The sequence below is a fragment of the Ictidomys tridecemlineatus genome, chromosome 3, assembly GCF_052094955.1.
Source record: "Ictidomys tridecemlineatus isolate mIctTri1 chromosome 3, mIctTri1.hap1, whole genome shotgun sequence".
NCBI classification, from domain to species: domain Eukaryota; kingdom Metazoa; phylum Chordata; class Mammalia; order Rodentia; family Sciuridae; genus Ictidomys; species Ictidomys tridecemlineatus.
Genome location: NC_135479.1, coordinates 23425668 through 23546836, shown reverse-complemented (window position 1 = coordinate 23546836; position 121169 = coordinate 23425668). Strand labels below are relative to the sequence as shown.

General features: G+C 37.0%; 1 protein-coding gene across 1 annotated transcript; it reads right to left on the bottom strand.

Moving 5' to 3' along the window:
• Positions 1 to 22474: 22474 nt before the first annotated feature.
• Positions 22475 to 115139, bottom strand: Npepps (aminopeptidase puromycin sensitive). Its single transcript, XM_078042139.1, has 23 exons — positions 114719 to 115139; positions 100021 to 100105; positions 74496 to 74573; positions 63256 to 63377; positions 58483 to 58590; positions 57091 to 57291; positions 56438 to 56534; positions 56291 to 56324; positions 55397 to 55511; positions 52915 to 53079; positions 51911 to 52015; positions 51454 to 51514; positions 48939 to 49048; positions 44730 to 44793; positions 42034 to 42173; positions 40060 to 40194; positions 38348 to 38567; positions 31884 to 32026; positions 31424 to 31480; positions 27899 to 28006; positions 27379 to 27534; positions 27061 to 27108; positions 22475 to 24021 (listed from the first exon to the last, which is right to left on the bottom strand). Exons 1-23 carry the CDS (start codon positions 114971 to 114973, stop codon positions 23869 to 23871), a joined length of 2760 nt encoding a protein of 919 aa, XP_077898265.1. The 5' UTR covers positions 114974 to 115139; the 3' UTR covers positions 22475 to 23868.
• Between the last annotated feature and the right edge of the window lie 6030 nt (positions 115140 to 121169).

The window sequence follows — 121169 nt, the reverse complement described above, 5'->3', positions numbered from 1 at the left end:
TCTCTGCTAGCAATTTCTTTGCAGTTCTGAGGTTAGAAGCATAGAGAGGTCATTCCTCACACCATATTGTGACTAGTTATTTCCTGTGGCTTCACCGTTCCCTCACCCGTTCCCTCACCCCAGCCTTGAACACTGTCTACAAATGGTGGGAGAAGCCCTGTGTGTGTAACTTTGCAAGAAATTGATGAAGATTTGGGTGTCATCCATGAAAATTTTGAATTGTCCTTCCATGGATTACCCACACTACAGATGATCTACATACACCTTTGCTTCTTAGTCAAGTTTTTCCTGCCCTTCAGCAGTTTGCCAGACCACTTACTCTACCTCAAAACCAGTCATGACACTGGTAGGTGAGGGCAAATTCATTCATTTGCTAGTTTATTCATTAATTTTAGCAGTGCTGCAGATTGAACCCAGACCTTGTGCATGCTAGGCAAGTGCTACATCCCCGGCCTCAAAATGGATTATTTATTTATTGGGGTATCAAGATTGAACTCAGGGCACTCACCCATTAAGCCACATCACCAGCCCTATTTTGTATTATTTGGAGACAGGGTTTCACTGAGTTGCTTAATGCCTCGCTTTCTTGAAGCTGGCTTTGAACTCACAGTCCTCCTGCCTCAGGCTCTCGAGTCACTGGGATTGTGGGTGTGCACCACCATGCCCCACTCAAATGGATTTTTAAAGTAACTGAAATAAAATCCTGGGAAAATAAAAGTTTAGCAGTAAAGTTCTGGTCAACCATTAGACCCTGGGCTTGGGGTTGTAGCTCTGTGGTAGAGCATTTGCCTAGCATGCCCCTGGATTCCATCCCCAGCACTAAAACAAAATGTTTTAGTCTAAGGTTGCTAATGGTGCTGTTAGTCAAAAGTACTCCCATGCTACTGCATTCAGCAGGTGTTGCTGAGGCACCCATAGCATGAGTGTTGTGCTCAGACTCCAGAAACTGGCTTCCTGTGTTCATTTCCTAGCTTTACAGACTCTTAGCTTTTAATGTAAAATGAGGGTAATAATTGTACTTTCCTCATAAAGCTTTTGGGAGATCCTAAGTGAGTTAGTACATGTTGTATAGGAACAGTGCCCTAAAAATATTATATATGCATTGGCTATTATCTGTTTAGCAAATTTAATGCTAAGTTAGTACTTTTGGGTCTTTATCCTGTTAGGGAAGATAGATTTTAATCATTTAACCTCTCAAATGTGAAGTGAAAATGACACGGCCAAGGAATAACTAGTTGGGACTCAAGGCAAGCATACCCAAAGAAGGGAAGAATTGGGCTAGGGTTGTGGCTCAGTGGTGGAGCACTTGCCTAGCATGTGTGAGGCACTGCGTTCAATTCTCAGCACCACATATAAATAAATAAATGAAATAAAGGTCCATCAGCAACTAAAAAAAATGTACAGAGGCTCTGTGGTGGGAAGGAATTGGGGTTACAAGGAACAGCAATACCAATATCCTCAAAACACAAGATAACAAAGGACTGAGGGAACTAGAATATTGAGTAGAGAAACCTTGCATACCATGCAAGCAGTTTTTTCTGTATCCTAAGAGCAAAGAGGAGCTATTGAAGTGTTTTAAGAAGGATAGTGGTTGCAGTGTGGGATTAGATGGAATGAGATAAGCAGATGCAGGGAACCAGGTTAGGAGGTCATCAATATAATCCAGATAAGAGTTGGTACTTCTGAAAAGGAAAACTGTAGCAGGAATGATGGAAACAAAGGAGTACCAAAAGTAATTAACTTGATGATTGAAAGAAAGAGTTGTCACTATATCTATAGATTTCTGGCTTGCACTGTGGAAGGGATACTGATGCCTCTTTGCAGTGTATCCCAAGTGGGAGGAATTGGACCTTCCTCCATGATTAATAGGACAGGGTAGGGTACATGGGGCTTCGTGTTGCATTTCTTGGACTATGTATGGATTGCAAAATGCATTTCATTTTGACAGGTTTTTCTCTGTAACTTTTTGTATGTCAGAAGTATTCATGACCAATGCTAGGGCTGAAGTTCAGAAAGTATTGTGTTCATCCACAAATAAAAAAATATTTCAAAAAATTCATGACCAAAACTTTTTTTGTTTCGTTTTTTATTTTTTTATTTGTTCTTTTTAGATACACATGACAATATAGTGTATTTTGACATATTATATATACAGGAAGTATATCTTCCCATTCTTGTGGTTATACATGATGTGAAGTTACACTGGTCCTGTATTCATATAAGAACATAGGAAAGTTATAACCAATTCATTCTACTGTCTTTCCTGTTCCCATCCCCCCTCCCTTCTCTTCATTCCCCCTTATCCACAGAACTGTTATTCTTCCCTCCCTCATCCCTTATTGTGTGTTAGCATCCGCATATCAGTACATTTGGCCTTTGGTTTTTTTGGAGTTGGGATCAAAACATGTTTAATTTAAAAAATGAATGAATTCTGACATCAAGAGAGAAGATTGGGTTTCAGTCTTAGATACTTCTGTTTGATCCTAAACAAAATACCTAACCTTTCAGATCTGTAAAATGGGAGAGCCAGGTGTGGTGGCACACACTTTTAATCCCAGTGGCTACAGAAGCCAAGACAGGAAGATTGCAAGTTCAAGGTCAGCCTCAGCAATTTAGCAAGGCGCAAAGCAACCTAGGGAGACCCTGTCTCAAAATAAAATACAAAAAGGGCTGAGGATGTAGCACAGTGATAAAGCACCTTTGGGTTAAATCTTCAGTACCTAAAAAAGTTAAACAGAATGGGAGAATCTGCCTGCGTTGGAAAGCTTGCATCCAAACAAAAGCTTCCCAGTGTACATGTGTGGCTAAGCAGTGGATGAGATTGCTACAGCTTTCCCTCCCAGTTACCCTGATGATACACAGCAAAGCCAGCTGACAGGGAGTTGTTCAATCTTGGCCTCACTGGCCTTGAGGGAGAATGAAGCTGAATGTGACATCCTAAAGACTGAGTGCCCACCAGCTTAGTATGGGGCAAACTCAGTTGCTGTTTCCACTTGACAATTCTTCCAAGAAATTTAGCAAAGCAAGAGCATTCACTGAAAAGCAGCAAGACTTAACTACTTCGTCTTCATTCCCAGGAGCAGAGAGACTTGTTATCTTAAAACTCTTCTCTAGGGCTGGGGTTGTAGTTAAGTAGTAGCACGTGTGAGGCCATGAGTTCCATCCTCAGCACCACATATATTTTTTCCAAACATTAATTTGGGAGCAGTGGTAGTGCCTATAATCCCAGCTACTGAAGAGGCTGAGGCAGGGGCAGGAGGATCACAAGTTCCAGGCCATCCTGGGCAACTTAGCAAGACCCTAGCTTTAAAAAGGCCCTGTGGATGAGTTGAGTGTAATAGTGCACACCTATAATCCTAGCAACTCAGGAGGCTGAGGCAGGAGGATTGCTGGCTCAAAGATAGCCTCGGCAACTTGTTGAGACTGTCTCAAAATAAGCAAAATAAAAAGGGTAGGTGATTTAGCTCAGGGTGAAGTGCTCCTGGGTTCAATCTCCAATGCCAAAAATATTTCTTTGAAAAAGGATGTAGCTTAGTGGTAAAGCTCTTGTCTAGCATGCATAAGGCCTGAGTTCAATCTCCAGCACCAACAAACAAAACCCTCCAAATATAATGGGAAAAAAATCAACCTTATATGCTCTTGAATATCATCTAATCATATAATAATGTTCACAATAAATGGCTATGTATAAAAAGGCAAATTATAATATTGTGGGTATATGTATGAAAAATCCATCATCTGTATATTTAAGATGAGTGCTTGGGGGCTAGGGATATAGCTTAGTTGGCAGAGTGTTTGCCTTGCATGCACAAGGCCCTTGGTTCAATCCCCAGCACACACAAAAACTTTAAAATACACTTGACTGGTAGATCCAATATAGCTCAGTTAAAAAAAAAAAAAAAAACTTAAGGAAAAAAAAAAAATGGTGGGCACGGTGGCCCATGCCTGTGATCCTAGACAGGAGGATCACAAGTTCAAAGCCAGTCTCAGCAACTTAGTGAGGCCCTAAGCAACTTAATGGGACCCTGTCTTAAAATAAAAATGGGGGGGCTGGAGTTGTAGCTCAATGGTAGAGCGCTTACCTTGTATGTGTGAGGGATTGGGTTTGATCCTCAGTACCAGATAAAAATAAGTAGGGCTGGGGTTGTAGCTCGGTGGTAGAGCACTTGTCCAGCTTGTTCGAGGCACTGGGTTCGAATATCAACACCACATATAGATAAGTAAATGAAATAAATGTCCATGGACAACTAATAAAAATATTTTTTTAAAAAATAAGTAAGTAAATAAAATATAGGTATTTTGTCCATCTGAAACTAAAAAATATTTAAAAATAAAAGGACTGGGGATGTGGTGCTGTGGTTAAGCACTTGTGGGTTTAATCCCCAGTAAACCCTCCTCCCCCCTGCAAAAAAAGCTTGCCTGGCAGGTGGGTGTGGATCAGTGGTAATGTGCTTGCCTAGCATGCACCACACCCTGGGCTTTTATCTCTGGCTCTGGAGAGGGAAAAACAAACAAACTTGCAGATTGCAGTGATTTTACTATCAAAGAAGCATGTGTGTGTATCTATGAACAGGAAAAAGACTAGGAATATCTAAATCAAATGTAATAATGGTTTTCTCTGGATGGTAGGATTATAGGGTTTTTTTAAAAATATATTTTTAGTTATAGATGGACCCAGTACCTTTATTTTGTTTATTTAGTTTTTTTTGTTGTTGTTGTTGTTGTGGTCCTGGGGATTGAACCCAGTGCTTCATGCATTCTAGGCAAGTACTTAACCACTAAGCCACAACCCCAGCCCTAAGAATTGTAGGTATTTTTAAAAATTCCCTGTATTGTTGAGAGCCACAGCGGAGTCCGAATGGCCCCTGGCATTTTGCCAGAAGGAATGGTTGAGAGGTGACCCAGCAGCCATTAAGACGATGATAATTAAGTTGAGCTGTGTATAATTGCTGTGACTGAATGATCTTGGATTGAAACAGGCTGTGTATTCAGTTGTATATGGACTCCTGCTGTCCAGCAATAAGGCGGCTCCTGCTTCCTGGGTCGCTGGCCTGCTACTTTTGAGTTCTCCCGGAGTTCCTGTTGAACTGTTCCTGTTCCGGTTGAGCTCTCGTGGGGATTCCTGGAGAGTTTGCGTTGGTTGGTGAAGTCAGGGAGAGAGTTCTGGTTGTTGTGTGGTGTTCCTGGAAGGGCCACGTGGGTGGCGTTCGCGGGAGTTCGGGCAATAAAGGAGTTCCTGTTTGAACCTACAAGTTCCTCCTGGCGGCTCGGTTATTTTGTGCCCAGCCAGACTGTGGCACTGTATATTACATTTTTTCTGCACCCAGGTATTTAAAAATTTTTTTGGTGCTAGGGATTGGACTCAGGACCTCATGCATGCAAGGAAAGTGCTGTGTCATCAAACTATGTCACCAGACCTCATAATGCAATGTTTAAATGGTACCAAAAAGACTGAGAATGAAAGATACAAATGTTTATTCAGTGAAAAATAAGAGTGGGACAGACATGGTAGGCACAAGATACAACCTTTGTTCTTTTTTTTTTTAATATTTATTTTTTATTTCTCGGCGGACACAACATCTTTGTATGAACATCTTTGTTTGCACAACCTTTGTTCTTTTTTAAGCCTCTGAGATGCCAAGTTGTTTATTGCTATAAAATACTCTGGGGGCTGAGGTTGTAGTTTAGCAGTACATTGGGTGCCTATCATGTGAAGTGCCTTGGTTTCTATTGCCAGCACAAAAAAAAAAAAAAAGAAAGAAAAAGACTAAATACCAAAAGACAAGATGGAGATGGCAAGATCTCCTTGTCCCACTGGTCATACTTGTCCCTTAGATTCTCTCAGTCTGGTTGTAAGGGTAAAATTTCTAAGCTGATTCTAAACTGCAAAGCCTGAGTTAAAGTGTAAAAGACCAGGCATCGTAAAGTTTCCAAGCTGCAGGGCTTGGGTTAAAAAGTGAAAGACTAGGTATTGTTAAATTCCTCTGCTACCCCCAGAACCTGTAATCCCTGTAGCTGTTAGGACAATACCCGAACTGCCCAGTAAATATTTCCACTGATTCCCTGGTTGTTTAATAGCTAAGGGCTCTGAGTAGTTCGGCTTGTAGGCATCCAGGTCCCAAAACCAATCAATTTGAATGTGTACCCCACTTAGGAGTGACCAATCACCCCTGCCCAGACTGTTCCCACCAATGAATTGAATGTACTAATCATGTCTCAGAGTTGTTGTTCAATTTTCCCAAGCCTCATGATGATTTGTTCTGATGTATACAAAGCCCTCCGGGGGGGCCCCCCCCCCCGCCCTCTCCAAAAAGTGTACTTAAGCTCTGCTTGACCTCTGCTCTGGGCTCTGGGCTGCTCTGTCTTCCTGAGTGAGCCTGGAACCTCAGCATGCTGAATTAATAAATCCCCTTTGCCAATTGCATGAAGCCAGTCTCTTGTGTGGTCTCTTCCTCTGACGTTTCGCCAGACCCTTACATTAAACACCCTTAAATTCTGTAGACTAGAGGACCCCTCTGGAAACACTGACCAGCCCAAGAGGAAGTACCTATGGATACTGTTTTAGTTTTCTAGAGCTGTTAACAATCTCCCAAAAATGTGTGGCTTAAAATAATAGAATTCTCTCACAATTCTGAGGAAAGAAGTCTGAAATAAAGGTGTCAACAGGTCTATCATCTCTCTAGAGGAGGTGAAGGCATTCTTTGCCTTGCCTGTTCCAGATTTTGGTGGCTGCAGGTATGCTTTGTCTTCTGATTGCATTATCCATCTGCCTTCCAGTTCACAATTTTCTCCTCTCTTTACCTTCTATAAGGACAGTGTTAGGTCCAGGTGTGGTGGCGCACACCTGTAATCCCAGTAGCTTGGGAGGCTGAGGCAGGAGGATTGTAAGTTCAAAGCCAGCCTCAGCAACAGCAAGGTGCTAAGCAACTCTGAGACCCTGTTTCTAAATAAAATACAAAATAGGGCTGGGGATGTGGCTCAGTGGTTGAGTGCCCCTGAGTTCAATCCCCAGTACTTGGGGGGAGAAAAAGAAAAAGACACTGTTGGACTGGGGATATAGCTTAATGATAGAGCACTTTCCTAATATGCACAAATCCCTGGTTGCTGGGTCAATTGCCAGGAATGCACAGATACATGGAAGATACTTTGTTATCAAATTTAGGGCCCATTCAGAGGCTCATCTAGAAGGGCCTCATCTAAAGATCCTTAATTAGGTATGCAAAGAATCTTTGTCCAAATAAGATCACATGCACAGGTAATGGGGTTTAGGATGGATATGTTTGAGAGGTTACCATTCAACCTACTTCAGATACAAAAAGCTGAGAATTCCAAATAAAAGCTCACTATACAAATGCTCACTCACTGAAAAGCTTAGCTTTACACAGAACTTCGAGTCAATTTTAGTGCTTACTACTTACTATGTACATTCAAAGACTAGTGCTAGGTGGTTAAGAAAATCTGTAACATGAAGAACAAAGTCCATATAAATAAGAAAGAAGGAAATGGGAGAAAATAGAAGCAGTTCAGAGGACAGAACAAAACAAAAAATAATTTTATTTTTTGAAATACGTTTTAGTTGGACCCAATACCTTTATTTTATATATTTATTTTTATGTGGTGCTGAAGATCAAACCCAGTACCTCACTTGTGTTAGACAAGCACTTTACCACTAATCTCCAACTCCAGTCCCAAAATCGAATCTTTAAAACAATGATGTATATTCTCAGAAAGATCTGGAAATATTATATACATGAAACAAGAACAAGAGGTTATAATAGGATGTTAGCAAATAAAATTGTTCTTTTTTTTTTTTTTTTTTTTCTGGTGCTAGGGATTGAACCCAGGGCCTTATGCATGCAAGGCAAGCACTCTACCAACTGAGCAACTGAGCTATGTCTCAGCCCACAAATAAAAGAATCAGGGCTGGGACAGTTGGTAGAGTGTTAGCCTTGCATGCACAAGGCCCTGGGCTCTAATCTCGAGCACCACCAAAAAAAACCAACCTCCCCCCCAAAAAAATAACAATTAACTTCAATTAAAGCATTGAAAAACAAAATTAAAATATCCTTTAAAAACTCCAAAGCTGGAAAATAAGAGTGAAAAAAATCTTTAAAGTAGATGTAGCTCAGTTAGACTAATTCCATATGAAGAGATATGGAAGATAGAGAAAAATAGAGGGAAAGCAGTCATTGAAGGAATTATTCAAGAAATCATCTCAGCATCAAATGGCCTGTTTCCAGAATGCTGAAAACAACTTGGTGGATGAAAGTGATCCATAGAAAGATACATCACCATTAGGAATGGTGACACACAGCTACTCAAGAGGTTGAGACAGAAGGATTGCAGGTTTAAGGAAGGGTAGCCTGGGCAAATTATCAAGACCTGTCTCAGAAATTTTTTTTCATTAAACATTTACTTATTTTTAATTAGTTCTTGGCGGACACAACATCTTCGTTTGTATGTGGTGTGTTGAGGATCGAACCTGGGCCGCATGCATGCTAGGCGAGCGCGCTACCGCTTGAGCCACATCCCCAGCCCTTCATTTTCTTAAATTAAGAAATCTTCATGGGCTGGGGATGTGGCTCAAGCGGTAGCATGCTCGCCTGGCCTGCGTGTGGCCCGGGTTCGATCCTCAGCACCACATACCAACAAAGATGTTCTGTCCGCAGAAAACTAAAATATAAATAAATTTTTTTAAAAAAAGAAATTTTCAGAATTTTTATTTTTGTTTTTCAGTTGTAGTTGGACATAATACCTTTTATTTTATTTGTTTATTTTTGTGTGGTGCTGAGGATCCAACCCAGGGCCTTGCACATGCTAGGCGAGTGCTCTACAACTGAGCCACACCCCAGCCCCCCTCATTTTTTTTTTTTAAGTGCTGGAGATGTGGCTCTGTGGTAGAGTGCCCCTGAGTTCAATCCCCAGTACTGAGGGAAAAACAAAAGCCAAGCATGGTGCATGTTGGGAGTGATGGATGACACCTATAGTCCTAGCTACTCTGGAGGTTGAGGCAGGAGGATTACTTGAGCCCATGAGTATGAGACCAGGCTGGACAACATACCAAGATTTACCAAAAAAGAAAGAAAAAGATCAGTCAGAAAATTGGTCTAATCAGTTGTGGAGAAAAGCCCCTTCCTGACACATGCTTTTTTTTTTTTTTTTTTTTTAAATAAGTACGTGGGAAAGATGAACTGAAACTTAAAACTTGTGTTCCAATTACTTGGGAGCTTTAGATTTACCTGAACAACATATAGTTTATACTCAGCTTTTGTCCCGTTATGAGGAATTTTGTGCATATTTGAATCTAGTTTATGTTAGGGTAATTTTTTTTTTTTTTTTTTTTTTTTTGTATTGGGGATTGAACTCAGGGGCATTTGACCACTGAGCTACATCCCCAGCCCTATTTGTATTTTATTTAGAAACAGGGTCTCAGAGTTGCTTAGCACCTTACTTTTGCTGAGGCTGGCTTTGAACTCATGATCCTTCTGCCTCTGCCACCTGAGCTGATGGGAGTACAGGCGTGCACCACCACACCCAGCCTGTTAGGGTAACTCTTTAACACATTATACTGTACAATTTTTTCTAGTTCTGTGTTTTATTTTTCCTACAGGACCATGAGCAACTTGAGGGCAGCTTCTTGTTCTTTTGTCTGCAAGGTTTGGGCTTGGATTTTTTTTTAATTTAAGATTATCAAATTGGTATAGAAACCACAATTTAAGAGAATAACCACACCCTAATATTTGCAGAGCATTCAGTTGTTTACACAGATCTATCTCAGTTGCCTGCGGGGTGCACTGAGATGGATGTGGTTTCTTTTTTCTTTTTTTTTTTTTTAAGAATTTAAGCTTTATTATTTATTTATTTATTTTTATGTGGTGCTGAGGATTGAACCCAGGGCCTCACCCAGGCTAGATAAGCACTCTACCACTGAGCTACAACCCTATCCCGAAATTGATGTTTTTATTACCATCACTTCTACCCTGCCATTTTTCAGAAAAAGATCTAAATTCTAGAGAGTGCAATACCTTGCCCCAAGGTAAATCAGCACTGGAGCCTCTCTATCAGAATTTAGATCTCACGCCAAGCATGGTGATGGAGGTTCTGGAGGTGGAGGCTGAGGCAGGAGGGTCAGAAGTTCAAAACCAGTCTCAGCAACTAAGCAAGGCCCCGAGCAACTTAGAGAGGCCTGATCTCTAAATGGCCTCCACAACAACGTCCCCCCCAAGTACTGGGGCTCCAATCTGGGGCCTTGTGTTGCTCTACCACTGGGCTACAATTCTCTAGTCCCAGTGACATGTTTTTTTATTTTTATTTTTAATTATGTTTAATAAAATAAAATTTACCATCTTATCTTCACTTTTTAAAAAAATTTTATTTTTTTTAGGTTAGTTGGATACAATGCCTTTATTTTATTTATTTATTTATTTATTTATTTTTATGTGGTGCTGAGGGCCTCGCACATGCTAGGTGAGCGCTCTACCGCTGAGCTACAACCCCAGCCCCTATCATCTTTTCTTCTTTCTCCTTTTTAATATTATTATTTTGGGGGGGACAGGGTCTTGCTGTGTTGCCCAGACTGGTCTTAAGCTCTGGAACTCAAGTGGCCCTCCCTGCCTCAGCCTCCCAAGTGCACTACTGTGCCCAGCTGTCATCTCAGCCATTTTTTTTTTTTTAGGGGGTGGGAGGGACCAGGGATTGAACCCAGAAGCACTTAACCACTGAGTTACATCCCAGCTATTTTTTATTTATTTATTATTTATTTATTTTGAGGTAGTCTTACTAAATTGCTTAGGGCCTTGCTAAATTGCCAAGGCTGGCTTTTTTTTTTTAATGTTTATTTTTTATTTATTTTTTTTTTTAGGTGGACACAATATCTCTATTTTATTTTTATGTGGTGCTGAGGATTGAACCCCGTGCCTCACGCATGCCGGGTGAGCGTGCTAACACTTGAGCCACATCTCGAGCCCCATCAAGGCTGGCTTTGAACTTGCTATCCTCCTGCCTTAGACTCCTGAGTTGTTGAGATTGCAGACATGCACCACCATGCCCGCCTTATCTTAGCCATTCTTAAGTGTACAGTCCAGTATTGCTAAGTACATTCACATTGCTGTGCAGAATATCTCCAGAACTTCTATATCTTGCAAAACTGAAACACTGTACACATTGAACAACTACCCCTTTCTCCTTCCCCCAACCCAATCCATTTTTTTGTTTTTATGAGTTTGACTATTTTATTTATTCATTTATTTATTTAGGTACCAGGGATTGAACTCAGGGGCATGCAACCACTGAGCCACATCCCCAGGCCTATTTTGTATTTTATTTAGAGAAAAGGTCTCACTGAGCAGCTTAGCACCTTGTTGTTGCTGAGGCTGGCTTTGAATTTGTGATCCTCCTGTCTCAGCCTCCCAAGTCTCTGGGATTACAGGCATGCGCCACCACACTTTGCGAGTTTGACTATTTTAAATGTCTTATAAGTGGAATCATGTAATGTTTATGGTTTTGTGACTGGCTTATTTCACTTAGCATAGTGTCCTCAAGATGGATGGTCCATGTTATATCATGTGACAAGATACTCTTCTTTTTTCTTAAGGCTGAATAATCAGGTAGACACCACATTTTGTTTATGTTGCCATCCATTGGTGACATTTGGGTTGCTTCCATCTTTGGGTTATTATGAATAGCAATGAATATGGGTGTGCAAATATCTCTTCAAAATTCTGCTTTCCATTCTTTTAGATATAAACCCAGAAGTGGTATCCCAGTGAGTTTTTGTTTTTCTCTTGTTTTGTTTTTGAGATGGGGTCTCTGTGTTGCCAGGTTGGCCCTGAACTCCTGGTTTGAGTGATCTTCCTGCCTCAGCCTCCCAAATTGCTGGGACTACAGGTGCACACTATCATGCTTAGGGTTTTGTTTGGGTTTGGTTTTGTTTTTTGGTATTGCAGATTGAACCCAATACCAAGCTACATCCCCATTCCATTTTTTATTTTGATACAGGGTCTCACTAAGTTGCTAGTGAAGATCTCACTAAATTATGGACTCCTGTCTCAGCCTCCCCAGCTGCTAGGGTTACAGGTGTGTGCCACCCCACCTGGCTAAGGATGTATTCTAAAATTCCACATCTTACCCTCAAATGATTTGAGGACATGGTTCCAGCCTCTTCATTAGCATCTTTTAAAAAAAAATTTTTTTTGAACCACTGAAAACCACTGAAGGTAATAGAGGATTGTGACCAACAAATCTTTGATGGAAGCCAGGTGTGGTAGTGCATTCTTGTAATCCCAGTGACTCAGGAGGTTGAGATAGGAGGATCATAAATTGCAGGTCAACCTGGGCAATTTAGTGAGAACATGTCTCAAAATAAAAAAGGTTGGGTTGGGGGCTGGGAGTGTGGCTGAGCAGCACTTGCTTAGCATGCACAAAGTCCTAGGTTCAATCCTCAGCACCACATAAAAATAAATAAATAAAATAAATGTATCAAAAAAACAAAAAAAAAAAGGGGGGGGCTGGGGATGTGGCTCAAGCGGTAGTGCACTGGCCTGGCATGCGTGCGGCCCAGGTTCGATCCTCAGCACCACATACCAACATAGATGTTGTGTCAGCTGAAAACTAAAAATAAATATTAAAAAAAAAATTCTCTCTCTCTCTCCCTCCTCTCTCACTCTCTCTTTAAAAAAATAAAAAAGTATGCCCAGCCATACCAAGCTATAAATATATCCTCTTTAAAAAAAAAAAAAAAAAAAAAAAAAAAGGTCAGTGTTGGGATGTAGCTCAGTGGCAGAGCACCCCTATGATCAATCCCCTGCACCACACACACACAAAAAGCCTTTGAGGAATAAAACTCTTCACCTTTACCTTTGGGAAGTAGCTGCAGATAATTAAGACCATAAGAAATGGACTGAGTGGGCAAAGGCAAAGCTTTTTTCCTCTTTTACAGTCTTCCAAAACATTCACAAAGTTGCATTCAAACATTTAAGTCCTACAGATGTTCAGGGGTCACAAAGGACCGATATCCTGTGTATGATACTTGGTCTGTGTTGGGGTTAATAGCATAGATGCAAATGAAGATGTCCTGGGCCTGTTACAGAACCTCACTGAAGTCTCTGAGTAGCTTATCTTAAACTAGCACTCAGCTCTGGACATTTATACCATTTATACCAGATATTTTGATTTTTTAAGAAAAGCTAAAACTCTGTTTTGTTTTTTTTTGTTGTTGTTGTTGTTATTATGGTACTTGGGGATGGAACCCAAGGGTATTCTACCTATGACCTACATCCCCAATTTTTTGTTTTTGTTTAAGATAGTGTTTCACTAACTTGTTGAACCTTGAACTTGTGATCCTCCTGCTTCAGCCTTCCAAGTTGCTGGGATTATAGGCATGTGCCACCACGCTCAACTGAATCCCAGTGGTAGTGGTGGGTGTTTACGTGGAATATCCTGACTTCTTTCTTTCCTTCTATTTTACCCCTTATACCTTTCCTAAAATTTGTGTTTGAAATATCTTGATTTTTTAAAAATTGGCAATTAAATTTTCAAAATATCTTAAGAAGCATTGAGTAAGGGCTGGGGGCGGGTAGCTCAATGACAGAGAGCTTACCTAACATGTGCCAGGTCCTGGATTGAAGCCCCAGCACTGCAAAAAAAAAAAAAAAAGCATCATGTAAGTCAAAGGAAAAACTGAGAGTTTGCAATCTCTGGTGTGCTTGTACTATGGAGCATTTATGGTAGTCGGTGGCCTCTGGAGAAGAAATGTGTCTGTTCTCTCCTAGAACAGAAAGAGGGTGTGCTAATGGGACATCTGTCAAATACCTACAACTATACTTGGGAATTGTTGAATATTTTGTAGGCTGAGAGGAAACAACCTAAATTGAACAAATAAGTTCTCCATGGTAGCATGTCAGTGCCAGTCCCATAGGAGAGGCAAGCCCCAGGTCTCTCATCCATTCTGTTTGTGTTTACTTCTTGGAGCCATTATAAGTATTGACTTGCAAAACATTGACTTTTTCCTAAAATGTTATGCAAGTGCTAATTGGAGTGATTATTTTGCTACAACAAAATAATAACAGCTCAGAGGAGTGTAACATTTGTGGAATGATGTTAGCTTTTGTAGAAGCTGAGCCAGGAGATGTTAGAACCAGCCTCTAGCTGGAAGAAACCAAGAGGAAAGAATGCCCCAGTGGTTCTTCCCTAGTGGATTTGAGACAGAGACAGAATGCTGATCTTTTCTGGAAGTGATGTTGAGGAATCTGTGGATTTTAGAAATACATGTGGCCATAAATGGTCTGATCTGCTCTGAACAACTGAGCTCACCCCCAGACCTCAGGAATCTCACACTGAAAGTTCAGCTGAAAGAAATTTCTGACCTTTCCACCAGTTCTCTGGAGTAGGTCAGGGTTTTATAGTGTATTTCATATTCCCATCAGGAAAATACTAACTAAACTCTATTACTCATAGTCTGGGTATGGTGGCGCACACCTGTAATCCCAGCAACTCAGGAGGCTAAGGCAGGAGGATCACAAGTTCAAAGCCACCTTAGGCAACTTAAACATTGACTTCAAATATAAATAATAAAATGGGCTAGAGGGGCTGTGGCTGTGGCTCAGTGGTAGTGCACTTGCCTGGCATGTGTGAGGCACTGGGTACAGTTCTCAGCACCACATATAAGTAAATAAAATAAAGGTATATATATATATACACACACACACACATATATATATATACATATATATAAATAATTTTAAAAGTGGGCTGGGGATATAGCTCAGTGGTAGAGCACTTCTGGGTTCAATCGCCAATACCATACATATGCACACAAAGGCAGCATAGTTAATCATCAGTACTGAGAATATTATAATTCCATTATTGCTATAATGCTTTACAATTTACACTTGTATCTTCTCATGTTGCTCCCTGATAACTCCTTAGCTGTTGTCATTCCTACTTTCAGATGAGGAATCTGGTATTTTCCCAGATATATTCCCTATTTCCATTATAAGAATTTCCATTGACATTTAGTTAGAGCTCAAGATTTTTTTGTTTGTTTGTATCGGGAATTGAACCCAAGGTTGCTTAACCACTGAGCCACATTCCCAGCCCTTTTTGAGACAGGGTCTTATTAAATTGCTGAGACTGGCATTGAATGTACAATCCTCCTGCCTCAGCCTCCAGAGTCATTGGGATTACAGGCATGTGCCACTACACCTGGCTGAGTTCAAGATCTTTCTTTTTTTTTTTTTTTTAAGCAGCAAAGAGGTGTTTATTGTGAGCTAGCTCGGTCCTCCATGCACACAACAACTGATGACGCTGAGAGGCCCCAAGCCCAGGGTTTTCAGCAGTTTTATACATTCTTTGGAGAAGGCAGGGACCCCCACATACATCATAGCATCTCTTAGCAAATCATCACACACCGTGGGGAAATCAAACAACAACTCTAAAAAATGATTAGCACATTCACTGGTGGGAACAAGTTGGGTAGGGATGATTGGTTACTACAAAAGGGGTATTCCTTTGAACTGATTGGTTTAAGCCAAGAGGGGTGTTCATGCTGAACTACATGGTTTCCCAACACGTTATCAACCACCATAAACTACTGGGAGGGTCATCTGGCATCCCAGGTATTTCCCTGTCTCATGCTGATTGGTGGCTGCTAGGGGGTTGCTATGGGTCCCCACGTAGCCTGACTGAGTCAGGGACACGTGGCTCAGCAGATCTCTCCTGTTATTTGTAGATAAACAACTTAGCAGGGTGGGAATGTGCCTAGGAGTGCTCTGTGGGGCTTTCCAAGGACAAAGGTGATGTCCCTTCCTTGGACAGGCTTTGCTCTGAGGTAGAGGCTGGTTTTTCATTCCCCCCCTTTGTCTGGAAACTTGGGAACCAATCATGGTTCCCTCAGTTGGGGGCCTATTTGGGCAGGCTCTACATCTTGGTAAACAGTAATCCTCTGGGGACAGTCTTCAACTTCCCAGACTCACTCAAAATTGGCTTCCTAGATCCAACCTGTCTCGATTTACCTATCTACACTATCTATTTTTGGCTTCATTCCCCCCTAATTTTAGGAACTCTTTATTGCTGTAAGGAGAAAGGGCAATGGCTCCTTCTGGCTTCTTCAGAGCTGAAAAGGGGTGTCGAACATGAGGGGGCTCGACGACATGGGGGATGACATGGGGGACGTGAGTTCCCTTTTAGAAGTCAGTTCTATTTGAAGTCTGGTTGGGGAAAAACAGGTTGTCATCTGGGGATGGGTGCTTCTATGAGAGAAACAAAAACCATGAGTACTGAATGAATGTTGCAGCAGCTGGAATATGTCACTGTACAGAAGTTCCCTCACCAGGCTTTAACATCCCCAGTTATCAGGACTGTAAGCATAACATTTAACTTTTAGGGTTACAGATGTCCTCCGCCTTAAGATACAGTTTAATAATTTAATGTCATCTGATCTAGTTCAAGATCTTTCACATGGCCTAAGTCCTTGTTCTGGTCCTTGCCCACTTCTCCAGACCCCTCTTGCACCACTTTTTCCAAAACTTTCCATTTTAGCCATCTTAGATTTCTTTTACTTTTTTTTTTTTTAAGAGACAGAAGAGAGAGAAAATTTTTTAATATTTATTTTTCAGTTTTTCGATGGACACAACATCTTTTATTTTTATGTGGTGCTGAGGATCGAACCCAGCGCTCCGCGCATGCCAGGCGAGCGCGCTACCCCTTGAGCCACATCCCCAGCCCAACTTTCTTAAGTAGGTCTTCTTTCTAGCTAAAGATCCATTGTATATGGTATTTCTTCTTCTGGGACACTTTTTCTCTCCTCTTTGCTGGTCTCAATTTAACATCATTTCTTCAAGGGAGCTTTCATGAACATTCAGGCTACTTTGGACTCCTTGGTAATGCTCTGTGTAGTGCCCCACACTTTCTACTATGAAGACTCATCATACTTAGGATTATTCATTCAAGGGCTGGGAGTGAAGCAAAGTGGTAGAGCTCTCGTGTAGCATGTGCAAGGCCCTGGGGTCCATCCCCAGCATCATAAAAAAAAAAAAAGAAAAAAAATTTACTCATTAGACTTTTCTCTACTCACTAGATCCTAAGTTTCACACAGGCATAGTGCAAGTCCATCTTGTTTGATATTGTAGCCTTTCTTTTGTAACCACTGTCTTTCTGCATGGCTTATGGCCATGGAATGAATGCATCCAAACTTTACCTTGAATCCCACCCTCAGGTTCAATGCTGTAGGGCTTTTTTGACAAGGCTCCTTCTGCTATTTCAATAACCAAAGTCCTTTGATCAGTGACAAAAATGTGAACTTACCACCCCACACCAAATGAGGTTGGAGCACAGTGCCTCCCTCTGATAACAATCAGAAAAGGTCAGTGCTAGTCTCAGTATCTTCCAGTTTCTGTGATGTTCACAAGCCATGGACAGTACCCTATTGGGCAGGGTCACAGATGGTAGGGAAATTTAAAGCTGCCCAAACTATTCCTATCTCAGCTGCTTCCTGGGTGTAGTGCACATTAGGGTCATTTGTAGATGGATCACAATTTTTTCCCCTCCTTTGTTCATTTTTCATGGTATTAGGGATGGAACCTAGGCCCTCATGCTTGCTTGGTAAGTGCTCTACCACCGAGCTATATTCCCAGCCAAATTTTTTTTCCCCCTGTGGTGCTGGGGATTGAACTCAGCTTGAACTTGTGCATCAAGGCAAGCACTCTAACAACTGAGCTATATCCCTAGCCCCATGCCCCATTTGTTGGAAGGAGTAAGGTATAGACACCAAATTAATAAGGCAGTCAGAGGAAGTAACAGTCATTCGTGGTGTGGCAGGCATTTGGCTGGTAAGCAAGCCCTAGTGGGAGGAACTCATGGCCTTGTTTCAACTTTAGCCAGCTGAAGTCCTTGCAAGTTGGGTATGCATGAACACCTCCCCGCCCTGCTTTTTTTTTTTTTTTTTTTTTTTTGGTACTGGGGATTTAACCCAGAGCATTGGGCTTGCAAGACAAGCACTCTACCAACTGAGCTATATCCCCAGCCCCTAGCCCTTTATTCTTTATTTTTATTTTGAGACAAGGTCTAAGTTGTTTAGACCTTTGCTAAGTTGCTAAGACTGACCTAGAACTTGCAATCCTCCTGCCAGGGCCTCCCAAGATGCTGTGATTACAGGAGTACAACACTGAGCCCAGTATCCCTTGCTCCTTTTGAAAACCAGTTACGTCTCTCCTTACCTGTCTTTGTGAAATTCATCACCATATTCTTTCCAACATCTAACTAATGGTGATATTAGCCAAAATTTGAAGTTGAACATTCAGGCAACAATGTATAGAATTGCAAGGCTTGGTTACAAATATGTGCAGTTCACATTGCCAGTGAGGAAAAGAAGATTGAGTATTGAATTCATAACATGAACCATTTTAAAGTAAGCAACAAGGAGCCTAAAGCTACATTCCTCAAATGTGTGCACTCTACAAAATTGGTGTGTAACATCAGGAAGTCAGACGGGAAAATATCATGAACCAATGAATCTAAACAAGAAAGACACATTTCCCCAATTATGAATTTGCCAACCATGACTTTTTTTTCCCGCAAGTAGTCTTTGATGAGCATGACATCAACTCTGGCACACTGAGCTTCAAAAAGTTAAGACTGGAAATAAGTAGCACTGGTTACATTGGATACCTGCAAAGGGGGCATAGCCTATCTATCTCTGTTACCAAAAATACTCAAAATACACAAACTGGTGTATAAAAACAGAGCTGGAGCTGGGCACGGCGGCACATGCCTGTAATCCCAGCAGCTCAGGAGGCTGAGGCAGGAGGATCGCAAGTTCAAAGCCAGCCTCAGAAAAAAAAAAAGTGAGGCACTAAACAACTCAGTGAGACCCTGTCTCTTAAATAAAATACAAAACAGGTCTGGGGATGTAGCTCAGTGGTTAAGTGCCCTTGAGTTCCATCCCTGGTAAGAAGACATAGTCACCTTTTTTTTTTTTGAGATGGTAGTCTAACTACTTTGCCTAAGCTGATCTTTTCTGACTTCTGAGTAGCTACAGGTGTGTATATGACCATGTCCAGCTTTCATTTTTTTTTTTTGCCCTTGTTATTTTATCATTATCATTGTGGTGGTAGTATTGGGGATGAACCATGGCCTTAGGTATGCTAGATACCACTGAGCTATATCTCCTATCTTTTTTTTTCCTTTTAAGTTTGGAAAATGAATATGTATTGCCTTTTTTGTTTGTTTTTGGTCCTGGGGATTGAGCCTAGAGCCTTGTTCATTCGAAGTAAGTAGCTCTGACTACTGCTTATCAACCAAAAGTAATGTAAAACTGTCTACAGGAAGTATCTACACACTCATAATTCTTCCTAACTCCTCTGATTTCCACTAAAATATTTAACCAGAAAGTATTAGGAAGCTGGACCCGGTGGCACACACATGTAATCTCAACGGCTCAGGTGGCAGAGGCAGGAGGAGTTCAAAGCTAAACTCAACAATTTAGCAAGGTCCTAAGCAACTCAGTGAGACCCCTCTCTAAATAAAACAAACAAACAAAAAAAGGGCTGGGGGTGTGGCTCAGTGGTCCAGTGCTCCTGAGTTCAATCCCCAGTACCAAAAAAAAAAAAAAAGTATTAGGAAAAAGGAAAAGTTATGAAATACTTCTAAAGCTCTTGCCAGACTCAGCCATTTTTTTTTTTTTGGTGCACGTGTGTGTGGTGCTGGGGATTGAACCCAGGGCCTATGTGCAGGCACTCTACCAACTGGGCTATAGCCCCAGCCCCCAGCCCCAGTCTTAACTGGGTAACTTTTTAGCTGTGGAGACATAACAGATACCTGGAAGAATACAGGTTTTGGAAACTGGCAAGCCTGGGCTGACCACCAGGTCTGATAATTATTTGCTGTATAAAAAATTTATCTAATTTTTCTGAGCCTGCTTTCTCATCTATGAAATGTGAACATGGTATTTATGATAGTGAGCTACTTGGAAAATAACAAAATATCCAACATAAAAAAGGCTGGATTAAGGGCTGGGGCTGTGGATCAGCGTTAGCACACTTGCCTGGCAATATGTGAGGCACTACATATAAATAAATAAATAAATGTCTATCAACAACCAGAAAAAAATATTTTCTTAAAAAAAAGGATGGATTGGGGCTGGGGATGTGGCTCAAGCGGGTAGCACGCTCGCCTGGCATGTGTGCGGCCCGGGTTCGATCCTCAGCACCACATGCTAACAAAGATATTGTGTCCGCTGATAACTAAAAAAGTAATTTTAAAAAATATATTTGTTTTAATTGTAGATGGACACAATAGCTTTATTTTATTTATTTTTATGCAGTGCTGAAGATCAAACCCAGTGCCTCGCACGTGCTAGGAGAGAGCTCTACTGCTGAGCCACAATCCCAGCCCCTGGATTATGATCTTTAGAGACTCAAAGCATCAGGACTTTGGTGCCCAAATCGGTTGTTAGTAGAAAACAGAGAACACACTCAAGCTGAGGTAGGCCTAACTATTAACAAAGACATGGGAATAGAGTCCACAGAAACCATCAAGAAATAATGGGAGTTCCGGAAGCGGTGAGGCACGCCTGTAATACCAGCTGCTGAGGTTGAGATAGGAGGATCATGAGTTCAAAGCCAGCTTCAATAATAGCAAGGTGCTTAGCAAATCAGTGAGACCCTGTCTCCAAATAAAATACAAAATAGGGCTGGGGATGTGGCTCATCCCATGGGTGGGGTCCTCCTGAGTTCAATCCCTAGTACGGGGAAAAAAAAAAAAATGGAGTAATACAGAAATCCAGAGCTAGGGCTGGGGCTGGGGCTGGGGCTGAGTGGTAGAATGCCTGCCTCGCACATGAAGCACTGGGTTCAATCTTCAGTACCACATAAAAACAGATAAATAGGGATATTGTGTCCATCTACAACTAAATCCAGAGCTAATAAAAGAATAGTCCTCTACCCTGCCAACTTTAGTATAGCAAGCTCTCTAACACTAAGCTACATTCCCAATCCTTTTTATAAATTTTAAAATAGGATCTCCCTAAATTGCTCAGTCTGGCCTTGAACTTGCAATCCTTCTGCCTCAGTTTCCCAAGCAGTTGGGATTGTAAGCTTGCATCATCGCACCTAGCTAGTTCTATCTTTAGATCTGGAGAGGAAAGAGGTAGAAGCTAAAGAGGGCCGCTTGATAGGAACTCTGGTCTTTGGGGGACAATCCATGTGACCTTGCCAGTAAGAAAGCCAAAGGAATATATTTTTACCATCCTTTCCTGATGTCTTTTTTTTTTTTTAATATTTCATTTTTTTTAGCTTTCAGCGGACACAACATCTTTGTTTGTATGTGGTGGTGAGGATCGAACCCTGGCCACAGGCATGCCAGGCGAGCGCGCTACCTCTTGAGCCACATCCCCAGCCCTCCTGATGTCTTTTGATCTTTGGGTTTACTAGTTGGTTACATATAACCTGAAGTCAGAAGGCAAGGGGTCCTGTTGATATAGTCCATGAAAATTTATGCCTCCTAGGGCCCAGGCAGCATGAAAAGTGGTTTTGCTTTGGGGATTGAAAATACTCAGCACCAACTCTTCCCCAACATTACTCATATTGTTATACACAAATTTGCATGTATGCTGCAACTAAAAGAACTTTTCAGAATTTCTGATTTCAAAATTCTATAAATTCTTCAATTAAAGCTGCATTCCCCCCCCCCACATTACCTTTTTGTTTTTAGATATAGTGACAGTAGAGTGTATTTTAGAGTACAACCCATTCCAATTAGGATCCCATTCTTGCAGTTGTATAATGTGGAGTCAGACTGGTCATGTATTCACATATGAACAAAGGAAAGTTATGTCCAATTCATTGTACTGTCTTGAAGCTGCATTTTTCTCAGTATTTTTGTACCTTAAGCACATGCATAGACACAGGCAGCCCTGGGCCTGGTGCCAGAGAAGATGAGTTAAGTCTCAGGTTAACTCCTGAATACTGACTGTAAGGATCTCTGAAAGATTTTTTGAGAATCTAGAACTAATTTAGAATCAATATTAGGATTTTTCTGTTTAGGTTCTATTCATTAGGAATTAAGGAACTAGATGTTTTTTTTTTTTTTTTGGCAGTACTGAAGACTGAACCCAGGAGTGGGGTGCTCTACCACTAAGCTACATACCCAACCTTTTTTTATTTTGAGACAGCCCCGGAACTAGATTTTCTTAAACTCAAAAAATCCTATGAGGGCTGGGGATGTGGCTCAAGCGGTAGCGCGCTCGCCTAGCATGCGTGCGGCCAGGATTCGAGCCTCAGCACCACATACAAACAAAGATGTTGTGTCTGCCGAAAAACTAAAAAATAAATATTAAAATTCTCTCTCTTTAAAAAAAAAATTAAAACTTTCAATGCATATTTTTAAAAAATCCTATGATACTAAAACTTCCTACAATCCTACTGAAACAGTAAAATTTTAACTTTCTAATCAAAAAGAATAAAAGAAACCAGGACATCAATTTCACATTGACATTTTTATTAACGCCAACCGTTTTTTAATTATTATTTTTTTAAAACAATAGCACAAAAATGTTTCAAGGAAGCAGTCTCACAATCTGATGACCTTCTGAAATACAGTTAAGCCACACCAAATATGAATTTCTGTTAACACAAAAAAAATTAAAAAAAAAAAAAGAAAAAGAAAAGGAAAAAAGAAAAAAGTAGGTAAAGAGGAAGGGAAGGGAATGAAATTTAGAGTTAAAACTTATTGGATTAGGTAGGTGAGGCTTGTTAGTAGGATATACTGTTGAAGCAGAGTGGCACACATAGGCTTATAGTCATTGTTTTTGAAACCAGTTACCACTATTATATAGGCCCCGTAGCAGTTACCACTGGCTTTTTGCACGCAAAAAAAATGAACCAGGAGAAGCCAGAGTTGACTTGATACTGTTATGAAGAGGTTCAATAGTTGGCGTGTTAGACAACTAAGACCATTTTTAGCAGAATAACTCCTTCAGGAAGGACTGGCTAAAAATCATTTTATTACTATTGTCTCACCTATATGCATTTTGGGGTTCTTAAAAGTCATCTTAAAAAAGGAAGAAAAATAATGTATATCAGTTTCTCTTATTTAATGTGGCTATGAAAGATGTTTTCTTAATATTTCTTTCTCTCTAAGAAGGACATCGGGGTCAGGTTGGGGGCTGGAGTAGAACTACAGGAGGAAAAACCCAGAGAAGGTAGAGGATTTTTTGTTTTTACCTTTTTTTTTTCTTTCTCATTTTTTGGCCAAGGGGTCACACAGAAGGGAGGCAAGGAGGAAAACTACAATCCTTGGTTCAGATTGAGTTATGCAGGAAAAGTTATCTTCCTGGTCAGTCCCCATGACAAAGAAAAAAAAATTTTTTTTTTTTTTTTAAATATGCACAGACTTGGACTATGTTATACCAACCATTAGCCTTTCATATTTAGCCATTCCCAGCAATGCACAACACTATCCTGGGCTTGTAGGCTGCTTGCAGAACCCACTGCACAAAAATTCTCTTCCCTAGAAGCCTCTAGTTTGTTTTGGTAGGTTATAAAAACAGAACATCTGTCATTAACAAGAGTGTTAAATACTTTTAACCACTGACAAGGCTTCAGGAAGTTTCACAGTTTCATTATGCTCTACTTTATTACTATCATATTTACATTTTTATTTTTATTTTATTTTTTGCTGAATTGCTGATTTTCCTTTTTCAATAGAATTTAATTCTGGAGTGTGAGCAGGAACCAGTTAACTACATTCATTGTCCAACCCCCACTGGTTTGAAAGAAGACTCCGAATTCTTGGCATATGAATCAGCTGTTCGGTAGCTCCACCTTATCCTGGCAGCGAAGCAGCAGAAGAGCCGCAGCAGTGGCTGCTCAGGGTTCACACTGCAGGTGGGGAGGCTTTTCTCTGAAGGAGGTACTGGTGGATGCTCTCAGCATCTCGCTTTAGCCAAGCAGCATTCAGCAGGATATTTTCACAACACTGCTGGATGGTACGCTCAGCTGAAGGAGCTGGGTGACTCTCGAAGAAAGCCTGGTGTAAGAAAATCCATAGTGTAGAATCATTGCTAGCAAAAGCAAGTTAATATCAAAGCTATGAAAAAGTACCCACTGGCCTACATATAGGATTCATTAGCCACAGTCATTAGAATTAACTGCTGCTACCCTCAGGCTAAAACAAACAAATACTTGGGTCTGCATATAAGAATTCTCCCCCAAATATCAAAAGTACAAAATCTAATCAAGAGAGACAGAACCTACTGCCTTTCTCTTAGGGTAATTGCTTAGTGGTTAATCTAGGCTTTGGATTTAGATGTAGCACTCAAATCTAGGCTTGGTCAAAATACCAGCCTGTCACTTTAAGTAAATTAACTACTCTAAGTCTCACTTTTCTCATCTGTGAAAAAATATGCACACCAAAACTTGAGACAACTGAAACATTTGGCAAAATACCTGGCACACAGGACTCGTGAACTCAACACGTTCTGACACATTCTGACTGTCGCAAATAAAGATCAATTTATAAGGAATGATAAAACTAAAGAATTTTAAATTGCTGTTTTATACTATAATACTTCAGAGTCTCATATTTTTCATAGAATAAACAATTTTTTCTGCTGGTACTGGGGACTAATCATGGGGTGGTCTACTATTGAGCTACATCCCCAGCCCTTTTTATTTCAAGACAGAGTTTTGCTAAATTGCCAAGGCTGGCTTTGAATTTGCAATCCTATTGCCTCAGTCTCTTGAGTAGTAGAGATTCCAGGTGTGTGCCATCATACCCAGCTAAATAAAACTATTTCTGTTTATTGTAATTTATCAAAATGCTTAAATAGGTTGGCACTTGCCTGTAATCCCAGCAGTGAGAGGCTGAGCCAGGAGGATCGTGACAAAGCCAGCCTCAGCTAAAGCAAGGTGCAACTAGTGAGACCCTGTTTCTAAATAAAATATCAAATAGAGCTGGGGATGTGGCTCAGTGGTCGAGTGCCCCTGAGTTCAATCCCAGGTAACCCCTCCTCCCCCCAAAAATCTTAAAAGTCAAACCATTTTTTAATGAAGTACACTTAATTTTAATGAAAATAAAGCAGCTCTTAAATACCAACCTGCAAAATGATAGGGGTCTTTCCTTTAAGCTAGTCATCATAGGTGTAGAAGAGAAAAATGACTATTTCATAAGATTAACTCTAATCTTTTAGAAATCAATTTACAAGGATGACAATGGCTCTTGCTTCAAGGCTTCTAATTATGGCTGGTTTCTTAGTGACTAAGTTAAAGTTGGATACAAGTCTTCCAGTTCCATCTCCAACAAATAGTACCAACATTTATATACCAGAAACCTGGGAATTATCTTTGACTTTCCTCCCAGACATGTTCACAATACAGAGAAACCACTTGGTAAATATTGTTAAAACTAAAGATTAACAAAATCAACCCCTGAATCTCTTTTCAATTCCTCCATTCTTACTGCTGTGCCATTCTTATTTTTTTAATTTTATCTTTTAGTTGTAGATGGACACAATGCCTTTGTTTTACTTATTTTTATTTTTATATGGTGCTGAGGATCAAACCCAGTGTCTCATAAGTGCTAGGCAAGCGCTCTACCACTGAGCTACAACCTCAGACCATGCTGTGCCACTCTTGCTTGGAGAATTAGCACCCCGATTTCCTCTTCATTCTAAATCATTTTCCACACTACACAGACTGAAATTTTTACAACACAAATCAGATCATGTTTATAAACCATTTGAGGGTTTTCCAGTCTAGAAAATTCTTAATATGATCCACAAGGCCACATGTATGAGCTAGCTCCTACCTACCTTATCAGCCTCCCACTACTCTGCCACAAAACCCATTACTTAATTCTCCTGCACAGAACCTATTGACATTACAATAATTGTTAATATAATACAATATATAATGTACACTAGATGACAGTAGAAGCCAAATCTTTCACTATTTTCTCAAGATTTAAATTCTTTTTTTTTTAAAAATATTTATTTATTTATTTATTTTAGTTTTCGGCGGACACAACATCTTTGTATGTGGTGCTGAGGATCGAACCCAGGCCGCACGCATGCCAGGCGAGCGCGCTACCGCTTGAGCCACATCCCCAGCCCCAAGATTTAAATTCTTAAAACCTGTTCCTAACAATGGTTCACACACACTCAGGGACTGGGGCTGTGGCTCAGCAGTAGAGTGCTTGCTTGGCACGCGTGAGGCACTAGGTTTGATCCACAGCACCACATAAAAATAAACAAATAAAACAAAGGTATATGTCCATCTACAACTTAGATTTTTAAAAAATTAAAAAAAACTATTATAACTCAGAATTTCCAAATTCACACCTGACAATCACTATACTTATTTATAAAAATATTTAGCAGTTAAATGCAATGGGAAGCTTAAAGTTAAGATTCTTCTAATCAAAGTAAATTTGTCTCCCAAATGCTGAATTTTATCAGGTCCAAGGTCCATACTAAGCTGATTATCAATCTTTATTAAGGGCTAAAAGGAGAGACCACACATAACCATCTAGTCTCACTATGCACACAATAGACCTATAGAAGTCATGTTACCTAATCTAACAATCTCATTATCACCTTATTTTATAGATGAAGATACAGGCTCACAGGGGTTAAAAAACATCCTCAAAGACAAAGCTAAGAGGCTGGGATTATGGCTCAGTGGTAGAGCGCTCGCCTAGCATGGGTGGGACCTGGGTTTGATCCTCAGTACCACATAAAAATAAAGACATTGTATTGTGTCCATCTACACCTAAAAAATAAATATTTAAAAAAAGAAAAAGCTAATATGGGACAGAGAACAAATTGACACAGGTCAAGTGACTTGATTTCATACTCTTTCAACCACAATTCAACATCTTCAAAGATTATCCCAACTATAAATTTTTTAGACATTAGAAGATACAATCTAACCAGTCTTTCTCTAAGAAAAAAAAAAAAAAAGCGGGGGGGGGGATACTTTATCCCAATACCTCTACAATTAAAACAAAGTTTAGTGTTTTTATGTTTTAGATTGAAAGATAAAAAAATAAACAGTACTTTCTCCTTACCTTAACCTCTCCAGCCATTTTATCAATTGCAAATCCCTCTACTGAGAGCTGAAAAACAAGGTTTTTAAATAGTAAGTGAAATCAAAAAAGGCTAGGAACAAACTTTCATTTACCCTAAAAAAATGAATTATTTTGTTATCTTCAATACTTTAGTTTGTTATAGAAGGTAAAGGAGAGGGATGCAGAAGCCCTTAAACAAATCCAATAATTATTTGGGGAATCTCTTAAAAAGAAAGAACCTTTGGGTCTATTGAATCATGGATATTGCTCAATAACATCCATGATTATCAACCTACTCAAATAAAAAAATTCACACACCTTTATTAGTCTGGATATTAAGAACCCTCCCTGGTATCGATTATAAAGTTCTTCCCAGTTGTCCTTTATGAATTTCCATGCAGCTTTCCTCCCATGCTTGCTGCCTCCAGCTACTCCACCAATTACTGATACAGTATCCTGTGGACGTACCTCTTCCTAAGAAGAGAAAGAGATTAAAAAGTCTAGCATTTCCACAACATCTTCTGGTTCCAGAAAGTGCAACATACTGTTGAAATACCTAAGTGACCACATCAAAGACATGCATTCTTTGTTTTTAGGAATAAATGGCACCAGAAGCTTGTAGATAAAGCATTTGTTTTCTCTCCCAAATACTCTGATTTTGAGTCTCATTATTAGTGGGAGATAAGAGAAGTCAGTTAAAAAAGTTTATACCAGTTTTCCAAGAAGAAGACGCCTTAATCTAAGTTAAGGGCAGATCAAGAGGATACTGAATCAAAGACACTTGCCACAGATGAGTGAGTAACAACTCCCTCTGAAAGCAGTTTTCCTTGTAACTTACTGAAAGTGCAAATGTAAGGACTTTTTGAATCAGTTCAGGCAAAAGAGTAGCCCCAAGAACCCTTTCAATTCGGTTTTTCTCTTCTTGCATATCTGCTTGTTTGTGAAGCTATAGGGAAAAAATAAAAACAGAGACAGTTAGCTATTCCCAGGAAATTCTCCATATGCTTATATAAGCTTCCCCTTCAATAAGGTAAAACACTGGGTAGGACTGTCAAGGTATAACATTAAAAAGAATACTTGTCGTGTGCTGGGCTTGTGGCTCAGTGGTTAAGCGCTTGCCTTGCATGTGTGAGGCACTGGGTTCAATCCTCAGCAATGAATAAATAGGTTAATAAAAGATGTCCATCTACAACTAAAAAAAATATTAAGAAAAAAAATACTTGTCAAGATGGTTGGGCACTAAATTTGTCCCTTGCCATTACAGTCAGTCAGTCATGAAATGTAAGTGCTCAGTAGATAAATAATAGTAGCCTGTCATCAGTTCTAAGCAGTTTAACATCAACATATAAAGAGTACATCTGTCCTGGCCAAATACTTTCTAGCACTGATATCTGGTCTATGTTTTATGAACAAAACTAATCATTGGTAATCTTATACCATTCAAGATCATCAATTTAATTTATAATAGTGAAAATGAAAATAATCTAAATACCCAACAGCTTTCCTAATTACTTATTCATTTTTAAAAAGATGCTTTTCTAACGGGGGGGGGGTATACTGGGAACTGAACACTGGGGGTACTTTATCACTGAACTACATCCCCAGTCCTTTTTTGGGGGGTACCAGGGATTAAACTCAGGGGCACTCAACCACTGAGCCACATCCCCAGCCCAATTTCTGTATTAGAGACAGAGTCTCACTGGGTTGCTTAGCACCTCACTAAATTGCTGAGGCTGGCTTTGAACTTGCGATCCTCCTGCCTCTACCTCCTGAGCGGCTGGGATTACAGGCATGCGCCACCATGCCCAGCAGATCCTTTAAAAAAATTCTTTACATTTTGAGATGGGGTCTAGCTAAGTTGCCCTGGCTGGCCTCGAACTTGTAGTCCACCTGCTTCAGACTCCTGAGTTACTAGAACTACAGGCATATGCCACTATGCCTGGCTCAAAAGATGCACTATAGAAGGTTACATTTTAGGAATATTTCATGACATAAGCATGTTCTTTTCTTTTTTTAGTTGTAGATGGACATGATACCTTTATTATCTTTATCTTTATGCGGTGCTGAGACTCAAACCTAGGGTCTCACACATGCAAGACGAGCGCTCTACTATTAAGCCCCAGCCCCAGCCCCCATAAGCATGTTCTTGATATTGAAATGAAAAAAAAAGAGAGACAAAGCAAATAATCCTATATATATAAAAAAAATGTAATGTGAAGGGTAAAAACTTGAAAACACACCAAAATGCTAATACTAATTAATGATGGTCTCTGATCAATGGCATCATGTACCTTCACATTTCTTTCTTTTCTGGAGTGCTGGGGATTAAACTCAAGGCCTTGCACATACCAGGCAAGCACTCTACTACTGAGCTATACCACTAGCCCTCTTCACGTTTCTTTTTTTTTTTTTTTTTTGGTACCTGGGATTGAACCCAGGGATATTTAACCACTGAGTCACATCCCCAGTCCTTTGTTTGTATTTTATTTTGAGACAGGGTCTCACCAAGTTGCTTAGAGCCTCGCTAAATTGCTGGAGCTGGCTTTGAACTCTAATTCTTCTACCTAGCCTCCCAAGCCACTAGGATTATAAGTTGCCACTATGCCTGGCCCTCTTCACATTTCTTAACTGTAAAAGCAGCATATACTGAATGTGGAATATTAATAAGACAGAGATGCATAAAGAAAAAGTAAAATTACTACTATATGCACACTGCCAAACCTGGAATGAGATTATATTATACATGCTATTTTGTGATCCACTTTTAAAAAATAATTACAGGTAAGTTTTATTTTCTTCTTTATTCTTTCCTAGTCTCTAAATCTTCTGTAGTGAATACAGAAAATCTTTTTTTCATAGTTAGAAACAAAACATCATATTTTTAAAAATTAGAACTGCAGAGGCTGGGGATGTAGCTCAGGGCAGAGCATTTGCCTAGGTTAAAGTAAGTCCTAAGCCTCTCTGGGTTTCAGTTCACTCACCAGTAAAGTGAGGGGGACAAACTGATGATTTGTAAGGTCCTTTCAGCTGCAATATTCAAGGACAGAACTCAAGTTTTCAGGAAGCATCTCTTCCCGGAAGATAACCCTGATATATATTAATCCACCAGGTGGCACTCTAGTACCACATTTAAAATATACTATTAAGAGACATTCAAGCATTTGTTTTAATGCTATTCCTAAATTACCAACAGAAAATAATCACTTGTCATCAAACTGTTTGCTTGTCTGTTTGTTTTTGCAGTGTTGGGGGTTGATCTACAGGTGTCACACTTGCTAGGCAATACTCTACCAATGAGTTATATCTCCAGCCCCACTAAATGGTTTCTTCAAGAATTCTGATTTGAGGCTGGGGTTGTGGCTCAGAGGTAGATCTTTTGCCTAGCATGTATGAAGCACCGGGTTCAATCCTCAGCACCACATTAATAAAATGAAATAAAGGTATTGTGTCAACCTACAACTAAAAAATAAATGTTTTTTAAAAAATTCTGATTCTGCCTTCATTAGAGCTCTTCCTGTATTGATACTGTACACTCCCTTATGCTAATAAATGCAACTTCTCGTAAATACATATACTTGTATAAATACTTAAAAATATACCATAATATGAAGATGGTAATTTATGGCTTCTGCCATAAAACTTTCAGAACTGCTGTTTTTTTTTTTCCATACACTTATGGAATAGACTTAAAAACCCCACAAAATATCCCATTTCATATGTATTTCATTCACATGATTTATAATCCACAGGTTCATAGAATTTTCAGACTGAGGAGGGACCTTGATGTCTAATTGAAAAGTAAATCCAAAATATAACTTTTATATTATTAAAAAGAAAACCCATGGATAAACAACATGGGTAAAGTGGTAATTTTTTTAAAAATAAGTATCTTTTTAATTGTGGATGAACCTTTCAGTGCCTCACATATGCCAGGCTGAAAGCACTCTACCACTGAGCAACAACCCCATTTTTTTGAGCCAGGGCCTTGCATTTAAAGTTCCCCAGGATGGCCATGAACCTTCAATCTTCCTACCTTCGTCTTCCAAGTAGCTGGGACTACAGCCCTGCAATACCACATCTAGTTCCCATAGCTTCTTCTTCTTTTTTTTTTTTTTTTAGTTGTCGATGGGGCCTTTATTTATTTATTCATATGCAATGCTGAGAATTGAACCCAGTGCCTCACACATGTTAGGCAAGTGCTTTACCACTGAGCCACAATCCCAGCCCCCCCCCCCGCCCAGTTTCTTAATATTTGCATGTCTGCAATAAACATATATTTTTGCCAGGACATTTTGTTCTTTTAACCATTTAAAGCTGTTCTCTGTGTCCATCCAAGTTCAGGAGCCTTTTCCAAATCACCCACCTTTAGCATAATGTCTAAGGTAGTACCATCACCATGCTTCAAAACGGTCAGATAGACCTACAAGACAACAAAGGAAGTTATCTGAGTACATCTACCTGTTTCAAGGTATTTTAACATTACAAAAATACAGAAAGCAAGTAAAAACGTTGCAAGAAGTGTGGAGGTACATACAAATCAGGGTAAGGATATAAAAACCCCATGAACAACCACAGAGACAAATGGCATGTCGTGATAGCATAGCACACCAACTCTCTCTGGGGAATGTGCACAGGGGAATCACCTTTCAGAAGCACCATGTGGCAGAGAAACTTAAATGGCTACAAACCACCCAAATGGGATATGTTAGACATGGCTTGTGGGTCAGTCCTTAGGTCAGTTTTGGTTAGTATTAAAGAAGTTTCATGTTTCATAGAGTAATATAGGTAACTAGAAATCAAAGAAATTTATTGTGGAAACTTACAGGACTCCTCAGGTCAGCAGAGAGAATCTGTTTTCCTTCCACATGATCCTTAAACCGGCGACGGGCTTCATCTAACGTTGCCTTGTGTCCTGCTTTTCCTAGTTTGCCCAGAACCAAGCCCCTCAGGAGTGCATCTAGATGACCTGATTGAAAAGTAAAAAAGACATAGGACTATTTAAAAGGACTGTTTTTATTAATTTAGCACCTGAATACTTTATAATTATATTACTCTAAGTCTGTGGTCTTAAATAAACACAATTCCCCTAATACAAGAGACAACACTTGATTTAAATTTAATAAATCGTAAGAGGGAAAATGCTAAACAGACTAGACAAGCAAACTTGCTGACCATCTCTATTCACAAATGCCAATTATCTGGATTTACTAAATGTTACTCAGTCTAGTTAATTATACTGCTAAGGACTGTGTGTGGAAAGAATAGGCTTATTACATCACAAAGCTCTGACACAAGATTCAGAAAAAGATAGTATGTGGAACTAGTATACCCTGTGTATGACAAACTGAAATCATATTTAAAAAATATTTTTGTTATTGATGGACCTTTATTCATTTATTTATTTTTATGTGGTCCTGAGAATCGAACCCAGTGCGTCACACATGCTAGGCAAGTGCTCTACCACTGAGCCACAAACCCAGCCCTAAAATTATATTTTTAAATGAAGGCTAGTTGATGAATTCTTCCAAAGATACATAAACAGTCATTAAGGACATAAAAAGAGTATTACCATTATCATTAGGGAAATGCAAATACAAACCACAATGAGATACTACTTCACACTATGATGGCTACAATCGAAAAGACAGAATATAAACAAAAGTGTTGACAAGGATGTGGAAAAATTAGAGCCCTAAAACACTGCTGGTGGAAATGTACAATGGTGTGGCCATTTAGAAAGACAGTTTGGCAGTTCCTCTGTAGGTTCAACATAGAGTTATCATGTGACCTTGCAATTCTACTCTTAGGTATTTACCCAAGAGAAATGAAAGTTTATGTCTATATAAAAACATATACATAAATATTCACAGAATTCATAATAGCCAAAAAGTGAAACCAATCCAAATGTTTACCAACTGATAAAATGTGCTACATCCCCACAATGAGATATTATTCTACCATAAAAAGGAATAAAGGGGGCTGGGGATGTGGCTCAAGCGGTAGCGCGCTCGCCTAGCATGCATGCGGCCAGGGTTCGATCCTCAGCACCACATACAAACTAAGATGTTGTGTGCGCCAAATACTAAAAAATAAATATTAAAATTCTCTCTTTCTCTCCCACTCTCTCCCTCTAAAAAAAAAAAAAAGAATAAAGGGCTGGGGATATAGCTTAGTTAGTAGAGTAATTGCTGGGGTTCAATCCCCAGCACCACCAAAAAAAAAAAAAAAAAAAAAATTAGGGCTGGGTATGTGGCTTAGAGGTCAGGTGCCCCTGAGTTCAATTCCCAGTAAACACCCCACCCCATTGCCAAAAAAAAAGGAATGAGATACTGACATTAAGCTACCACCTGGGCAAATGCTAAATGAAAGAAGCCAGGTACACAAGGCCATATACTATATGATTCTACTTATATGAAATGTCAAAAATAGGCAACTTTATGAGAGAGAAGGATTAGTGGCTCTCAGGGAATAGGGATTAACTGCCACTGGGCATGGGGCTTCATTTGGGGTGAAGAAATTGTTCTGAAATTAGAAATGGTGATGATTGTATAAGCTTATTATGAGCATACTAAAAAGCACTGAACTATTTTTTTTTCTTTTGAGATACTGAGGATTAAACCTAAGGCTCTGCACTTACTAGGAAAATACTCTACAACTGAGCTACATCCCTAGTCCTTTTTATTTTGAGGTAGGGTGTCGCTAAGTGGTCTGGAAACATGTATATGTCACCATGACCAACAAAAAAGTCAAAATTAGCACACAAATCTGATAGATGTACAATGGAAAATGCAGTATATTCTTACTACCCAGCAGTAAAAGGAATGAACAACCTGTATGTGTCTCAAAAACATGCCGAATAAGAAAAGCAAAATATAACACAATTTCACACAGGATATATTGGTATACTTCTGTAATCTCAGCCATTTAGGAGGCTGAGGAAGGAAGATGGAAAGCTCCAGGCCAATTCTGACAATTTGGCAAGACCCTATCTATAAATAAATAAATAGGCTGGGGATGTAGCTCAGTGGTAGAGCACTATTGGGTTCCATCCCCCGTACTTGGAGGGGGGGGAGAAATATGTATATGTGTATGAGATTCTACTTGTATGATAGACAACATTAATCTACGGTGAAAGTAATTAAAATAGTGTTTGTCTGGATAGGGTGATCAAGTAGCAGGGACTGGTTTAGAAGGGGCCTGAGGCTACTTTTAAAGAATAGAAATGTATGCATTTGTCAAAAGTCATCAAACTGGGGGACTAGGGATATAGCTCAGTGGTAGAACACTTGCCTAGCATATGCTGAAGCCCTATACTGACAAAGAAATGGGGGCAGAAGGTATCATCGAGCTAGACAGAACACTGACGTTACACATTTTTGCTATATTTAAATCATAATTCAATAAAAAGTAAGTTTAAGAAAACTTACCAAGAGATCCAAAACAAAACAAAAAACAATTTATAACTCTGGCTCTGGTACTGACTTGCTATGTGGTGGAAGATGATGTTTTATTATTTTGCTTTTTGATTCTTTCATCTGATAGAAAACTATATCATTTTAAAAATTTTTTGGTTTTAGTTATATATGGCAGTAGAATTAATTTTGACAAATTTTTTTAAAGAGAGAGAGAGAATTTTTTAATATTTATTTTTTAGTTTTCGGTGGACACCTTTATTTTTTATTTTTATGTGGTGCTGAGGATAGAACTCAGTGCCCCGTGCATGCCAGGAGAGCGTGCTACTGCTTGAGCCACATCCCTAACCCAATTTTGACATATTTATACATGACATATACCTTATTCTAATCAGGATCCCAGTCTGGTGGAGTATGTACAATGTTGAGATTCACTGTGGTGTATTCATGTGTACACATAGGAAAGTTATATCAGATTCATTCTATTGCATTTCCTATTCCTATCTCCCCTCCCTTCCCTTCTTTCCCCTTTGTATAATCCATTGAACTTCTATTCTTCCCCTTACCAATAGCATCCATAACACTTATCCTTTAATCTTCTGGGATTGGATTATTTCACTTAGCATATAGTCTCCAGATCCATCATACTGATGAATGTCATAAAAATATTCTTCTTTATGGCTGAGTAATATTCCATTGTATATATAAACCACATTATCTTTATCCATTCATCTGTTGATGGGCATCTACATTGGTTCCATAGCTTAGCTATTTATGAAGTGTGCTGCTAGAAACATTGATGTGGCTTCCCTGTATCTATCATTCATTCATTCATTAATTTATATATATATATAAAATTTAGTTGTAGTTGGACACAATAACTCTATTTTGCTTATTTATTTTTAAGTGGTACTGAGGATTGAACCCAGGCCCCACACATGTGAGGCAGGCACTCTACCACTGAGCCACAAACCCAGCCCCTCCTATATCATTTTTACATATTTTTTCATTGTAGATGGTCACAATACCTTTATTTATTTATTTATTTATTTATTTATTTTTATGCAGTGCTAAGGATCACACTCAGTGACTCACACATGCTAGGCAAATGCTTTACCACAGAGCCACAATTCCAGCCCCTCTGTATTATTTTTTTTTAATATTTATTTTTTAGTTGTAGTTGGACACAATACCTTTATTTATTTTTACATTGTGCTGAGGATGGAACTCAGGGCCAATGGAACTCAGGGACTCACACATGCTAGGCAAGTGCTCTACCACTGAGCCATAACCCTAGCCCTGCCTTCTGTATAATTTTTAAGCTCAAAAGGTTTCACACATTATCATGATAAAAGGAAAGTACAATGCCTATTAATTTACTTACATCTTGTTATTATTAATCTGTGCTCCTGTCTAAAGCCAACTTCTCTACTGTGCACTGGGATCCAATTCCTCTCCATTATTCAGCTGCCACTCTCTTCCAACGTGAATTTTCAATACTACACATTACTTTCATTGGTAAAAAGACATGAAATATCCCAACTTTAAAAAAAGAGAAGTCCGGGGCTAGGGTTGTGGCTCAGTAGTAGAGCGCGCACCTAGCACGTGCAAGGCCCTAGGTTTGATCCTCAGCACCACATAATAAAGCTATTGTGTCTAACTACAACTAAAAAAAGTCCTTCCCGGAGCCCACATTTCTCAAGACTACACTCTTTTCTCTGATTCTCTTTTTAGCAAAATTCTTTTAAAAAGTTTTCTAGATGTGTGGCTCCATTTCATCTCCTCCCATTGCAGAGAAAGCACTATTGTTTCCTATCATCTCATAAAGTCTGTTAAATGCAATCACTAATTCTGCATCCTTTTCTTGACTTAGAGAGCTTTTATACAGCTGATTACTTTCCTTCTGTTTTAATATGCTGTTTATTTCTTGGGATACTCCTTTCCCTCCTGGCTCTCCTCCTGCCTCATTGGCCAGTCTCCTTTATAGATTCTTCCTTTTCTACCTAATCTCTCAATCTGGACTTCCTTAGGATCCAGTCCTCAGTTCTCTTTTTTCCATCTAAACTCATAGTTTCATAGCTGCAAATATTATCTACTTGCTAATGACTCCCAAATGTATTTATCCAACCTGGATTTTGAGGAATTCTATGTTCAGATGTCTAACATGACCTCAAATTTAATATGCCTCAAACCAAACTCCTGATTGATTCCTTTTTGTACCCAAAGGTGCTTCTATGGCAGTTTTAATTTGATGACTCCTCTCTCAACCACACATTCTTTTTAGCAAAATTCTTTTAAAAAGTTGTTTAAAATAAAATAGTTTGTTCTACCTTCAAACTTCACACAGAACTTACTAACTACTTATAAGTTGTAGCCAGCACCTCAAATGGATTCATCAGATAGCCTATTTTTCTTTTTTTTGTTTTGTTTTTTCCTGCAGTGCTGGAAATTGAGTTCAGAGCATGCTAGGCGAGTGTTCCACCACCAAGCTATATCTGCCTTCAGCCTGTTCTTCGCATACCCAAGTACATCAAATCATGTTCCTCTACCCAAAACTCTAAATTATCACCTCAAGTCACAAAATATGAAAGTCAAAAACTTCTTACCATGGGTCTACAAGTCCTGTAAGATCTAGTACACTTCCCATGTTCCTCCCTCTCTCATTTACTCTGTTCTGACCTTACTAGCCTTCTTTTTTTTTTAAAAAAAGAGAGTGAGAGAGGAGAGAGAGAGAGAGAAAGAGAGAGAATTTTTAATATTTATTTTTTAGTTCTCGGCGGACACAACATCTTTGTTTGTATGTGGTGCTGAGGATCGAACCCTGGCCGCACGCATGCCAGGTGAGCGCGCTACCGCTTGAGCCACATTCCCAGCCCCTTACTAGCCTTCTTGTTATTCCATGTTCCCACCTTAGGCATTTGTCAGTCCCTCTGTCTGGACCATTTCCCCCCTAGATATCTTTATACTTCTCTCTTTGGTATCTCTACTTAGATTTAAAGATTACCTTATTAGTGATTTCCCCAACTGCTCTCTATAAAATAGTGGTCTAGTACTCCTTATTTGCCTTACCTGGCTTTGTTTTTCTTCATGATACTTGCTATCAACCCAGAACAGTATATATTTAATTGTTTGCTGTGTCTCCCACTAGAATATAAACCATACAGGGCAATGTTTTGCTTTCTGCTGTATCAGCAGCTTCTAGAATAATACTTGGCATATAAGTTGCATAAATATTTGTTGAACCAATGAAAGACAAAGAGTGCTTAAGTACTGTTACTACTGTCCTTATTTCAAAAGACTCTCAAATTAAAATTAGGAGAAAGTACCACCTTTAACTATTAGAAGATGGTAAAAAATAATTGTATTTGGAGTCTTCAAATCACCATTCTTAACATTTAAATGATAGCAAAAAGAGTAAATATGTGATTACAGAAATAATGATGGAGGAGAACATGTGTAAAAAAGCAATTAACTTCCTTAATTAAGAAAGCTGGCCCCTGTGTCTCTTAGCTGTAATCTTGAGTTACAAGTTGTATATAAGGTGCCTAGTAGTATGGTAATATAAATAAGAAAAATAACTCAAAATTCCCATTAACTTTTCTTGACTATAAATGTGCGTTTGGAACACTTTATTTTCAATACTGTATAAATTACATGTAGCAATAAATATATATGTAAGTACTACTGCACCGATGGTGATGACACGTTAACTTCACCAGCAGACTTGGATGACTTGAGTTTTAATTTCTGGCAGTTGAATATATAGTAACATCTTACAAATATAAAGATAATTTTAATTAAGTTGTTAACTACAGGTGAATAAAAAAGTACCAGTTTCTGACTGATTTTTTTTCCCCATTAAGTACATCCATTACCTTCTCCAGGTTTGGGGTCCCAGCCCAGTCTCTCCCCTATAGGTGAAAAGACATCTTTCACAAACTCCTGGATTTCCTCATAGAAGTCTGTGTGGGACAAGAGAGTTGAGAGAATCCCCAGGTTACAGCTCAGGTCGCTCCATACAGTATAATTGGGCTCATTCACAAAAGCCTCCATGACTTTTAGAACCTCTACAGTGCTAATGATTCCAGCTCGAGCCTGGGATAGGAAAAAACATAAATTAACCTAGTCTTCAAAAAGCAAAACAAAAAATAAGCATGTATTTTCAGCATAATCTACTGCTTATACTTTTTTTGGTTTGAGGAAATGAGACTAAATAAGTTCAGAAGAACACCATTGAAATAAAATTCCTGTTATGAAAATATCCCTTACTTCTTCACTATTTATAAAAGAACTACTTTAAAAATTATACTAAACTCCCCTACTTGAGGAACAACAACAATAAACCAGTTAACTTCATATTTCTACTTGGTTTCTGGGCCCCTGATTTTGTTTTGAAATTTTTCATATCTTCAAAAAAACTACAAAAATAGTTGGGGCTTTAATTCTTGACAGAGGCTCTTTCAAAGCTGGACCTTAAAAACTGTGTCAACTTAAGCCTCTCCTTTACTCGTTTCCAAAAGAGCACAAACTGGAAGGCACTACAAATTGAGAGTTCTTTCAGCACTAACTAATGGAGTTGGGAAAAAGAACTTCTGTTACAGCAGCCAACTGCACAAATGACCCACTCTCCTGGGACAGGTCTCTCTTGGCAAAGAGATCAGAAGATGTAAAGTTTTCAGCATCAATGCTAATCTATGTTTATACAAAGGAGGAATCTAAAACCAGTGATTGCAGAGGGCAGGGAAAATTTCAAGTTCAATTGAAAGGAACACTAGGAGGAACGTAACAATTTTATCATAGTCAAAGACATCCAGAAATTATAAAACCTATGTTGGAGTCACAAAAATAATACTACTAGCTACTGCTTTAAGTCCTTTCTGGAATAAAACCAAATATAAATATATTTCTAAGTTAATACACACTATAATTTGAATAATAACAAAACTACAAAAGTTCTAGCTTTTCCTGCAAACTACTTTAGAAAAAACATAAAATCATCCTAAATTACTGCCAGATGTAGTGGTGCGTGAATGCAGGCACGCACGCCTGTAATCCCAGTGACTGGGAAGGCTGAGGCAGGAAGATCATAAATTCAAAACTAGCCTTATAGCAGTTCAGTGAGACCCTAAGCAACTTAGCAAGACTTCAGTCTCAAAATAAAAAAATAAATAAAAGGACTGGAGATGTGGATCAATGGTTAAGTGCCCCTGATTTTAATTCACAGTACCTCTGCCCTCCACCCAAATCATTGAAATATTAAAAAAAAAAAAAAAAAAAGTAGGGAAATTTCTTAAAGGCTTATATCTATTTCTATTTAAAAGAAAGAACTTTTTGTCTTATAAAGAATGGTTTGACTAAAGATAATTAAAAAAAAAACTGGCTTAGGAGTAGTGAAATGGTATTTGCTTCTGGTAAATTTTATAGATCCAATCTTGTCATTTAATTACTAACAGTCATTTGCTCCTTTCCCAAAGGTGTTCACATTCAGAAGAACCATATTCTTCTAATTATGCTTTAGACACTCCAGGAAAAACAAGATCCTTTAATCAACAAAATCTATCATATTACTTAAATGAGAGACACTTACCAAGGAGAAGAGGTCATTCTGTAATCCAAGTCGATCCACAGGAGGCAGAGAAAGGTCCCGAATGCCTGGTAATAAACTTTCCAGCATGGCAGAGCTATATTGGGTTCGATAAAATCCAACAGTTCCCAGATTTAACTGAAAAGATATCCAATAGGCACTATTAAATGCTTCTATTTATTTTATTTTATGTCTTTTTTGAACTTCCATTTATTTAACAAATCAACCTTTTGTATGTGTAAAATGAATTATGCTTTTAGATATATTTGTGTTAAAAATAACAAAGATCACACATGCTAACGAGTAGGGATTAAAACACAGAGCCCACAAAGTTAGCAATCAGTTGTCCAAAATAAATGCAAAGGCAAAAAAAACCAGAAACTTGTAACAATAGGGGCCAAAGTGAGGGATAGTAGGAAGAACATGGGAGAAAGAGAGAGAATAATGTTGGCTAAATTTCTATTTCTAATCTCAATGGATCGTTATAGATTTATAGAAAATATTTACTATATATAAAAGCACTTGATAGAAGACTCTCTGAGAAAGATTAAGCTTTTACAAACATTGAGTAAAAAGCCTCAACAATTTCATATTTTAAATTTTAACCTCCAGGAAGAACCATATTTTTCTAATTATGTCTCAGACACTCCAGGTGGAATAAGAACCTTTAATCAAAAAAATCTATCATATTATTTAGGTGAGAGATGCAATAAAGGTAATTTCATATTATTTTTGGAGTAAGGTAACCACTGATTTCTCTATAGGCTATTTACAAACAACTTAAACCATTTTTCTTTCCTTTTTTTTTTTTTTGTGACTGGGATTGATTGCATTTGTTAGGCAAGTACCCTACTACTGAGCTACAACCAAAAATATTTTTGAAAATACTTATATACAGTATAGTATAATGGTAAAATAAGAAGACATAAGTATTTTACTTCTTTTAATATTTATATTTTAGTTTTAGGCAGACACAATATCTTTATTTTTATGTGGTGCTGAGGATCGAACCCAGACCTCACATGTGCTAGGTGAGCACTCTACCACTTGAGCCACAACCCCAGCCCTAAATATTTTATTTCTTATAAATATTTTAAAAAATCATCCTATAATTCTAATGTAACTTTTATTTTATTGATTTCCCCCCCCTTTTTTCCTCTCCCTCTTTCATTTTGTAATGCTGGGGATTGAACCCAGGACCTTGCGTATACCAGATAAGTGCTCTACCACTGAGGTATGCCCCTCAGCCTCTATTTTATTGATTTCCTTTATCTTCTTTTTTTTTTTTTCCTGTGTGGTGGTACTGGGAATTAAACCCAGAGATGCTCTATCACCAAACTACATTCCCATCCCCTGCCCTTTTTTAATACCTTTATCCCTGCCACTGAGCCATAATCCCAGCCCTTTTTTATTTCTTAATTTTTTGGTACCAGGGGATTGAACTCAGGGACACTTGACCACTGAGCCACATCCTCAGCCCTATTGTGAGACATGGTTTAAGTTGCCCAGGTTAGCCTTGAACGTGGAATCGTCCTGTCTCAGTTCACTGAGTGGATGAGATTATAGGTGTTTAAAGTTGTAAGTCCACAAATGTTTTGGCTAACATGACTTTATACAGAGTCTATTATTTTTCTTTTCCACTTCAGTCTTATTCTGTTTTATTTGCTTATCTACCACACCCTTATCTAATTAAGAGCACATATCTGGATTATACTATTTGAAAAACAGCCCTAAATTTCACAAAGTTTTAGAATTGAAAGTCCTAGTCTATGGGGCTGAAATGTAGCTCAGTGGTAGAGCACTTGCCTAGTATGCATTAGTATACATGAAACCTGAGTTCAATCCCTGCACTACGCCTTCCTCCCCCAAAAAAGTCTCAGTCTAAACTGGAGCAGTAAAATTTAGAGAGAGTTATAAAATGCATTAAAGAAATCAGTTCAGATAAGGTAAAAATGGCTCTGCCATTTCTGGACTCACCTTAACCCACTGGTCTGATTTGACATTTTTCAAAACCACATTCATCTCTGGCTTATCCATTAGAATTTTAAGTTTGGCCTGATTGGGATCTTCACTAGTAGAGATTGTGATAGGAACCATCCACTGGGGACAGTCTTCTCCTAATCAAGAGAAGAACAAACAGAAAACCTGAAAATTAACTTTATCCTGGAAGAAATAGATGGTAAAATGTAGAGAGGACTGGTGTTGTTCTAGCCAGGGGCCCAAATTTAGGTGGTAAGCCAATAGCTCATTCTTAGTGCTACAGAAACTCTCCCAGCTAACCCAAATATTAGTGGAAAGGAAGATATAACTAGTGAAATAATAACAGCCTAAAAAAAAAAAAAAGGAGAGCAGTTAACTCATAGAATCACAAATACAACGATTTAACCTTAATCATTGTTTTCCCTTCACAAAGCAATAGACATAGCAATGATTTTACTGTGAAAATAAATTTTGAGTAGGTGAAAGTGTTCCCATTGCATTGCATTTAAAAAACAATTTTAAGGTGCAGTCTTTAATGGGTATACACACTGATGAAACACTGATATTTATTGCTATGATACAACACATCCTGGGAGCTGTTGCATTCTATTAATGAGGAGTCATATCTAAAAGTCAAAGCATTTGTAAGGCAGAAATACTATTTTAGATATCAGGCAGCAAAACAGACTTGCATTAAGATGCCAAACAAGAGTCCTTACCAAGTACATTAACAGTTATTTAAATAGTTGCATACTTAACATATGTAAGTTATATAGCCTAATTATCAGGCTAAACAACAAATTAAATCCCTCCCCTTCACACACTATTCAGGTTTTAATGTTGTTTATATTTGTCACTGAACATTATAAAAGCCTGTAAAACCTATCAGTATTTCAAAGCAGATTATAGGTATGAGGTAGAAAACAGCAACTATGACCCTTAAGGATTTATTTGGATATATTGTTTGACTTGTAAGGCATTTATTTCATTAAAAAAAATCTTTTATAATACTGTGAATTTAACCTAGGAGCACTTTACCACTCAGCTATATCCCCATCCTTTTTTAAAAAATTTTACAATTTTGAGACTGGGTCTCACTAAGTTGCTTAGATCAATGCTAAGTTGTTGAGGCTGGCCTCAAACTTGCGATCCTTGTATTTCTGCCTCCTGAATTGCTGGGATTACAGGTATGCACCATCACTCCCGACTTGTCAGACCTATTTATTATAAGAGTAATTCTAACGTTTTAAGAAGAGTTAAGGGCAGAGGCCATACTTCTTAATCCTAGGAGGATGCATCAGATCTTGAGGGTAGAACATGACAAGGCATTGGTGATGATAACATATACTTCTCTCTGTTGAGAACTACCATTCAGAGAAACACTTTACTTTTGGTTTTTTTTCAATCAAACTTTAATTTCCTGGATAAAATTTTATAGGTAGGGAGTCTAATGTGTTTGAAAAAGTGTGAGTTAAAAACATGAATTCATGGGCTGGGGCTGTAGATCAGTGGTAGAGCGCTTCCAGCCTCAGAACCACATAAAAAAATAAATAAATAGACAGATAAATAAATAAAGATATTGTGTCCATTCCTGTGACAAAATAAAAAAATATTTAAAAAATAAAAACATAAACTCAGGGTTGGGGAGGTAGTTAATTGGTAGAGTGTTTGCCTAAATGGCAAAGCCCTGGGTTCAATCCACATGTGGAGGGAAAAAAAGCAGAACTCATGGGGTTCAATTATTTTGTTTCAATTTCCTCCCTTGCCCTTTTATGTGTGTATGGGAGGGGCATTTGCAGTCTTCCTGCTTCAGCCTCCCAAATTGCTGGGATTACAGGCACATGCCATTGTGCCCAGCTAATCTCCACTTGTACCTTATTCGATAAGTGACCTCAACCAATTTAACCTAGTTGTACCTCAGCTCTCTCATGTGCAAAATGAAAATAATACCACCTATATATTTTTTTTTAAGAGAGTGAGAGAGAGAGAGAGAGAGAGAATTTTTAATATTTATTTATTTTTTAGTTCTCGGCAGACACAACATCTTTGTTGGTATGTGGTGCTGAGGATCGAACCCGGGCCGCACGAATGCCAGGCGAGCGCGCTACCGCTTGAGCCACATCCCCAGCCCAATACCACCTATATTTAAGCCATCCACTTAAGTACATCAGAAATCCTCTTTTATGGATTAAGACTAGATATCACTTCTTAGATGTTCTAATTCTTCATTATAGACTCCAATAATACATGGACACATGAGATTTTTTTAAGAAAGTAATTAAATACTACAAATAGCGTGTTGAATCTTATATTTTGATTTCTTAAGTCTCACTTTTATCCTTTTACCATCTCCTTGTTTTTATTAGTTCCATTATAACTATAAATAATGGATAATAATGCCAGGTGTGATGGCACATGCTTATAATCCCAGTGGCTCAGGAGGCTGAGGCAGGAGGATTTTGAGTTCAAAGCTAGCTGTTAGCAACTTAAGCAACTTAGCAAGACCCTGTCTATAAATAAAAAATAAAAAGGGCCGGAGATGTTGTTCAGTGGTTAAGCACCCTTGAATTCAATCTGTGGTCTGGGGGGTAAAAAAAAAAAAAAAAAAAAAAGGATAATATTTCCTATTAGTTGGAACCCACAACTGATACCCCAAATCATCAATTACCTCCCATTTATAGCCATTTGCTTACCAACATAAGGTCCACTGGCACAGAACTTCTTTTGGGACAACTTCAGTAATCTGTCATCTTCTACCTAAAGAAACAAAGTAAAGACTATAATAGCATCAACACTTTTGGAGCAGTGGGAGGAATATTCCTGTGATAAAGTAGATGACGGAACCAACAGAACCAAATGACTGATAAATACACAAAATGCAGCGATGATGAAGATGATGTACTATAGAATCTGTATTCTAAAAAAAGGCTGGGGCAGGATGTAGCTCAGTGGTAGAGTGCTTGCCCAGTATACATGGGCCCTGAGTTCCATCCCCAGCACTTCGAAAAAAATACATAAATAAATAGCTAGTTGTGGTGGTGCATGCTTCGAATCACATCAATTCAAGAGGCCGAGGCAGGAAGACTGCAAATTTGAGGTCTCTCTTGGAAACTTAGTAAAACACTGTTTTAAAATAAAAATTAAAAAAAAAAAAAAAAAAAGGATGAGGGATGTGGCTCAGTGGTTAAGTGCCCCTGGGTTCAATTCCTGGCACCATAAATCAATCAATCAATCAATTAATAATGGGTTTGTGGGGGCACTCAGTGGTAGAATGCCCCTGGATTCAATCTTTAGTACTGCAAAAAAATAAATATTAGGGGGCTAAATTGTGGCTCAGTAGTAGAGCACTTGCCTAGCATGGGTGGGACCTGGGTTTGATCCTTGGTACCACATAAAAATAAAGGCATTGTGTTGTGTCCATCTACACCTAAAAAAAAAAAAACATTAAAAAAAATACATATTTAAATAAATAAACAAATAGATAAATAGATATTAAGGCTGAAGCTATGGCTCAGCGGTAGCGCACTTGCCTGGAATGTGTGAGGCACTGGGTTCGATCCTCAGCACCGCATAAATAAATAAATAAATAAATAAATAAATAAATGTCCATTGATAGCTATTTTTTTTAAAAAATTAACAAAATAAATAAATAAATGGCAAATGTCCATGTAATATGACCCCTCAAAAGGGATGTATACCCAGTTGAGATGTTCCTAAAAGCAATGTATTAGTTTTCAAGGTATACAACACAATAAACAAGTTATATTAATCTTTATAAAGAAAGTCTTAAACTTTAGTCTTAAACTTCTAAGAAGCAGCAACATTACATTGGCATGTGGACTCACTATTCAAAATTTAAAATGCTTGTTAAACATGAAATAGGCATACATGTTGTTTCAAAGGATGAATTCTGCAATAAAACAAAAAGTGTGTGTGTGTAGATTGGGGGGCAGGCACTGAAAATAACTAAAAAGCCAGAACCAACAATAGCAAGTTCATCTGTTTAAAAAAATACTTCAACAGCTGGCCTTTAATCCCAGCAATTCTAGAGATAGAGGCAGAGGGATCACAAATTCACAAATTCAAGGCCGGCCTGGGCAACTTAGTGAGACTCTGTCTCAAAATAAAAAATAAAAAGGGATGAGGATGTAGCTCACTGGTTGAGTGCCCCTGGGTTCAATTCCTAGTACTGCATTTAAAAGAAGAAAAGAGGGCTGGGGCTGTGGCTCAGTGGTATCGCATTTGCCTGGTATCTGTGAGGCACTGAGTTTGATTCTCAGCACCACGTATATTAAATAAAAAAATAAAGATCTATCAACAACTAAACAAAAATATTTAAAAAAAGAAAAAAAACTATATGTTAGAGAGTTCTTCTACTTTCAAAAGAATTAAGTCACAGATAGCCTTTTATTTATTTATTTATATGTGGTGCTGAGGATCAAACTCAGTTTGTCTCTAAGTAAAAAAATTTAAAAATAAAATGGCTTAGGGATGTGGCTCAGTGGTTCAGTGCCTAACACATGCTAGGCTAGCACTCCACTGCTGAGCTACAACCCCAACCCCACAGAGAGCCTTTTTATTATAATATAAAATGGGTGAGTTTAGCTCTGTACATAGACAAAAAAACAACAAAAGAAATAGAGCAACACCTTTAAGTAACTAGATGGGGAAAGTAAGCTCAGTTTCAGTAACACTAAGAAGCAGTGGTATTCCTGTTTTCTATTTGATAACAACTATGCTCTTAAAAGTGTGCACTGGAGGCAGGCATGGTGACTCATGCTTATAGTCCCAGATACTGAGATGAGACAAGATCACAAATTTAAGGCCAATCTAGACAACTTGGTGAGACTCTGCATCAAAATTAAAATTACAAGGGGGCTCAGGGAAGTAGCTCAGTGGTAGAACACCTATCTAGCATATATAAGGCTTTGGGTTCACCCCACAGTCCCCCCTCGAAAAAAAATTTTTTAAAATATATTTTTAGATTTTGATGAACATGCTAGGCAAGTGCTCTACCACTGAGCCACAACCCCAGATTCCCCGCTTTGAAGAAAAAAATTAAAACTAAGAGTTCACACTATATGTTATCATTAAACAGTTTAATAGTTTTGAGGAATGAAATATTTAGAGATGAAAAGAACAATCATCTTTGTATGCTAATATCTTTCTTCTTTTTTGAGTCATTGGGATTACAGGTATGTCTTATTTTGAGACAGAGTCTTGATAAACTGATGAGAGCCTTGCTAAATTAAGGAGGCTAACCTCGAACTTGCAAACCTCCTGCCTCAGACTCCAGAGCCCCTGGAGTTACAGGTATATACCACCATGGCTGGCTTGCTAATATTAAACAAGTCAGGTAGAGAGATAACTACTTGTCAAATCTATATGGAATGTCGAGTATAATCATATATCATGAGTCATCTCATAATAGACTTTTCTCCTAAGTAGACAAAAGAAGATTAAAAGAAACACAATATAGGTCACTAAACTTAGAGGTAATCTAGTCCACCAAATATATAAATTACATTCCCTAAGTTGACATTTCAAATCCTTGCAATCATTTAACTGAGAGGTCTTCCAGTATGTCTACTTTATTATAAATCCACTCATATTTTAAGTTAAGATATGGCTCTAGAAGGTTAACTTGCAAGCATCCACATTAAAATGTTCTTTGTAAATGTGGCTGCATTTTGAGAGTGTAAGGGCTGGTTTAAATGTCATGTAGAATACTTGTAAAATTATAAATTTAAAAATTATAAAATTGTAAATACTTTGTAAAATTATACTTGACTTTATGAACAGTTCAAGACAAGAAAAAAAGTTATAAACTCGGCATAGTGGTGCCCACCTGTAATCTCGGCAACTCAGGAGGCTGAGGCAGGACTGCAACTTTTGAAGCTAGCCTCAGCAACTTAGTGAGGTCCTAAGCAAATTAGCAAGACCCTATTTCAAAATAAAAAAACAAATAGGGCTGGGGATGTGGCTCAGTGGTTAAGTACCCTTGAGTTCATTCCTCTGTACCAAAAAATAAAGAGAAGAAAGTGCTATCAATCTTTTTCCTTAAAAATGGATAGCAACTAATTCCCAACACAGCTCACAAAACCTTGACAAACACATTTAAGAGAATAATTTCATAAGTAAAACTGAATTAAGACAAACTTTCTGGTAGGCATTAAGGGTTCATGTGTAATTTTCAGTCCTGCTGGAGAATAACTCATTCTGAAGTACTCCTCTTTAATTCAGGTTCAATCAATCAACATTAAAAACAATATTATAAAAGGAAATTATAAAGGCATATTGAATTTTACCAATTTTTTTTTCTACATTTAATCAAGTGATTACATGGTTCTTCTATTTGGTTCTAGTAATATAGTGAGATTTTCTTTTTTTAAGGTGGGGGTCTCAATGAATTGCCCAGATTGCCCTGAATCTTTTGATTCTTCTGCCTCAGCCTCCCACGTAACTGCAATTATAGGTCAGTGCCACTATGCCCAGCTCTTGTAGTAAGACTTTTTAAATATTAAATCAACCTTGTATTTCTAGAATGAAACTCATGTGGGGATTGGGGTTTATTTAGCCCAGTGGTAGAGCACTTGCCTTGCATGCCTAAAACCCTGGATTCAATCTCCAGCACCAAAACAAGAATAAACATCAAGTAGTGTTTTTAGAAGTAAACCAACAAATTTTCACAGTCTTCCTGAGGATAGTACAAGTAGACAATTTTGTTCCCTAACTATGTATAATTTAATGATGTTGGGCAGGGGCAAAGTCACTGAGAAAAGAGTACAAGGTTGGTATAAATTTCACTACAATTTAAAAAGTTCAGAAAAGCAAATTTGGTAACACTAAACTGAATTTCATGCAGTGTAATATCAGACAAATAGGACTTTTTATAAGTTTACCTGTTCTGCTTCCACATAAATGAGAGGGAATCCCATTTGTTTGGTCCAGGTATTCATCACAGCTGCTATGGGTTTGCCACTAGCATTTTCTAAACTTTCCCAAAGATCCTCTGGAAGGCAAATCACAAACAATGATAATCTAAAATGTTTATGTGTTTATTTTCTTAAAGCAAATTAGAAATATTATTTAACTCTTAACACTACAATGCTGACCAATTCTTTGTTTCTTTCAGGTTCAGGAAACAGTAGGCCAAATTAACATCTCCTTATAAAAACTTGGCTTTCAGTCTTTTTAACAAATGGTGCTGGGAAAACTTGTTATCCATATGTAGAAGAATGAAACTAGACCCTTCTCTCTCACCCTGCATAAAAATCAACTCAAAACAGATCAAAGACCTAGGAATTAGAACAGAAACTATTTAACTCCTAGAAGAAAATATAGCATCAAGACTCCAGCATGCAGGCACAGGCAACAATTTTCTTAATAGAAGATCCCTAAAGCTCAGGAAATAATGCCAAGAGTTAATAAATAGGATGGCAGCAAATTAAAAAACTTCTGCACAGCAAAGGAATAATTAGGAATGTAAAGAAGAGGACCTACAAAATGGGAGAAAAATCTTTACTACTCTTCTGACATAAGATTAATATCTAGAATATACAAAAAACTCAAAAAATTTTCACACACACACACACAATAATAATAATAATCCAGTTCCCCAATACCAATAAAATAAAATAAAAATAAATGGGCAAATGAATTAAACAGACACACTTCAAAGAAACGGAAATGACCAGTCAGAATGGTAGTCATCAAGAATACAAATAACAGTAAATGCTGGAGAGGATATAGAGAAAAGAGGAACATTTTTTGGATTGTAAATTAGTACAACCATTACATAAATCAGTATGGAGGTACCTCAACAGATTTAAGCATGGAACCACCATATGACCCAGCTATACCACTTCTCATTATTTATCCTAAAGAATTAGTCATCATACTATAGTGATATATGTATACCCACATTTATAGCAGCACAATTCACAGCAGCCCAGCTATGGAACCAGCTTAGGTGTCCATCAACAGATGAATGAATAAAGAAAATGTCATACACACACACACACACACACACACACACACACACACGGGAGTTTTATTCAGCCATAAAGAAAAATGAAATTATGTCATTTGAAGGAAAATGGATAAAACTAGAAACCATTATGTTAATAAGTCAAACTCAGATGTCAAGGGTTGTATGTTTTTTTCTCATATACGGAACTAGAGAGGAAAAGGTAAAGAAAGGTAGGTGTGGTTAGATATCACAAAAATCAAAGGGAGATCAGTTAAGAAAAGGGACTAAGAGATAGAGGCGGGGTGGAAGGGAGGAAGCACTGGGAAGTGATACTGGCCAAATTATATTGTTATACTGTGTACCTATACAAATATGTGATAATAAATTCCATATTATGTACAACTATAATGCACCAATAAAATAAATAAAAAACTGGTCTTTTATTTTAAGATGTTCTTAATCATTCTAGCATATAAGAAAAATTATAAACTATAACAAAAGACAAATGAGTTCAAACAAGAAATAAGAACAAAAATATAGAAACTTTTAAAACTCACTGTGTAAATAAGCATTGTATCCATTCAATTAACCAGTTTTAAAATATTCATTGCTTATCAAACTGAAGTAAAACTCAGGGTTAAATTCATATGGTGGAAGATAAAGCAAAATACCAATAAGGGGTACATACTATGATGGTAGCATGCACAGAGGAAGGAAAAGCACATAAAGAAAAATCCAAAGAAAATAAAGGGTTCACAAGTATGATTTTTAGCCTTCAACTTGGAGTTGTTCATCACACACACAAGGGAATAAAGGTACACAGAATAAATGGTCTAATGTACAAACAGGAAAAGTAGAAACAATAGCAATATGTTCAATAAGCTCCAAGAAAGTAGGGTATGAGAGTGGGAATAACAGGAGATGAGGCTAAAACATTAGGTAGGGGCTAACCTATTGATCACTGGCATACAAAAAGGCATAGACTTCAGTGACAATAAATAGGAGGATATGATCTGATATTCCCTCTAGCAAGATAACTCTAGCCTCAGTATAAGAGATGAACTTGAGCTGGAGTTGTGGCTCAGTGGTACAGCATTTGCCTAGTATGTGTGAGGCACTGGGTTTGATCTTCAGCACTACATAAACTAAACAAATAAAAGTATTGTGACAATCTATAGCTAAAAAATAATACATATATATTAAAAAAAGGAAGAGGTGCACTTGAATAGAATGCAGCAGGGCAAGAAGTAGTGGATAAGTAGGCATTGAACTGCCAACTGACTTTCATAAATAACAAGGAAAAAAAATGTTAAATGGTAGGCTTTGCTTTTCAAAAGTGTGACCCATGACTTAGTAGCACTAGGTTACCCAGAAGTTTGTTAGAAATTTCCCACCCTGGATAAAGTGACAATGCTTTCAATACTAACTCAAGCTATTAAGATTACCTGTAGCAGCATTCTTTTGTTGGAACTTGGTTAAATACATATTCATTCCTTTCTTAAAGTCCTGAGAAAACACAATTTTTAAATCCAGAAGAGTCAGATTTTGGAATTTACAGTATATATGCATATTAGTAGTCAAAAGCAAAATTTACTCAATTACTAAAGTATCAGATATACTGAAAAACATCTATCCCTCTAACATTTACTACCTTTTAAGAATGTATACACTTAGTCTTCTAATTAAAGTTTTAAATCAGCCTCCCATTACCATCCCAAAACATACTTGGCACATTTTTCTTCTAAGAGACCACAACAGCAAATAAAATAAAAAAAGAAATGAAGATAAGCCAAAAATTACCTAGGAACTTAATTTTTTAAAAAGCCAGACATTTTATCCATGCAAAATTTAGGATTTCACCACAAAAGAATGGAAGATTTTTTAAAAAAATTGCTCTTTTACCTTATCCCCAATGTAGTCATGTAGCATTCGGATGACAGATGCACCTTTGCTATATGATATAGCATCAAATATCTCATCAACCTCAGATGGATGGCCCACACTGACCTGGCAGACAGTGTGATTCAGGGTTATGACAGGAAGCAGACAGCCTGTAATACTGAATTACATAAAGAGCTTTCTAGGAAAACCCTTCTAACTTATAGTTTTCTGCCTTTAGATCACTCACAATGTGTATCTTAACCCTCAAAAGGGCATAGTAACTAGTATTAATGAAGTAGAATATATAACACAATCCCCGTTATCTTTCAGAGCCTAGGTTCTAGTCCTGACTCTGCTCTTCTGGCAGGTAAATTGTTACAGCTCTGTTTATTCTTGGTGGGGAGTGGGAGGGAAAGGAATATAGAGATGTAAAACATTTGATTTCTTATGTTAATTTTAACTATTCATAAATATATCAATCTTAGCTAAGTATGTCAAAGTAGGATTATAACTCTAGTTCTCTGAATGTAAAATATATATGTATATACTAACTGAAGTAAGGATAGGCTAACTCAAGAGAATTAAAATATGCACAAAAACATAATGACAATAATGAAATAATCTGTCCAGCATTTTCCTTCAGAGAAACAATGGAATCATAGTGTTATTTAAGACATATGGTTCCTACAGTATCATTCTACAAAAATGTACATAGCACCGTCCAAAATTTTTATATGAGCTACCTTAAAATGAAATATTAATTAGAACTTATTCTTTTTAGATCTTCAAGACTGGAAATATGAACTATAAAAACAAGTGAAGGATAGGGATATAGCTCAGTGGCAGAGCACTTGCTTAGAATGTACAAGTTCCTAAGTTCAATTCCCAGTATTGCAATTTTAAAAAAAGTGGAACCATTCGTGCAATTTTTCTGGCTTTCAGAATCCTAAACTTCTCCATAATTAATTATTCATTTCACTGAAAGGAAAGCAGTCATAAGCCAATGGTTGGAAAGTATAGCTCACTTCAATAGGATGGCTGTTATCTAAGGCATCAAGCTCCTGGGCTCGGGTGTAATCAGCAGAAACAAACTGAGTCCAGATATCATACTCTGGAAAGCAGTGGTCTACACATAGATACTCAATCCAGGATGCGAAGCCTTCATTCAACCAAAGATGAGTCCACCATTCCTAAAAACAAAAGGTTGAAATATTTGAAAAAAACAAAATGACTGCAATTCCACTAATTTGAAAAGCATGTCCCTTCTACTATCCTCCAAAACTTACGATTTAATCAACTAAAATTAAATTGAAAACATTTGTGAAAAAAAGAGAAGCATCAGATGTCAACAAAGACCAACTAGATATCAGAGTCATGACTGAGAGACATTTTCAAAACATTGCTTAAATAACTTCTTACTACCAAAGGACAAAAGAAGGAAAGTGGGAGGGAAGGAACCTACAAATGGATAGGAAAAGAGAAAAGATAAATACAGGTAAGAACAGAGGTATCATTACATAAAATGTAGTTACAAATTTTTCTTAAACAAACAACAAGAAACCCAGAAAGCTATCAGAACAAAACAGGAAAACTGGAAATTATTTCTATAATGACTAGGAAAAAAAATGAGAAGCTGATTTGAACTTTCTAGATAAATAGAAAAACAATACTACTTCAATAAGATTTATGTGAAATTAACAGAAATGTCATAGCAGGAAGTAGTTCTGTAATGAATGTATTTAAGCATTTATGGAATTCAAAATTCTCACTATTTTAAGAATATATAGCAAGGGGCTGGGGTTATAGCTCAGTCGCAGAGCACTTGCCTAGCATGTGTGAGGCACTGGGTTTGATCCTCGACACCAAGTAAAATAAAGGTATTTTGTGTGTGTGTGTGTATATACATATATATGTATGTATGTATGGAGAGAGAAAGAAAGGGGAGAGGAAGAAGGAGAAATTAACAAAGAACAAATGGGTGACATAAAAATAAAAAATTACATTTTTTAAAAGTCAACTTTTTAGACAGTTATCTTAATCTAATTTTTATTAAAGTTGATTATAGGGGCTGGGGTTGTAGCTCGGTGGTAGAGCACTTGCCTAGCATATGTGATCCTCAGCATCACATTAAAAAAATAAATTAATTAAATAAAGGTATGGTGTCCATCTATTAAAAAAATAAAAAAGTTGATTAAATTTCTTAGCAAAGGAAGGACATATATTAATCTAAGGCAGAGACCAAAATCCTAGTGTAAAACAAAAGTATTTAGAAATACTGAAAAGATCAAATACTTTTAACATTATAAGATAGGTGGCTAGTTATCTCAGTGCTACTTAACTAGTAGACTCTATTAAAATAAACTGTTGTTTCAGTTTATCAAACAACTCACATCTATAATAATTAGAACGGTTATATAAATCCAGTAAAAAGTTGCTGGTAAACAATATGCACACATTTCCTTTACTAAAATTTATGGTAGTTTCAAAATAAAATCATAAGTTTTCTAAAAGCTAAGGAAAAAATTTTGATAGAAAGTAGCAAACTGCTTCATTAAAAGATAATTTTTTGCATGTATTTGAATGCAAGCACTAACACACATAATTCCACATGAAATTTTATTTCAAAAAATTTTTTTTCATTTGTAAGTAAAATTTTAAATATTCAAAGGTAAAGGAAAGAGTTTATTTTCAAGGACTGAATCAGGCATGTCATACTTGAAAATGCCATACTTTGTTCCTTGTTTCTAAAACATACATATGAATTTAAACAACATTCAAGCCAGGATCAACACTTTAGCAGCCTAAAATGCTATCAAGGAATCTGGCTGGCTCTACAATCTCCAGTTCTTTCACTGCAGAGGTACTTTTAGTTCACTTAATATCCTGTGCTCCTAAGGGCTTCCATAGACAGGATTTATTTGAGTAAGAGTGAAAGGTCAGGACTAATGTACAGATTATTCACTGCAAACACTCTGATAAATGAGGATTTCAACAGCACTGTTGAAATTTTAATATACCTTTATTCTGTAGTCATTCTGTAGTTTTAGCATTTTTTTTTAGCTTTCATTTCATCATATTTCAACTTAATATTTTAGGAAACAACAAAATGGCCCCCGAAAACATTTCAATCTAATCAAAGATCAGTTTGTTATTTATCTGGTTACATTTCAGCTAGTGAACCACAAAGATGACTCAAGAAACTACAGTTAGCCTGGAATCTCACTGCATGTTACATTCATCTTTACCAAAGAGGAATGTTTCTCACCCAATTTAGTATCTTGAAATTCCCCATTTGCAGACAAATTATAGAACAAGTTAAATTGTCCATATGTTCTCAATCAACAGAGAGATTATGAATGCTTTTCAAAGTAGATCTTTTAAAATAAAATTTTTGAATCAATTATTTCTTGGCACAATGTTACAGCCAATCCTGAAACATAATGTGGCCAAAATAATACACAGCAAGATGAAAATAAATATATTTGAGCACTTAAAAATATTAAATACCATAGTAACAAGATTTCCAAACCATTGATGGGCGAGTTCATGTCCCACAACCAGAGCAACCCACTGGCGTGATGAAGAACAGGAGTTTTTTGGATCAATAAGCAATGCAGTCTCCCTGTGTTAAAGGGGGAAAAAATTGAAACAATTAAAATATTGTAATAAAAGCAGACTTGCACAAGTGGGGAACATTCAGATCAATTAGATACCAAGAAAACATTTTTTAGCATACACAGGATAGAAAAAAATTCTAGGAATATTCAAGACTACCCCAAATAGATGTGAAACAGTTTAATTATCTATTTGTTTTCTGAAATTTTAGAAACACTTTGTCTAAGGGATTAGGGATAATTGTGGTAGAGAAGAAGTCCTTCCATTAACTGAGGGAAGTGGTGGGGAAAGATGCATTCCAATGTCCTGAAAAGAACACTGAGCAGGATGTCCAAAACTTAGTGCATCTAAAAAGGCGATTGAAAGTAGAAGGCAAAAAAAATGTTTACAGACTTTGTTTTAAAATTTACATAACCACATGGTTGTGTTGTGGTGACAGAAATGTAAAAACTTGGCTAGAAGATATGAAATCAGAGGTTCTTCAAACTGGATAAATAACTATCAAACTACTGGAGGAAGAAAAGGCACTGAAATGAAAGACTCAGCCAAGAATATATCCAAAAATGCTACTAATGCCAGATGCTCACTTTTAAAATTTTACATGCAAAGATAGTAGCACCAGAGGGGGATGTCCATCTGCGTTTTTGAAATGTGCATGGAACTGGAGGGAGCCAGAAAAATTTATACCAGATCATAAAGCAGAAGCTGCTCAACAGTGATTAGGAGGAAGCCCTTATGAAGACAATGATGAGAAAGATAGGGCAGAGTAATGCATCATTAACATACCTATAAGTAACAAGGCCCCAGTTCTCCATGGCACCTTCATAAAATAAATATAAACATTTATTGATACATATGAATGTTTCTTCCTCAAAAATCTCAAAATTCAAATAAATTTATTACAATTCAGCAATAAAATGAAATTTACTTTACCAGCTGCAAAGTCTGCAATAGCAATGAGATCAATTTTAGGTAGAGGATAAGGAACATTGAAGTAGTCTTTATAAAAAGGCAAGGTTTTAGCAGCAACCTATAAAAGTATAAACAAAAGAACCACCTGATAAGTATTTTATTATAATTCATATAGAAATCCACAAAGGAAACCTGTTGCAAGCCAAAGTATCTCAAGTTACTAGAAATCAATCCCAGGGAGCCCTACTTCCAAAGACTGCCTTAGCCCCAAGCTTTGTATACATTGGCCAAACCCTAATCCATTTGTAATTTGGTATGAAAAAAATATAACTACATATTTTCTTGCCCTTTTCCTAAATAAATAAATTTTACTTTTATATATAATCGTTTTTTTTTTTCAGAGCTAGAGTTTAAATCCACCGCTTTGTGCATGCTAAGCAAGTGCTCTCTTACTGAGCTACATCCCAAGTCTGACTTATATTCTCTGAATCATTTTGTAAAATGTTAATACAACAAAGTTGGTATTTCCAAAGTTCTATTAAAAATAAAACCAAAGTAATACAACAACTTTCAGATTAAATTATAAATAATGGTACTAAGTAATTGATCAGAAATGTAAATTCCCCAACCTGGAGTTATGGACTGTTGGAACAATCCTCTTCAAGTACATTTACCTCTAACGCAAATTTTCCTTGCTCTGCTTTGCCAACAGGGGTGTAAACACGAACACACACACCATCTTTTGACCTTGTTTCTACAAAGTCATATTCACCCACAACAAATGCAACCAGATATGTAGACATAACAGGTGTTCGAGCAAACTTCACTTCCACTAAATTTTCATCATCAGGGTATGGTTTCCGGTCAATTACATTCTTTAAAAAAAAGACAGGGAGAATAAAGAAAATTTAAACAGATTTACACTAATACCTAAGAGTAAACACAGCCAAAGGCTGCAGATTTCAATGTTTTTCTTTTCTACTTTTCAAAATGGCTTGCTTTTCCATCCCAATTCATCCAGTGCTACCAAGATCTTTCCTCTCAAGAAGGAGAGTGATTTGATAAAGCACTCATAAAAACAGCTGGGGGCTAAAATATTCAAATTACGAAGACTTGTGAGAGGAAAAAAAGAAATAAACTTTTTAAAAAATTCTTATTATATACCAGACACTGGGATGTTTTAAGTAAGGTTTCAAAAACTTTTCAAATGAAATAAGGATAGGAGAAAATTTATCAATAAAAATAAATATAACAGTGGATTATATTTTAAAGGTACAGATTTCTAGATCTCAAGCAGTCTCTACAATAAGACTGGATCTGAGCAAATTTATAAGAAATGTTCACTTTACCCTCAGAAATTAATTTTTCTCTGGTGTTCTCCTTTTTGTCCTATTCAAACTCTTTCTAATTTCCAAGGAAAATTTATTCAAGAATAGAACCTAATAAATTCATTTACACTAAAATATAAATTAATATTTCAGTTTAATATGTTAGCTTCCTCTCTAGGAATATTTAAGAAGAGAATGACATTCTATCTATGGAATTCTCTCCACTAATAAATAGACAAAAACTACTTATTTTCAGGTACAGTAGGTTTTTCCTAGTGCCTCAGAGTCACACTATAAACTGCCGGCTACTACATGTCTTAAACAAGGCAATTCTAGACAATACACTTCAAGTGATGAATGCTTACTTTATTTATGAATGAGATCAATGACAGTAGTGAAGAGAAAATACACTTTATAGCTATAACTTCTGGTATTTAATAAGAAAATTAAGACCTTTTTCATTTGGGTAATATCTTTTAAATTTCTTTTTATATCTTTAATAAAGAAGTAGATAATGTTATTCATGTATTTAACAAGAAATTTCTTCCATGAGGAGGAAAACTGTCCAAAAAATAAGGCAACTATGAAAAAGAGGGCTTACCTGAAAATAAAGAAAACTAATACTGGTGTTTCTGTTATACACTGTACTAGTGGTTTCATGTTATCCAACCTAATCAGCAAACTAAATATACCTAAGCCTATTAAATATTTAAATGGACTTATAAAACACAAACATACCATATTTGATAAAGCTACTCTGTCTTTAGGAACAACCAGTGAGATATCAAAAGTTGCTTTGATTGCAGGTTCATCCCAGCAAGGAAAAGCCCTCCGGGCATCAGTAGCCTTAAGAAAAAAATATGAAAATACCACGAAATTAAATACCACAAAAATTAAATATCAAAGTACCACAACATTAACCTAAAAGGTAATTTCAAGACATAATCACCATTTCTCCATCATTCATTCCTTCATTTGATCAATGCCAGGCAACAAGCTACAATACTAATTACTAAGAAAATAAAATGCTTGCTCCCTTTGTCATACCAGCAATTATCTAGGAACTAGGTCTACTATAGATCTTAACAAGATATGGGAATCATTTATAATTATATATTTGCTTTTAATAAAACATTTCAAATTTAATGTAATTGACTTCACCAGTAATGCTAACATAACACAAAGCACAGAACACTCAACAGTATGCTGTAAGGATTCAGAGCTGGGAAAACATGAAAGGCTGCCTCTCTCGCTTTTATTTTAAAATTAAAGTATTCTCCATCTGGTGTGTTTGTGTGTTTTGTTGTTTGTTTGTTTGTTATCTGGAATGGCAGCAACGGGAATAAAGATAAATGCTCTGTCAATTCAAAACAGGTCATTAGTTTAATAGCATTTCCATACACTACAAGTAAAACTATTACCACCTCACCTACTTAAAAAGACCTCAATCTTTCTTTAAAAATTAAAAAAAAGAATCAGCTACCTGGGAAGTTGTGGTAGGAGAATTGTAAGTTCGAGGCCAGCCTGGGCAATTTAGCAAGACCCTGTCTTGAAATAAATAAAAAGGGCTAGGGATGTAGCTTGGTGTTAGAGTGCTTGCCTAGAATACTCGGGGTCCTGGGTTCAATCCCAGTTCCATTTATTAAAAAAAAAAAAAAATTAACCAATCAAAATCAAAAAGAATGCATTTAAAGCAAGATAAAATCTAATGTCTCTGAAGGATATCAGTAATAATAAAAGGAACTTTAGAATCAGAACAAAATTATAAAATGGAATGAATGATAAGAACATGAAAAGACATAAAATATGCAGAAGTAGTATATTATTTCTGAAAAAGGATTTCTTTTCCAATGTTAGATGGCTAGCTAACAGCGCACTCAAATTTAAGTAAATCATATGATTCTATCAATGAATACACAAGATAGTAGAAAACATGATATAATGAAAGAAATTACAGCACAGAAAATTTTAAATTAGAAGCAGCAGCTGTAGAGAAATGAATTCATACTTGAGAATATTAAATAAGTGACACAGATAACAAGATTTAAGTTTTAAAATGTCCAAAGGATATAGTGATAAAAGCAATGAAAGGTTCACTTGAGAGACACAGGAGCTAAATTTATTACTAACTGGTGTTCCTGAAGAAGAGATCACAACAGATACTACAAAGAAAATGTAATGGGAAAATTATGCTACATTGAAGGAAGATCTGAATCTGAAAAACCAACAGGGTTCACCAAGTAATATGCAAAACTAATGAAAAGTTAGCTCCTGGTAATTTTTTTTTTAATTTTCAGGATCAAGAAATAATTTGATACTGGGCACACTGGCCCACACCTGTAACCTCAGTGGCTCCAGAGGCTGAGGCAGGAGGATCTCAAGTTCAAAGCCAGCCTCAGCAATTTAATGAGGCCCTGAGCAACTCAGTGAGACCCTGTCTCTAAATAAAATTTAAAAAGGACTGGGGATTTGGCTCAGTGGTTAAGCACTCTTGAGTTCAATCCCTGGTACCTGCCCCAGCCCCACCCAAAAAAGAAATAATTTGAGAAGGAAGAAAACAAAGCAAAACAAAATAATGTGTTACCTACAAAGGAGAAGAAACACTCTAGTCTGTGATTCCTCTTGATAAAATGATTTGTGAATGACTTTGGAAAAATATTTATAGACTTTTGAAAGGAAAAGTTTTTAAGCTAATTGTATTATTCTTATAGTTGAACAATCTGGGCTTACTACTCACTGCTGTAAGAATTCATACCAGAGGGAACTACAGGATGTTTCACCACCCTATTATATGATTTGGCTGGGTAAGCTGGGACTAGGAAGAAGAGATTCACTCCAGGTAGAGTGCTGTCAGAAAGTAGGGGCAGGAGCTAGGCACAGGGACATGTGCCTATAATCTCAGCAGTTTGGGAAGCTGAGGCAGGAGGATCACAAGTCTGAGGCCAGCCTAGGCAACTTAAAAAGACCAAAATAAAAAATAAAAGCTTGGAGATGTAGCTCAGTGGTAGAATGCTACTGTGCTACATCCTCAGTGCCAAAAGAGAGAAAGAGCACATGAGCAAGTAAGGGCAATTCTAAGAGTGGGTATTTAAAAAAACCCGTAGGGAGGGCAGCCTAGAGCAAGCATAAAACTATAATGGGTAAAAATGCAGTAGTCACTCATTTTAACAGACAAATGGAGATATTTGGTATTTTGTGAGCCAAAATGACCTTGTTTTTGTCTATGCCTAGATGAAATTATGAAGTATTCTTGTTTTGTCTCACTTTATCATGGTCTCAGATTTCCCTTATCTGAGGTTGGTATTTTGTGATATTGTTTATGACCAACAGGAGAAAAACACAGACCAGAGCAGCTTCCAGATAGCTCTTTTGTTTTTCATCAACAAATCTATATACCCAGTAAAACTGATCAAGTATAAAGGCAAATAAAAGGTTTTCAAATATGTAAACGCTCAGAAATTATACCACACATACATCCTCTCTTAAAAAAAAAAAAAATTTGGAGGCCAGGCAAGGTGGCACACGCCTGTAATCCCAGCAGCTCAGAAGGCCGAGGAAGGAGAATTCCAAGCTCAAAGCCAGCTTTAGAAATTTAGCAAGCCCTAAGGAACTAAGTGAGACCTGTCTCAAAAAATAAAAAAGGGCTAGAGAAGTGGCTCTGTGATTAAGTGACCCTGGGTTCAATCCCTGATGGATGGATGAATGGATGGAAGGAAGGAAGGAAGGAAGGATGGATAAACAAAGAAGTTGGAAAATGAACATCATCAATTCTATCATTAATTCATATTGAAATTTACAGAAATAAAATTAATTAGATTTAATACACGGAAGGAAGGAAGGAAGGAAGGAAGGAAGGAAGGAAGGAAGGAAGGAAGGAAGGAAGGAAGGAAGGAAGGAAGGAAGGAAGGAAATTGTTTTGGATACATACTCCCGTCAACATTCCAGGATGAAGTGTTCAAAGGATTACAAAAAGGCTTTAGAATCATTCAGACAGAATTAAGCCTAAACAGTAGTGGCAAATGTTATATTAAAATAACAGAAGGAGGGCTGGGGGTGTGGCTCGGTGGTAGAGCACTTGCCTAGCATGCATGAGGCACTGGGTTCGATCCTCAGCACCACATAAAAATAAATAAGTAAAATAAAGGTATTATGTCCACCTACAACTAAAAATTAAACAAACAAACAACAACAACAAAAAAAAAAACAGAAGGAACCAGGCGCACTGGAGCACGCCTGTAATCCCAGTGGCTCCTGAGGCTAAGACATGAGGATTGCAAGTTCAAAGCCAGCCTTAGCAACCCAGCAAGGCCCCAAGCAATTCAATAAGATCCTGTCTCTGAATAAAATACACAAAAGGGCTGGGGATGTGGCTCAGTGGTTAAGTGCCTCTGGGTTCCATCCCCAGTACCAAAAACAAACAAACAAAAAAACCCAGAAGGTTTAAAATTCTTGAAAGAGAATATATACCAGGTAAAATAAGTTGCACTAAACTGCACCTAAAATTTCAGATTACACAAAACAAATAGTCCAAGGATAAACAAAGAAGTTGGAAAATGGACATCATCAATTCTATCATTAATTCATATTGAAATTTACAGAAATATATTTAATTAGATTTAACACATAAAAATACCATTAGCAGATTTGAAACAATTTATATAACTTACACTTGAAAGACAGCACAAATACCGTAAGTAAGATAAACAAAGGAAATGTCAAAGGAGCAAAATAGCCAGGTATGGTGACATACACCTACCCAGGCGGCTGAGACAGGACTATCAAGTTTGAGACCAGCCTGGGCAATGTAATGAGACCCCATCTCAAATTGAAAAAAAGGGTTAGGCTGTAGCTTAGTAGTAGAATACTTGCCAAGCATGTGCAAGGCCCTCAGTTCATTCCCCAGCAACACACACACACACACACACACACACACACACACACACACACACACATAAAGGAAGCAGTGGTAGCAGCAAAGGAATGTCACAAAATAGCTAATAATGTAGTAGGAAAACCCATAGTTATCAAATATTAAATTGAGAAAGGTAATTAAGAAAGGCACATAGTATAAAAGCAATTCAACGAGGCATGGTAGCACATGACTGTGATCCTAGAGATTCATAAGGCTGATGGGCAGAAAGATCACAATTTTGAGACGAGTCTTATGCAATTTAGTGAGATCTTGTCTCAGGGGGAAAATAAATTGGGATACAGGAGGGATGAAGCTCAGTGGTAGAGGACCCCTGGCTTTTATCCCCAATAAGGGGTGGGGAGGACACAACAGTTCTGGCAGGTATTGAAACTTCTTTCCCTGTATGTGTATATACCTATATATAATCATTCCCAACACACACACTTAATTCTCTCCATTTTGAAGATAGAAACAATGGCTGAATTTAAAATATTCTATAATTATGTTCAAAGGCATGTAGTCTCAAATAATTATCCCAAATAGAATAAAGTTTTGTAACATGGTTAAAAATCATAATGTTAGAGAAGAATAACACATACCTCAAACTGTGTTACAGCAGCATAGCGCACCTCTCCAGAAGGGGTAGTATATTTACTTCTATAGAAACCTTTCATTTTGTCATTCAGCTCTCCAACAAAATCTATCTTTAAGGTTCCTGTACCTGTGATTAAAGATAAATAAAAAACACTTTTATGGATATGTTAAGTACAATTATCAAAAATATGTGCTCAAGATACTACAGTCCGTTAGCTATTTACAATGTTCAAATCATTCTTTCCTTTCTCAAACACTCCTGCACTGGAGAGAACAGTCTGAAGTAAATGGCAAACTAATCCTAAAATAACTTTTCAAATCTAGTTTAGGTAAATGCTCAGAAAGTTCTTTATTTTTTTTTTCTTCTGGTACTGGAGATTGAACCCAGGGTCCTTTACCACTACACTACACTCCCTTTCCCCATTCCCTTTTATTTTTGATTGAGAGACAGGTCTTGCTAAATTGTCAGGCTGATTTGGAGCTTGTGATCCTCCTGCCTTAGCTTCCTGAATTACTAGGATTACAGGCGTGAGCCACCTTGCCTGGCTCAAAGTTCTTTAACTTTTTTAACCTAAGTCTCAAATTATGAGTACATGAAGATGGGAACAGGAAAGGAAACATTTATTATTAAATGCCTGACATACAATACTATTCATAGAGTTTTTCAAATATTTATAATTATAAATTTGGAAATAGGTACTATCCTCATTTTTTCAGATGAGGAAACTGAGACTGAAAAGTTATATAGCTTGCTGAAGGTCATAATAATTAGTAAGCAGCAAGAGTGAGATAAAATGTTTTAACCTAAAATTCATGCTCTCTGTCAATTATTCTGTATGGATTGCTCTTTTAAGAAAACTTCATGCACAAGAAGAAAAATGTAGCCAATTACTCCTTCATTAAAGACTGTGCTATCTGTTCAATCCAAATGGAATACTGATTGCATACTATTGTACACAGGGAACACCAATGACTTAATCAGCAAAAAAGGAACAAAACAAACTCAGTTACCTCAGTCAGTTGAACAATGATATTAAAAAAAATCAAATTGTGTGAAATATGATATGTCAAGAACTATGTAATGTTTTGAACAACCAACAATAAAAAAATTAAATTAACAAATTATTAAAATGAACAAATACAAAATACTAAATATGAATTCTATTGTTGTATAGAGCAAAACCAACTTCAGTGTATGACTTGCTTTAAAACAACAACAAAAAATATTATCTAGTGGTCATCTGCCAAATGTACATTCATGGCAAAACAATAATCTCATTTATAAATCAAGCTACCAAAAAACCCTCAAAAATGTTGAATTTGTAATTGATCTTTTTAAAGCCTATTTTTAACAAGGTCCAGAGCATGACAGTCTAACAAATCAAAGATATGGTATAACTACAAAGAAATTAGCCAATCATAAAAAACTTGTTATATTCTAGTGTTTCAAACTGTTATTTTTAGAATGTTGTAGAACAATGTTGATATTGGTCAAAATGTTTTTGACCTTCTTTCTCTTGACATATTATTTTGGATGATATTAAAGTCAAATCTTCATCTTCTAAAACTGAATCTGCTTTTTTGCAAAAATCCAAAATCATGAGAATTGCAAGTTTACAAAATAAGCGAATGACAAATTACAAACTGTTTCTACACAAAAACAAAGCTTTCTTATGTGCCTCAAACTAGTTTGAAAGTAACTTAAATGAAAATTTCAGACCTCTGTAGCAAACCATCACCAAAGACAAGTGCCACATCTTAAAGTAATCATGTTGGAAAATCATAACTCCTCAACTGAAGTTTAATTGAACAGACCATCTGTGATGGTTATTTTTTTTTTTAATCAGACATCTTCGAACATCTGAGGGGACAATGAATACTTTTGTTGTTGTTTTGTTATTGTTGACGAACCCAAGGCTTAAGGCATGACAAGCAGGCAATCCCATACTAACCTATACTCCCTGAATGAATGCTTTTTCTTCAGAATTACAGATTACTGGGTCAATAAATATGAACAGAGAATCTATAAGAATTTTAGTGATTAATACTAAAGAATTAATAAATAATATGGAATTTTTGAGGGGGAAAATTATTATATTCTATTTTCTTTAGGAATTCACTGAAGTTTTTATTTTTAAAAAAGTTTTTATTTTTAAAAGGTATGTTTGGCTGGGGCTGTGGCTCAGGGGGTAGAGCGCTTGCCTAGCATGTTCGATTCTTAGCATTTAAATAAATAAATAAAGGTCCATCGACATCTTAAAAAAAATGATAGGTATATTCACATTAATAAACTTATGCAAGGAAGATCTAATGGACTAGTAAAACCCACTACTTTAAATGGGACTTGTTTCAGGAATTTTATGTTATAATTCCATTAGTGGAACTGACCAGTCTGTTCTTGCTAAGTCAGCTGTTTTTAATGTAACTCATAATTCATGGTAAATCTACTTTAAACTTTTCCTACTTGGAACAAAAGTGGATTTAAAACTCATAACTAAATAAGAAAGGCTGCTTACACTTTTACTCGGTATTAAATCTCCAAGGCCATCAAACCATAACAAGATATTGACAGTGGCCACTTCCAAAAAGTGGCATACTAAACAAAATACAAAGTATTGGAAAGTTATTACCTGAAATTCAAACAAAACACAAGTTAAAGTTTTTTAAAATCATTAATAAATGTAATTAGTGTCACATTATAAATACTAATTACAAAATACATACTATTAATAAAGTAGAAACTTCTTGACAAATTTCACTTATCAAATTTACACCATATTTATACCATAAAGTAACTGCCAGTTACTCTAATTTATACCTATTCACAGACATAATTTACACTGCTTTTCAAATTAGAGATCTTATTTCAATACCCAGTGTATCCATTTGTGTAGTAAACCTTTTAAAACATAATAGGCTTACTTATAAATTAAACAACTAAAAAAACAGAAACATCCACCAAATGTTAAATGCTAAGACCTACACTCTTTTTTTTTTCAATTTTTTTTTTTTGTCAATAGACTTTATTTATTTATATGCGGTGCTGAGAATTGAACCCAGTGTCTCACACATGCTAGGCAAGTGCTCTACCCCTGAGCCACAACCTCAGCCCAAGATCTACTCTCTTTAAAATGACAAGACTTAATAGTGCTTCTCCACATAACTACCACTCTACAGGACCCTTAACCACCGCTTCTGTGGTTGTGAGACCTTACAATGGTTAAGGTAGCTTAACCACCATTCCAGAATAGTGCCAATATCAAAGTTAAATTTGATGATGTTAAGCACAAGTTACTAATATCATATATTCACTGTTTACTCCATTATCAGATAGACCACTTCTGCAATGTGTTAAAATCTGAAAAAACAAGAACTTTAGTTTTCTTTCTTTTTTTTTTTTTTTTAGAGAGAGTGAGGGGGGGGGAGAGTGAGAGAGAGAGAGAGTGAGGGAGAGAGAGAGAGAATTTTTTAATATTTATTTCTTAGTTCTCGGCGGACACAACATTTTTGTTGGTATGTGGTGCTGAGGATCGAACCCGGGGCCACACACATGCCAGATGAGCGCGCTACCGCCTGAGCCACACTCCCAGCCCAAGAACTTTAGTTTTCTCTATTTAATTGACACATAATAATTGTAAATACTTATAGAGTCAGAATTTCATTTTTAAGTAAACAGTGACTGGGTGCAGAGGCACATACCTATGATCCCAGTGACTTGGGAGCCTGAGACAGGAGTTCACAAGTTCAAGGCCAGCAAGACCTTGTCTCAAAATAAAAAAACAAAAAGGACTGGGGAAGTTGCTTAGTGGAGTACCCCAGGGTGCAATCCCCAGTACCACAATAAAGAGAGAAAAAGAGAGAGAATTACAGCAAACAACAACTGGATAACTTTGACCCAAATAATTTTGTAAAATGTAAAAGTCAACGATTTTCTAGTAGATATTGATATAGATATTCGATAATTAAATATAGTCATACCTGCAGAGTTTCCTATTCTAACATTTGTACTGGTTATTTATTTCTTTATTATATTAACTAAAAATTGTTACATTACTAAAAATCTCAAGAACTATGTTGTCAGGAATAGTAACACATGCCTGTAATCTTGTAAAAGGATCAATCACAAGTTCAAGGCCAGGGTAAGCAATTTAGCAATACCTTGTGTCAAAATAAAAAAATAAATAAAATGGTTAAGGTAGCTTAACCACCATTCTAGAACAGTGCCAATATCAGAGTTAAATTTGATTATGTCAAGCACAAAAGTTACTAACATCATATATTTAATGTTTACTCTTTGGTAAAGCAAAAGGGATGTAGCTCGTTGGTAAAGCACCCTGGATTCACTCTCCAGAATAAAAAAATAAATAAAAGCTAAATTATAAAATATTTATGGTCATAACCTTCCTCGACTTTTTTCTATTACTTGAAATGGCTTTACCATGTAGCATGTTAGCTGTGTCCTTATCAAGAAAGATGCAGGTCTTACTAATGCTGATTTTAAAAAATGACCTCAGATATATATATGACCTCATATTTAAAGGGAAACAGGGAAACACACACACATAAAGGGGAAAGAAAGGTACAGACTATTACCTATGATAGTAGTTTGTAATTCTGTGTTCTTAAACATACAACATTCTATGTTCTTAAAAATTATGTACATAATTGTCACAGAAACATGGTATAGTCTTATAAGAACACAGAAGAAACTGATTGTTTTTGAGTTGAGCTAAGACGACTAGATAGAATGGCAAACAAAATTTCACTATACAGCATTTGAATTTCAAATATGTACATGTATAATGTTTTAAAAATATTTAATTAAAAAATAAAAAACAAGCTGGGCACATATACATCTATAATCCCAGCAACTGGAGGCAGAGGCAGAAAGATTCCAAGTTCAAAGCCAGCCTCAGCAACTTAGTGAGGCCATGGGCAACTTAGTGAGGCCTTGTCCCAAAATAAAAGGCTAGGGATATGGCTCAGTGGTTAAGTATCCTTGGATTCAATCCCTCATACCAAAACTATAAAAAAGTAGATAGATAGATAGATAGATAGATAGATAGATAGATAGATAGATACATAGATACATAGATAGATACATAGATAGATAAATAAATAAGCAAGCAAGCATAATGTTGTGATTAGAAGTACAGTCTTCTGATTTAAACTGCTCGGGTTTAAATCTCACCTCCACTCACCAGTTGTGTGACCTTAGACAAGTTATTTAAGTTAATTAAACATTTTTGTATCTTAGTTTTCTTTATCAATGGAGATAATAAGACACTCTCTCAAAAGGGTTTTACTATGTTGTTCAGACTGGCCTCATATTTCTGAGCTCAAGAGATCCTGGGATTAAAAGCATGTACACTAGGTTGCCTAGCTAATTTTTCATTCCTTTGTTTCTTTATGTTGGCAGTGCAGGGGATTGAACTCAAGAGCCTCAAACATGTTAGGTAAGCATACTACCACTGAGCAACATCCTCAGTCCCAAGTTAATATTTCTGATGCACTTACAATATTATCTGGAATAGATTAAACACTCAATATATATCTGCGTGTATAATACAAATCTATCATGTTAAGAGTTCTTACTTTTGTCCCATGAATTCAGCCAATATATTCTGATTTCTTTTGGTAAGTATGGTTGGTCTGCCTATCCATTCATCCATCCATCCATCCATCCATCCATCCATCCATCCATCCATCCATCCATCCATCCCAGGGGCACTCTACCACTGTGCTATATCCCCTGTCTTTTTTATTTCTTGCTTCAAGATATGATTTCACCAGATGGCTGAGAACTTGGATCATCCTGTCTCAGCCTCCTGAATAAGTGAGATTATAGGCTGTGCCACTACACCAGGCCCATGTGACACTTTTTGTTTCCTATGCTTGCTAGATTTATATATTTTCTCAAACTTTTTTGGCACTAAGGCTCTTTAGCACTGAGATACATCCCTAAGCCTTCTTATTATTTATTTATTTATTTATTTTGGGACAGGGTCTTACTAAATTGCTGAGGCTGGCCTTGAACTTGCAATACTCCTACCACAGTCTCCCAGGTCACTGGGATTACAGGTGAGCACTACTGCACTTGGCTCAGACTTTTTTTTTGGGGGGGAGGTGTATTCTGGGGATTGAGTCCAAGGGCACTTAACTACTGAGCCAAAAGAGCTTTTTGTTTTTTACTTTGAAACAGGGTATTGCTTAGGCCTCACTAAATTGCTGAGTCTGGCTTTAAACTTTCAATCCTCCTGCCTCAGCCTCGAGTTGCTGGAATTACAGGAGAGTGCCACCAGAGCAGCTCAGACTATTTTTAAAATCAGTGTTTCAAAATATTTTCTCCTGCCTTCTTCTTTTTACTTCATTAATTTCTGCTCTTTAATCTTTATTTTTATCTTCTACTTGCTTGAAATTATGTGCTCTTTTTTGTCTAGCTTTGGGATTTATTGATTTAAATTTTTTTTTGTATTGTAGATGGAGAGAATGCCTTTATTTGTTTATTTTTAATGTGGTGCTAAGGCTTGAACCTAGTGCCTAATAAATGGTATACAACTGCTCTGGCATCACACTACGGCCCCAGCCCAAGCTTTGGTATTTAGCTAATTAATTTTCAGTCTTGCTCCTTAACTAAATATTGTTTTATGTGTAATGTCTTACCTACATCCCTCATGTTTTACTTATTTTTTTTAAGAGAGAGAGAGAGAATTTTTTAATATTTATTTTTCAGTTTTCGATAGACACATCATCTTCATTATGTGCTTCATTATGTAGTGCTCAGGATCCAAATCAGTGCCCTGCGCATGCCAGGCAAGTGCATTACTGCTTGAGACACATCCCCAGCCCCCTCATGTTTTAATATGTGGCAATTTCTTTATTCAGTTCTAAATATTTTCTGATTTTCTTTCTTTTCTTTTTTGGAAACAGGGTCAAGTTTGTCTTGAACTCCTGGGCTCAAATGATCCTTCCACCCCCAGAATCCTGAATAGCTAGATCTACAGGTATATACACGCTACCAAAGCCCAGCTTTTCCTAATTATCATAACAAGTCATTAATTATTCAGAAAATTTTCCAATTATAGAAAAGGATTGTTTTGTTTCACTTTTGCTACTGATTTCTTTTCACAGAAAAGAAATAAAGATTTAAACTTAATTTTTTAAATTTTTATCAAAGTAATCATTCATAGTTTAAAACTCATATAATACTGAGTCTTATAAGTTGCAGGCCCCACCCAATACTCCCCATATCCTGCCCCCAGAAGTGAACAATTTCAACTCCTGTGATTTCTAAATACTTGTTTAGAAGATATAACTGTTTCTTCAGTTTTTTCAATATTAAACATTATTTTCTCCTTAACGTAGAAAGTGAAGTCTTAGCTAAACCGTCTCCATCACATCTCTTACAAAGAATGAAATTTTCTATCAGTTTGCAATTCTGAAAAAAAAAATTTTTTTTACTCTCACACAAATTCATAATTTGACTAAGCACAGACCTCTAAGTTGAAATTCAGATTCATTTAGTATTCTGAAGCAATGGCTTCACTAGAGTCTACATTCCTGATGAAAGCCTAGTGCTATTCTGATTTCTGAAATTTTTTCCCTTTTCTTTCTTTTTTCTTTGAAGTATTAAGTGTTGAACATGTTAGAGAAGCACCCTACCATTGAGTTACATCCCTTTTTAAAAATTTTCAGACAGGGTCTCACTGAGTTGTTTTGGCTGACTGAATTTGGAATTCTCCTGCCTCAGCCTCCAGAGTAGCTGAGATTGCAGACATGCACCACTGCTCTGATTCCTGAAATTTGAAAATAATATAACAGCCTTTCTTTCTTCTGTCCCATCCCAAATACAAAAATCTATGAGAGCATCACTTTATTGTAATAGTTCTAAAATCTGCTTTGGTCTGAACTTTTTACACTTCATGAGTTAATCTCTCCCAATGGTATACCTCTGCAAACTGAAGGCTCCTGCCTCATCAATTCAAATAAAATGTTTAAAATTTTATGTCTTTAATAAATTCTTCCCATTTTCTCTGTTCTCTCTCTCTCTCTCTTTTTTTTTTTTTCTCTTTTTTTTTTAAGGTGGATGTTGATCCTGTTGTATTGGTTCTCAAACCTTCAACTTCTCTGTTTTCTATTTCTTTGGCTTTCCTCCTGTTTGGAAGATTCCTTAATTTTATTTTCCAAAATTTCTACCTGTTTTGTTTTGTTTTAATCATATTATATTTTCCAAAAGTTTCTTACTCTAATTCTTCCTATTGGATGGCCTTTTGTCATCCTTATTTGATGAATGTATTGTCTTCCTCTTAATTCTCTTAAGGATATTAATTAGTTTGAGGTTCTTTTTTCTCCTTATAATTTGTCTTTGTTTCTTCTAATTTCTTATGTTACTATAATATTTCTTTGCTTTTGTTTCTAATTTCTTTTTTTTTGTAATTTTTTAGTTGTTGATAGACCTTTATTTTATTTATTTATATGTGGTACTGAGATTTGAACCCAGTGCCTCACACATGCTAAGCAAGTGCGCAACCTCTGAGCCACAGCCCCAGTCCCTCTTTCTAATTTCTTATGTTATTATTGTTTTGCTTTGTGCTCTTTCATTTATTTCATGTTAGAAGCTTTCCCCACATGTTCAGTAATTATTGCCCCAGAGACTGGGTTTGGTCATGCTACTTGCTTTGGCCAACAAAATGTAAGTGAACATCAAACATATAATACCCATGAAAAAAACTAACTTTTTGTGGTTCACCTATTTGCCCTCTGCCATGTGTAAAAAATAGTATGCTGCAGATAGTGGTTAGTCACTAAAGATCCTAAGTGACTACTTGTAAAAGAGAAAACTTGTAAGCCAAATGGAGCCCTGTAAAGTTGGTAATAAGGCTACAGATCATCAGCAGTCCTCATAAGTCATGTGTAAGCAAGAAATATTAACAAGACAAGCCACTGAGATGTATGATCTTATTTGTGGGTTCAAATGTATACATACATGTTTATATACACATAATATATTTCTGGAAGGATTCACCAAAAACAATGGAAGTGAAAGGGGTGAAAGACAGGGAATCTCAATTTTCATATTACTGTATATTTTCAAATATCTCTTAATATATTTCATGGCAAAACATTTATTTTGTTAATAATCATAAACAACAAGGCCTCCAAAAGTACTAAAACAAAAGAAAAGTACTCCAATTTAAAATTTTTCCAAAAAGTATTCATATTACAGCAATAGATTTTCAATATAAAATTTTTAAAAACCTGGGCTGGAGATGCAGCTCAGTGGTAGAGCACAAGCCCAGCATGTGTCCCAGGTTCAATCCCCAGTAGTATACACACACACACACACACACACACACACACACACACACACACGAAAAAAAAGAAAAAAAGAAAGAAAGAAAATTTTGGGAACCAGAAAACAGGTATAAATAAAAGTAAAAATCATTTATGCCAACACCCAGAGATAAACAAGACAGCATTTTATTCGTACTATTTTAGACAGATTATTCATCAATCTGAATATGTAATTTTATATTCTGCTTTTCAATTTTGCCTTACAATAAGCACTTTACAAGTGTTATTAAAAATTCATAATCTGGGTGTTGTAGTACCTGCCTGTAAGCTATTTACTCAGGAGGCTGAGGCAGGAAGATTAAAAATTTGAGGCCAGCCTAGGCATCTTATTGAGACTTTGTCTCAAAAAAAATAAAAAAGGATGGAGATGTAGTTCAGTGGTAAAATGCCACTGAGTTCTATCAGTAATGCAAAAATAAACAAATAAATAAATTTGCAGATCTTCACTATTAAATATAGTTTACTATATTGATGTCATGATTAATCATTTCTTTAGTTGTAGACAAATACATTAATTCAATATTTTTAATTTTTTAAATATTTTAGTTGTCGATGGACCTTTTATTTATTTTATTTTTTAAAAATGGTTTAGTTGTTAATAAACCTTTCTTTCTTTCTTTATTTGTTTGTGGTGCTGAGAATCAAACTCTGTCTCACACATGCTAGGCAAGTGCTCTATCACTGAACTACAACCCAGCCCTATTAATTCTATTTTTTTTTACCACCACATACAATAAGATACTTCTAAGCATAAAGTATTTTATTATAATAATTTTTTTCCTAAGAATACATTTGGGGGAGGGGGGTATGTGCAGATTAAACCCAGAGCCTTCTGCATGCTAAGCAAGTGTTTAACCACTGAGCAACATCCCAGGCCTTTTTAAATTTGTAGACAGGGTCTCACAAAGTTGCCCCAATAGAGCTTAAACTTGCCATTCTCCTGCCTCAGCCTTCTGTAATCCCTCAGCTGGGATTTCAGGTGTGAACCACTGTGCCTGACTAAGAATACAGATTTATTAGCAGAATTGCTAGGTTCCTGATATACAATGACAATTTATTTTTCAAAACAATTATACAAATTTATACTCCTACCAGTAATATCAAAGCAACTATATCATCGGGAATATTTTTCTTCAGTTCATATAACAGGCAAAAACTAATTTGGAAACAACACTGTTTTGATATTTCTCATTAATAAGAAACTAAATATTTTTTTAATTGTTTAATAGTCATTTTCATTTTCTTCTCTATGAATTATCTGTTCTTTTTCATTTGTTCATTTATTGAATTCTTAGTGCTTTGTCAATTGATTTGTACATAATTTCTTCCACTATATTAGGTTCAGAAAGTCCTTCATTTTCTTTGGTTTTTAATAATAACATTTTAACAAATCTTTCCTTGCACGCCCAACACAATTTGCTGGTTGTACATCTGAATTACATGTGGAGTATAAAACTAGAGGTTTGAATCAATTAGTATAAGATGGGTCTAGGTAAGTGTATTTTTAAAAAGCTGAAGCTAAAAAACAATGCATTCTAGGGCTGGGATTGTGGCTCAGAGGTAGACTGCTTGCCCAGCATGTGTAAGGCACTAGGTTCGATCTTCAGCACCACATAAAGTAAAGACACTGTGTCCACCTATAACTAAAAAATAAATATTTTTAAAAAATGCATTCTAGAGTAGAAAGAGCCTTAGTCTTGTTTCTTGAGAGAGAAAAAAACTTTGGTGTCCCCTGAATTACAATGAACCTTTTTTATTTAAAAAAAAAAATCATTCTTAAAACTTAATCTGCTAACAACAATAAAAGATAAAACAGTACACAATAAATTTCTTTGGAATAACTAAAATGCCACCATTTATCATAGGACTTTACAAAAGTCATGTCTCTTACCTGTTTGGAGAGTACTAGGAAAAGACAAGGTAACTTTTTCATCTTCATTCTGATAGTTAAATCCTGTAGCATGTATTTCTGGAAAGGAAAAAAAAAATTACTTTACAAACCTGGATGAACAAGACCAAATCTAGACTGCAGCAATAACATTTTTGAGAACAAAATCTCTACTAAAGCAATTTTTTTTGGATGGGGGAACAGTACTAGAAATTGAACCTGAGGCACTGTACCACTGAGCTACATCCCCATCCCTTTTCATTTTTTATTTTAGACAGGGTCTTGCTAAATTGCCCAGGCTAGCCTTGAATTTGCAATCTTCCTGCCTCAGCCTTTCAAGTGGCCAGGATTACAAGTGTGTGTGACCACATTGGGCTTTAAAATGAGATATTTTTAATTTAGTAAAACAAGAATGTCATTTCAAATTAACACATTTTAGATTATATGACCAAAGTTAAATATGTTCCTAAAAAAAATTATACATTTTTCATAATTCGCAAAACTTTGGTGATATTAAGAGAAACTGCCATTATAAATGTGATAGCTTTCTACAAAATTACAAGAAATGTTTCATTTCTAATCCTTTGTGACTGATGTTGTAGTCTTACTGATGAGCATTTGAAGGATTTACTAAATCGCCAAAATTTTGGCCTTAAAGATATATCAGTGAAGCCAGGTATGGTGGCACATACCTGTAATCCCAGCAATTTGGGAGGTTGAGGAAGGAGGACTGCAAGTTTGAGACCAGCCTCAGAAATTCAGCAAAGCCCTAAGCAACTTAACAAGACCCTATCTCAAAAATAAAAATAAAAAGGGCTGGGGATGTAGCTCAGTGATAAAGCACCCCTGGGTTCAATCTTCAATACAAAAAAAAAAAAAAAAAAGCTAATATCAATGAAAGTCCCCCCCCTAACCTCTGGCCAATTGATAACAATTCAAACTACAATATAAATCATATCCACATGTAAATAAATAAATAAATCATATCCACATGTAAAAAAATCTTTATTGTTACATTTTACAGAAATAAAAAGATAAAAACACACATGTAGATTAAATCAAGTCTTTAATTTACCTTCTACCAAGAGTGAGAAGAGACTACTTATTTGGCTGCTACTTTAAGATGCTTAGTTGACTCATTTAAAAAACAAAACAAAAACAAGTAGGCCAAGTTCCAACCACAGACATCCATCCCCATTCCAAAAGAAAAGTCACTCAAAGAGGTGGCCTTAATAAGCATGTGAAAAGATCCTTAGAATCATTAACCACCGGGCAAATGCAAGTAAAAACCACAATGAGACACCACTTCACACCCACTAAAAAAACTATAATCAAAACGATAGATAATAATAAGTGTTAGGGGGAGGTAGAGAAATTAGAGCCCTCATACATTGCTGGTAGAAATGTAAAATGGTGTAGTCACTTTGGTAAACAGCCTAGAGTTTCTCAAAAGTTAAATATAGAGTTAACATTTGATTCAGCAGTCCCACTCCTGCATATACCCCAGAAAAATGAAAAGATGTCCACACAAAAATGTGTACACAAATGTCATAGTAGTATTACTTATTTTTTTTTTTAAAGAGAGAGAGAGAGAGAGAGAATTTTTAATATTTTTTATTTTTTAGTTCTCGGCTGACACAACATCTTTGTTGGTATGTGGTGCTGAGGATCAAACCCGGGCCGCACGCATGCCAGGCGAGCGCGCTACTGCTTGAGCCACATCCCCAGCCCCGTAGTATTACTTATGATAGTTCCAAAGTGGGCTTTTGTTATCCAAATATCTGGCAATTGATGAATAAAATGTGCTATATCCATGCAATCTATTGTCTCAACTACTCGGCTTGCACAGTTCTTTTTCCAGCTATCTAAACCTTTTAGGTCTCTGCTCAATTCACTTCTTGAGCTATCTATTCATTCCAGAACCATAAGTACCCTTACTCTGGAAGGACATGGTGACACATATCTATTATCCCAGTAAGGCTATAGGATCCCAAGTTCAAGGCCAGCCTCAGGAACTTAGCAAGACTGCCTCAAAATAAAAAAAAAAAAAAATTAAAAATTTAAAAAATTCAAAAGGGCAGAAGATGTGGCTCAGTGGTTAAGCATGCCTGGGTTTAATCCCCAGTACCCCCCCATCCCCCCCCCAAAAAAAAATCCTTACTCTGTATCCTCTGGTGAACTATTTTTAGCATTCACCACTATTTTACATTATATATCTGCTGTTGCCTATTGTAATATTATATCTACTTGGCGGGTTTTGTTTGTGATTCCTACCTCATAACCCCCTCATGACTGTTAAATCTTCTCTACCTCTCTCTGACTTATCTTAGTTGATAGAGGATAAGACCCCCATTTCAGAAGGGGTTCTGAAGAATCTGAAGAGATAGGCCATGCTGAATTTCCCCACCTAGTCTATTAGATGTGTAATGAAGGCTCCATAAAAACTCAAAAGGAGGTCAGGCACTGTGGGACAGGCCTATAATATTAGCAACTAGGGGGAGGGCACTGAGGCAAGAGGATTCCAGGTTCAAGGCCATCCTGGGGAACAGCCAAGAACCTGTCTCAAAATAAAAAATAAAAAGAGCTGGGGATGGGGCTCAAGCAGTAGTGTGCTCGCCTGGCATGCGTGCGGCCTGGGTTTCGATCCTCAGCACCACATACAAACAAAGATGTTGTGTTCGCCAAAAAACTAAAAAACAAATATTAAAAATTCTCTCTCTTAAAAAAAAAAAAAAAAGAGCTGGGGATCTAGCTGTAGCATCCCTGTGTTCAATTGCCAGTAACAACAACAACAACAAAAAACTCCTTTTTAAGAAGATCATAATATTCCTGACAATTCATTATTAGTTTAATTACAACTAATTGGTTATATATGTATAAATAAAGGTTCTTTTTAAGAAAAATCCATTTATTTCTTAGTTGTAGTAAAGGACACAATACCTTTATTTTATTTATTTTATATGTGGTGCTGAAGATTGAACCATGCTAGATGAGCACTTTACCACTGAGCCACAACCCCAGTGCCTAAATAAAGGCTCTTATTGAAATAATTTATTATGTAAGTGTTGCTACACTTCAGAAAAAAAGTATTTTAAATACAATTGGCATTTTAAAATCTATGCACAGGGCTGGGGTTGTAGCTCAGTGGTAGTACACTTGCCCAGCACGTATGAGCCACTGGGTACAATCCTCAGCACCACATAAAAATAAATAAATAAAGGTATTATGTCCATCTACAACTAAAAAAAAAAAATTATTTTAAAACATCTATGCACATATAAAATATTTGGATACAGAATGCATGAGTGTCTATGTTAGTAGTCTATTAATTAGAAGTATAGTAGTATATTGATTATTAATAAGAAGTAAAAAAACATTTTTTTGAAGGGGGTAGTGCTGGGGATTAACCCAGGACCTCACATACACTAAGAAGGCACTCTACCATTGAGCTATAATCTCAGCCCCAGAAATAGAATTTAAATATAACCCTAACTTACATAAAACTATGACAAGAAAGAGCTTACACTCAAAAACCAATTACAATACACTCACTTGACTAAAATTTACTTACAACAATATAGACCTAGAGTTTTCATTTAATAAGATGGGCTCATAAACTGGATTTTTAATGTCTTATTTTAAGAATTAAGATAATTACTTAACGATAATTACTTAAAATTAAGATACAATTTTAACTATAAGTAAAAAAAATTCAAAACTATGTATACGATATGCTATCATTTGTGAGCACAAACTTTCTCATACATGACATCTATAAAGGCACAGAAACTCTGAGGAAGGATATGTGATGAAAGATAATTATCACCATGAAGGGGGTTGGGAAGGTTGTAATCTATGCTGTTTTCACATTCTGAATTTGGCATCATGTGGCATATATTAACTAAGAAAGTTTTCAAATGTTTAAAATTACTTTTTAAAGATATTCATTTTGAGATCCTAATCAAATTTTTATAGCCAGTCTGCTAATGAATATGTGATCCTATTCTGGGTCTTCCAAGAATGGTTTAATAATAAGAAGATGCTCTTGCCTAGGTCTTTAGGTTTTGGGCCACCCATAGTTTAAAAATTATGAATGTTCTTACAGAACAAAGAGGGTACAGTGACTCACCTCATTTGTATAATCAGTCAGTCTTGAAGGGTAACAGTCCTCAAGGAGCAACAATACTTTATAACTAAAAGAAGGCAAACACTTGTATAGTATTACTTTAGTTTGTGCCAAAATTTCAGAGCCTCCCTCATGTGAATTTTTCCAAAATACAAAGTTAATTTTCTGCTCAACATTTGTGTAGATATGCTAATATTTAGTCCAGTGTGTTTCCTTTAAATATCCCTGCTCAGGGCAGGGATATAGCTTAATGACAGAACACTTGCCTCTTCTGTGGCAAAATGTCCTTGGTTGGAGTCTCAGCACTGCAAAGGGAAAAAAGGTCCTTAAGAAACAAACTTCATCTTCCGTGGCCTTCTCTATGAGCCCATCTATTTAACTCCTAATTATCACCCTCTCTGCTGACTTTTCCTACTTTTCACTTAGTATAGTAATTTTGGTTCTCCCCTTTTGACACAATAGGACTTTTCTTTGGCAAACACACAGCACTATGAGGAACCCTACTGTTATTGTTAGAATCAATGCGTATTATCGATAAATAATACAATCAGTAATTTTAAGGTAACTCCTGCTTTCCTTATTAAATAGTATTTAGATAGCAAAATTTTCTTTAGAAAAACTACTTAAGTATGTCCATGTGCCCTTATGAACTTGTAATATCTTTATTTAATCATTTATTCAATCAGTACTATAAGGAATAAAAAATGAGGAGTTTCCTTCCTATAAGTCTCACTGATTCTCTGGTCTCTTTCATTAACAGAATTAGCACAGAATATTTCTAGACACTTTAGTGCCATCTCAAATTTATTTATTTATTTAGGGTACTGGGGATTTGACCCAGGGGCAATTTACCACTGAGCTACATCCCCAATCCTTTTTATTTTTTATTTTAAGACAGAATCTCACTAAGTTGCTTAAGGCCTCACTAAACTACAGAGGCTGGCCTTGAATTTGTGATCTTCCTGTCTTAGCCTCCTGAGCCTCTGGGATTACAGATATGGGCTATCACGATCAACTCAAATTTAAACACTATTGGTAAATACTATTGGTATTCATAAAAATGAAAAATGCTGGGTGCAGTAGTACATACCTATCAAAATGGTTTGCTACTCTCTTGACCCAGAAACCTCCACAAAATCATGCAAATCAATAAGTTCAGGTGGCTAGGGGTATAGCTCAATGTACAGTGCTTACCCTAGAATACACAGGCCTTGGGTTCAATCACTGGAACCACAAAAAATAAAACTCAGTGAAAGAGGTTCAAATCTTTGTGTTCACACTAAGATCATCCATGAAACTGCCATCAAGGGTATGCATACCCAAAAAAACACAGAGTGTCTGAAGGATGTCACCTTAAAAAGTAATGTTTGGGGGCTGGGGTTGTGGCTCGGTGGTAGAACACTTACCTAGCATGTGTGAGGCACTGGGTTTGACTTTCAGTACCACAGACAAATAAATAAAAATAAAGATTAACAACAAAAACAACAAATTAAAAAAAAAAAAAAAGAAAAGCAATATGTGAGTGCTGGGTGCAGTGGCACATACATTTAATCCTAGCAGCGCAGGAGCCTGAGGCAGGAGGATTGTCAGGTCAAAACTAGCTTCAGCAACTTAATGAGGCCCTAACCCTAACCCTGTCTCTAAATAAAATACAAAATAGGACTGGGGATGTGGCTGAATAGTTGAATGTCCCTGAGTTCAATCTTCAGTAGCCCCCAGGAAAAAAAAAAAAAAAAGCAATATGTGCTATTCGAGTGTTACAATGGAGGAGTTGGAAAGTGTGCCCGGGCCAAACAGTGGGGCTGGACACAGGATTGGTGGCTTAAAAGGAGTGATGAATTTCTGTTGCACAAGCTTAAAAATGCAGAGAATAATAACTCAGAATTTAAGAGTTTAGATTATAGATTATGTGGTCACTGAATATATGTAGGTGAACAAAGCACCCAGGATGCATGGCTGTACTTATAGAGCTCATGGTTGGATTAACCAATACATGAGTTCCCCTTGCCATACTGAAATGATCCTCAGTGAAAAGGAAAAAGGCCAAGCATGGTGCCACATGCCTGTTACTCGCAGTGATACAGAAGGCTGAGACAGGATGATCCAAATTCAAGGCCAGCCTCAACTGAGCTCTGTTGGATATGGCTCAGTAGTTAAGTGCCCCTGGGTTCAATCTCCAGTACTGCACACCCCCAAAAAGAAAGGAAGGAAGGAAGGATCAATTATTCCTAAACCAGAAAATAATTTGCATGAAATATATCCCTGAAGAAACAAAACCTTATGGCACAAGAATTGATTATGGTTTTATGAATAAAATAAATGCAAATAAAAGTTTTATTTAAAAAAGGGAAATATAGGGCTGGGGCTGGGGCTCAGTGGTAGAGCACTTGCCTAGCATATGTGAGGCACTGGGTTCAATATTCAGCACCACATAAAAACAAACAAATAAAATAAAGGCATTCTGTCCATCTACAACTACAAAAAAAATTAAAAAGGGAAATATAAACTGTATTTAAAATATATGAAAAGGGGGTTGGAGGTGTAGCTTGGTGGGAGATCCCCTAGCTAGCATGCTCAAGGCCTTGCGTTTAATCCCCAGCAATGAAAAAATTCCAATATATATGAATTCACAAACACATACAAATGAATATTTTCATTGCACGTGTTCATGTGTATGTATATGTTTGTGTATATATACATACAAACATGAAAATATGAAAAATTCATAATACTAATAAAGAAATTCAAAATAAAGACACTGCAAGATAACCAATTTTTAACCTACCAGATTAAAAAAAGGATCAAAAAAAATCTCAGATATACTGCTGATGAGGATGTTTCCTTAACAAACTGGTGAATATTAGTCGAATCTCTCTGAAGTGCAATTTGAATATCAATCAGAATTACAAAATACAAGCCAGGTCTAGTGGCACAGACCTGTAATCCCAGTAACTGGGGAGGCTAAGGTAAAAGGATCACAGGCTTAAGGCCAGCCTTAGCAACTTAGAGAGGACCCACCCCTCCATCTTAAAATAAATAAAAAGGACTGGGGATAGAACTCTGTGGTAAAGTAACCTAGGTTCCCCTGTACTTTAAAAAAAAATCATAATTATAAAATACATATTTTCATAAATATTTTTTGAAACAGAAAAAAAGTCAATCAAAATTGTTACTGTTTATGCCAGCCTTATATATACAGATATATGCACACACATATATTTGAAAAATTCTTAATACAAAATAAAGATATGTGTGTATGTACGTGTGTGTATGTGTGAGCGTGTATGAGTGTATGTATATACACATAGTCTCTGACTCAGCATTTGTTCTCCCAGGAATTTATCCTACATATACCTTCCTGCATGATGTGAGATATAAACAAGGTTGTTCATTGTAATATGGAATTCCATTTAAATGATCATCAATAGAGGACTAGCTTGATGAATTATGATAAATTTATTCCGCCAAATACTATTTAACCATAAAAAAATAAGAAAGCCTTTTATGTACTGATTTATAACAACTTCCAAGATATGCAGAGCACAGAACAGTTTCTCCTAAGATGCTACATGTACATTAAAAAGGAAGTTTGTAATTCACTAAAATAGCTGCTTTCTCAGTAAAATTTAACAGACAAAATAGATTTTAAATTTAGGACACTGTCTCTGGTTCCTCACCCCATTTAACTTTTCAGTGTTAGCCTTCTACAAACATATACACATACTGCATCAAAAAAGTCTTCCTGTATTAAATTTTTTTTTTTAAACCAGCAATTGAACCTAGAAACGCTTAACCACTGAGCCACATCCCCAACCCTCTTTATTTTGTTTTTTTCAGGCAGTATCTTGCTAAATTGCTTAGGGTCTTGCTAAACTGCTGAGGTTGGCTTTGAATTTGTGATCCTCCTGCCTCAGCCTTCTGAGCTGCTAGGATTATAGTGTGCACCACTGTGGCTGGCTTTATGATGAAACTGCATCATGGGAAAGGATAATTGAGATGAGATGGTATATTCAGGAGGCTACCTTTTTTTTTTTTTTTTTTTGATACTGGGCATTGAACTCAGGGGCACTTGACCACTGAGCCACATCCCCAGCCCTATTTTGTATTTTATTTAGAGACACTCACTGAGTTGCTTAGCGCCTCACTTTTGCTGAGATTGGCTTTGAATTCATGATCCTCCTCGCACAGCCTCCCAAAGCCAATGGAATAAAAGGTGTGCACCACCACACCTGGCTAGGAAGCTATCTTTTAAAAAAGAATAAAAAGAACCAGGCACATGCCTGTAATCCCAACTACTCAGAAGATTGAGACAGGAAAATAACAAATTCAAGGACAGATTCAGTAAAAAGAAAAAAATAAAGCAAAAATAGAGCTGGGGATATAGCTCAGGGGTAGAGTGCCTTTGGTTTCAATCACCAGTACTGAAAAAGAAAAAAAAAAAGAAAATGAAAAAGAAAATCACTGAAATAGAAAAAAAAAAAAAAAAAAGCCAGTCAAAATTGTTACTGCTTATGCTAGCCTTGTGCAGACAAATCTCTAGTAGATTTTTCCCTGCCATTATAACAAGACAATAAATATATAACCCAAAAATTCTAATACCAGAAATGCCAATTCAACTGTACTTCAAAATTTCCTTTCTAGCTGGGTGTGATGGTGTGCTCCCATAATTCCAGCTACTATGGACGCTAAGGCAAGAGGACACCAAATTCAAGGCCAGCCTGGTCAACTTAGAAACTGCCTCAAAAAAAAAAAATTTTTTTAAAGAGAGCTGTGGATATAGCACAGTATAAACTGCTTGCCAAGCATGCATAAGGTGCTGGGTTCAATTCCCAATATCACACACACACACACACACACACACACACACACACACATCCAAAAACAAATTACAAATTTAAATGTCTTCTTTTAGAATAAATTTAAGAGCTCTTTTGTACAGTATGATGACTATAATTAATGACAATATATTATATTCTTGAAAAATACAAAGATACTATATATATCATCTCATTACAAAAATAATAACTATGTGAGCTAATTAATATATTTGTTAAATCAGTAGATTTACCTCTCTCCACATATATACAAATATATTTAGAAACACAATGTTGTACATAATAGATTGGTTATTGGTTAACTTAAAAATAAATACAATTTTTAGGGCTGGTGATGTGGCTCAAGCGGTAGCACGCTCGGCTGGCATGCGTGTGGCCCGGGTTCCATCCTCAGTACCACATACAAACAAAGATGTTGTGTCCACCGAAAACTAAAAAATAAATATTAAAAAATTCTCTCTCTCTCTCTCTCTCTCTCTCTCTCTTAAAAATAAATAAATACAATTTTTAAAAGTAAATTTAAAAAGATTGTCTTCTTCTAAGCCACTTCAGTAAATAAATAACATAATAAAGGTAACATATTCTACAAATTTCTATATATCCCACATGTGCCTATATATTTCAGTACTGAATCAAACATAATTTTTTTTATTTTTAATCCAGATGACAATCTACCTATCATATTATTAATTTTAAAAAGCAATTCATGATTCAATGAAAAAGAAAGTGCATGGTCAACAAAGGATTACAATAGCCACTGCTACTAGGAACATAATACTTCTTCATAAACCCTCATATGTGTTGCATTGGGGAGAAAAAAAAAAAACACATCATTCTGGAGAAATTCCAAAGGAGACTAAAGAGAAAATAAAATCAAGAGCTCAAAGATACACCTTACTTTGCAAGGATGCAAAAGGACTTCTTTCTCATCCTCAGGCATAAGAACCATTCAGACATATGCATAATTAAAGTTCAAGCCAAACCTATCTGACAATTCTCTATTTCTAAATTGACCCATTATTTATGTAACATAGGATGATACCATCCCATTGAGCTATCTAAAAAGTATAAAAAGAATGTAAATATGGCAAATGTAAATCTCGTCCAACAAAGAAATTCCTTCCAGGGTATACCTATTCTTAATAAATGATTACTGAGTATTTAGTTATAAACACTCATCAGCAGTACAAACACTAAAGTAATGCAAATATCTGGAGTCTAGACCTGATTTTGCCATTGATTAAATCGTATGACATTACTACTCAATTCTAGATTTTCATCTGTAAAATGATTATTAACTTTATTTAAAGTAAGAATGGAGCATAATTTAAACAAATTCTCATTCTCCTTTACCTGACTCCCCTGCAGAAATAAAAATGTTCCATGGAGGAGGGATTTTTTCTTAAAAGTAGTAAAGGACTACAAGGCTAGGAAGTCAAGATGAAGAAGAGTATGGGTTTCCAGAACGGAAGCTTTGCACTCTAGGTCACTTCTGCTCTGGAGTCATTTGCTGAGTCTGCTAGGCCTCACAGCCAAAAGTCAGAATACAGGACCAATTAAGAATGGGAGCTTTAGGCTAGGGTTACAACTCAGTGGTGGAGTGCTTGCTTAGCATGTGTGAGGCATTGAATTTGATTCTCAGTACTGCATACAAATAAATATTAAAAACGAAAAGAATGGGAGCTTTGATAAACCACGCTTCTGCTTTGGAATTAAAATCTGAAAAATAATATTCTCATAATAAGAATGAACAAGAAGAGAGATAATCCACTCATGGAATGAGATTAAACTTCAAAAACACCCTTGCAAGTCCTGATAGTAAAAAAAGATGACCCCTGAGTAGTATTAACCTTAAGATGAACAAAGATGAAACAAACAAAAAATCTTCTCCAGAAGATACCACCATTGTATTTTGAGCACCTATTTTTCCTAATTCAGTATCTGGTATTCAATCAAATAAACCTTGGCACATCAGCAGAAAAAGACAAGTTGAATCAAAACAGCTAAATCAATGGGCAACAAAATAAAATAGGATCCTCTAGATAAATCCCAATATAAATGTGGCAGGAAATGATGCTGGGAAAACTGGATATCTATACAAAGAATGAAGTTTGGATCATTACTTTATACCATTAACTCAAAATGAATCAAAGATCTAAATGTAAGATCTAAAATTATAATGTGAGAAGAGAAGGGCCCAATGCTCTCCAAGAGTTACTTTTTGTTCTTCTCTCTTTGACAACCATGGTTGCCCCAAAATATTTCGTGGTCAGCCAAGACTACATCAGACACCCCTTAGTCATGGCCACTGGAAGACATTTTGCTTTGGCTGTCACAAGTTTCAGTGGCATGTCGATCCCAGATAACTCTGTCCCACAGCTTCTCTAAATAACTCAAGCCCTCTGCAGCCACTTCAGTTGCCCCATCTGTGAGAAGCCCCTTCTTACCCATGACCAGGTAGAAAATCTGTGGTTAGCTGGCAAGACACTGCTTATGCAAGAGCCCAGGCCGCCTTTTGATCTATATAAGCAGGCTTCCACATTTGCTTATTGGAACAGTCTGGGTACTGCTTCCCCTAATGCTGTAACATAAATCCAAATAACGCCTCTTTTGGATGGTTAAATTTTGCCTATTCATGATTTCTATCTCAAGTAGAGCAGGTTCAGCTGATAACCCTGAGGCTGTTGGCACTGAAAGAGGCCAGCAGCAAGGGATGGTCACACTGAGGGTAGCTAGCAGCAGAATAACTGTCGGGAGCAGCAAATAAATCATTACTTTTCTAACTCGATAGCCTTGAACAGCAGACTGCTGCTTCTGGGAATCTTTCCCTGTAATGGTGCTGAAAGACACACCAATTTGCAGGTGGCCACTGTTAATGGGGCAGATTCCATGCCTGGCATGGAATTTATGAGTTCTACAGCTTTGAATTCTGATGCCTGCTGCCCTGGGGTCAAAGAAATATGGGCATCCTCAATAGCCTTGAGGCACCAGCTGTCTAGAGGAAGAGAAGATACTGTGCAAGTGATAAGACTCTGATCAATCCATTTTCCCCACAGCTTCTCAGTTCTTGTTTATCTTAAAAAAACTTTTCTCAATAAATCCCTTTGATGTGCTTCCTTATAAATAAAGGTTGGTGGGCTTTTTCTCTTTGTTAGGGATTACGTCTAACCACCCCCCGTCCCGCTGTAAACTATTTTTCGTGTCTTTTATTTCTCATTATTACTTCAGACATTTATTTTCTCAGCTTGCTCCAAACCTCCATCTGGTTAACTGTTCCCTCACTGTGCGGGACACAACAAGAGAAGAACAGTAGGTAGCCATGGATAGCTACCAGAAACGGCTAGCTGCAGCTGCTGGAAGAGTTCCAGCAAGTTCTGGTTGTCAGGAGAATGCTGATGAGGACTGCTAGGAGCCGAAAGTCACTGGTATTCAAAGCTCAGAGCTGCTAACAGTAAGGGAGCTGCACTTTAGCTATTTGTGATTTCTATAATTTATAAGTTCTTAAACTGAGCAAAAGAACCTTCAGCAGATTAATGACAACAATACTTAGAAGAAATGTAAGAGAAAAGTTTTAGAACATCAGAGTTGGTATTTCTTAACTATGACACCAAAAGCACACACAACAAAAGAAAAAAAGACAAATTAGACTTAATCAATCTTAAAAACCTCTGTGCATCAAAGGACACAGTCAACAGAAATGGCATAATGGAAGAAAACATTTGTGAATCATACATCTGACAAAGAATTAAAATCCAGAATATATAAAGAATATATACAACCTCAATAAGAAAAAAAAAAACCCTGATTTTAAAAATGAGCAAAGGATTTGAACAGACAATTCTTCAAAAAGGATTTACAAATGAACAGCAAGCACATGAAAAGATGTTCAATATCTCACTAAGAATTACAGAAATACTGACCAAAACCACAATGATGCCAGGTGTGGTGGCACACACCTGTAATCCCAGCAGCTCAAGAGGCTGAGACAGGAGGATTGAGAATTCAAAGCCAGCCTCAGCAAAAGCAAAGGCTAAGCAACTCAGTGAGACCCTGTCTCTGAATGAAATACATAAAAAGGCTGGGGATGTGGCTCAGGGGTCAAGTGCTCCTGAGTTCAATCCCTGGTACCAAAACAAACAAACAACAAAAAACAATGATACACCCATTAAGATGGTCACTAATAAAAAAGAGAGAGAGAATAACAAGTATTGGTGAAGATAAGAAGAAATTAGAACCTTTGCATACAGTTGATGAGACTCTAAAATGATGCAGCCACTAGAGAAAACATTATATTTTCTCAAACTTAAAAATAGATTTACTATAAGATCCAGAATTCGCCTGGCACAGTGGCGCACACATGTAATCGCAATGGCTCAGGAGACTGAGGCAGGAGGATTGCAAATTCAAAACCAGTCTCAGCAACTTAGCAAGAACCTAGGCAATTCAGACCCTGTCTCTAAAGAAAATATTAGTAAGGGCTGGGAATGTGGCTCAGTGGTTAAGCACCGCTGGGTTCAATCCCTGGTACACAAAAAAAATAAAAAATAAAAAATAATCTAGAAATTCTACTTCAGAATATGCCCAAAAGAACTAAAATTAGGGTCTTAAGAGTTTTGCGTGTATCCATTTTCATAGTACAGGCTAAGAGTAGCCGAAGGCAGAGGCAAGCCATGTGCCTATTCATAGATGGATAAAAACATGCGTGTGCTTGTGCACGCGTGCGCGCACACACACACACACAGTTTTTGGTGGTAGTACTAGGTATTGAACCCAGGGCCTCAGTCATGCTAGGTAAGTGCTCTACCACTAAGCTGCATCTGTGGCCCTTTCTAATTTATTTCATTTTGAAACAAGCTCTAGATAAATTACCCAGAGTGGTGATCCACTGGCCTTTCAAAAGAAAGGCAATTGATGTTATAGAATGCTATAACATAGCTGAATGTTGAGGACATTATGTTAACTGAAATAAGTCATTCACAAAACAGCATACTGATCATGTGTGGGTAGCACACACCTATAATCCCAGCAATTCAGGAGGCTGAAGCAGGAGGACCAAAAGTATACACAATATAATTCTACTTAACTAAAGTACATAGAGCAGTCAAATTAAAAAAAAAAAAAGTGGAATGGTGACTGCCCATATTTTCCTTCTGCTCCCTCTATCTCCTGATCAACTTTAGTGATTCCCCATGGAGCTCTGCAGGTATGGCATGCCTTTATTTACCTCTTGAAAATTATAAGCAATTGATTATCTTTTCAATAGCAGTTATTTCCTGATCTGTTGACTTCACCATATCTGAATAATAAAACTGACCTTTTAAGAACACTGATACTCACATAGCCAAAGTTAATTTTATGCTGAATAAAGTCAAAACAAAAAACAAGGAGTATAGCAGCATAATTCCATCCATATAAAATTCAAATTCATTTAGAATGTCAAAAAGCAAATCACTAATTGTTTATACAGGATCTCACTACTGTACTGAGCTAGTCTCAAGCAATCCTCCTGCCTCAGACTTCTGAGAGCTGGGATTACAGGTGTATGCCATGCACCCAGCTATCTTTTTTTTTTTTAGTTGTAGTTGGACACAGTACCTTTATTTTATTTATTTATTTTCATGTGGTGCTGAGGATCGAACCCAGGGCCTCACACATGCTAGGCAAGTGCTCTACCGCTGAGCCACAACCCCAGCCCTGCACCCAGCTATCTTCATCATTTTAATTGTGCAGATAGTTTCACATGTGTGTGTGTGTGTGTATATATATATATATATATATATGTCAAAACTCATGAGCCCAGAGGCTCAGGAGGCTAAGGCAGGAGAATAACAAGTTTGAGGCCAGCTTCAACAACTTATTGAGGACCTAAGCAACTTAGCAAGACTCTTGTCTCAAAATAAAAAACAAAATGGGGGCTGGGGATGTGGCTCAAACGGTAGCACGCTCGCCTGGCATGGGTGGAGCGAGCGCTGGGTTCGATCCTCAACACCACATAAAAATAAAATAAACATATTGTGTCCACCTAAAACTAAAAAATAAATATTTTTAAAAAAATGGGCTAGGGATGTAGCTTAGTGGTAAAGCACCCAGTACCAAGGGGGCAGGGAACTCATCAAACTATACACTACAAATAAGTGCAGTTTACTGTACATTAAGTACATATCAAAGCTGGGGTTAGGATACCTACAGAAAAGACCTCACACTTTCCAAAGAATAATAATGACAACTTACAACAGTTCCACTTAGAATTTCATGACAAAACCATGTGAAAGCATAAGCGTTCAGTAGAAAATATAGAATTTTGAATATTGGCCTTTTTCTGGGCTAGCAATATGCCATACAATACTCTCTACAGAAGCTAGGTAGCCACAGTGAACAGCAGCTCAAGTCAGCCACTCAATCACAAGGGTCAACAATCCCCACTCTAAGAGTACTGGGTTGGTAGGCTATGATGGTGTTTCCTAGGTTAAGTATGTTAAACGCATTTTTGATTCAAAATATTTTCAACTTATGATGTGTTCATCAGAATGTTATACCATCATCAAGTCAAGAAGCAACTGTACAACTTAGTTCTTTCTGAATACAAATGATGGAAGCCAGAAAACAATGGAAAAGCTTTATGGGCTGCAAGAAAATAACTGCAAACTTTAAAAGCTATAGCCAGAAAAATTATTCTTCAAAAATGAAAACAGGTGGGGATATAGCTCAATGCATGCACAAGACCCCAAGTTCGATCCCCAGCACCATTAAAAAAGAAAAGAAAAAGAGAACAGCTGAGGACGTAGCTCTATTGGCAGAGCCCTTGCCTGGCATGCAAATAAAATACAAAATGGGGCTGGTCAAATGCCCGAGTTCAATCCCTGATTACCCACCCACAAAAAAAGAAAGAAAAGTTCAAGCCTCTGGCAAAAGAAATCAAACATCTAAATAAATGGAGAAACAGTCCACATTTGCAGACAAAAGACTTAATATCATTAAATATCATTTCTTCCAAATTTGATGGATAAATTTAATGCACTTAACCAAAATTCCAGCAAATTATTTTACAGATTTGGACAAAATGACTCTAAAATTTACATAGAAAGGCAAAAGACCCAGAAAAATCACAATATTGAAGAAGAAAAGAATACAGTCAGAGGACTGAACCACCCAACTTTAAGACCTATTATAAAGCTACAGAAATTAAGATGGTGTGGTATTAGTGAAAGAATAGACAAATAAATCTGACCAGAGAGCCCAGAAATAGAACCACACAAGTACAGTCAAACAATCTTTGACAAGGAGCAAAGGCAATATGATGGCAAAAAGTCAGTCCCTTCAACAAGTATCATGCAAGAACAACTGGACATCCATATATGGGGGAAAAAAAAAAGAATCTAGACACAGACCTTACACACTTCACAAAAATTATCTCAAAGACTTAAATATAAACCATAAAATATTAAAAACTCAGAGAAGACCAAAAAAAGTAGAAATTCTAGGAGACTTTGAGTAAAGTAATGGCTTTTTTGGGATGAGGATTGAACTAGGACCTTGCACATACTAGCCAACTAGCCCACACTCTACTAGTGAGCTAACAACTAAGGAGTGCTCTACCACTGAACTATATACCCCCAGGCCCTTTTATTTTGAAACAGGGTCTCAATAAATTGCCCAGACTAACTTGTAATTGCTGATGATGACTTAAATATATCACCAAATGATTATCTATGAAAGAACAACTGATAAGCTAGACTTCATCAAAATTAAAAACTTCTACCGGGGCATAGTAACATATACCTATAATTTTAGCTCCTCAGGAGGCTGAGGGAGGAAGATCATGAGTTTAAGGCCAGCCTGGGAAACAAAGCAAGACTCTGTCTCAAATAAATAGGGAAGCAGGTACAGTGGCACATGCTTATAATTCCAGCTACTCTATAGGCTGAGGAAAGAATATCACAAGTTAGAGGCCAACTTGAGCAACTTAGTGAAACATTGTCTCAAAATAAAATTTAAAAAAGAGACAGAGATGTAGTTCACTGGTAGAGCATCCCTGGGTTCAATTCCCAGGATTTCAAAAAGAGGAAAAAAAAAAAAAGAGCAGGGGAAAGTAAGTATCCAGATAGACACCTCACAAAGAAGACCTTGGAGATGGCAAATAAGCCTATGAAAAGATGCTCCATATCTTATGTTACCAGAGAAATGCAAATTAAAACAATAATTAGATACCAATATACACCTATTGGAATGACAAAATCCACAACACTAACACCACCAAATGCTATTAAGGATGTAGAGCAATAGAAACTTCTCTTTCACTGCTGGTCAGAATACAAAATAGTAAAGCCACTTCAGATGACAGCATGGCAGTTTCTTATAAAACTAAACATACTCCTACCATATGATCCAGAAATCTTACTCCTTGGTATTTATCCAAATGGGATGAAAACTTAAGACCAAACAAAAACCTACACATGGATATTTGTAGTAGCTTTATTCATACTTGCCAAAACTTAGAAGTAATCAAGATGTCCTTGTAGGTAAATGGATAAACTGGTACATCCAGAAAATGGAATATTATTCAGCACTAAAATGAAATAACTATTAAGCTGTGAAAAGACATGGATAAAATAAAACTTCAATGCATATTAGTAAATTGAAAGAAGCCAATCTGAAAGGCTATATACTACATGATTCCAACTACATGATATTTTAGAAAAGGCAAAAACGATGACCACAGTAATAAGATCAGTGGTTGCTAAGGGAGGGGATGGGAGAATGATAAACAGGCAGGGCAGAAGTATTTTTGTTTTGTTTTGGTACTGGGAACTGAACCCAGGGGCCCTAAGCTATAACCCCAAGACAATGGGGTTCTTTCTTTCTTTCAAGACAATGTCTTGCTAACTTGCTGAGGCTGGCCTAGAACTTGTAACCTGCCTGCCTCAACCTCCCAATGTCTGGGATTAGAGATGTATGCAGCAACATCCAGCAGGGCAGAGGATTTTTAGGCCAGTGAAACTATTCTGTATGATACCATAACGGTGGATACCTGTTATCACACACATACATACACATACACAAACCCTAGATTGTACAACACCAAGAATAAACTACAAGATAAACTGTGGACTTCAGGTGATAATGACATTTCAACATAGGGTTATTTGTTGTTTAGAAATATACCACTCTGATGCAGGACAGTAGGAAAGGTTGTGAGTATATAGGAATTAAGTTTGTTATCTAAAAATAAAACAACAACTGAATTAAAAAAAACAGGATGCCCTGAAAGTTATCAAAGAATTTGGAAAATATTTGGTTCCTCAGTGTAGCCTGAAATGGTGAGTGGCTTGTGCATAAATTCTTCAGTAGAACAACAGCAAAGACTTTACACTCAAATTTCCAAAACTTCATACACTAAGAAATAGTGAATAAACTAGAGACAAAAAGTGTTCACTAATTAATAAAAGTAAGATCTCAGAAATAAGGCCTCTAAAAATGGCATAGGGTGTACCCCAGTAGTGGAACATCTGCCTAGAACACTGGGTTTGAACTCCAGCACCAAAACAACAACAAGAAGGCTGGGGTTGTGGCTCAGCGCTTTCCTGGCACCTATGAGGCACTGGGTACCATCCTCAGCACCATATAAAAGTAAATTAAAAAAATAAAGTTATAGGGCTGGGGCTGAATAACTTTATTTTTTAAATAAACTCAGTAGCAGAGTGTTTGCCTAGCACGTGACGTGTGAGGCACTGGATTCAATCCTCAGCACCACATAAAAATAAACAAAATAAAGGCATTCTGTTCATCTACAATAACAACAACAAAAAAAATAATAATAATAAAGTTATAAACAACAACAAAAAACAAACTTCTAGGAGATGGGGCTATAGCTCAGAGGCAGAGCACTTGCCTATCATGCAAGAGGCACTGGGTTCGATCCTTAGCACCACATAAAAATGAAACAAAATAAAGGCATGCTGTCCATCTACAGCGACAAAAAAAATAAAAATAAAAAACTTCTAAAAGCTATCCAAAAAAAAAAAAAAAAAAAAAAGATTGTGTTAGATTCTGAATCTTTTTAAGAGTATTTATGGGTTGGAGATATAGTTATGTGGGAGAGCCCTTTGAAATGGCTCACACCTGTATTCCCAGTTGCTCAGGAGGCTGATAGGAGTATCTTGAGTTCAAAGCCAGGCTCAGCAACAATGAGGCGCTAAGCAACTCAGTGAAACTCTGTTTCTTTTCTTTTTTTTTTTTTTAAGAGAGAGAGAGAGAGAGACAGAGACAGAGAGAATTTTTTTAATATTTATTTTTTAGTTTTCAGCGGACACAACTTCTTTGTATGTGGTGCTGAGGATCGAACCTGGGCTGCACGCATGCCAGGAGAGCGCGCTACCGCCTGAGCCACATCCCCAGCCCGAAACCCTGTTTCTAAATAAAATACAAAATAGGGCTGGAGATAGTGCCCCTGAGTTCAATCCCTGGTACCCTCCTCCCATCCCCCAAAACAACACCGCATATATCAATGGAATACACACAACAAACTCAATTTAACATATTTCACCATAATATGGCGTATTATATGTTTTCATTAAAAGGCTACGAGAATCTAAAAATTAAAAAGTAGGGGTTGGGGATGTGGCTCAAGCGGTAGCATGCTTGCCTGGCATGCATGTGGCCCGGGTTCGATCCTCAGCACCACATACAAACAAAGATATTGTGTCCGCTGAAAACTAAAAAATAAATATTAAAAAATTCTCTCTCTCTTTAAAACAAAAATAATAAAAATTAAAATTAAAAAGTAAAACTAAAAAGAACAAAAAATTAAATAATAAAAAAGCCTATAAGACTCTCATAAGGGTTTTTCCTCTGTTCAATGAGGCAGCTATGTTAAATTTTGTCTTTAGGTTCAAGATAAAAAGAAGATGCAAATTACACCACTTCCCTGGAATATCTCTTCAGTAGAGCCATTTCAGCAGAATTCAAAATGGCTCACAAAAATGTTTTATTTGGCCATTAAAGTTCTTTTTGTAATTTGAATATATATATTTGAAACATTCTTTCTTTGGTTCAGCCTCTGTCCTGTCACTCATTTTCCTAAACCAACCAATTCACTCATTCTTGTTATTGATTTGTCCCCAAAAGAACTTTGGTTCTAATCTATATTGTATCTTTTAGAACTGAAGTTATACTTAAGAGTCCTTTCATTTAAAATTTCTTTATGAAATTCTATAATATATTTGTATTAAAAATTGATATTTCCTTTTCTTTCAGTCTTTCTGTTTTGAGGGTTGCATGTCTTTTCAGAATGACACTAAATAAGTCAAAAGCAAATAGATAATGGCTCATTAATGTTACTAGTTATCTACATATAATTGTTTGATAGGATAGATATTACTAAGAATTGGATAAAGATATGATCAAATGTGAAAAATTGGGTTTGGGGTTGTGGCTCAGTGGTAGAGTACTTGCCTAGCACACGTGAGGCATTGGGTTTTATCCTCAGCACCACATAAAAATAAATATATAAAAATAAAGGCATTGTGTCCACCTACAAGTAAAAAAAAAATTTTTAATGTGAAGAACCATTCCTTTTTATTATTAATATAATACTTCTGCTTTGAAATTATTACTAATTGGCAATATCTATAAGCTACTTCATTCCATTAAACAAATGCACACATTCACATGCATACAATTATGCAATCACATTTTGAGAAAAATGTTAAAATTTGCATGCTTTATATAGATAAACCAAAGTGATGCTAGCAGATTTGAAACTATATATTAGAATTTTATATGAAATATCATGTCACAAATGGAAAATGTTTTCTTATACAGCTAATTCTACAAACATATACCTGACAGAGTATAAGGGAAAAATTGGTATAAAACTTTCAAGTGATAATTTTCTATGTAGTTACACTCAAGCCATCTATAATGATAAATTAAAAGACTCTTTACCTGTTAGACCTGAGTTCAGGCACTCAAGAGTTTCGTATTTCTCTTGCAGAAGCTGATGGCAATACTAATCCCTGCACTGTGTAGGGAGGTACATTCCTTGTACTGGCTTAAATGCTAGTGATTTCACCAACCCTTGAAGTGCAGAACAGTAAAAAAACAGTTTTCAGCCGTTTTTCTTACTGATTTCTCATTTTTTAAATATTACAAAGTAGGATCTCAAATAGGTTTTCTTAATTAATTATATTTAAAAGACAGTGCCTTAGTTTAAAGAGACACATGCCAATAGGTCTTTCAGGATTACTGCATATATCACAAGATGGCCTTTTTACACCCATTAAAAACTCACACAAAGAAGCAACAGTTTTATGCCTTCAAAGAATTTTCTGATTTTACCTTAAAGCAACAAAATTTAGTGGCTACAAATATCTAAATCAATCTTGCAGAAAGCCAATTGTAAGCATTAATGGGTACTAGAAGTGTGATAAGTTGGATCAAATAATGATGTCTTATTTACTCATTTATTTCCCTGTCATCAGCATACAGCTTGGGAAAGAGCTGGCACTGAAAAATCATAACTGCTAATTTTGAAGAAACAACACATTATATTTCCCCAGAAGGTAAAAATCACTAATTGCTAATATATTTAAGGGCAAATTAAGATCTGTGTGTGTGGGCTGGGGATGTGGCTCAAGCGGTAGCGTGCTCGCGTGGCATGCATGCAGTCCCGGGTTCAATCTTCAGCATTATATACAAACAAAGATGTTGTGTCCGCCAAGAACTAAAAAAATAAATATTAAAATTCATTCTCTCTCTCTCTGCCTCTCTCTTTAAAAAAAAATTAAAATAAAAAAAGATCTGTGTGTGTGTATGTATGTGTGTAGTATACAAGGCCAAATCTAACCCTGTTGCTGACAAATTTTAAAATACCACATTAATACCATTTCCCATTTTCTTATACTCTAAAACTAAATGGGTTTCTATATGACTCCAGGTTTTTCGTGTTGCTATAGAAGAGAAGAGATGAGAAAAGTACCTTACCTAATTCTGAAGGAAAATAATTTATGTACTTAAAAAAGTTTCATATTGTATTTGAATCTGTCTCCAAATCCTTTCATTTTCTATAAATGTGTATATTTCTCTTGAGTCACTTATAGAACATTAACTTGGCTTCCCTAAGAAATGAATCACTGGGCTGGGATTGTGGCTCAGCGGTAAAGCGCTCGCCTACCACATGTAAGGCCCTGGGTTTGATCCTCAGCACCACATAAAAATAAATAAGTAAGGGTATTGTCTACAACTTAAAAAAAAGAAAGAAAGAAAGAAATGAATCACTGGGGCTGGGGTTGTGGCTTGACAGTAGAGTGCTCGCCTAGCCCGAGCAAGGCGCTGGGTTGAATCCTCAGCACCATGTAAAAAATAAAATAAAATAAAGGTTTTGTATCCAACTACAACTAAAATGTATATATTAAAAAAAAAGAGGGCTGGGGATGTGGCTCAAGTGGTAGCGCGCTTGCCTGGTATGCGTGCGGCCCGGGTTCGATCCTCAGCACCACATACAAACAAAGATGTTGTGTCTGCCGAAAACTAAAAAATAAATATTAAAAATTCTCTCTCTTTAAAAAAAAAATTAAAAAAAAAAATTAAGATTCTCTCTCTCTCTCTCTAAAAAAAAAAGAAAAAGAAAGAAAATTTTTTAAAAATAAATAAATAAAAAATAATAATAAAAAAAGAAATTAATAATTATAAATTTAGCACAGATAATTCAGTTATGCACACTCAAAACTTTTGACCTCTGAATTCTTTCCTGGCTTTTTAGTAGAGGAAGATAAAAAACAAATCAAGTTCACACTATGTCAGCTGGAGGATGTACATTTAATTTTCTGGATCTCTGGGCACCATTTTAAAACCCTATATTGAATTTCAACGTTCTCTACCTATATCAAAGAAAGCTTGCCTTGATGTAATTGGATGAAGTAATTCCATTTTCTTCACAGTTAAAAATAAAAATCATCCCTTCATTTACCATATAATTTTTAAGAAATTGGCACTCACTCAAGTCCATTTGAAGTATATGTTACTTTAAACTTAAAACCATGGCAGTTCACCTTCACAATCAGCTGAAAATAACATAATCATGGCAATAATATGCACAAAAAACTGCTACTACTTCAACTTGGTATGGACAAGATAATTAAAGAAAAATACATGACATAAATGTTGCCAGAGCAAGGCTTATACCTGTAGGCTAAATCAAGAGGATTGTGAATTCCAGGCCAGCCTGGACAATTTACCAAGACCCTGTCTCAAAATAAAAATAAAAATGACTGACAATGTAGCTCAGTGGTACAACCGCCCTGGTTCAATCCCTAGTACCACCAAAAATAATAATGATAATTTTTTTTGCCAGGTCTTGGAATAAACCTTGTATGCTTCTTTTCAGCATTAATGTAAAGGAGAAAAGAAATAACAATACAAAATGTAAATTGAAAGATCAAATTTTTAACTTATATCAAATGAGAGGACTTAAGAGGAAGTCTCAGAGTAAACAATCAACCATTCTGATAAGAAATGCCAAGGTAAAGTCAAAAGTAAAAGGCAATTCAGCTCCAATATTAATGTACTTGTATAAGCTTATATCAAACTTGACATCTTTTTCTTTTCAAATTTTTTAAAATATTTACTTTTTAGTTGTAGTTGCATATCTTTAATTTATTTATTTAGTTTTATGTGGTGCTGAGGATCAAACCCAGGGCCTTGCCCAGGTTAGGCGAGCACTCTACTGCTGAGCATGTCACATCCCCAGCCCTCTTTTTTTTTTCTTTTTTTAAAATATTTATTTTTAATTGTAGTTAGACACAATACTTTTATTTTATTTATTTATTTTTATGAAGTGCTGAGGATCGAACCCAGGGCCTTGCATATGCTAGGTGAGTGCTCTACTCCAGCCCCAAATTTGACATCTTTTTTTCTTTTAATATATTTTTTTTAGTTATACATGGACACACATCTTTATTTTGTTTATTTATTTATTTTTATGTGGTGCTAAGGATCAAACCCAGGGTCTCACATGTGCGAGGCGAGCACTCAAACGCTGAGCCACAACCCCAGCCCAAACTTAACATCTTTTAAAAGTGAAGCTTGGGGCTGGGATTGCGTTCAGCAGTAGAGCGCTCACCTAGCAAGTGCAAGGCCCCTGGGTTTGATCCTCAGCACCACATAAAAATAAATTATAAATAAAGATATTGTGTCCAGTTACAACTAACATTAAAATTTTTTTTTAAAAAAGTGAAGCTTACGTGAGAATAAGATTTGGGACTCAAACTGATTATATCTTATAGAAGTTCAAGTTCTCATGTTAAAGATATTAATAGTTTTCATACTCTATGCCACTCTTCATTTTAACATGTTTTTCCTGAAAAACCAGTCCTATCGGGCTGGGGATGTGGCTCAAGTGGTAGCGGCGCTCGCCTGGCATGTGTGCGGCCCAGGTTCGATCCTCAGCACCACATACAAAGATGATGTGTCCGCCGATAACTAAAAAATAAATATCAAAATTCTCTCGCCTTCTCTCATTCTCTCTTTAAAAAAAAAAAAAACAAAAAAAACAGTCCTATCATCTAGCCTTCTAACCTTCAAATTTGTTCTCATAAAGTATTTTTCTCTTAATTATAAGTTAAGACATTATCTTAAAAATTTAAATCTAAAGTGTGGAGGAGTAGAAAAACTCATATAAACTAAGCTCCTTTAATGAAACTTCCATGTTCAAAGTACTTAATTTTTAAAGTAACTCATCAGCTTTATTATATATATTGTTATACTGATTTTACAGTTACGAAAATCTGATTTTATTATGGTCTTAAAAAAGTTAATGCTTAAAGCAGAATTTAAGTTGTGACATTTCTGCATCTCAATAAGATTATACTACTCTGGGCTGGGGCTATAGCTCTGTGATAGAGCACTTGCCTAGCACATGTGAGGCACTGGGTTCAATCCTCAGCACCACACAAAAAATAAATAAATAAAGTTATAAAAAAATGTAAAAAAGAAATTATACTATTCAAATATTTCTCTTTTTTTCTTAGAGAGAGAGAGAGAGAGAGAGAGAGAGAGAGAGAGAGAGAGGGAATTTTTTTAATACTTATTTTTTAGTTTTCAGCGGACACAACATCTTTGTATGTGGTGCTGAGGATCGAACCCGGGCCACATGCATGCCAGGTGAGCATGCTACCGCTTGAGCCACATCCCCAGCCCTCAAATATTTCTCATAAACATCTTTTGTTTTTGTTTCCCCCCCCAAAAAAAAAATCTATAAAATATTCTTTTCTTTTCTGAGTGTGTATTTGTGTATGTCTATGTGTGGTACTGGGGATTGAATCCATGGGTGCTCTACTACTGAGCCACATCCCCAGCCCTTTTTATTTTGAGACAGGGTCTCACTACCCAGGCCGACCTCAAAACAGCAATCCTCAATCTCCCAAGTACCTGGGATAATAAACATGCGCCACAGCTCCCAGATTTTTCTATTTTTAAGGTAACAAACATTGACATCTTAACCTGAAAGTGTGTATCACATGTACACACACACACACACACACACCAAATTAAAATGAAAAACAGCTTTTACCTTCATCTCCTTCTGGTGCATATGAAGCTGTAATAATGTCAATATCAGCACAATTCATCACAATCTGATTGGTCGCCTGTCTCACCTAAAGGGAAAAGAAAGCAATCAAAAATAGCCTATATTAGTAATATGTACATCTTCATTTTGGACTAATATTGCAGGCAATTTACTGCAGTCTTAACTGCCAGACTTAACTAAATCTGGACGAGTATTTATGCATCAAAGGTAGAAATAAAAGAACAGTCTTAATATAATTCATTATTTTCCAAGTTATAGTTTTTGTTTTATTTTGGTACTAGGGATTGAACCCAAGGTTACTTAACCACCGATTACATCCTCAGCCCTTTTTAATTTTTATTTTGAGACAGGGTTTCACTAAGCTTCTCAGGGCCTCACTAAATTGCTGAGGCTGGCCTTGAACCCCCAATCTTCCTGCCTCAGCCTCCTGAGTCACTGAGATTACAGGTGGGTGCCACAGCACTCAACTCCAAATGTTTCAATAACATTTATTATTATTAATAAATTTTTTAAATAATTTAATAAATTTATTTCACACTATTTAAACATCTAACCAATGAAACAAATAAAAGCATCTTTTCTCCCTACACTGGGATTTAAAACAATTTTAATTAATTTTTTTTATTTCAAAATTTTTTTAAATTAGAAAACTTTTTTAAATTTATTTTTTACTTGTAGTTGGACACAACACCTTTGTTTTATTTATTTATTTATTTTTATGTGGTGCTGAGGATCGAACACAGGGCCTCTCACACATGCTAGGCAAGGGCTCTACTGCTGAGCCACAACCGCAGCCCAGAAAACACTTTTTATGTGTTTTTTTAGTTGTAGATGGACACAATATTTTTATTTTATTTATTTTTATGTGATGCTAATGATGGAACCCAGTGCTTCACATATGCTAGGCAAGCACTCTACCATTAAGCCACAACCCCAGTCCTAGAAAACATTTTTTACATACTGTAAATTACATATTTTAACCCAGCATGAGGTTTTCTCTGAGGATACAAGAAAAAGGTATATCTCATATTATAAGGTCAAAACTTCATAAGAACCTATTCAAATATTTCTTTTCCCAAAGAAACACTATTCCCAAATGTAATGACCCACACTAATAACCCACGACCCAAGATAAAATTGGTTTTTAAGATTATCTTATTTTCTTCTGATCCAAAAAACTAAAATATAGTGGTATCCCCCCGCCTTTGTCCATGGTTCCCTGGCAGCCTGAAAATTCTAGAAGTAACAATTCTTAAGTTTTAAACTGTCCACTTTCACATGATAAAATCTCATTCTGTTTCTTCTGGGAATCAGCAATTTGTCTATCATTGCCAGGTTGTACACACTACCACAGTTAGTAACTTAAAAACCTTAAAAGCTAGTCTAGGTTATCAGATTGACTACTGAGTTCTGAAGTGCTTGTATTCAAATATTGACCTTATTTAACTTCATAATGGCCCCAGGGTGCAAGAGTAGTGATACAAAGGAGGTATCTAGGTATTAACCATGAAGGACAGTTTAACTCTGGTACAATGTGGCAACACTGCAGGGCATATGGGGGAAAACACAGTATATAAAGGTTCAGTACTACCTGTGGTTTCAGGCATCCACTAGGGATCTTGGAACATGTTCCTCATGTACAATGATGGACTACTGAATAGACACAATGAAAAATCCATTCCATTCTTCCTCATGCCCTAAAGATACCACTATCCTAAGGCTAATGTATCTCTTTCCCATGTATGTTTCAGTACTTTAGATACACATATATAAGGACCTATAAATAATTTTAATTTTACATAAATGGTATCAAAATGTGTACAATCTTACAAACTTTCACACTTGCTTTTTTTATTTAGCACCCCCCCCAAAACACAAACACACACTGGCAGTGAACTCAGGGGAGTTTTTCCACTGAGCTACATCTCCAATCTCTTTAATTTTTTTTTTTTTTTTGAGGTAGCGTCTCACTAAGTTGTTGAGGTTAGCCTTGAACTTGCAATGTTCCTGCCTGCCCAAGCAGCTACAATTATAAGGAGGTGCCACCATTCCTAAATCATTTAATATTATATTTGGGGGACAGACAATGCTTATAGAAACTAACGTAATTAATTAATTTTTTTTAATTTTAGTTGTAGATGAATACCTTTATTTTACTTTATTTTATATGTGTTGCTGAGGATCAAGCCCAGTGCCTCACAAAGACTAAGCAAGTGATTTAACTCCAGCCCCTAATTCATTAATTTTTGATATAGTAGTATTCCATTCTTTGAATAAACCAATTATTTATCTAATCCCTTCCTAAAGGAAGTAAGTAAGGTTGTTTCCACTTTTTTGTTTAAATGATGTTCTTGTTTGAAGAAAATAGTACTACAATAAACATCTTGATCCATGCTTTCTCATACACACATGGAATAATTATTCCAGGGAAAGTAGCCTAACTGTGAGCTTTCTGCAACTCAGGAGGCAGAGGTTGGGGGATTGCAAGTTCTAGAGCAGCATGGGCAACTTAGCGAGACCTGTCTCAAATAAAAAAAAAAAAGGGAAAAGGGGCTGGGGACTAGAGATGTGGCTCAGTGGTAAAGTGCTTGCTTGGCATGTATGAGGCACTGGGTTCGATTCTCAGCACCACATATAAGTAAATAAATAAATCAAAGGTCCATCAACTGTGCGTGCGCACGCATGTGTGTGTGTATATTTTAAAATTCTTTTTTTTTTTTTAAAGAGAGAGTGAGAGAGAGAGAGAGAGAGAGAGAGAGAGAGAGAGAGAATTTTTAATATTTATTTTTTTTTAGTTCTCGGCGGACACAACATCTTTGTTGGTATGTGGTGCTGAGGATCGAACCCGGGCCGCACGCATGCCAGGCGAGCGCGCTACCGCTTGAGCCACATCCCCAGCCCTATTTTAAAATTCTTAAAAAAAAAAAAAAGGAAAGGTCTGGGGATGTGTGGCTCAGTGTAGAGACCATCTGAGTTCAATCCCAGCACCACAAAAAGTAAAAAATTACTAAATAACATTGTTTACTAAGCATCTTTTCATATATTCGTGTGTATATATGTATGTGTGTTTATGTGTGTGTATATATAATTTTTTGTGTGTATACACATTCGCATTATTAAGTTTTTCCTCTGTGAATTGCTTGCTTAAAACCTTGACCCTAGGGGGCTGAGGCTGTGGCACAGTGATAGAGCGTTTGCCTTGCAAGTGTGAGACACTGAGTTCAATTCTCAGCATCACACATAAATAAATAAAGGTCCACACATCAAAAAATTTAAAAAAAAAAAAACTTGCTCTTAGGGCTGGGGCTGAGTGGTAGAGCGCTTGCTAGCACATGTGAGGCACTGGGTTCGATCCCCAGCACCACATAAAAATAAATAAATAAATAAAATAAAGATATTGTGTCTCACTACTACTAAAAAAAATATTAAAAATAAATAAATGAATAAATAAAGGTATCATCTCCAACTACAACTAAAAAATAAATATTAAAAAATAATAATAATAAAAACCTTACCCCTAAACCAGGTTCAATGGTGCATGCCTGTAATCCCAGCAACTCAGGAGGCTGAGGCAAAGGGATCACAAATTTGAGTTCAACCTAAAAAACTTAGCAAGACCCTCTTTCAAAATAAAAAAACAAAAAGGGCTGTGGATGTCACTTAGTGGTAGGGTACGAAAGGTACAATCCCCAGTACCACCAAAAAAATAATAAACTTGCCCCTAGAGTATGCACAGGGCACTGGATTTGAGCCTTAGCACTACAATAAATAAATAAACCCTTGACTATTTTTCAATTTGGAAATAAGCCTGATTATGTACACTTATTTTGGTGCTTTAAACAAATCTGAAATTCATTCTCAGATATATGAATGGTCTAAATCTAAAATAAGAATATAAATAGAATAAATATGCCTACTGGGGCCAACCAGGCAGTTGAGTACAGCTGGCCACTTGGAAGCTATATATAATCCCCTAAACCCTTAAAGAAAGGAGAGAGTAGCTATTTCTTGGAGTCATCCAATTTTGCTATAGTAAAAAGCAAACAGTGTTGAGAGACCCTATAATTAAAAAAAAAAGGAAAGAAAAGTCACAAATTCAGATTTCATACGCAATCTCCCAATTTTTTTTTAAACATTTATTCTTTAGGTATAGATGGACACAACACAATGCCTTTATTTTTATGGGATGCTGAGGATGGAAACCTGGTCCCACCCATGCTAGGTGAGCGCTCTATCGCTGAGCCACAATCCCAGCCCCCAATCTTCCAATTTTTAATTGATGAAAACTAATTTAAGATTTTCATAAACAATGTGTAGACCAAACAAAACTTGTATGAAGATCAATTATGTTCTAATACTATTGAATGAATCACGGGACTAGGTAAAGACATTGGAGTAATATGATATTTGTATGTAAATGCTGTATTTATGGGCACTCATTTTATTCATAACCAATACATAACTGTTTTTAAATATTTAATTTTTTAGTTATAGTTGGACACAATACCTTCACTTTATTTATTTATTTTTATGTGGTGCTGAGGATCGAACCCAGGGCCGCACATGTGGGAGGCGAGAGCTCTGCTGCTGAGCCACAACCCCAGCCCCAATAACCAATACATATTTAAACATGATAAACTATAAACTAAAATTACCTGGTCTAAATCACAGATAAGGGCTAATGGATGTAGTTTAGTGGTAGAGCACTTGTCCAGCATTTGCAAGGCCTGGGTTTAATCCCTAGCCCACTAACAAAATAAATAAATAATATTAATGTTATTAATATTAAGCCTGTTAACAGGCTATCAAAATCTCTAACACTGGCTGGGGATGTGGCTCAAGCGGTAGCACACTCGCCTGGCGTGTGTGCGGCCCGGGTTCGATCCTCAGCACCACATACCAACAAAGATGTTGTATCTGCCGAGAACTAAAAAATAAATATTAAAAAATTCTCTCTCTCTCTCTCTCTCCCACTCTTTCTTTAAAAAAAAAATCTCTACCACAGGGAGGGCAGTGGCGCACACTCGTAATCCCAGAGGTTTGGGAGGTGAGACAGGAGAATCCTGAGTTCAAAGCCAGTCTCAGTAACTGCAAGGCACTAAGCAACTCAGAGAGACCCTGTCTCTTAATAAAATACAAAATAGGGTGGGGATGTGGCTCAGTGGTTCAGTACCCCTGAGTTGAAGCCTCAGTACCCAAAAAAAAAAAAACCTCTTAACACAGGGCTGGGGGATTTGGTTCAATAGATAGTGCTTGCCTACCATGCACAGGCCCTGGATTCAATCCACAACACCATACCCCCCCCCAAAAAAATATAGATATAGATATAGATATATAAATTATATAAATATATAGATATAGATACAGATATATAAATTATACAATTATATATATATATATCATAGAACTACAAAGTGAAACTACCTTGGCTTATTTTAAAAAAAAATTTGGGGGGGGGAGTGAGGCACAGTGGTACACACTGTAACCCCAGCCACTCTGGAGGCTAAGGCAAGAAGAAATCAAATTCAAGGTCAGCCTGAGCAATTCAGTAAAAAACTGTCTCAACAAAGAAAAAGGGTTGGGAATGTACAGTGGTAGAGTACCACTGGGTTCGATCCCCAATACCACGAGAAAAAAAAAAAAATCTGGACTATGGGTGTGGATCAGTAGAACATATGTTTCCATGCCCACAGCCCTGGGTTCAATCCACAAGGGGAGGACAGAATCTTTCTCATAAATCTTCTTTCCTTCTTCTTTTTTTTCTTTCTTTCTTTTTTTTTTAATATTTTTTTTTTTTTTTTTTAGTTCTTGGTGGACACAGCATCTTTGTCTGTATGTGGTGCTGAGGATCGAACCCAGGCCGCAAGCATGCCAGGCAAGCACGCTACCGCTTGAGCCACATCCCCAGCCCCTCTTTCTTTCTTTCTTTAAGACAGGGTCTTGCTAAGTGCTCAGGGCCTCACTAAATTGCTGAGGCTGGCTTTGAACTCAAGCCTCCCAAGACACTGGGATTCCAGGTGTGTGCCACTGTATCTGGTAAATTTGCTTAGGCATTCAGCTTTTCTATGAAGTGGCAACATTCCTTTTTACTGTATGTTTCACCAGAACATATCCAAACAGCACTAAAGCCTTTACACCAAATTGGCCATTTCTGGTATTACATTTGGACCAAAAAAATTTTTTTTAATTGACTTAAATATAAAAATCTTAAAAATTAAAAATAAGGGGCTGGGGATGTGGCTCAAGCGGTAGCACGCTCGCCTGGCATGCATACTGCCCGGGTTGGATCCTCAGCACCACATACAAACAAAGATATTGTGTCCGCCGATAACTAAAAAATAAATATTAAAAATTCTCTCTTAAAAAAAATTAAAAATAAAATCTTAATTGACTTGAAAATCTCAGAAACCAAGAGAAAAATGAAGCACTTATTTGGATTTGCTCCAAAGGGCAAAATGAATAAAAATCTTTCAGGGGGCTGGAGCTGTAGCTCAGTGACAGAGTGCTTACCTAGCATGTGTAAGGCACTGGGTTCAATCCTTAGCACCACATAAAAATAAACAAATAAAGGCATTCTGTCCATCCACAACTACCAAAAAAAAAAAAAATTTTTTTTAATCTTTCAGAATTTGGAGCTGGGGCTGTGGATGTGGCTCAGCAGTATAACACTTGCCTAGCACATGCTGGGTTCAATCCTCAGCACCACATAAAAAATCTTTCAGAATTTGAGGTTTATGTTAACAGAATACCAGTGGTTTAGTTACTGGTCTTAATCCTTAATAAGCAACACATTGTCATTCATCAACTTCTACAATGAATTTTAATGGTAACCAAGTAGTTAATCTGCCAATGTCCAGACAGCTTTATAACATACATTACATTTGCCAAATAACAATTGGCACACTACTACCACTACCATCCTGAGTGAAAGTTTTAAAAATGTGTACTTTGTAAAGCTGAAGTACACAATATCCAATTACAAGTGCATTCTAATTCCTCCTATATTTAGAAAAAAACCTACCTATTTGTACTAATGAATTAAGCTGTTTGTTACTTAATAGTTACTGATTTTTTTTTTTTCAGGATACTGCCATTTTTGAAAAAGTAGGCAAGAAGAGCCAAAAGACAGAAAAAAAAAATACTTATCTTAAAAAAGGAACTTGGGGGGGTGGATAGGAAGGGCAGCAGAATAGACATTATTATTGCTGTATGTATATAGGTGACTGTATGACCTATGTGATTCTGCAACCTCTACAATCAGAAAATGAGAAATTATACCCCATTTGATTCAAATGTATGAATTTTCAAGATCATTGTACTGTCTTGTGTAGCTAATAAAAAAAAAATGGAACTTGGGGGCTGGGGTTGTGGCTCAGTGGTAGAGTACTCACCTAGCATGCACAAGGCACTGGGTTCAATCCTCAGCACCACATAAATGTAAACTAAAGATATTGTGTCCACCTAAAACTAAAAAATAAAATATTTTTTTAAAAAAAGGAACTCGGGCTATGGTTGTGGCTCAGTGGTAGAGCACTTGCCTAGTATGTTCAAGGCAGTGGGTTCGATCCTCAGCACCACATATAAAAAATAGATTAAAAAAAAATAAAGGTATTAAAAAAAAACTCAACTTCAATTTTAAGTTACTATATTGTTCCCATATTGGAGATGCACTAATTTAAAAAGCTGACCAAAAAATGTAAAAAAAAGTGCTTGTGTTAGCACTTGCTGATACATAGTAATCATTTAATAAATGTTATTAACACAGAGATTAAATGTATTCTCGTACCGTGTACCAACATTCACTTACTGGTTTATAAAGTACCTGATCCAAACGATATAAATGTTAGGAACTATGTGACATACTTTAGAGGATATTGGCATGTATGTACTACCCAAGGAAAGTATTTTTAAAATCCATGTGGAAGCCAGGCATACATCTGTAATCCCAGCAACTCAAGAGGCTGAGATAGAAAGATCACAATTTCCAGGCCAGCCTCAGCAACTTAACAAGACCCTGTCTCAAAATAAAAAATAAAAAGGATTGGGAATGTGGCTTAGTGATTGAGTGCCTCCGAGTTCAATCCCAGGTATCCTCCCCTGCCAAAAAAACCCACCACCAGGCATGATGGTGCATGCCTGTAATTCTAGAGGCTCAGGAGACTGAGGTAGGAGGATTGCAGGTTCAAATCCAGCCTGAGAAATTTATCGAGGCTGTAAGCAAAATAATGAGACTCTGTCTCAAAATAAAAAATAAAAAGAGCTAGAGATGTGGCTCAGTGGCTAAGCACCATTGAGTTCAATCCCTAGTACTAAAATAAATAAATAACAAGTAATAATTGAAATTAATCATAGCATTAAAATCTTCATTTTCCAAGTTTAAAATTGAAATGAAATGGCATATAAAGTGCATTGATAAGAAGCTCACTTTCCTTTATTTCACCTGTTACTATTAAAATATAGAATGCTACCATATCCTTTGTTTCAACTACAGGGTTAACTCTTTTTGTCTCCTATACAGAATGTACTTCAACTGAAGCACATACTAAGTAATGACTATACTAAAGAGGCAGCATGATCATTGGTAACAATTTCACAGTGGAAGTTTCCTATGAGCTAGGGAGGCAGCAATCTGAGACAAGTTTTCCTGAATGAGCCTTTACTACAATCACTACTAAGTAAGACTCAAGAGGTTTTGTTGTTATTAAGTTTTGTTTTCTAATTACCAAAGTCCAAAGATGTTCATAAAGAAAATCTCCAGGGGGCTGGGGAAATAGTTCAGTAGGTAGAGTGCTTGCCTAGAGTGCACAAGCCCTGGGTTCAATCCCCAGCACCACCCAAAAAAAAAAAAACCAAAAAACCACTAAGAAAATCTCCAGCCAGACACAATGGCACAGCAATTTAGGAGGCTGAGGCAGAAGGATCAAAAGTTTAAGGATACCCTAAGCAATTTAGAAAGACCCTGGCTCAAATTAATTAAAAAAAAAAAAATTTAAAAAGGGCTGAGGAAGGATGTAGCTCAGTGGTAGAATCCCCAGTACCACAAAAAAAGAAAATCTCCAAAAGTGACAATTACAATACCAATCAGTAGAAAGCCTGAGTCATGGGCTGGGGATATAGCTCAGGTGGTAGAGTGCTTCCCTTCATGCACAAGGAGGCCATGGGTTCAATCCCCAGCACCAAAAAAAAAAAAAAGAAAGGAAGAAAGAAAGAAAGAAAAAGAAAGCCTGAGTCACTTTGCCTAATAAGTGATTTCACTGCTAAAATTTTGAGTAACTATTGCCTTGGTGGAATAGTACACTAATTTCTTAAGTCAGTAAGAAGAATAGAATGAACTCAAAGTGTGCCAAGTTTTCTAACAAAAGAGACATAAAGAGTAAATAGAAGAAGGTCAAACAGAAGTACCCCTAAGGTAAAATTTCAAATCACACAACATATTGATATTTATATCTTGTAGCTACTTACATACTCATTAAAGTTTAAAATATATGGAGGAATAACATGAACCTATCTCCAAGAGAGAAGTTATTTTTCAGGGTGGTATCTGTGACATTTTATTTCCCCAAAAGCAGTCTGCACAGCCTAAAGTAAATGGAGCAAAATATTATATCTGGGTGGTAGATTACATCTCCATATATCTAAAATATTTCCTTGTTTAAAATAAAATTTTAAAAAGACTACAAATGACTAAATAAACCAAAAAGCCACATACTTATTATGATGTTTAATACAAAATCTCTAAAATCTGGACAGCTAATCTTAGTTAACAACACAGCTATCAGAAAGCTGAGTCCTTTGTCATTAACTCATGTGCAGATTAGAATAAGATTTACTTTACAATTAGAATAGGCTCATTTATGTGGCAAAGTTCAGAAGTTTCATAGATAATTTACTACACAAGACCACATTTATCCAGGTTGTATTAGACAATATCAATTATCCAGAACCAGGAAGTTAAAAAAAAAAAAAAAAAAAGCCTGGATACAAAGCCAGAATAGATGATACAAAGTCCATACAATAAAGCTCATATCCTTTACCCAGAATTCATCAAACTCTCTTGGAAACATTTTTAAGCTCAAACAAGTTTGTTTATCTGGTTACATAGATCTCTTCAGCTCAAATTCAGTGAAATAGAAGAGGGAAGAAATTATACAATAGGCAGCAGCAGGCACAACAGCAGCAAGAAGTAGTAGCAGCAAACAAATCAAAAAATTTTAAAAACCAGATAATAAAGTTAAAAAGTTATAATGCAGGGGCTGGAGATGTAGCTCAAGTGGTAGCGCGCTAGCCTGGCATGCACAAGGCACTGGATTCGATCCTCAGCACCACATAAAAATAATGCATAGTTTGAGGTAACACCTATGGTTCTAAATATTCTTGCATCAATGATGGATGTTCAGAATGATGTCCAGTATTAAAAAAAAAAAAGAAAGAAAAAAGAAAAGAAACCCAGAGTATGAAGAATTATAAAGCCTAAAAAGATATGAATTCACTACAGAATTCATTGCTAGGTATTAAAAAAAAGATTAACATATGAAACAGATTCTTACGCTTTTCTCACAGATACACTTCAAAAAACTGAATAGGTTTGGGTATATCTCAGTGGTGGAACACTTGCCTAATGTGAAAGGCCCTATGTTAATTTTCAGTACTGGAAAAAAAAGAGAGAAAGAAAGGGAAAAAAAAGAAAATCTGAATAAATTCTACTCCTTATCACTAATCTTCCAAATTTATAGATTTTTTTTTTAATTTCAGGATTGAACTCAGAATCCTGTACATACTAAGCATTTACTCTACTACTAAACTATACTCTCAACCCACCTAAAATTTAATTTAATGCCATTTAGTGGTCTGTCACAATACAAACATAATTATTAATTTTACCTTTTCTTTAAAGAAATAAAAAACTTCCCCAATGATTGCCTAGAAAACATACAAACTTTGAGCAGAAATTTCATTAACATAGAGTTGACAATAATACCCATTTAGGTGTCAAGTTTTTAGTCTGCCAAACAAAACTACTGTTTCTGTATCTCTCTTCCTAGTGCTAATTTAGTCATCCCCACATGAATATTTTAATGGTGGAGGTCAGAGATTGGCCAGCATATCCTGATTTCTGGCCTTGATTAAGTTAATTTCTCTAGCACAGATGAAATATTTCCATAAGACAAAATTCCATTGTTGTACTAACCACTATAAATGTAACCAGGAATTATACTCATACATACACCTGTAACCATTTTAATTAATTAGCCATACAAAGAGGTCCAGAATTTGAAATATCTACAAAAGCCCACTGCTCTCAAGTAATATAAAGGAAGGGGAGAGAGAATAAAATTAGAATTACAGGCCTACAGAAATAACAGGTTTAAGTATCCAGAAATTTCCCTAGGCCTACAATGACAGATTTTCAAAACGTGCAGAATTAGAACACATTTGCCTATGGGAAAGACAATTAATTTTTAAATTACTGCACACTGACTAATTTTTTCCCTTTCTCAAGGAGTCCACACCCAGACCAGGTTAAAAATCCACTAAGTTTCTAATGTGTAACCTGTACAAATACTCTGGTCTTATCATAAAATTTTGCAACAAAGGCAACCAAGCAACTTGCATACTTTGTGTAATATGATTCCAACTGTTAGAAAACTGACCTGATACCAGTTATAAATCTAGGTTTCTAGAAATGGGAATTCTATCAATAATTAGATTTACACCATAAGATACCACTTAATGCCACAGTTAAAAGTTTATTCAATTCAGGGATTTCAAAAACACTTATATGTTTTTAGTTACTTCTTACTAATGATAACTCCTTTCTAACACTCTGAAAGGTATCAATAGGTACAATTATAAAAAGCCCAATCATTCTTTAATAAAACCTGTTAGAATTCATTATCACACTATCTTTGCATTGCCACCTAGCTTGAACAGAATTTTTTTTTTAATTTTTGAAAAGTTCATATTACCAAAAAGATCCATTTAATTCTTTATATCAAATTAACAAATCAACTGACATGGTGGCACAAGCCTGTACTTCCCAGCACTTCAGAAGGCTGAGGAGGAGGATGGCAAGTTTGAGGCCAGCCTGGGCAACATAACAAGTCCCTATCTATAAAACTTAAAAAAAAAAAAAAAAAAAAGTCCCTGCTATTATCAAAAATAAAGTCCCTGCTATTATCAAAAATATTGCCAAGTGCTTCCTCAATAACACAAACCAGTCTTTCACACATTCCTCATCTCTTTAGAGAAATAGAAAGAGGGTAAGGAGGGCTGGGGGTTGTGGCTAAGAGGTGGAGCGCTCTCCCAGCTTGCGTGAGGCACTGGGTTCGATCCTCAGCACCACATAAAAATAAAATATTGTGTCCACCTATAACTAAAAAATAAAAATATTAAAAAAAAAGAAAAAAAGAAAGAGGTAAGGAGGAGCAGGTCACTGTTTGTTCCATCCAACATGTCAATAAAAGTCACCTCTTAATAAATAATTATTTGGGGGCTGGGGTTATAGCTCTGTGGTAGAGCACTTGCCTAGCACCCACTGAGTTCGATCCTCAACACCACATAAAAATAAATAAATAGGGGCTGGGGCTGGGGCTCATTGGTAGAGCACTTGCCTAGCACCCACTGGATTGGATCCTCAACACCACAATAAAATAAATAAATAGGGGCTAGGGCTGGGGCTCGGTGCTAGAGCACTTGCCTAGCATGTATGAGGCACCGGGGGTTCGAATTCTCAGGACCACACATGAATAAATAAGTAAAATAAAGGTACATACATCTAAAAAATATTAAATAAATAAGTAAAGGTATTGTTGTCGATCTACAACTAATAAAAAAAAATTAAGTTGAGCAACAAATATACCAAAACTAAATAAATAAATAAATATTTTTAAATCTATACTATATTCTCCTGACAGTTTTTTCCTAAGTATGTATACTTCCCAAAATTTTGAACCCACTGGGCCAACTAATGGGACAAGAAACAAATTACAGGCTCTGGGCAGAGTTCAATGATAGAGTGCTTGCTTAGCATAAGCCAAGCCCTAGGTTCCATCTCCAGCACTGCAAAAAAAAAAAAAAAAAAAAAGAAAAAGAAACAGAAACAAATTACTTTTAAAAGTCAGTCTTTTCACACACATAAGGCGAACTCATCCACGGCCAGGTCCCTCTTCCGAAGGTTTGCCAAGTCACAAGACACACCACTGTTTACAATCCCTCCCATCTGCCCCCTGCCAACATATATCAAACACTCTAGTCACTTGGCTTAAACCAAGTCTCCCAAATAGTCCTCTCAAATCCTAATTTAGACCAAGATGCACTCATTCTGATTCATATTCTTAATGGAAAAATTTTAAATCATCTGACTTTCACAGGGATAAATAGTGCCTTTTAATGCAACCGAACCCTAGATCCTCAAGCTTTCCAACCAGAGCCCCATATCTACAAGTATACTTTTAAATTCTGTACTTTTAGACATATTTTCAATGTGAGTATCCTGCCCTCTTGGCTTTCAAAGACGGCGGCCAACTTTCAGTTCCAGTACTAGATCACATTTCTTTTATTTCATTGCTACACACACCCTGTTATTTCAGGTTGAGGCCTACTGATTCCACTACCACCCACTAGCTCTTAGTGGAAAAGAAATGAAACCAAATATATTTACCACCATTCTCTTTACAGATAGCTATTAAACATCTACCATTTTTATTGCAGATTTCATATTAACATAGAATCTATCATAAATATCCATTGTTCAGAACCATTGTAGGGCACCTATTTTAATGGTCTCCAAACTCAAAACAATAGTTCAGTTAATGCTGCAGGAGGAGGGAGGGGAATATGATTCACCAAAAACTGCAATGAAGAGTAATGGAATATTTTCACCAGTGGTATGCTAAAACTAAGAGTTTCTTTCAGAGGAGAATACTGCTAAGCAACCATCACTGTAACAATAAATCCACCGGACTCAAAGGTTGCAAAGCAAGGAAGATAGGAAGAAACACGTAGATGGGGTCTTCCCGCAGCTTCTCTAGAGGTTAGGAGAGAACAAAGTCACTGCTGCACTGTCACTTGAGGGAAAGGGGGAGGAGGCGGATCATCTTGGAAACCCAGCCCCTTGGGCTGGAGCAGGCGGGGAGAACTCAGCGAGGCTGCCTGGGATTAACATTCTCGTTCTACTCTCTCCCCCCTTCTAGAAGCTCCCCTCCTCGCTCCAGCGCAGAGGCCGGAGTCCCAGATGACTGCCCATTCTAATCTATTCCCCGTAGGATGTAGGGACAACCAGAGAAAAGAACTGAGTCAGGAGGCTGAGGCTGAACGGGGATTCCCACGACCCCTCCCCAAGCCCCTTCAACCTCTCCCAGAACACTACCAAACCCAGAAGGGTTGGTGTCGGGGGTGCCCCATACAGGTGTGCCCGCCCGGGAGGGGCGCACGGGCCAGGCCGCGGGCTGCCGCGGGCTCCCGAAGCGCGGCCCCAACCCCAACCCAGCACGGCAGAGCACGCCGACCCCGGCGCCCTGCGGCGGCCCAGAGGGGCGCGCCCGCGCCGCAGCAGCCTCCCAACCCCAGTCCCGAGGCACCGAGGCCCACCCGCCCTCCGGTCGGGCACCCAGTCCAGACCGCGGGCGCGGCCTAACTGCTCGCCCCGCAGCTCGCCCCCGGCACCCGAGGGTCGCCGTACCTGGGCGGCGGCCTCCAGCTTGCCCTCGAAGGTGAAGTCCAGCAAGTCGGGCTTGAGGCAAAGGCTGTAGTTGATGGGGGAGACATCGGCGGGCAGCCGCTCGAAGGGCCTCTTCTCCGGCATCGCGGCGAGGCCCAGGCTGTGGAGGCGGCGGCGGCGAGAGCGGCTGAGGAGGAGAAGGAGGAGGGGAGGAGGCGGAGGGCCGAGGAAGAGCAGGCGGCGAGCGAGGGAGGGGGCGGCGGCTGCCAGCCACATCCACCGAGCGCGGGCGACCGCCTGAGGAGAGCCACTGAGGGAGCTTGGGGGGCGGGGGAGAAATCCAGCCGGAGAGCCAGGGGCCGGCAGGGCGGCAGTGCGGGCGGGCAGCGGGCGGGCGGTCGGGCTGGCTGCCTACGGGGAAGGGGGCGGAGGGGAGGGAAAGGGAGGAGGACCCGCAAGGAGGGAGGGAGGAAGGGAGGGAGGGAGGTGGCAGCGGCGGCTGCGTGCGCGGTCCCGCCAGTAGGGCGCGCCCCCGCGAAGTGCACGCGCGCTGAGGCAGTGGGCGGGGCGGCGAGGGCGCGGCTGGCAGAGCGGGAGTGCGAGAACCTGCTGCAAGCCCTGCACCTGTCGGCGCCTGTTAGGAGAGAGGGCTGCCTGCGAACCGGAAGGAGCCGGGAAGGGCTTGAGAAGCCAAGGGGAATGTGAGAGGGGCGCCTGGGTTACCTTGGGAAGTTGGCTCCTACACGTTTGGTCAGTTTCGTCAGGGTAACATGTTAAAATATCAGTTCAGAGCAAAGCCCCAAACTGGATTCTTCCTTCAGATCAGCGGGGAGCCCTGATCTGAGTTTCTTTGCCTCTAATTTCTTTAATTTTATTTTAGGTAGCAAGTTCAAAGAATGATTTGAAAATTTTTTTTTACAGTAAAACTTTAATAATCCAGATTACTCTGGCTAATGAGATTTGGACCTTCAGAAGAGTAGTTTCATGAGACAGGAGGATCGCGAGTTCAAAGCCAGCCTCCGCAAAAAAAGCTAGGTGCTAAGCAACTCAGTGAGACCCTGCCTCTAAATAAAATACAAAATAGGGCTGGGGATGTGGCTCAGTGGTTAAGTGCCCTTGGGTTCAATCCCTGGTACCAAAATAAAATTTTAAAAAAATTTAAGGACATACAGCTAATAATTAGCGAAGTTGGAATTGGGACCCAAATCCTTGACAATTTTGCAACAGCTTCCCTATTTTTCTAACTCTCTAGTTTTGTTTTATTCTAATCCATCTGTATCTCAGCTTTTCAAAATGTTATTTTCATTATGCAAAAACCCATAAGGCTCCTCTTGTCTGTTAAAGCAAATTTTATTTATAACCATTGAAGGCTGTTCATGAACTGTCCTTACCATTTTTCCAGGCTTGTTTTTTGTTTTTGTTTTGTTTTGTTTCTTTTAACATAAATTCTCCAGTCTTAACAAGCTAACCTGTTTTCTGATTGGCCTTTACAACTTGCTCATTCTCTCTTCTCTACCATTGCTCACACATTATTGCTGGAATGACCTCCTCATCTTTTTTTTTGTCAAACCCATGCCCCTCCCTTCTTTTAAACACCTTTTCCGGAAAGTCCTCATTGACTAACTCCACCCAAAATCTAAACCCTTTCCCATCAGTTTACAAGTACTGTGTTTTACTGACTTATTTCTACACATTCTTTTGTTCTATAACTGCACTTTAAATTTGTTTTTATATGTATCTGCAAGATATACTACTAGCAAGAGCTTGCTTTCTTACTGTTCTTTACACACACACACACACACACACACACACACACACACACACTTGTTTTTCTTTTTAATAACCTGCTTTCTAATCCTTATATTACTTCCAGTGCTGGGCCATACACAAAGTACTATTGCTATTGAACTGACTAACCAATTGATTAAGAGAAAATATTTATTCAGTTTGTGGCCTTTACTTTATGTGTGCCCCACAGAGAAACCTGTAGCTAAAGGCAACTTTCTTTTATAAAAATCGCAGGTAAGATTATAAACAAAAACATCAAGGCTATAGACTTTGTGTCAACAGTAATTGTGATCTTGCTAAGAAAGGGAAAAGGCTTACTTGGCCCTGTCCCAGGTCCCATGACCAAAGAGGCCTCAATGTAGCAAGTCAAGGATGAACCCAGACTTATTATGTACAATTTGGAATAGGGTAGTAGAATGTAACATACAATTCCCTTAAATATAACTGGATGCTCCATGCACACTTCTCTGAAATAACTGAAATGAAGAATTCAAGGAACCTCAGAGTTAATTCCCCTCCTTGGTGCTTCAGAAGGAGTGGGAAAGCCAATAAAGTCTCAATGTCATTAGCCCTACTTCTAACAGATTTCTGGGCTTCTGTTTACCAAGCCTCTGAAAATCTGCAAGTGAAAAAAAAAAAAACTGTGGAAGTTCATAAATTTCAATAAAAAGTTAAGAAAGTAGACTGGAGCCGGGTGCAGTGGCACAGGCCTATAATCCCAGCTGCTCAGGAGGCTGAGACAGGAGAATCTTGAGTGAAAGAGAGGCACTAAGCAAGTCAGTGAGACCCTGTTTCTAAACAATATACATAAAAGGGCTGGGGATGTGGCTCAGGGGTTGAGTGCCCCTGAGTTAAATCCCCAGTACAAAAAAAAAAAAAAAAAAAAAAAAAGACTGGGAATATATAGATCAGTGATACAGCATTAGACTACATAAGGCCCTGGATTCATTCACCAACACCAAAAAAAAAAAAAAAATTAAATCTATTGTTAATGTCAGAAAGGTCCTCTGAGCAGGAATGGTAAAGGGTTGGTGTAAAGAATATATGGAGCCTATGTTAGCCACTAAAGTAGATGTTTCAAAGAAAAAAGAATAAAAAGAAGTTGGAAAAGGGAGCCAAAATATTCAGGCAGGAGAAAAAGAAACCTTGGCTGTGAAACATTAAAAGGAGAAGAGAAAGATGTGAAGAGTTTGGGATGAAAAAACCCAACCTATTAAAGCAAAACAAAACATCACTGTTACTGTTTAGCTTTCCTGATTTAGAAATTATAGCCTTCACTGTCGATTTCAATCAAGGAAATCATAACTCTAATTCCAGTAATTTGAATCTTACCTGAGGAATACAGTGAAGGGGTTCCAAAAGCCAGGGACACAAAAAACTGGAGAGCAATCCATGGGGACCTAATATCATGAGATCTCCACCTTGACTCTTTTGTAACTTAAAAGGGCTGTTGGAATGACAGTTGGAAATGTGAGTGGATGGAATGTTGCCTGTCCATCAGTGAGTGTTCTTCATGAAAGGAAGTAAGGTAATTCCATATCCTTTAAGAAGTATGTTATACTTTGGGGCATGATGGCATGCATCTGTAATCCCAGCTACTTGGGAAGCTGAGGCAGGAGAATTCAAGTTCAAGGCAAGTCTGAGCAGTTTAGGGAGACCTTGTCTCAAAATAAAATTAAAAGGGCTGGAGATGTAGCTCAGTGGTAAAGCACCACTGGGCTCAATCACCAGTGCAATACCACAAAAAGAAAAAGAAAAGAAAAGAAACAGCATACTATATTAGCTGGGCATAGTCACAGTGGTGTAATACCAGCTACTCCAGATCACTTGCCTAGCATGTGTAAGGCCCTGGGTTAGATTTTCCCATACTAGAAAAAAAGAAAAGAAAAAGAAAAAAACTTATACTAATAAATAGATGATATAATAATATTTGAGAAAAATATAAATATACATAGGCTTAGTTATTTGAGAGTAGCAATGTTATATATATATATATATAAAACTATGGCAGAAGAAAAGCTTGTGTCTAGTCCAAAAGATTTCTATTTCTCTTAGTATCTTTCCATCAGGAAGTTCAAAAAGTCATACATTTCCACCTGTCTCACTTCCTTTCTAGCCCTCCCCACCCCCATTTTTTTCAGCATTGATGTTTCCCTTCTTACAACCACTAAGGCAGTTTTATATACCAATCCCAAAATAACAACCAGCTACATGACTTAACCCAGGCCCTTCATTGGTGATCTTCAAATTGAAATGACCTTATTTGACTGTGTCCTCTCTATAAAACGTTAGGCACCAGAGTTTTGCAGAATATGAGTTAGAGAGTGAAGCCAACACCCTTTGCTAGAGACAAGAAAAAATGCATATGTCTATGATGTGTGGGTCTCTGGAATGCTGCTACAACATTTCTTGTAGAATCCCCAAGTCTTTAAAGGCTATAGTGTTCTGGAGCTGGCATGCTGACATTGAGTTTACAATGATGTTTGCTATGGTTTCAAATCCAAATAAAAATAAATAAATCACTGTGGGCTCATATAGAACCAGTCCGGTAGAGTAGCCAAGAGGATTAGAAGTCTCAGCAGTTTGACAACAAAATCTCAGAAGGCCTCAGTTTCTCCACCCTTGGCTCTATTTTTTTTTTTAATTTTTTTAATATTTTATTTTTTAGTTATCGGCGGACACAACATCTTTGTTTGTATGTGGTGCTGAGGATCGAACCTGGGCCACACGCTTGCCAGGCGAGCGTGCTACCGCTGAGCCACATCTCCAGCCCCCTTGGCTCTATTTCTTCTGAAATCTCTGATGAGAAGAATTGACATCAAAATTAATCCTCTCTCAATATCTGATAGAGAATAAGCTCAACCTTTGTCCAATCCCAGGGTTAAGGGTGGGGTGAAGAGAAGAAATCCAACACACTAAGGCATGCCAACTCAGTAGACTCTCATCCCGTGGGGTGTGATTTAACAACAGCGATTCGCCTTGGAGTCTCAGTCACAAGCATAACTGAAGATGAGATTCCTCAGCTGCCAGGCTTCCTACAGAGTTTGTACAGGAGTCAAGATTCATACACAGACAAAAAGCATAGGGGAAGGGAGAAATTTTGTGACCCGCTTATTCCAGAACTCAACTGACAGTCATCTTGTCCCCAGTAAACAAATAATGTTAGAGCTGAAGAGAAACAAGGTAAGTATCTGGGACCCTTTCATTTTCAGATACTGTGCATTTTCTTTTTCTTTTCTTTTTTTTTCTTTTGGTACCGGGGATTGAACTCAGGGGCACTCAACCACTGAGCCCCAGCCCCAGCTCTATCTTGTATTTTTTTTTTTTTTTTTAGAGAAAGGGTCTCATTGAGTTGCTTTGCGCCTTGATTTTCCTGAAGCTGGTGCTGAGCTCATGATCCTCCTGCCTCAGCTTCTTCCTCCACTGGGATTATAGGCGAGCACCACCATGCCTGGCAGATACTGTGCATTTTCTAGCAAAATAGTTTGGCAAAGAGGCCAGCTTTGAGAATCTGTGAAGTCGCCTTCATCTTTCTTTTTTTGTTGTTGTTGTTAAACAAAATCTAGATGGTGTCCCAGCTACTCAGGAGCCGGAGGCAGGAAGATTACAAGCCTTAGCCAGCCTCAGCTACTTAGTGAGGCCCTGAGCAACTTAGTGAGACCCCAGCTCAAAAAATTCTAGAGGACTAGGGATGAAGCTCATTGGTAAAGCACCTGAGATTCAATCACCAGTACAAAAAAAAAAAAAAAGAAAAAAAAATCTAGATGGTAACACCTCTGTATTGTGAATTGAACTCACAAAAACCAAAGAGACAAAAAGCAATTCGAACTGCTCATATTATTTAATCCTGGGAAGCCTGAACCAGCAGGTTTCTGGATATGCTCTATTTTAGTTCAAAGTGCGATCACACTGTATAAAATATACATTCACTGAGAATGAGGCATAGCACAGATACCCTAGGGATCTGACACAGGAATTAGGGCATGTTCAAAAAAAAAAAAAAAAAAGACATTTTTTCAGGAAAAAAGGCACAATTTAAACCATTCAGGGGAAATTTTTGTTCTTCTTGCCTTAAACTTATGCAACTTAGCTAGTGCCTAGAGACCACAATTTTAGTCACTTTGCATCAGGAAAAACCCTGAACTCTTCTGTGTCCTGTCCTGATATGTCTCAGCGCCAAGAAATACCAATATATGTCATCTTTGTTTAACCCTATGCACTTTTGCTAAAGTGATTCATTACTGTTTTATCTCAATGCAAAAAGGTATCAATAGATGCAAGGGAGAGTGACAGGATCAAAATAATGGGAGAAGTGGAAGGGAGGGAAGTGAGAGACTATTTTACAGAAATTATTACTGACAGGGTAAATGGATGTCTTTAGTTTATAAGTTCCACCCCCTTTTATTTTTTCCATGAACTAGAACAGTAGAGTGAGTTCTATCCAAGTTGGTTTCAGGTTTAAATTTTACAAACTACAGTCCTGAAAGTGGACAAGATTCATCATTCTCCTAAATAAGACATTCACATGACAAAATCTTTAAGGCCTTTGAATTCCATAGTTTCTCTCCCATTTCATGATAAAGGGAAAGAGAAAATAGTATACTATGTTACAAACCCTAGGATTCATTCTTTACTTTTTGATAGCCCACACAAGTTGGAAATTAGTTCCTTTTTCTTTTTAAAA

Excerpts from the sequence above, each read along its gene's own strand:
- Npepps (XM_078042139.1), bottom strand. The coding sequence starts at position 114,973 with ATGTGGCTGGCAGCCGCCGCCCCCTCCCTCGCTCGCCGCCTGCTCTTC. Across the intron at positions 55,512-56,290 it reads TGGGGCCTTGTTACTTATAG|GGAGACTGCATTGCTTATTG; the intron begins GTATGTTAATGA and ends CCTTTAACACAG. Across the intron at positions 49,049-51,453 it reads ACAAAAGAATGCTGCTACAG|AGGATCTTTGGGAAAGTTTA; the intron begins GTAATCTTAATA and ends TTTGCCTTCCAG.